The sequence below is a fragment of the Diceros bicornis genome, chromosome 9, assembly GCF_020826845.1.
Source record: "Diceros bicornis minor isolate mBicDic1 chromosome 9, mDicBic1.mat.cur, whole genome shotgun sequence".
Taxonomy (NCBI): Eukaryota; Metazoa; Chordata; class Mammalia; order Perissodactyla; family Rhinocerotidae; genus Diceros; species Diceros bicornis.
In genome coordinates, this window is record NC_080748.1 from 18,913,160 (window position 1) to 19,057,338 (window position 144,179).

Genomic DNA, 144,179 nt, shown 5'->3' on the forward strand with positions numbered 1-144,179 from the left:
TGGCTGTGACCCCATTTAGCATCCTGGCTCCAGGGCAAGGCCCAGCATGCAAAACCCGAGGTCCCCTGTTATGGTTTTTTACTTCAGGGAAGACTTCTCTTCAGTCTCGCAGGATGTATATGAGTTTTCGTTAAGCAGAAAGTTCTTTATTTCTAATATATTTTTCATTAGTGATTGCTGGACTTGATGGTGTTCTTAAAAAATGGAATGGTCAATGCTCAGTTAGCCAGAGTAATAATAATGGGGGAGGCATGAGTGGAAAAACATGAGGGAAAGGGGATATGAGAAGGAGATGGTGGTAATGCAGATCAGGAAATGAGTCAAAGTAGGTATGTGGATGGAATGTCCTTCATGAAGATGAAGTTTTCTGAGGCAGGTAAGTTGGCTGACTTGAGCTCATGGTCCTGCTCCCCTTCCACAGTAGGCATTCACCCAGGCCTGCACGTGCTCGCTTCTCCTTAGTTGTCTCCTTCCCTTCACTCTGGATTTCTGCTGAGTGTCTCAGTGTGTTTCCTTACATCAGTCAAGATACTATTATTTGCATCAATTTATTTCTACCTACAAACTCAATTGACTAGATGACTGGTGAAGGAGAGGGCTGTCCCACGTTGCAATAAACACACAGTGGATTGTTTGCTGGTTGTTATGTAATTTTAGCCACACACTGCAAATACACGAATATTCTCAACTGATTCGTAGTCATATTAACTTTTTATCCTAAGTGCCCTCCCATCTCCCCCACGTTTCACCTTCACATTGGTTGCTCTTTCCCTGCGTCATCTAGAGTTACCGTAGGAGCAGGTGCTTGTATCCATTGCTGACATCCCATCTTTATATCAGTGTATGGGCTACCACATTCAGAGACAAAACCAACTTTTTCCCCCTGGTTGGTAAGCAAAGGGAGAAAGAGAATACCGAAGGCCACAGTCCCAGCAGGGAATCTGCCATTGGGTGGCAGTTGTTATATATACACACACCTGTCCTTATGCCAAATGGAATTCCTATTAATTTCATGGAAGTTGCACAGTGCATAAAGACTGAGAAGGCAGCTGAGCCTGACTCAGCTCATGGAGGCAGTAGGTCAGGACATGTTTGTCATCACATTCAAATCCCACAGTGGAAGCCTGGATTATGCAGCTACCAGCTGCAGGGATGGTGCTTATCTCATGTGCTGCCTTGTTTCTGTGTACAGCTGATGCTTGAGTTCAGACTCAAGAAGAAAAGGAATTATCAGGGTGCCTGCCCTGCTGCCCCAGCCTCAAACTGAACTGGAGATGAGAGGTCAGGTAAATGCCTGGATCAGGTCCTGAGGGGAGGGAATGGGGTTGACTTAGCTCATCTGACTAAGCTCAACCCTGCTGGAAAGGATTGTCTTGGTTTAGTCTACAGTGAAAGAGAATTACATCCAGATATCAACTTGTGGAGTTGAGTATCTCAATCTTCAGAGGACTGGTTTCAAAACTGGTGTCAACCAAAATGTGCTTTCTGCAATTTTGGTGACTCTCAGAAGCTCATTATTTATGGGAATTGAGAGGCAAATACACACGGTGAAAGGCCAGTACTCCCTTTCTCTTTTCACCCTGGAATTTATCCTTAACAAAGACCCTTAGACAGGAGACCAGGGTCCTAATTCCAACTTGGCTATTAGCTGAGTGATGCTGATTGTATTTGGTAAGCTAATTGCTTTAACCACCCCTAAATCTCTGTGGTTCATCACATTAAAGATTTATCCCTCATGTCACTCTCCAATGTGTATCAGGAAAAGGGAGCTTTTGTTTCCACGTGACCATCCTTCCCCAGGAGTCCCCCACAGAATTCTTGTTTTTAGCAGATGAGGAAAGAGAACGAACATGGAGACAGCACACCCATTCTTACTGCATGGAGCTGGGAAATGTAAGTTAGCTATAAATTCTGGGAGGAGCGGAGAACTCAGTATGGATAAATATTTTATCATTGCCAGTGGGCATCTCGCTTAGTGTCCTGAACTTCAATCTCCTCATGAATGATGAATTTGACTGGATCAGTATTTGTCCATTTTGAGTTACTTATCCATTTTCGCTATGTCTGCCATGTCTAGATATCTCCTTTAAAATGACTGTTTTGTGTGCCCATCTCAGCCTAGGGATAACCAGTGTTGTGGCTGGACTGCCCCTTGTGATTCTAGTTATGACTGCAAGTCGCCCTCAGCAATAACCATGACACTTTGAAAGAGACAAGGTTTATTACAGGTCCCGGAAATTACATGGCACACCTGGGGCCACACAAGGAGGTCATGGGTACAGAGAGAGAGAGCACTAGGGCCCGGGATTCTGTTTTTAATAGGGTTGAGGGTGGGGACTTAGGGTTTTGCGAACTCACTATTGGTGAATTTAAAACTTAAGGGCAGGAATTTAAAGCTCAGGAAGACAAAAAAAACAAGCAGCCTGAATGTCAGTTATTGAAATTGACCAAGATATCTAAAATAACGGAGCCCTAGAGTGGGGGCCGTGTGGCTGGCAGTGTGTTTATCAGAGAGAGCCATCTTTGAAGTGGATGCCTCCATATTCAAAGCTTAAGTCAGGCACTTGCATTACAAAAAAGAAAAACCAACCCTCAGGTCTTACACTACAATGGCTTACTTTTTAAACCTATCCTCTTCTGAGAAGTAATAGTCCTGAAATAATGAATAAGACATGCTAGTTACATATTTTCAAATACACATTAAAATATATAACTACTGAATATGAGCCACTTAAAATTCTGTGCCCCTTCAGGTATGTGTGTCACCTCTTGGGAAACACCAGATTCAATGATCTGAGATTCTGTCCAGTTCTGTGGAAAATTTGTAATGCTTCAAAAAGTAAATGCTGACAACAATTCACGTTATTATGTGTCTTAAACTTGAGGGTGCTAGGGCAGGAAGTTTGAAGTTTGGTCATGGACTGCATTCTCTATTGAGATGGGCTCTATCTTAGGAGAATTAAGGACCACAGGAAGGGGTGATATGGATTTAGGCCTTTAAAATAATGGGATAGCATCTCATTTCAGCCTTATTTCTCCTCCCATTCCCTCCCCCTCAAGTGCTAAAAGCAAGAGCCAGGGCAGGGGGAAGACCGACATATCTGTTCGGAACGGACAATTTGATGTGGCAGTTCTGACACTCGGGGCAAGAGAAGGGCTGGGAAAGGTGCCTAAAGTTGAGATGATATGTCAAATTAGAATTTCTCATAGAAATAAAACTTAATAGGGGTTATTTTCCTGATGCCTGAATCCATCTCTGTCCTCATGCTCCTGCTGTCGCTGCCTTAGCTTAGCCCCCTGTCATTTCTCATATGCATCAATCACTGTAGCAACCTCCTAATGGCTCTTCAGGTTTCTTTTCCCTGTTTCCAGAGTTTTCTGAAATGAAATTGATTATCTCTTTCCTAATTCTTCAGTGCCTCATCACCAGTGGGATAAAATAGGGGGCATGCAGGCCCCTCATTAGCCAGACCCTGTCCACCCTAACTAACAGCTTCTGTGCTTTAGTTAACCCTGCCGAGTTACCCATAGTTCCCTGAATGGGCTTTGTTCTCCCTTTGCTTATTCCCTCCCGTGTACTGGTCTCTCTTTGAAAAACATCTCCTACTTCTCTATACCACTTGGCTACCTCTGAGATGATTCTTCAGAACTAGTCTTTGGCTTCTTCTCCCCATCAGCCTCAGGGCAAGTGTCCGTCACCGCAACTGGGGGCCACCTGTCTGTCACCCCTCCTAGAGTACACATTTCTACCCTGTGCTCCTAGCATCTGGCCTCATGTTAGACATTCAATCATATTTTGCTGAATGAATGAATGGATTATATTTTTTATAGACAATCACTAGCCCTCAGTTTAATCAATTATAAAGTGATATCGTTGGGAAGTAGAAAGCTTTTCAAAATACATTTGGATAAAATGAGGTTAAAGGAGAACTCAGAATTGAAAGTGATGATATCAACGTATTGTACAAAGTTCCTTCTCTTCGGAATTCTTACATTTATTGTAACAGAAGAAACTAAAAGATAAAGGAAAACTTTCATTAGGGTCTTGAAACAAAAGGCATTTTTCAGATGAGAATTGGGAATACAATGGCTTTTTGAGGAACAGATCCAGGCCTTTACATATTTCCACATCTGCCTTAAAGGGAAGATTCTTGCCTTCAAAAGAGAAGTCTTCCTGGAGCTGCCATTTAATGAGCAACAACAGCTTTATTTTGAAATACATAAATAAAAGCCCTTTTAACTGAATTATTTGTCCTTTGATCTCTAAAAAATAAAAAACCACTTTATGATGACATAAAGGCCAAAAGCTTTGGCTTTGTGGCAGAACAGATGGGGGATGCCTTCTTCCAGGCCCACCTGAAACAGAATGACTAATGCAAGATTATTTGTGCTTCTGGAGCAGTTAAGTGGCAAAGGCCAAAGCAACCAGAATGAGCTCACCTTAGGGAGCAAGGGTGGTGAGGAGAGTGATTTGGGGGGCACGGAGTGGGGTGGGCAGGAAACAGGTAAAGAGAAAGGGACTTGAAGTTGTAGGGAAGACTGTTCTAGGGCTCATTCAGCATGGAAGATACTCCTTTCTTGCCTAAATTCAGGGAGATGGAGAAAGACCTTCTCACCATAACAGCATAGAGCTAAGCTTTTGGGGTTTTGAAAGAAGCTTTACAGAATTCACGTCTCCCTATGGACCTGAGTTGTATGGATTGTTATGTTAGTTTAGGCCAGGCTATGCTGAAATAACAAATAAGGCCCAAATTCCAGTGGCTTAAAACAAGTTGGCCAGCTTGCCTGTGCATTTTCTTTAAACAGTGATTCAGGGCCCCAGGCTTCTTCCATCTTTCCACTCGGCCAACTTGGAGGCCTTTGTTTTCAGGTATATCAACGAATAAGAGAACATGGAGAAAACACAGACTGGAACTGCACATATTTCTGCTTACATAGAAGCTGAGGAAAAGTAGCTTAACTTTCTGCCCAGAAAAAAGAAATTGTCAGATAAACACATATTGTGGGCTGTAACAGTTAACCTCTCTCTGTAGATTCTCTGCTGAATCTGAGAGTTAGGAATTAGAAACAGAAATAGCCAGGGCAGTAAACCTGTGTTTTCTGAACCACAGTTAAGGCAAAAAGGTGATTCTTCAAGCATTGAACAATTGCTCACAGGGATGGTAGGCAAGAACAATAAAAGACTTAGAACAAGAAAGGAGTCACTGCCCTGGTACAGAGTTTCCCAGGCAGTGTTCTCGGGGACCCTAGTGCTCCTTGAGATGCTGAGAAGTGCTCTCTTGGGGAGAGGGGGAGCTTGTGTATGTAAGTAGTGGGGAGGCATTTGTGGTCAAATAAGCCTCGGTTAAACAGTTTAAATGATTTCTCTATTATTGGAATTCTCACAGCTTTTAGCTGGCTAGCAAGCTGTGGTGGCCATGATAATGCACCCGTCAGATCTTCTGCTGAGGGGAACAGAATTGACCCAGGGCCCAGCTGTTGTGCTCTGAATTCCCTTGCTGTGTTTGCATGGAGGAGGCCAGGCTTCCATCTGGACGTTCCTAATAACTGGGCATAGCAGGGATACTAATGGAGGACCATTCCAAAGAGATGTGGGATTTTTCTGACTGTGACTTTCGTTCGAGGACCCCTAGACACTCTTCTGAATACTTTCTTAGCACTGTACCCTCCTTTCTCCCTTCTCCCTTCTCCCCTCCACTGGGGTCACACTTGCATGTGGTCTGAAGGCTCTCCCTGCCTCTTCCAGCTCCCTCCTTTTTATCTCACGGGCGATTTCCCCAACAAATCCCTTGCACATGTATTCCTGTCTTGGTGTCTGCTTTTGGGAGGCCCCAAACTAACACAGAAGACTTGTGAACCCCAAGAGGTGGGGAATAAACACTGTTTCCCAAATGTACTTGACCAGAGAAAACGTTCTTTATACGAGCCTGTTAATGTGTAAAAGAACACTAATGTTTCAAGGAACACAGATTGGAAATGCTGCTCTAGGGAAAAGGGATTAATTAATAATTACCTAGACTGATCTACACTTTAACTTCTATGTTATTTATAATGTGATTTGTTCAGATATGTTTAAATTATCTGTTAGTAAATTTTGTGTAATTCTTTCATAGTCTTATCCAATTATTTCAGTGTTCTGAGTTAAAAGAATCCTTCAGATGTTATTAAGGAAGATTCCTAACTGCTTAGACTTAATTGACAATATAGTTATTGCCCTGGTGCCCAGGGCTGGGAACCCAGGGGAGCAACAGCTTCCTTCCTTGTGTCCCCTGGGGGTAATCTGTTGAATGCTCTTAATGCAAATCACCAAGTTAGTGTATGTTAAATATCGATACAGGAGGGATTTCTGGAATACTTAGAAATGTCAAATATGTTATTAGGCACTTAGTGATTTTATTATATTATCACATTCAGGAGAAACTAAAGTTTTGGTTCCTAACATCTGACGGTATGGAATGCTAAAAATTATCAATCCACGGCACTGGCTTTACAAAAGGAATTAAGCCCCCAAGGTACATATAAATATTGCATACAGGAGAATCTTTCAGGTGTTGTTTTGAAAATTATTCAAACATTCTTAAAATTATCTGAAAAGCAGAACCCTGAAGAAATATTTGTAGACTCACGTTTATAACAGCATTATTCACAATGGCCAAGAGGTGGAAGCCGTCCAAGTGTCCACTGATGGATGAATGGACAAACAAATGTGGTGCATACACACAATGGAATATTATTCAGCCTTAAAAAGGAAGCAAATTCTGACACATGCTACAATCTGTACTAACCTTGAGGACATTATACTAAGTGAAATAAGCCAGTCACAAGAAGATAAATACTATACGATTCCAATTCTATGGGGTATCTGCAGTAACTGATTTCATAAAAATAGGCAGTAGAATGGGAGTTGCCAGGGGCTACAGGAAGGGGGAATGGGGAGTTATTTTTTAATGGGTATAGAGTTTCTGTTTTGTAAGATGAGAAGGTTCTAGAGATTGGTTGCTCAACAATGTGATCATACTTAATACTACTGAACTGCATACTTAAAAATAGTTGATGGTAGATTTTGTCGTGTGTATTTTTCCACAATTTAAAAAATGTAATCTCAGAAGGTTCACACTGGTACTTTTAAGCAATAAAATAAGATTAGTCCATCCTGTGGCAAAATACATGCTCCTTAAGAGCAGAAATACTATTTTATTTATTTTTGCAGCCCCTACAGCTTTGCTGCTCAAAGTGTGGTCCATGGGTCAGCAACATCAGCATCATCTGGGAGCTTGTTAGAAATGTACAACCTCGGGCCTCACCCCAGATTTACTGAACCTAAACCTGCAGTTTAACAAGGCGCCAGGTGATTCACCTGCACATTAAAGTTTGAGAAGCACGCCCCAAGGCACCTAACTCAGAAATGTAAGAGCTTAATAAAGTTTGACTCTTGTCTGCAGACTAGACTCTTTAAGAATTGATAACTGCATTCAACTTCTTCGCTGTAAAGGTTGCTGTGAACTCTAGACCTCACCGTTACACGTCTGCTAGAAACAAGCAGTGAGCCAAGCTTTACATAAATTTAAAGTGGGATTCTTAAAAAGTAACGTTCTATTTGATTCTCCATCATGCATTTGGAACAAACACTGAACTTGGAAAGGAGCCATCTCTGCTACCCTCCCATTTTCTTTTGACTACTTAATGACCTCTATGTGGCAGTATAACTCTGAGAAATGCGCAGAAAAGTCAGCATTTAATCTCTAGTTACCATTTCTCTGCTCAGAGATGTCTGTCCCACAACCAGGGAAGGGGAAGAGACCATGAGTGAGGCCTCTGCTCACAGTTGGGAGGCTCTAAAAAACTTTTCTCTCCTCCTTCCCTTCCCCTCTCTCATGAACTCAAGAGGTCAAGCAAGCTAGATCTGGCCATATCACAGTAATATATACTCAACTGCTCCTCTACTTCAACCTAGGATGCTTAATTAGAAAGGAACTCCAGAAACTGTAGAAAGATCCAGTTCAGCATCCAGGAGCACTAAGCTCCTTCTCCTAGAGCAGCACCTGGGCTTGGGTCTGAGGGAGTTGGTGGATGAACAGGCCTCAAATGGAATCCTCTAGCAAGTCTTCTCCTTGAGCAATACCCTCATGGTGTTTCCTGAGACTAATATGAGTTCCAGGGATCACAATGTTGAAAGTGGAGCAGTATTGAGAATGGAGGACCTACGCAAGAAAGGTTTGTATCCATGGGTATGTGTCCCATGGTTGGAGAAGTCAACAACTAGTACATCCTCTGTGTGTTAAACACACTACACTATCAGCAGAGCTTTTGTAGCTCTGGGCTGAGGAGAATAGTCATTGCATGTGCTGATGGGGCGACTGTGCATGGTAATTCAATGTCACAATGGCTGGAAAAAGAATCAGTATCTTGTATTTTTCTTGGATATACACTGCTCAAAGCGCTTTCAACTACATTATCTCATTTGATCCTCACAAGATTTTGTGAGGTTAAACAGGACAGATATTATTAGCCCTATTTTACAGAAAACTAACCCAATTCTTGGCAAGTTGAGAGTTTGCAGTGGTAGTTGATGACAATGGCTCAAATCCACTCACTTTACTCATTCTTTTACTATCAGCAAGTAACTTAATGTCTCTGGGACACAGTTTCCTCATCTGTAAATGGGAATGAAAATCATTGGATCTGGCCCACCAGGTGGATGACATATGTGAAGACTCGAGCATAGTGCCTGTCTGCATACGGTAAGAGGTGATACCTGTTAGCTACTATGATTACTGCCAGAGATCACACAGCTAATGAGTAGCAGACCTAGGACTCAAATCATCCTCTTCTGGTTCTAAGTCCAACAGTCTTTTCATTATTCCTCAGTGTGAGTGATTTTAGGCATCATCTCCTTCAGGAGACGTTTTCTGATCCCATCCCTTTCCTGGCCGCTGCCTCACCTCTCTTGCCTAGCTGCATTCTCACAGCACTAGCTCACCACACTGTGTATCAATCCACTAGACTCTAAGCTCCCTCAGGGCTGGGACTATGCCCTATTCATCTTGGTATCCCCAGAGCTAGATCATTCCCAGCACATAGTAAGCACAATAAATGTTTGTTAAACTGAATTCCAGTATGGTTTACTGATAGGAATTTGATAGGAAGCAGTCTCCCATTCAATCATTGCAGCCGAGACCACACTGTATCCCTCTCCCTGTGCGTCTCTATTCTGTTCGACCCCCTTTGGTCTTTTTTCTCTTCTCCTAGAGGTCTATTTATTATCTGTGCCTATAATTCTCCAATTCTCATGCAGAGTTTGAATAAAATCATAGTTTAGTTCCAGCTGTGTAGATTTCTACAGCCCAATATGCAGCTCCTGCCTGCTGCTGAGAAAACACACAGATGTGATTTATAATCAGATTTCAGGGGAATGTGGCACGTTGTCAAGGTTTCATTTCTGGCCAAACAGAAAGGAGGAACTAAAAATGGGGCTGCCAGAACGAGACGAAAATGTCAGGTGCTTGAAAGGAAGCGCGAAACTCAGACTCTAAACAACGGAATGATGCCACAAAGGTCTTTTGTTGTTTTTGCTTTATCTGTCTAATTCAGGAAAGCTGAATTATACTTGAGCAAAACAAGTTCATTGCAGACAATACGTATATGAATGCATATCCACAAATATACAGAGATATACACACATATGTGGATATACATGTACATATGTCTTTATTTTCTGGAATTAGAAATTTTCATCCTATCTAGCAAAGCCTTGATATACAAACCCATCTTCTCATTTAATCAGTGTTATTAATATAAATAAATTATTCAAAATTCTTACTATTATATAGTAAAGTTCATAATCATAACCCATTGTTAAGCATTGGCTACTGCTATGGTATACAACACATTGAATGATGTAACCATTAGCCATTTACTAAATGGATCTCCATTCTAATAAATTAAACAGTTTTAAGGAGGAATTGCATAAGCTTTGGGGAGCATTTTGGAGCAACAATTCATTAGCTAAATACAAGCAATCTGTCTTTTTCTTCCATAGTAGAAATCTGGTTGCTTTGGACAATATATTGAAAAAATTGTTGTTACTATTTTTGTAAGTCATCCATGAGAAAGAAAAGACAATGATTGCTTAATTTGAAATTTCCAAAAGGATGGAATATAATATTCAGAGCTACTTTAATATGTGAAATACGAATAAGGGCTTTCTGGGTTGGTACAAACAACTTTTAAGTTCTTCTATCCTTATGAGAATAACAACCTTGCATAATTTAAAACATTACACTCTCTGTATTTCCTTTGTTTGAGCAAATATAAGCAGATTTGACTTCACACGGTTTTGGCAAGAGCATAGTTAGCTGATGAAAGGCGGACTGTTACGTGTTAGTCAATGACAGCCCAGGCTAACCGTGAGATCCTCAGCGTAGTTTTAAAATCAATTGGTAACGCAGTCCCATGGTAAAGTCGAGCAATAATTCTCTCAGACACCTAATGTTTAAAAAAATGTCATGCTATTAATTTTGATTATGGTTGTAATTTAAACTGGTTCTCCAGTTTTACAACGATTACATAAAAGCATTGATTTGATGCCTAAAACACATTTGCTCAGGAAGCACATTCGGGTGAAATGAGCAGTTTTTAAATGAGCAGCATATATTTCCTTTACTTTAGAAAATAACTAGATAATATATTCTTCTCTTATGAATTCTGCCAATGCAAAGATTTTATGCATTCATCTTTACATTAATATATTATCACCCAATTTCTGATGCTGGATTAGCTGCGCTATAAGGAAAAAATAAGTAGTTCATTTTCTGTGAGTGACCCCAATAACCTCAGCCTCAGAGAAGAAATGCTGAAAGCACTAACACCAAGTTCTGCATCAGGCCTTGAACGTGCCCTTCGTTCACTGTGTGGTTATAGAAACATGCGGTTAGAGCAACGAGTGCTCGGAATCCTTCCCGTTGTCTTTTACTAATGTTTGCCCAGAGGCTGGATTTAATTTGAGTGAGGGCTCCCGGGGTCTCAGTTTATGTAACTTGGTTTAAGGCAAAGAAAGAAGGATGAAGCATTTCAGCAGGCAGGTGCAGGGGAAGATGTCCAAGTTTCTATGTCATCTGGGGGACTATCAAAAGAGTTCTATGTTTCAGGGGTCCTGGAAGGCAGGATTCCAGGCCAGTTTGGAGAAAGAAGAACATGGACAGAAAAAAAGAAAGAATTCCAAAAGAAAATAATCCAAGCCAAAATTCTGATGGGAAGTCAAGGGTACAGTTCAGGAATTCTGTTTAAAGTATGAATAAGAGAGTGTTTTTAAGACTTTTCTTAAGATAAAGACTCTCAGAGGAGCCCTGATGGAATTTTCATTTTAGACTTATCCTGTCCCTGGGCTCCTGAGTTGTTGTCATTGAAGAATACTAGAATGATATTGCTGCAGAAGAGATGGTCACCAACTCACTGAATCTACTGGGATTTTCCCATTTCCTATGGGAAGTAAGATCAGGAAGAGGTGAGGAAAGGAACTTAGCCAGTGATGTGCTGCTAAATGTTTAACAACCGGATCTCTGGGGAAAAAAATGTGACTATGTATATATATATGTACATAAGTTTCTTACACATTGTGCTGGTGTAAACTACACATAGCACACATTCATAAATAATAATAAAATAGATAATACTCTTTATAAATTCCATATAGCTAATTGGTTCTTACAGAATGCTTTTGTTGATTTTTGCCAAACTCTTGTATCCACAGCCAATCTATAATTGCAATTGAGAAATGAATATAGTTCTTATTTGAATGTTAGTGGATATTTTTATTTAAGTCAATGAGTAAGACTAAGTTAAACAACAAAGATGTGTGTTGGAACTTGCTTATTTATCAATGACTTTGAATACTGGAAAAATACTGGAAGAATATTTCCTCAATTTCTTATACTACAGTATTCACAATGTAATGACCAAACACACAAACATTTAGAAAGTTTGATCTGTGTTATTTACATTTTCTCTACCACCTTCTTAAGTCCAAACTAGGAATTGGCTAACTTTCTTTGCTAAGGGCCAGATAGTAACCATTTTAGTCTTTGCAGCCCACATGATCTCTATTTCAACATCTCTTTCTGTACAATTCCGCCATTATCGTCTGAAAGCAGCCATAGACAGCACATAAACAAATAGTGTGACTGTATTCCCATAAAACTTTATGTCCACTGAAATTTGAATTTAATATAATTTTCACATGTCATGAAATGTTTATTCTTCTTTTAATTTTTTTCTACAACTAAAAATATAAAAGCCATTTTTAGCTCATGAGCCATACAAAAACAGGTACTGGGCTATATTTGGTCTATGAGCTGTAGTTTGCTATTCCCTCATCTAGATGATTAACAAGACAATAAATCAAGCCTTGATTTGTAGCATTTGCCCATTTCTGTGGTATAAATACTCCCACGATGGCCAATTTCAAGCTACCAATGTGACATCATTGAATGTTGGGAAGAAATGAGTATGGTATACATACACCATTATATAGTATTTTCGCCCAATAGATACAATAGATAAGAATAACCCCAAGAGCATAGATAATAGTAAAATAAAGTAAAATAATTAGAAATTATGAGTGTTCATTACCTTATTTTTAATATTTTTTATAAGCTTATATAATTTCATTTTTAATAATGGCTGTGTTCAACAACCAATTAACAAAAATTTTAAAAATTTAACAATTGGCCCCTACCAGTTGATACAAGCTGGCTCCACCAAGCCACTAATCTTAGTACTTATTCTAGAGCGTCTTGCATTTGTTGACTCAGATTTCCACACCAACACTGACTCTTCCATCTAAGAAGATTTTGCTGATTCTGAATTCCACATGGAAATGAGATGATGAAGGAGACCTTTATTGCCACAGGAACAAGTAGGTCTTAACTTATTCCCCAAGCGCAAAAATTGTTGTTAATTATACTAGTAATAATAACTAGCATTTCTTAAGTATTTACCCTGGACCAGGCACTGTTCTCAACTTTTACCTGTACCAATTCATTTGACTGTCACTCAACCCCAAGAGGGAGTTTCCATCATCATCATTTTACATTTGAGGATACTGAGACACAGAGATGTGAGGCTGCTTGCCTAAAGTTGCAGAGATGGAGAGTAAAGACTTCCAACTTCCCTAAACACTAGTTCATTTTCTCTCTAAGTGTGTACTTGGGGAGAAGAAGTATCTATACTTTATTATTTATTATTTATACTTTATTATTATTTATTTCTCCAATAAAAAGTTATCAATAAAATTCAGTATGTCCCAAACCGGGCCATGTTCTTCCCTCCCAAATCTCCTTTTCCTCTATTTTCTTTTTCATTTATATTCTGTTGTTAATGGCACCAATACTACACTAGACACGCTGGCATCTTGGATTTTTTCCTCTTCTTCATGCCACGCTGTGGCCTATCCTGTTAATTCAACCTCGAATAGGACTTCTTGTGCCTTCGTCTCCTTTTTATTTTTGTTCTCCTTCTAATTTATTGCTTCAGTACCTCTCACTCAGATGGTTACAGAAGTTTCCTCACCATCTCGCAGTATTTCTTCCAAATTACATATAGCATTGATAGATTAAACTTCTGAAGATGGCATCAGTCCCCTGTTCATAAGCTGGGATGACTGCCCACTACCTACCCCTCAAACCTTTCCTCTTACTCCTCTTCCCTCACTTTAAGCTCCAAGCTTACAGAACTTTTCTCCATTTTTCAAAATCAGCAGACATTTGGTCCTGTCCAGAATGTCCATAAGACATTTGGTCCATGCCAAAAGGTCCTGGAAATTTGTTCCTGTCTAAAATGTTCATGAGCATATTTGGTCCATGCTAAATGGTTTTGGATTAAATAAAATATTAAAATATAATTATAAATAAAAAGAAAATATTTAAATAAATATTAAATAAAATACTTCAGTAAAATATTTAAATTATCATCTATTTTTACTTTTTAAATTATGACTACTTGAAAGTTTAAAATTACATATGTGGCTTGCATTATATTTCTATTGGACCATTCTGTTATGGAATTTACTCATGACTCCCTTGAAATGTCTCTGCCTTATAGAGTAACAGTGAGATGTCATGGATAGAGTTCTGAGAGCTTGTGCCAATTTCTTAACTTGTCTGAGTCTCAGTTTCCTCAACTTTAAAGTAGAGATAATTGTGCCTTCCTTACAGGGTGGTTGTGAGTATTTAATGAGAAAATGCATTCAGCTGCCTGACGTTTTGTAGGTAATTGGTAAGTACTGGTTTCTTTGACTTCCTAAGCACAAACTTACACTGCATGCATCATTCCCACCTGTCATTGCTAGTGTGTTAATATTACTGCGTTGACCAGTAGTGATTACTTTTTGAGGTGACCTCTATATTTCTTTCTATTATCTATTACTGTTGCTTTAAGTATGATAAATCTTGCTAGAATATATGGGAAAATGCAATTGTTAACTTGAAAAAAGGGACAATTCAGAGCCCTTATCCTGCACACATTTTCAAGATCTGGTTCCAAATCACAGGGTAAGCAGCTTGAGGCTCACCTCCCTGGAGAAAACTGATGTCCGCATCTGCCATGTTGCACAACTTGAGGGGGTTCAATTAATATTGTACAGTATCCTGTACAACACAGTATCCTGTGTTGTATACCAGGAGTACAGTGTGAATGGTCTTTCCTGGAGCTGTGTAACAGTGCAACATTAGATCACTTGCTGCTGTTCTCATTGGTATTATGTGATTGATTGGGGGGGAGTTAGGGAGGAATCACGTTATACTTTGTTCTTCATTTTAGGCAAGACCAGGAACCTAAAGATTACAGTGCAATTATCAAAGAAGTAAAAGAATTATCAGAACAGATATTGACATTACAATATACCAATAATAATACTAACCAAGGATTTCTGGACAAATTCTCATCGGTAGAAGGATAGAGTTGTATTGCTGTCGTGTTCTGTGGGGTTAGCACATCCTGCATCTGCTTGTCTCCATCACAAAAGGGCTTATATAGCTAGACAAGGTAAAGTCTTCGGTATGGGAAGAGGAAGATTGTGACTGTTTATTACTCAATATAGGACGAGTAATTTTAGATCCCAAGATAACCCAACAATAGAGTGATGATGGTATGTTAGGCTGTTGGTGTGTGAATATTATTAATCATAAAGTTAATCCTGGTATCTTGGGACTGCAGCAGAGTTCCAGGGTTTCATTTCTCAATGTCTTCATTACAGCTGTAAATCTCAAAATAAATACAACAATTACAAGGAAGCACCAGCAGCTGGGGTAATTAAAAATTGACTACTTGCCTTCTGCTATGCAGAGTCTCGAATTAAGCCAAGTATCTGTTCTTCATTACAAAAGACTCCTTTGCAGGTAAATGTTCCACATCAGAAATGTTGCTCCTTCTACCAAAAGGAGCAATTTGTCAAGGAGGGTACTGTCCCTGGGGTCCCTGGGCATCCAAAGGGAGATGCTCAAGCTCAAATGCAAAAGATTTCACAGTACATGAAATTTTCAGGCTCCTGAGGCCCCACTAATCAGATGATTGGGCAAAAAGATAGGTTTTCTCTTCACAGATTGAAAATGTATTTGCTATGGAAAAACAAATATTTATTGAAGACAACCATTGTCATCATTGTCATCAACTATAATAAACACTTGTTTTGTGTGTGTAACACACACATTACCCGTATTAGGGTCAAAAGAACTCTAAGACATGGATTAGGCCACAGAAGATCGAAAATCTGGACTGTAGTAGGGGAAACTAGATATGACACAAAGATAAACATGAATTTCAGTGGAAAGTATTACCTGGTAAGAGATATAGGAGTAGCCACTTTAATGGACATTGTTCTAGATTCTATGATACATTTAATAAGAAGCATAAACACTGATCGCTGTGCTAAGGGAAATCACAGTTTAATTGGGGGATAGGCTCAACATAAAACAATAAGAGAACAATAGGATGCTATAAAGAGCTAACTTATGAGATGCAGAATGAAGACCTGTGAAGAATAGAAGGAAAGAGAGCAAGCAATATGGTGACAGTAGTCAGGGATGGCTGCATAGAGGGGAGGGGGTGCTTTATGAGTACTTGAAAGTCAGGGAGAATTTGGATAAGTGGAGGGGAGTGGAAGAGTCAAGGCTTCAGGTGAAAATCTGCACACTTTTTGTAAACTTTGGAAAGTTGGTCTGCAAAACACTAATTCAATGTCAGCATTCTGATGGAGGGATTGTACTATTTTGAATGGGAAATGAAGAGCCGGGCATTCTGTTTATAACTGTAGGTTCTGCTGGTGGGCATGCTCTTGTGTTTGGAAGTCATTCTTCATTTGGTTCAGCAAACATTAACTAAGGACCTGGTATGTGCTAATATTGTGCTGGGTGCTGGGCCACACAGGCAGGACAAGATACTCATCCAGGATATGGACATACGGGATAATTTCATACTCATGTGATAATTACATACAATGTCATCCATGCTCTAAAAGCGACGAAGACAGTGTTTTAGAGGAGCACAGAGGAGAAGCCCCAAAGCCAGCCTTGGGAAATCAGGAAAAGTTGAGAGAGATGTGGAGGATGAATAAGGGTTCTCCAGGCAAGGGATATAGGATTGGGGGAAGCATATCCAAGAGGCATGAGTAATTTGGGTCCAAGCCTACTTGGCCAGGTTTAAGAACCCGAAGTTGTGCTGTTTGGCTGGAGTGGAGAGGCAAGAGTCGAGGCTGATGATATACAGATGTTCTATGGGGCAAAATATTTTTAAGGTGTGATAAGAAATTTGGACTTTATCTTGAGGACAGTAGAGAGTCAGTGAATAAGTTTGAACTGGAGACCGACATGATTACATCTGTTTAGAAACCTCATCCAGGCTGCAGTGTAGAGAATGGGTTGGATGGTCTGGGTGAAAGCTGATGTTACTTACCATAGCATTTTCATATCCACACAAAATGAGAAAGGGAAATGTGTGCAATCCAGTCTCCTCTATGCATGCCTGTTGTCTGTCTCTTGACTCAAGATTACAAACTTTATCCTTAGGGCCGTGGGATTCTGACCCTCAATATCTTCAGGAAGAATTTTCTGACTTTACCTGGGTCTGCCACTGTGACAGAAAAGGCTGCTCAAATTTCTGTCTGCTCAAGTCCTAGCCTGCAACTGAAAGGAGGCCACTTGTTAACATATAACAATCATATAATTCAACACAATTACATCGTGGAGGGAGAAACACCAGAGAATTATAGTAATTCAATTTAAAATCTGCTAAAAGCTTTGGTAAAGGCTTATGTGGCTGTTCAGAGAAATTGCATGAAGTAAGAAAGGCATCGCCATAGCCACAGAAGAACAGTTGGTATTTTGATAAAATTAAAGTTCCTTCTCAGGAAAGGCTCTATCATCCCTGGAATAACTTTTTAGGTCTTGAGGTAAAGACATGGGATATGTGTGATAAGGAATTACGCTCATGTTATATACAGCATTCAGCTTGTATTCCAGGAGCCCCCAGTTTCGTTTTTCTTTTCCTTTTTCATCTCAGGCAGTGTAAGAGCAAAACTGATCTAATTTCACAAACTGCATTTCTAGTAAATTTTAAAAGTACTTAAAACATTATCTTTGAAAATGAAATAATAAAATGGGACATCTGTGAATTCTTTTTATTCGAGGATTCTGAAACAGTAAGCATCCCAGCAGCGTCCCAGGTTAATAGAATCGATGTGTGATTGCGGTTGCTCAATATGCACAATTAATTAAGTGCTGATTTCAATCATCGTGCTGCCAGATATAAATACTATCTGGGGAGGGTTGTTTTTTAAGATGACAAGACTAATAGTGCAAATGTTGCAACACCATTTAAAGGAGAAAGGAAGCCATTTTGGAGATTTACTAAAAATAAGATGCTTGTACTGACAAAGGAAGTTAGAAGTGCATCTTCTACCCACCAAAGCTGACCGTCCATTCTATTCTGAATAGTAGCACTCACTTCCAAACCACTCTCTCTGAGATAAAATGAGCTGCAATTGAGGAAGAATCAGAAATTGACAGATCTTCTGTTATTTGGACAATAGATGCTTTCTTCTTTCCCTTCATGCAACTGTACAAGTTTAATTGAATAAATAAGAAATTAGTGGAATAAATGAACATTAGTAAGAGGGCCTAAGCGTAAGAAACAATGTTTTCATTCTGCAATAGTTAGTATGTGCTTCTAGAACTGATACACACACTTAATTTTGCCTTGTGAACAAATTGTTTTCAGTTCCTTTCAGAAATTGTATTATTGTTTTGATCCATCACTTTTAGGTTCTTATCCCAATTGCATGGAACTATTTCATCAAAAAGAAACATGACCTTGGAAAGAGAAGATAGTGAAAGAGTTTAAGTCTGATATTCAGACACGAGAAAAAGCATTTTACTGGAGAGTATATCCTGCTGGAAAGCAATTTATTTCTGGTGTGGCAAGGATACTAAATTTCCTTATTGTTGGCACATGTAATCCATTTTTGGAATCCTTTGTAATATTAAATTTCTGATGCTTGAAGCTAAAGCAAAAACTGAACACTTTCAGGGGGACAAAAGTTGAAGCGGATAAACCACTTTGGAGAGTTTTGCAGCAATCCAGGTGAGAAATGGTGGTGGGAGAATAGGAGATGGTGAGAAATAGGCTGATTCAAGATACATTTAGGAAGACGTGGTGGAAGAAAAAGAGAGGCATCGAGGATGACTTCCAGCATCTGTTTGGGCAGCTGGATGGTGGTGGTGCTGTTTAAAGACATGGGGAAGATTTGTGATGGGAGAAAGGTTAGAGGACAGTGCAATGAAGAGTTCTGTCTTGGCCTCTCGCTCTCCCTCCCTTCCTTTCTTCCTTCCAAGCAGGGTGAGAAGGCAATTGGGCAGAGGATGGGGCCCATATGGCTGAGTACTTTAGAGGGTTGAGGGACTGCACAAGGAGGTTGTGGAGAGGCAGCCTGGTGGGATCAGGAGATTGGCTACATGGAGGGGATGAAGCAAATGAGTTAATATGTTGAGGACACCTGGAGCCAGATTTCTCACTGTTAGAGAAGGAAGGTACAAATGTGGAAAGGGGGAACGCTAGAATGGACCCAGTGGTGTTGGAGTGGAATTGGATGTATCTGTGTGAACTCATGGTGTGTATGTGTATGTGTGTGTGTGTACACATACACATAGATACACAAATCATATGCGTGTGTGTGTTTGTATATATGTACATGTATTTCCCAGCTCTGTCCAACATCCATACTGAAAAAATACAAGGTAAAAGCCACTCATTTCCCCATGTAAAGCCATACCGTGTAGTAACTGGAATCCTGTTCAGAGCAGTGGCTGGAATTAAATAGTACAACCATTTACAAAGAAAGAACCTAGTAGCAGTGATGCCCTGTAGCAATGAACACATCTGACACTCAGATCTTGACTTCTAAATAAACTTCTCCACTAAAATACTAAAAAGAAACACTCCTTAAAGAATTGGCTCACTCCAGGGCTGAGCAGGAAAAAGAACAAGATGAGCTTGGAACATCTTTTTGTACCGGAAAGTAAGGAAGTGGTCAAAGAATAATGGGGCTATATCAAGAACACACAGAGGCCATCTTGAAGGGGCTTCCCCTGGTCAAGTCTGGGACAACTTGAGCATCAAAATAAGTAATGACAACAATGAGTTATAATTCATTGAGTAATATAGGAATACATGAATCTACACACATATAAATAAATAACTGAAAGAAGATAAAGCTTTTCTTTACAGTAGAATGCCAACTAATAAATGTAAAAGGAATGATGAAATTAGAGAAACACCATTTGTCAACCATCATAGAACTAATTGATTCAGACAAGAGACACTGATGATGCTAAAACTAGTGGATGAAAGTGGATGAGGGAGGGAATTTTATTATGGTCCTGAAGTATCTCCTTATGAAATACTTATTAATTACTAAGGGTGAAATGTAACATCACAGTGGAGAAACCTGACAGAAACCGTCTTCCTCAATTAATCCAAGTTAAAATAGGAGGAAATGTCAGACAAACTCATACTGAAGGTCGTTCTACAAAATGACCTACCGGTGGCCTTGAAGGTCATAAAAGTGAGGAAGGACAGAGGTACTGTTGACACTGAAGGAGACTAGAGAAATGTGGCAACTTGGTTCAACATGTAATCACGAATTGGGTCCTTCTGCCATGAAAGACATCATTGGCATATTGGGGGAAATCTGAACGGGATTTTTGGTGAAGGGTATTGAGGAGTTCTTTATATTCTTTGTTCAACTATTCTTTAAGTTTGAAATTGTTTCAAAATTAAAAGTAAAAAAAGTTCTGTTTTGAAAGGATATGTTTGAGGTAGGTACATAATGAGTGAAATATTTTCTTTCTTTTTAAAAAAATTTTTATTTCTAGTTTTTTTTAATCTCATGTATTTTACACAGTGCAACTTAAAAATCAATGGTATTTTCTGAACTTGTTTTCTCTCAACACCACTAAATGAGATCTGCAGACCAGAAGAAAGAGCATCCCCTGGGAACTTGTGAGAAATGCAAACCCGTGGGCCCCACTGCAGACCTGCTGACTCAGATTCTCTTGAGAGTGATTGGAATCTTGTTTTATCAAGCTCTCCAGATCATTGATGCTTACTACAATCTGAGAAGCACACTTAACACTGGATAATGATTATCTTTTCATTGAAAAAACCAAACATATAGCTTTATTTATTTATTTTTATTTTTAAACTTCTATTGTTAGAACCTACATACAGAAAAGTACACAGATCCTAAGGGTACAGCTCAATGCATTGTCACAAAGTGAACACGTCTGTGTAACCAGCGCCCAGATAAAGAAACAACACATGGCCTGTACCTCTGACTTTCGACACTACTGATTAATTTAGTTGTTTTTGAGCTTATGTAAATAAAATTATACAGTGAGTACCTTTCTATGTTTTCTGGTTTCTTTTTCCCTCCAGCTTTATTAAGGTATAATTGACAAACAAAAATTGTATATATTTAAGGTGTACAACATGATGATTTGATATATGTATACATTGTGAAATGATTACCACAATCAAGCTAACTAACACATCCATCACCTCACATAGTTACCATTTCTTTTTGGTGTGGTAAGAACACTTAAGATGTACTCGCTTAGCAATTTTCAAGTGTACGATACAGTATTATTAGCTATAGGTACCATGCTGTACATTAGATCATCATAACTTATTTATCTTATAACTGAAAGTTTATATCCTTTCTCCAACATCTCCCTGTTTCCCTTACCACCCAGCCCCTGACAACAACCATTCTACTCTCAGCTTTTATGAGTTTGACTTTTTTAGATTCCACATACAATTGAGATAATGCAGTATTCGTCTTTCCAGGTCTGGTTTATTTCACATAGCATAATGTGCTCCAGGTTCAGGTTCATCCATGTTGTCGAAAATGGCAGAATTTTCTTCTTTTTTATGGATAAATAATATTCCAATATAATAATATGGATAAATATTTAATATATATATACCATATTTTCTTTACTCATTCATCTATTGATGGATACTTAGGTTACTTAGGTTGATTTAGGTTACCCCAACTCACTCAAGCATCCTGCAAACATTGTGGCAAGATTTAACAGGAGCTGTTTTAACTTTTTGAGAATCAGGATAGGTTGTGACGAAAAGGTTTACCTTTGGAGGCAAGGTCAATGAGAATATAATTGACCTGAAACTCTAGTGTAGGAATTATTGCATATAGAAAACCAAGAGAATCTCAAAATTCTAGTAAAAATAAAAAGGTAGGAATATGATCATGTTATAAAATTTAATTAACTGACTGTGTTAGAAGAATTGCTCTGTAAATGTAAGAAAGGGTTGTTTCTATACTTTGTAAGCTCTTCAAGGAATCTGTATAATATGACAGCTAGAAATCTGATTTTTGAAATCTAACATAATAACTAAAAAAAAGAATGTTTAAACATACTGTAACTGTAATCATTAGTGAAAGGAAACGAGAACAGAAGTTCTCATAACCAGCTTCCACTGAACCAACTCATTGGATTAACGGATACTCTCCCTTTGTTAAAACACACTGGTGGATACCATTGGCCCATGGATCGCCCATGGGTAGAAATCAAGCCTCTAAAAAAGTGCTGTTGAACTTGATAGCAGATTCACAAGATGGTTCTTTAGCTTCTGCTCAGAAGTGGTACATGTCCCTTTCTCTCACATTTTATTGGCCAAAGCAAGTCCCATGGCCAACCCTAATGTCAATAAAGGGGGTATAGTATAATCTTTCCATAGAAAAGAGCAGGGCCAGAATGGGATATGGCATGGTACTGCTATGCCTGGTGGAATCTCAGGATTCCCTGGTACAAACCTTTCTTCCTTAACCCTATGAGTCCAGAGGTTCCAAGGCTGACATCCATGCCCTGGAAGAGGGCAAAAGTTGGACATAATCCAAGTCCCAGGAGGGAGGGGCTCGGTATGGAAGGACAACAAAAATGTTACCAAATAGTATAATCTGTATAAATTGAAAACAACTTAGCTCTCTCCAGCTCAAAAAATTATATGCCTTCCACTACACCATGTTTCCTCCCATATTTTAGTTGAGCTAAAAGGATTAAAGTCTCCGTTCAAATGCAGTTCTTATCCAGAAGGGGAGATTCATTAGGCCAATATCAGCCAATGTTTTAATTTGATTTAATTTACTGTTTTCCAAAGTTTGAGAAATATATTACCATTGGGACATAAGATGATTTTAGTGGTACATGGATGAATAGTTTTTATTTTAATAGTTTTAAATATATATCTTTCTCATAATACACATTAAAATAACACATCAAACCTGCCATTTCACAGATCTTATTGACTAAAATTAAATTAAAGCAATTATTTATATTTAAAAAGTGAGTTACTTTAAATAAGAATATTAAGTAAATAACAGTGCAGGTGGTTCAGGGACAAAGCAAAAATTGTGAGGATGGCTGACAAATCACAAAAGTTTGAGAGACACCAATTTTTTTTATCAGATTTACTAGTTATTTGCCCACTGAAAGGAAAGACAAGTTTGTACGGTAGTAGGGATGGAGTTGGGAGACTTTGGGATCCTGGGGGTGCTGTTGAGTCTCTGGGTCCCTGAGGGTTGAGAAAACATGTCAACACAGAAGTCATAGTAAGGGGGGACACAGAATGTGAGGAGGGCCACAGAAATATGACATGGAGAAAAAGGTCCTTGTCTCTTCACAGAGTTGTCCAGGGCTGGCCTGGCTCTGGTGAGATGGTGAATGGCAGGCTTTCTTCTCCATGCTGAATGGCCAGCTTACGTAAGGAAGGAATATGTCTTTGTAGATGTCTTTGCAGTTAAGACAGACACTCATTAGATTGGGATGATTTAGGTACCTGCCTATTGCAAAGGCTGCCCAGGCATCCCCAGAGGCATTATGGGTATGGCAGATTGACAGAGGAGAATTCAATGACAACCAGGGTGGGCGAGCAGGCATCTTGTTATTCTGCAATAGTAGCTTGAGGATTTAGCAGACGATAGCATTTCCCTGGCTGCCATTTTACATTACAAGTGTTTGTAACATCTTTGAAAATAAATCCCCAAGTTTGTAGAGGGAACTGGCCCTGACTGAAAGCAGCAGCAGAGTGCTTTTGAAGCTGTCTTTTCCAGTGCCTTCAGATTCCGGGTTTCATGCAAACAAAAGCTTTCAGAAAGTTCTCCCAAGCCTCCCCGGAGCTGTCCTTATTACTTGGCGTGCAGAGCAATAATCTCAGCTTGGGAAGCAATCTTATGTCTCTCAACCCCAAGGTTCAGCAGGCTGAGGCAGGAATTGCCTCAGCTGCAAGTGCTTCTGAGCTCCAGGCAGAGAACAGGGACTTCTGACCTCCCAGTGCAATGTTCTGAAGTGTGGATTGAACAGAGGAGAAAGTATTCGTGACTTGACTGCTTTAGGCCATTTGGTTTTAAGGTTTAGACGTTTCCCCCGATAACGAGATCTGAAAACCAAAGTTGCTCACTTGCAAATTAACGGCTCCAATTTGGCTAATGTATCTAATGCCCTTTAGAGGAATGGCATTTTTATACCTCAAGGTCAGCAAAACTGCATAATTAGAGTTTCGGTTTTGTGAATATACCGAGAACTGCCAGGCTGGATCAGGCATAGCCACTAACTAGCTGTGGGCCCTTGGTGGATGCTAACCTCTCTGGACCTTGGTTTCATCATTTTAAACTTAGAAGCTTCAACCAGATAATTTATAAATGTCCTCCTACTGTAACAAGCTGTATGTTAGCACCTTTTTCAAAGGTGATTGTCAATTCGTTCTAGAATGTCAGGTGCAGGAAACTGGGGCTTAGGAAATGAAATGAAGAAGACATTTATTTCTCACACATGCAGTGGAAGGCTTTGTGCACATCTGGCAGTAACTGTCCAAGGTCAATCCTGTGCAGGTCACCCGATACAGCAGGCATTTCCTTGTGGGCAGCAAATGGCGGAATTAACACAATGGAAGAACAATTTTGGGCATAGAAGTGGCCTCTGACAACGGCACAGTGGATAATTGCATCTTCTTACCCAAGGCATTATTCAAAATAATAACCTTATAGCTTATTGTTTTGTTTTGTTTCTTAAAGCTTCTTTGATTTGTCCTTGTATCTGGGAAGACTCAGTCCTTGTCTGCCTGTTTACTCAGAGAAAATTTGTACCCTAAGGAAATATGAGTTTTGTGTTCATTCTGCTTGAACGCATTGACATTTTGTGTTAGCTCACTGCCCATTCTCATGAGGGGTCAACATGGATGGCGGCCTTTGAGGAGTCAGGGGCAAGCCTTCCTTCCCTGAAAGAACCTAGAGCCTGAAGAAGAAACAAAAACGTCTATTTCAATGAGCTTTCCCTACAATTCCAAGAACCAAATCCCCTACTGCCTATTATTTTGGAATTTTCATTCTCTGCTCTTAGGTCTTCAAAGAATATATATTCATTCCTCTGTCCATTCATTTGTAAAGAATTAAATTCCAGTTTGGTGCCAGCTCTTGTGCAGCCTAGGGATACAGAGGTGAGTCTGGCATAGTTCCTGACCCTGAGAACTTACCCTTGAGTTTGGGAGACAGTCATGTAAACAGTGTATTAAAGAATTGTACTAGTCAGGACTCTTGGTTTGCTCATGATGGAAACTCAGCTTTAAACGGCTCAGGCATATGGGGGAATTTATGAGATCAAAAAGGGAAGTAGGGGCAGCCAAGATTCATTTTATTTTTTTACATAAAAGTCTGAATTTTTTGGTCTTTTTTTTTTTTTTTAAATAGGATATTCTAGAAAGACTGGCCTGCATTCCTGGAAGAAAACTATAAGCTATAGCTGAGGAGTGGGTGCCTCTTATATATGGCACAAGTACTTTCTCCTTTGCCCCAACCCACCATTGCACTGTGTTGAAGCCCTGGTCACTCATTTGTGTTTCTTCTTTCTTCTCCTGAAGCATTTAAATTATTGGACCCTTGGATGATAATAAGGTCAAACTGGAGGTGGGAAGCCCAGTTGGTAAGTTATTGCATCTTCAAGAAAAGGTGACGGCAATGCAGATGGAGAGTCAAGAATAGTGGCGAGATATTTTGGTCGTGGTGACAGAATTTGGTCACCAGAGGATTATATCTTTTTACTTCTTCAAAGATATTTTTGGTAGCCTCTGGATTTATTTCCTTTATGTATTATCTCATACTGTTTATAGAAATCTTTCAGACATTATGTTTCACTTTTTTTTTTTTCTCCAGGAGCGAACCAGGGTGCTGGAGGAAATAAGTCAGGGGTGGTCAGGAGGGGGCCTGGCTAAGCATCCTTCAAACAGCAAGCTGGCCGAGGCCCAGGTCAAGTCCAAGGAGACCTGCTAAGGCAGGTGCAGGCAGCTATTCTGGACTTAGGGAAGTGAGGCAAGATCCAGAGACTCAGATGTTAGGGACAGTGTCAGGGGCTCAGGGAAAGAGCCAGGCAACAAGAATCAGAGGCCTTGGCATCAGAGAGTCTGTGAACCAGTCATGGATGAAAGTGTGTGTGCGTTTGTGTTTGAATGGAATTGACAATCTCTTTTCACCTATTCCTGCTCCCTTTGACCCTACGGATTCTTTAGCCCCCAGCTCCTACAACTTCTACGTTTCTCCCAGGACTGTCTAACACACAGACTTTGGCATTTCCACTGTTTGGCTTCCACAGACGATTCTCTCTTGATTTCTCTGTACTTGCTGGATTTGGGACCCGTAGATTCCCTCTATCTTGCACATATTCCATTTCCCCATGGTATATCGTCTCCTGGGCTCTCGGCTGGACCTTGGACACAGAGAGTTCCTAAATGTGGATGTGAGTGCCTTTGCCTTGAGGAAGCAGAAAAGACTTCACATAGGTTGAGGTGACATATGAGATGGGCTTTGAAGATGAGAAAGAAATTTCAAGGTGGACATGAAAGTAGAGAAAGGGCATTTTAAGGAAAGAAAAATGTATAAAGGGCGTGGTTTATTTGGGGAATTGTGAGAAGTTTCATGTCCCTGGAGGCAATGGTGAATTGTAGGAGATGAGGTACAAATTTGCTCTTCAGGGGACAATTTTTCTTTTTCTACCAGTCTTTCAGCATGAGCCAGTGAAATGTGAAAATGACTCTCCCTGGTTGACGTCCATGGCCTTTGGAAGACAATCACAGTATTGGAAGAGAATGACTCAGATCTGAAACCACCAGATGGAAGAGTTCGTGTTTTTCCTGAAGAGCTCCAGGGACACAGAACTCCCCACATTCCTTATAATTCTTCCCAACTGTTTTCTGACTCTTTTTGGTCAAAAGAGTCTCTTTCTTTCCAATTAATATCCAATTTTAAAAAACATTTTAGTTAGAGTAATAAAAGTTTCCAAAAAGCTTATAGTGTCCCTTAGGGATTTAAATATTTCCAACTTATTTTATTCTATTTTTTTATGAGGAAGATTGGCCCTGAGCTAACATCTGTGACCATCTTCCTCTATTGTGTATGTGGGACACCACCACATCATGGTTTGATGAGCAGTGTGTAGGTCTGCACCAGGGATCCAAACCTGCAAACCCCAGGCCACCAAAGCAGAGCATGCGAACTTCACTACTATGCAACTGGGCTGGCCACTCAAACTTATTTTAAATATTCTTTTTGTGTGTGTGTGTGTGTGAGGAAGATCAGCCCTGAGCTAACATCCATGCCAACCCTCCTCTTTTTGCTGAGGAAGACTGGCCCAGGGCTAACATCTATGCCCATCTTCCCACTTTATATGGGATGCTGCCACAGCGTGGCCTGATAAGGGGTGCATCGGTGTGCACCCAGGCTCCAAACCCGGGCCGCCAGCAGCGGAGCACACGCACTTAACTGCTACGCCATGGGGCCGGCCCCTCAAACTTATTTTAAATGTAAAATTTTATTAGAGAACATTAGGAAATTACTAATAGTCCCACCATCTAAATATACTTACTAACATTGTGAAGTATTTCTAGTCTTTTTTTGTATGCTCAATGATTTTTTCTGAACTAAATTGAAGAAATTTTCTATATGCAATACTTTTATCACTTGTATTATTAAATTTTTAATTATAAGTAATGTAAATATCTGAGAAGAAAACTTTGGTTCTATTGTGCATTATTTTCCTCAAGTATTTGGAAAAAAAGTAATCGGTCTTTTAAAGTTGGAGATTCCTACTTCAGACAAGTCCTGGGAGATGAAGTGATGTTTCAACTGGTTCAGAATAAAATATAGCTAAAGCTTACTATCAATTTTTGTAAATTTTGCATTTTTAGTAGAGCACAACATGGTCAAGTAATTCCATCTATAGCTAAAGTACGCGTGTTAAATCTCCATCAATCTCTACTGAGGATTTAGTTCCTCCTTCCTCTACCACTCACTCTCTGTGTGGTTTTGGGCAAGTCATTTAACCTTCCTGTGCCTCAGTTTTTTCATTTTTGAAATGAGGATAATAATAATAATTTGTGTAAGGATTTAATGAGTTAATATTTATAAGGTCTTTAGAATGATGCCTAGCACTAAGTAATCAATAAATGTTAGTTATACATATTTTTAAAAATTTTACTTCAGACACCTCAGAAGTTAGATTTACTGCTATTGCTGACAGTAGTAAAGTCACAGAGGAAAAATTTGAATCTATTTTTCAGCGTAATAAGATTCAGATATACTCTGAGTATTAAAATTTTGAATAATTTTGTTAAATATAGATTAAGGTTCTCCTAATGTCTTCCCATTGGGGAGAAAGGTTTCACCTCAGTTGACGGGGTCAAAGAATGTTCTCCTTCCATTTGTATGCAGGCAAGTCTCTAGCATTCTAATCAACTTTGCAGAGGCAAGGAATACATTCACGTTCTCTCACCTTTATATTCCCAGGAAATGAAAGATAGCAAAATCCAGCACCATCTTCTCGTTAAATTTAGGAACAGGACTCATCCTTTAATTGAATTCTTATCTAATGACTCAGAGCTTTAAGGAAACTGAGAACTTTGGTTTTGAAGTTTGTTATCTATGTTAATTAGGACAAAATCACGATTATCTAGTTCTTGTCTGCCTCCTTTCACCCTTATACACCACATCACTTCTCACATCCAAATATGTTTATGGTTGATTAATAAGAGTGAGCATTTAGAATATTGTATTATATATTTTTTATTGAGGTATAATTGACATATAACACTATATTAGTTCAGGTGTACAACATAATGATTTGATATTTGTATATATTGCAAAGTGATCACCATAATAAGTCTAGTTAGCATTCATCACTATGTATAGTCACAGAATTTTTTTTCTTGTGATGAGAACTTTTAAGATTTACACTCTTAGCAACTTTCAAATATGTAATACAGTATTGTTAACGATAGTCACTATGCTGTTTAATTCATCCTTCTGATGTATTTATTTTATAACTGAAGGTTTGTACCTTCTGATTTCCTTCACCTATTCTGTGCAGCTCCCCACCCCCCACCTCTGTCTGGCAACCGCCAATTTGTTCTCTGTATCTCTGAGCTTGTTTTTTTTTAGATTCCACATGTAAATGAGAACATATAGTATTTGTCTTTCTCTATCTGACTTATTTCACTTAACATAATGCTCCTGAGGTTCATCCATGTTGCCAAAATGGCAAGATTTCCTTCTTTTTTATGGCTGAATAATATTCCATTGTATGTATATATACCGCATTTTCTTATCCATTCATCCATTGATGGCCCCTTAGGTTGTTTCCATATCTTGGCTATTGTAAATAACGCTGCAAGATATATGCACAAGGGTGCATATATCTTTTCCAGTTAGTGTTTTCATTTTCTTCAGATAAATGCCCAGAAGTGGAATTGCTGGATCATGTGGTAGTTTTATTTCTAATTTTTTGAGGAACCTCCATGCTGTTTTCCACAGTGGCTGCACCAATTTACATTCCCACCAACAGTGCACAAGGGTTCCCTTTTCTCCACATCCTCACCAACACTTATTAGTTCTTGTCTTTTTGATAGTAGCCATTCTAACAGGTGAGAGGTGATATCTCATTGTGGTTTTGATTTGCATTTCCCCAATGGTTAGTGATGTTGAGCATTTTTTCATTTACCTATTGGCCATCTGTGTGTCTTCCTTGGAAAGATGTCTATTCAGATCCTCTGCCCATTTTTTAATAGGATTTTATTTATTCATTTTTCTGCTATTGAGTTGAATGGGGTCTTCACATATTTTGGATATTAACCCCTTATCAGACACATGATTTGCCAATATTTTCTCCCATTCAGTATGTTGCCTTTTCATTTTGTCAACTGTTTCCTTTGCTGTGCAGATGCTTTTTAGTTTGATATGGTCCCAAGGTGAGCATTTTTTATGAGAAGCACATATTAGAGCTAAAGGTGTAGTTTATCCTTCCTTCTTTCCCAAGGGATTGGTGATTTAGCTCTTGTGTTGGTGATTGGGTTGAGAGCAGAAGCCATGATAACAGTAAATAGCAGTGATTTGGGAATTCTAAAAGTGCTAGTGTTCAGGGAGAAGGTTGCCCTCTGAGAGGGAATAAATAAATGAGTCTACATTAATGAGAAAATATATACCTCTCAAACAGTAGCTGACAGCAGTAAGACCTTAAGTAGTGATGTTTCAGTGAAACTTTCTAGGGTTGGGTATAATGGGAAAAAATACTGACAAACAGAAGGCAAATGTGCACAAGAGACTGACTAGAGAAAGCAAACTATACATCAAAACAAGGTTGCAGCCCAGAAATCCGGATTTATTAGAATCGCTCATACACTGACAGGCTGAGCTAGTCTTTCAGCATGTCAGTTTATTGCGAGGTGCCACCTGGCATGAGGACTCTGAAACTTGGGAATCCTGTTCCTGGGCAAAGTGTGTAAATGTTTTCCTGCCAGTGTCCATTCACAGTGCTAATAGCAATAGTGTTTGTTTAAGCTGTATCTTCTAAGACTTATCAATTTGTGCAGCTTAACTCGCTTCTTAGATCTTAGGACCCCACATTCTGCCTGTATCCATCCTACAGTCTCTGCAGTAATGGAGCTTTACCTAGTAATTCTTGCCTAGTTTCTACCGTGGCTGTGATAGCTGTATTTTTAGCTACTGAGAGACCAATGGTATCTGTCATAAATGCTGATTTGTGGGTTCTGAGAAATTATAGAAAGAACCAGAAGTCCTGGAGCTGACTTACTATAACTCATGTTACTCAGCTGTGTTACAGGATTGCCAAGCTGCACAACCTTTTGTTTGCAGGCATGGATGTCCCTCCTCTCAGGGTCCCTTCTTTCCCTGCCTCCATTCTATTTTCAGAAAGCCCTTTCCCAAGACTCTAGGGCACCACTGTCCAATTTAACTTTCTGTGACAGTGGGAACATTCTACATCAGCACAGTCCATAGGACTGGAATGGCTGCATCATAGAGTAGATACATTTAATTTTCAAAGAAACTACCAACCTGTTTTCCTTCCGCAGTTTGTGAGAGTTCCGGTCTCTCTACATTCTCACCACGGTTGTGTCCAATCTTTCTAATTTGGGCCGTTCTGATAGGTATGTAATGGTATCACATTGTGGTTTTAGTTTGCATTTCCCTAATGAACAATGATGTTGAGCACCTTTTCATGTGCTTGCTTGCCATTTGTGTATCTTTGGTGAAGTGTCTAGTTGGATCTTTTGCCCATTATTTTTAGGTTGTTTTCTTGTTGTTAAGTTTTGAAGAGTTCTTTATACGTTCTGGATACAAGTACTTTATCAGATACATGCTTTTCAACAATTATATCCTAGTCTGTTGCATGTCTTTTCTTAATAGATTTCTTAATAGTATCTTTTGAAGAATAGAAGTTTTTAATTTGGACAAAGTCCAATTTATAATTTTTTTAATGGATTGTGCTTTCGTTGTTGTGTCTGAGAAATCTTTGCCTATCCTAAGGTTACAAAGATTTTATCCTATGTATTTTTCTATAAATTTTCAAATTTTAGATTTTACATTTAGGTCTGTGACCTATTTTGTGTTAATTTTTGTATATGGTGCAAGATACAGGTCCAAGTTCTTTTTTGTCATTTGGATATCCAATTTCCCCACCATCATTTGTTGAAAGACTGTTCTTTCTCTACTGCATTGCCTTTGAAACATTGTCAAAAATTAGTTTTCCATATACGTGTGAATTTATTTCTGGACTCTTTATTCTGTTTCATTGATCTGTTTGTCTATTATTATACCAAAACCATGCTGTTTTGATTACTATAGCTTTATAATAATTCTTGAAATCATGTATTGTTAGCTCCCCAACTTTGTTCTTTTTTAACATTGTTGGTTATTCTAGGTCATTTGCATCTCCACATGAATTTTAGAAAGGTTTTCAATTTTTGTTTTTAAAAATCCTCCTGAGATTTTTGTTGTAATTGTGTTGACTCTATATATCATTCAACTCTCTATATAAATATATGTATTATTATTATTAAGACTTGATATCTTAATATTTAGCTTCCTGACCCACAGATACAGTGTATCACTCCATTTATTTAGGCCTTCTTTAATTTATTCTAGAAATACTTTGTAGTTTTCAGTGTATAGATAATTTACATCTTTTATAAGATTTATCCTTAATATTTTTTGGTGCTACTATAAATAGCATTTGTATTTTTTATTTCAATTTTGAATAATTCATTGCTAGAATAGAAATACAATTGGTTTTTGTAAATTAATCCTACATCCTGCAACAGTCTTTATACATTTGGATTTAAGGAATTAGATTTCTCACAGATGCCCTTCCATTTCACACCCTTTATAAGGATGAGGAAGTTCCTATCTATTCTTAGTTTCCTGAGAGTTTTATCAGGAATGGATGTTGGATTTTGTTAAATGGTTTATATACATCTATTGAGATCATCATGTGCTTTTTTAAGTTTATTAATATATAAATTACATTGATTTTTGAGTATTAAAATAGAACTATTCCTTCTAGTAAACCCAATTATGATAAAATCTATTACCAGGCTTATGGTCCAGAGAAACTACCATATCAAAGCACATAATATCCTCTTAATACTAGACAACAGTCTGAGACTAAACACTATAAATCTGAAAACAACTTCTATCTTAATTGAAATGAATTAAACAGACAAGAGCTACTTGCATCTCTGACTAGAGACTAATTGATTTAAAAATGAAAACCTCAGTTGGTCATAACGTGTTTTTAACAAACATGATGCACATGAGGGTTTTTTTTTTTTTATGGTTTCTTTTTTTTGTAATGTCTTTGTCTAGTTTTGGTATCAGGGTAATGTTGGCCTTGTAGAATGGATTGGAAGTATTTCCTCCTTTTCAAGTTTGAAAAAAACACTTGTGTAGAATTGGTATTATTTCTTCTTTAAAGTTTTGGTATAATTTACCAGGGAAGATATCTGGGCCTGAAGTTTTTGTTGTGGGAATGTTTTAACATATACATTGGATTTCTTCAATAGATATTGGGCTATTCAGGTTATCTATTTCTTCTTGAAGGAAATTTGGAGGTTCGTGTCTTTCAAGGAATTTTTCCATTTCATCTAAGCTGTCAAATTTACTGGCATAAATTTGTGGAAAATATTCCTCTATTATTCTTTTAATATCTGTAGAATCTGTAGTGTTGTCACTATTCTTATTCCTATTTAGTAATTTGTGTTTCTCTATTTCCTTATCAGTTTGGCGAAGCATTGATCAATTTTATTGATCTTCTAGAAGAATCAACTTTTGATTTTATTGATTTTCTCTTGTTTTGCTGTTTTCTTTGATTTCTGCTCTGATCTTTATTTCTTTTTTCTGCTTACATTGGGTTTAACTGCTCTTATTTGTCTAGTTTATTATGGTAGAAGCTATAGATGTTGGTTTGACATCTTTCTTCTTTTCTAATATAAGTGTTTAGTGCTATAAATGTCTCCCTAAGTATTGCTTTAATGGTATTCTGACACCAACTAATGTACTGCAATTCAGTTCTGACACTAACCATCCGGAGATAACATCAGACTCCACAGGTTTAAGCCCACAGTTGAACAAGACTGCCCCCACTTTAGATGTCACTCACAAATGGGGTGCCCAGGCCACCAATACTTGCTGGCTACAAATTTGGAGGTTCCCATGATCCCCTCAGGTTTGATAATGCAGTAGAACAACTCACAGAATTCAGGAGAGCACTATACTTATGATTAGAGCTTTCTTATAAAGGATACAAATCAGGACCAGCCAAATGAACAGACATATAGGGAAAGGTCTGGGAGAATCCTGAATGCAGAGCTTGCATGCCCTTTCCCTGTAAAATTAGAACACATTACCTTTCTATCACAATTCAGTAACCAGGAAGCTCTGCTGAACTTCAGTGTCCAGAGTTTTTATTGGGGTTGCATTATATGTCATTGGCTATGTGATTTAACTCAATCTCCAGCCTTCCTCCCCTTCCTGGATAGCAGTCTAACACAAAGCCCCAAACTTCTAATATCACGATTGGTCTTTCTGGTGACCAGTCCCCATCCGGAGTCATCTCGTCTGTTAGCATAAACTTAGATGTAATACTGGGGCTTGCGAATAAAAGAGACACATCTGTTACTTAGGAAATTCCAAGGATTTAGACTTATCCCAAGAATAAGGGACAAAGGCCAGTCAAATTCTTTATTATACAACACACGGCATGTCACAAATTTTGATATGTTTCAACTTGGGTTTTCATTTAGTTAAAAATACTTTCTAGTTTTCCCTTTGACTTCTTATTTGACCCATGGATTATTTATAAGCATGTTAGTTTCCAAATATTTGGAGGAATTGCCATTTTTTTCTGTTATTGATTTCTACCTTCACTATATAACTTGAATCCTTTTAAATTTACCGAGGCGGTGTTATAGCCCAGAATCTGGTCTATCTTTGTAAATGTTTGGTGTGTACTTGAGAAGGACGTATATACTGTTGCTTTTTGGGAAATTGTTCTATAAATGTCAATTATGTCAAAACGGTTGGCAATATTTTTTGAATATTTTATATCCTTATTGATTTTATGTCTATTTGTTCTATGAGATAAGAGTATGAAAATCTCCAACTATAATTGTGCATTTCTTTAGTTTTCCTTGCAGTTCTATCAGTTCTTGTATTTTGGAGCTCTGTTATTAGGTGCATAAACATTTAGGATTTTTATGTCCTCTTAATGAATTGACCATTTGTCTTTATGAAAAGGCCATCTTTATCGCTGATATTATTTATTCTGAAATCTACTTTGTCTGGTATTAAATAAACCATCCTAGGTTTCTTTTGGTTAGTATTAGAATAGTATATCTTTTTTTCATTCTTTTACTTTTACCTTACCTGTGTCTTTATATGTAAAGTGTTTTTCTTGTAGACAGTATATAGTTGGGTCTTGCTTTCTTTATACATTCTGATAATCTTGAAATCTTCATTGGCGTGTTCAGACCATTTCCATTTAATGTAATTATTGGTTGGTTAGATGTGCATCTATCATCTTGCTATTTATTTTCTATTTGTCTTTTCTGTTCTTTGTTTCCTTTTTTTCTTTCTCTTTTCGGGTTAATTGTATATTTTTTTAATTATTTCATTTTCTGTCTTTTGTTTTCTTATAAGTGGTAACTCTTTGTTTATTTAGTTGTTGCTGTCTGATTTATAGTACACATCTTTTACTTGTTGCATTCTAGCCTCAAGTGAGATTATATGACATCACTAATAGTAAAAGAGACTTAAATATATACTTCCTTTACTCCACTCCTATCCTTTGTGCTATTATTGTTATACACTTTCATTTTATATATATTATAAACCCCACATTGCCTTGTTATTATTTTTATGTAGAAAGTCAATTATCTTTAAAGATATTTAAATAATAAGAAAAAAACTTATATATTTGCCCCTGTAGTTACCATGTCTTGTGCTCTTCAGTCTTTTGTGTAGATTTATATTTCTATCTGGTATCATTTTCTTTCTTCCTGAATAACTTGCTTTAACATCTCCTCTCTTTGCATTTCTAATAGTGTGGATGCGCTGATGATGAATTCATTCAGCTTTTGTAAGTTTGAAAAAGACTTTATTTTGCCTTCATTTTTGAAAGGAATTTTTGCTGGGTACAGGACTCTATCTTGGCCATTTTTTTCTTTCAGTTCTTTGAAGATGTTGCTTCATTGTCTTCTCGCTTGAATTGTCCAGTATCTTAAAAACCATTGTTTCATACATTTTGTCTATTTTGTGTTTGTTTCATGTGGGATGATATATCCATTTCCCTGTTATTTCATGTTGGCTGCAAACATAATTCTGGAACCAAATTTTTAATTTAATTTAATTATTTTTAATTTAAATAGTCACATATGGCTAGTGGCTCCCATATTGAACAGGGCAGTCTAGTGAATGACGGCAAGTGTACTGCCTGAAGTGGAACAAGCCTGGGATTTGGTCTCATCAGAGCAGTGAGAGATGGTACATTGGACAGCTCCCTGGGACTTGCTGCCTTAGCCAGTGACTTTGAGACTACAGACTGTTCCTATGACCACGCCTGACAAGGACTGTTTGATGCTGAGATGAAGGCTGTCATTCCTCCTTCTTGGCTCTCTACTAGATTGAGAGCATTAATTTGCAGAAATCTGGCTTTCTTTCTTACTTCAGTGATGTGGTTTCTAAACTCTCTGTAGGCTGTGCTATAGAATAGCTGTTGCTATTCTGTTATGACCCTGGGTCAAATGCCCCATGGGAGCACTCAGGAAGTGTTGCCAATTGAGTGACAGGACAATATAATGTTACTGTGATTTTATGTTTATGAAATGAAAGCTCATCTCTTTCCATATGTGGAGTTAAGGATTGATACTAGTAAATGAGACACTGACCATTTTTCCATTCAGAAATATTATTAGCCCCAGACACATTAAAACTTAGGAAAAAAACTAGCTTTTGTTTTATTTTTAAAATCAATTAGTCTCTAGTCAGGGATGCATGTAGCACTTGCCTGCTTAACTCATTTCGATTAAGATGGTTCAGAGATTGTTTGCAGATTTACAGTGTTCAGTCTCAGACTGTCATCTGATATTAAAAGAATATATGTGTGTTGATGTGGTAGTTTCTCTGGGCCATAAATCTGGTAATAGATTTTTATCACAATTGAGTTTACTAGAAGGAATAGTTTTACTTTTTGGCACCTCCACCAAAAAAGGTAGACATGCTTGAGACCGATTCATTCATCCCCAAACTACTTGCTGATTATCTACTATGTTCCAGGCACTGGAGATAAAACAATGAACAAAACAGACAAAAATACCTCACTTCACAGAGATTATATTGTAACTGGAGGAAATAGTCAATAAACAGTAAATAATTGAAAAATATAGAATTTGAGATGGTATTGAGTGCTATGAAGTAGAATAAAGCAGGAGGGGGAGTAGGGAGTTCCAGGGTGGCTGCAATTTAAATAGGGTGGTTTAGAAAGACCCATTGAGAAGGTGATATTTGAACAGAGGACTGAAAAAAGTGAAAGAGTGACCCATTCAGCCATTCAGATATTTAGGGAAGAGCATTTCAGGTAGAAGGCACAGCAAGTGCAAATGCCCTTAAGCAGGAATGTGCATGGCACGTGCGTGTGCAAGCAACAGCAAGGGAGCATTTCAGACATAGGAATACACCTTGGATTTTCCAAATGTATCACAGACTCTGGTAACCTCATCGTTCATCCTCTTACTATTATTATATATGCCCTGTACAAAGCCTTTAACTTATGTCTAACTTTATGTTTGTGTGAAAGTATTTTTTATTTATTTTTATACTCTATGTTATTCTAAAAGTGTTTTTGATAATTTGTAACTGGATCTTTTGTGTTCTGTCTCTTTTCCCAGGAATACCGCTATTAGAGTAATTTTCCTAACACAGTTTTAATCACGTTCCTCTCCTACTCAGGAACCTAAAACTGCTTCTTTAATCAAATCTAAAATTTTAATTTTGCTGTTCAAAGTCCTCTGTCAACTGGTACAATTATCCTTTCACATACCTAGCTCTGCATTGTCTCTCTGTATGTCATACTTATTCCCACCCAGGCATAAGGTCATGCTCGTTCCATTGCCATAAGATGCCCCCATTTCTCATTGCCAATTTATTTTATACATATCCTTGAAACCAAAACACAGATATACCTCATTTTTTTCCAACAAAGCATTTATTGGTTATCTTATATGTACCAGGCAGGGAATAACGTGAAACCTGATGCAATTAATCAGTCCCAAATGATTGCTTTTCTCTTGGACTCCTACAACGGTCTAAGCTATACAACAGAACGTCATATTTCACGAAATATTCTTGTTAATTTTCTATTTTGAATACATCTTTTCTCCACAGGTAAGTTGTAAATTCCTTGAGGGCAGCAGCTTTATCTTTCGTTACTTTGCATTTTCCACAGTGCCTAGTATAGTAGAGCAAATTAAATGTGTGTTGATAGATTGATTTAATTCCAAAGGTTTTTTAGAAGGTCACAGCAATCCTCTGAAGGTCTTCTTTTTAAATTACATTTAATTACTCTTCCATCTTATTGATTAAGTAAAAATGGCACCTTATACAACACTGTGATAAATAGAAAGTGTTTCATTGGCCAGAGGGATCATCCTAGTCTTTTATAATAGTGGATAAAAGATGTGTCATCTGCTCTCTCCTTTCAGTTGGTGGTATTTTGATTGGTACAGACACGACAGGACATCGATGGCTGCAACAGTGATAAATGTGGTCTAAGGCAGATAATGTTGAGTGCTGTGCTTGAGATGAGCCCATTCATCATGCGTCCCTCTCCATGGGTGGGTGAACAAATCCCAAGGTCCCATCGTTCGTGATGGGACAAGACACATCTCCCTCTTTCATGGTACAGCAAGAAAGCTGTTTAAATTTTCATGGCATCTGGGAGGTATCCACGGAACCATGCCTTACAAGATGACTATATTCTTGTAGTCTGGCTCTAGACTCTAGCCACATTGGGCTCCTTCTGTTCCTCAGCTATGCCAGGTCCTTTCCTATCCTCATGCCTTCTATTTTTTAATTATTTTTTAATTTTTTTTTGTGAGGAAGATCAGCCCTGAGCTAACATCCGTGCTAATCCTCCTCTTTTTGCTGAGGAAGGCCAGCTCTGAGCTTACATCTATTGCCAATCCTCCTCGTTTTTTTTCCCCAAAGCCCCAGTAGATAGTTGTATGTCATAGTTGCACAGCCTTCTAGCTGCTGTGTGTGGGATGTGGCCTCAGCACGGCCGGAAAAGCGGTGCGTCGGTGCGCGCCCAGGATCCAAACTGGGGCTGCCAGTAACTGAGCGCACGCACTTAACCGCCAAGCCACGGGGCCGGCCCCCTCATGCATTCTAAATTTGCTGTCCCTTCTGCCTCAAATGCTCTTCTCTCAGCTCTTCAAAGGCTCATTTTCATTCTTCAGCTCTCGGCTCAAATACTGCCTCCTCCAGGTAGCCTACTCTGATCACTTTTATTTAAAGAAGATGCCCTTCCCCACCCCCTCCTAACACCCCGTACTGTTATGTCACCATTTCATTTCTTTCATAGTATTTATCCCAGTCTAGCCTAGCAGAGGCCTGGTGCTTGGTAGGCCCTGAGTAAAAATGAATTGAGTAAAAGAACAAATAACCTGTTGTAAAACAATAACAAAGTATTATTTACCAGCATATTTTATCACCCCATGCTTTATGTGAAGGGGGATGTACACAAACCACCTGTGCAGCGCTTGACTCAATAATTTATAGCCTTAATAATTACTATAGCTTTTATTTGTACAAATAGCAGTAAAAAACTTAAAATGAGAAATGCCCTATTGATCCATATCATTATCCTGTTCTTTTTTCGTTCCCTAAATGGCCCTAGCTTTCCTTAATAACCTTCAGGTTCTCTCTTAGCTCTGTGGGTTTCACTCTGATTAAACTCGTTTAATCTTTCACTCAACCACAGGGCAATGCTAATGTGAAGCAGAATCCTTCATCTGTGTAGTGCTTTGCTGCACAGAAAGCATTTGCATCTTTACTGCAGCTCTGTGAGGTGGGCAGAGCAGGCAGCTCACTGGTCTCCATCGTAGAGATAAGGAAGAGGTTCAAAAAAATAAGTGATGTAACTAAGGTCACACGGCTAGAAAATGAGAGCGAAGGCATAAATGGGGAAAGAGAGGCTCTTCCTGTGTTCGGAGGTGTGCTCCCATGGCCCTCTGAGAGTCTTATTGTCAGTGTCTTTCTGGATGGTGACAGTGAGAACAGACGCTGAGGAAAGGACCTCCTTAACTGTGTGAAAAGAATCGTCATCGCCCTCCACTCTTGTCATGGTCACAGAACTGGTGGTTAGTTTAGAAAAGCGAACCTGTTTCCATGCTCTCAGCCATGTCTATTTGGTTTTCTACGCTTTCCTGTCTGCCCTCTATTCCTTTCGTCCGTTGGCTTGCATTTATCTGAAGTTATTTTGGGCATTCTGCCATCAGCCTGTCTTTCTGGATGTTCTTTTCTTATTAATTTAAGAGTACATAATATGGCATCAAAAGATGTGCTTCAATATGGGAACAAGACTTGACTTTTAAATAAGAAACTCCCAGATTACAATTATCCTAAATAAGGTTTTTGAGACTTTTTCGAAGACAGAATTACCTGACGGAGGGCAGGGGCAGCAGAGATCTAAGAGCGTGTTCCAGCAGAAAAAGATATATAAATTTATCAAGCTCGCCAGGAAGCTGTATGCACGTCTGTGGTTGCACGGACATCCATATTTTATTGTCCTGGTCTGTCGATCTCAACACTGGGGGTGTTATTGAAAGGACCCCGAGCAGGATTGAAAGGAATGATGTAAGCAGCCCGCTGAGGCTACCAGGAAAGGGATCCTTCGGCTTCCTCAATGCTGCCTGAAATTGGTGTGCGTGGGGCTCTGCCTCTCAGGCCACATAAGAGCTGTGCCCAGAAGTCACATGAGCGGTGAGAGCCCCAGCCTCTTGACATCTAGGGTCTTGAGTCAGTCACCTTTCCTTCCCGCATCTCAGTTTCCTCCCCTGAGGAAGCATCATCACTGCCTACCCTGTTTGCCATAGTTGTGGGGATCAAATGGGAAACACATGTGAGACAGAACTTGGGCATCCATTAAAATTCTCACAGGAACAGGTTTTCTTCACATTATTAATGCAGAGATAGACTTGTTCCTTGCTAGGTCTGCTAAAGACTTCAAAGTGTCCCTTTGGTATTTCTTCAGCTCTGCCTTTTAACGGTCATTTCATTTCAGCTCAGGATACAAAAGCTGCTCAGGCCCTCCACTGTTCCTTCTCATGTCTAGACTGGCGAGGCAGACTTGCATTAAATGTAGTTTTGGTGCTGGCAGGCCAGCTGCTGTCGAGGAGATCATGGAATGTGACCTTACATGGCCTGCAGATGTTAAACACTGCTCGCAAGTGACCCGGCCACTCTGTCCATGTCTCCAGTCTGCGTGCTAAGTCTCTCCATCAGGCAGAAGCAAGCATGTAGGGTAATCTGTTTTGCAGAAGGTTTCGTAGGAATTTATTGCTATTGCTGACATAAGAAAAAGGCAAAAAAAGAAAGACCAGTTTATTTCCAGGCTTTTGCAAAGTAGCAGATGTTTCTTGTGCAAAAGTAATATCATAGCAGCATGTTATATTTGCATAGTATCATATGGTTTTAAAAAACAAACTTTGTTTTAATAATTATACAAGGAATCATAAATATATTCTCATTTAAAAAAATTCAAACATAGAAATGTGTAGAGGCAATGATTTCCTCCGAGAAAAGACGGCGAACTTCAGGTGACGTAGGAGACGTTGGTTGAAAAAGGCTCTTCATTTTGCCTTTATATTGAAATTTTGGAGTGTATCCTTTCATGTTTTTTTTTTAATAAGCATTTGAATACATATATGTACAGCTTAAAAAATAAAGAAAAATTTCTTTATATAAATGGAATTATACTAAACTTATTGTCCAACACTATTTTTACCTACTATGACTTAAAAAGATTTCTAAGTCATTGCAAAATAGATTTGCTACATTAAAATATATATAGCTAAATGGTATTCCCAGAATATAGCATAATTTAATCACTCCCCTACATAGTAACATTTATTTTGAATTTCTTGATATAACAATGTTGCCATAAACATCCTTGAGCATACATCTTTCTCCACTTGTACCAGTATTTCTTTCAGTAGAATAGAAAACTGGAGGAGAAATTGCTGAGTCAGACTTCAGGCTAATTGACGCTCAAGAGATTCAGTTTCCTTTTCTGTAAATTGGTTTACTATAACCTACCTCAAGGGTATTTTGGGGATTAAAAATTCAAATTAAATGTACAAATTATAAATGCAAGCCCATTCTCTCCATTGAAGTCTTTTATAAAAAATAATTTTTAATTCTTTTTTTCCCTCCTTTTCTCAGGATCATTTTTATTCCTCTATATCTGTTCTATATTAAGATGTTTGGTGTACAGAAGAATAAGTCAAACAACTATTCGAGTTCCTCTCCTCCACCTTCAATTCCATTCTGTTCCTCTTCAGTAGGTGCAGAGTACTCTGAAGAAGGTTGACGTTCTGTATGATTCCGCCCTTTCTTCTCCATCTTCTGTTTCCTCTTCTTTACTTGTTATGTCTTTGCCTCTCTTCCCTTCTTTTCACAAGCTACATGGAGGCAGCCAGCTGGGAGACTGTCCATATGAGGCTGCAGGAAGCGTAACGTGAGGAGTGGAGCTGCTGGGCTGTGGAGATGCAGGGACAAGCTGAGAGCTGGGGCTGAACTAGAGTTGAGTCTAAGAGCCAAGTGCCACATGCCACGAAGGAGGGCTGACACGGATGCTTTAAGCTTTGATGCCAAAACATTTAATGGTTTAAATGCATCCTTTGGGTGGGCTCATTTCTAGCTTCTCAAGAACTTGAAGGAGCAGGCTGAGAGGGTACAGAGATGAGGGACTGGGCAGGGCAGGGCGTGTGCTGAGGTTTGGCAGCCAAAGGAGCAGCCTGAAGCTGGGCTTGGTCTCTTATTTGGTTGCCTCAAGCCCTGGGATGCACAGTTCTCAGGGGGCAAGCTTGGCCAAAGTCAAGTAAAGAAGTTTCCAGTTCTTGTATGTCATATTGTTTTGCAACATTCCAATAAGTTAACACTGTTTAAACTCCTCTGTTAAATGTGAGCATATATGACATAGATTTTCCCCTGAAACCTTTTTCTCTCTCCTGAAATTCATCACATTCTTGATAGACCATTTCGTAGCATCTTACGGATATGTTTTGAAGGGAAGGACTAAAGCAAGGCCGCAGCCTGTAGCCTCAGGCCCCCTCCGATTAATTGAGAGCACCCCCATTGAGGTCAGAACTAGAGGTGTGGGATGCGAAACAGCTCAGAGAGCTCTGTCTCCAGGGCTTGGCGCAGGCCCTGAGGCAGTGTATGTTAGCCAGCAGGTTAAAGTAGGTCCTGATCCTTTCCCCTGTGGCTCTCGGTGCTGTACATATGGAGGCCCATCAACTGCTGAGAAGGTGATGAAGCAGGGACCCCTTCTGAGGACATTAGAGATGATTTAAGCCACTGCTGAGGAGTTTAGATGTTAGCACCTACTGTCAGCCTTGTGTCTTCACACGACTGCACCATTTGCTCTTCACCCATCTATTCTATCGCCTGAGGAGGCTAGTGCCTACATAGACTGGAAGTCCAGAAGGGACTTCATGGGGTCGGTTTGCCTTCCCCTGAGTCTAACGAGCACCTGATGTGTTTAATAAACACTCTTTAATATAAACAGCGAGGAAAAGGAAACATGCATATCCAAGCTCAGCTCTTGGATCCCTCAGTTCTTCCCTCGGAACCTCTGCAAGTGAATCCACGCTGTTCCTTATGCTCCCCCAAGGAACACGATGAGCTGTTCTTTGGGGCCAGATTTTCAACCTACGATTCTCTGAGAATAGTTCCCATATTGTGGAAGAGCTGAGTATCTGGTCCAATGAGTCAAGAGAGATAAAAGCACAATCCCTTGAAAAAAAGACATGATTTGGTGGCTAAAGAATGAGAATCCAGCTTTTATCCTGTATATGACATTTAACTCAGTGCCGTAGGCATGCCGTTTTATCTTATGTTACAGAAAACTTAGGAAATGTTACAGCTGCCTAGGTGCTGGGTTGTTCCCAACATTTACCCCTTCAATATGCTTTAGATTTTAATTCAGAGTATGAAATAACAGGGCCATAAAATGCTGATGTATGTCTTTGGCTTTTTGGTTGAATTTAGGGACCCTCAGACTTTCTTACATTTTGTTTCTATGTTATCCTTAAAAACCACATGCTACTCCTCTGCATCTTGTTCTGATCACACAAAGAACTCTCTGGACATTATCCTAGACTCTTCTGCCTCTTTCATCCCAGGAAAACAAAGCTTTGAGTCCCTTCTGCTCCTGTCTCCTCCTTGTCTTATTTCAATATCTGTCTACACACCGGTCTTTACATCCAGAAAATTCTCCCACTTTCTTCCCAATAATAACTCTTCTTACCTCTAATCTTCCTATCTTATTCCACTTTTCAGATTTCCTTCACTCCTTTGAAACGTTTACGTTTATGGACTCTGGCATGATTTCTTTCACCAATCATGACAAAAATATCTCCCTTAGCTTTCGGTACCTAGCACAGTGCCCACCATATACCACATGGTCCATAAATATTTTTTGAATGAATGAAGGAAAAGAAAAAGAACTCCTTCACAAAAAGAACATGATGATAAAATGTGAGTGATGAGTGCATGCCTACTTATTGGGGTAATAATGATATCACGTCAAAGTTGCATTGGACTCTACTTTGCAGGAAGCACATTGTTGCCTCTGCTTGGAATGTGCCCCCTTCCACTCAGGGGTTCCCCGCTTCCTCACCCCTGACCACTTCCTACCAGTCTTTCAAGACTTGGTTTAGGGTCACCTCCTTCAGAAAGCCTTCCAGAGCCACCAGTGCTGAGCTAGGGCTTCTCCTCTGTGCTTCCAGAGCATACGCTGCATATCTCTATTTAGCCGTTATCTCATGGGACTGGCATTTACTCCTGTCTCTGTCCCCTCATCCCAGTAGACTGAGTTATTCTTCCCTGGATCCCTGGTGCCTAGCAAGGGTCCTGGAACATTGAAAGCCAACAATGCATGTTTGGGGAATGGATCAATGAAGCATGTTTGGATGACTTTGAAGAGTGAGTAAGAAGGGGAATTGGGGAGTCTTTTAGAAGAGGGACAAAGAGACTAGGAAACGCTTTTTAGGATGAGAGTGAGACCATATTTGAAGGCCTCAGAAATTTTCAAGAGATGAAGGAGGTTCTCTCAAACAAATTAGGTGACGGAGGAGTGAGGGTTGATGAGAGCATGGCCCATTTCTTCAGATTACATAGGCGTATACTACCTTGGTATTTCTTCTCTACTCTCTTTCCTGTCTCCACCATATATTGCAGTGTGGAATTACCTTCTCTTTTCTTGTTTGTGAATGCTCCACGTTATCTTAAGCTCCTTCAGGCAGGAAAGAACAATGTCCCAGAGTTGTGTTTATGCCTGATTTTGTGGGCCAAGCGCTCAGCAAAGACCTGCTCCCTCCTCGACGAGTGTTTCCTAATGGCTTACTTTAGGGAAAGGGGGCATATCTGTTGTAGGCGACCTGTGTTCTAAAGGTCAGTTTTTCTGGCAAATGATTATTACAATTACGCTTGCCATGGATATTTTATCATTAAAGCCCACAATCCTGTTCTCTAATTGGGAGAGTTTCAGGGTGGGATGGCTTTTAGATAGACTAACTGCCCTCTGACTTCTTTCTTTTACCCTCATCTCCTTCTTTATGAGACAAAATGCTAAGAATCCCCAGTAGCTGCTCAGAAGAAGGATGCTATCAGGTATCCACAGTGGCTTCTCGAAATACTTGCCTAAACCATCAGGGAGAAAGGCTGTATTTGGCCACACCAGGAGCTTCATCACATTAACATTCAGAGTGTACCTTCCTTTGAGTTAATGAATAATTTAAAATTTTCGTCTCATCTGTATATTAATTAGCTGCCTGTTTTCAAAAGCTTTAAATGACACCAGCTCAGGCGTCCTCTCCTCTGTGGCAGGCATCTGAGAGTGTATGTCACAGAAACTTGGTTTGGAACCCCATTGATTTTTGTGACATTCTTTTTTAAAATGAAATTCTCTCCTCTTCAGGGAACTTGAAATGCTAAAATCAGATGCCCAGAGACACACTGACTAGTGGACTTAATATTTTAAAAGGTATTCCAAAGCTTCTAAGTGACAAATCTGGCTTTTGGAGGAGACAATTCTTACTTTTCATAAACCACGTATCCAGCCCCTAGTCACAGTCAAAAATAATTTGTACTAAAAAAATACAAAGTCAAATATGAAGTCATGAAAATAATCAATTCCCTTTCAACTGGCATGCATGCTCCTGGTGTGAGATCCTGTGCTCTGTTCTTAGCACTGCCCCAGCCACTGTAGTCTTGACTGACTCAATGAAAATTTCTCTGGGGCTTATCCCTATGGCCCTGAGACTCTAATTACACCGGCAGAAGCCAACGGCACAGAATGTTTGAGTCTGCATTTCCTGACTTGGCTGCTACGTAGAGATTTTGTGTGTGTGGACACGGATTTGGATCCATCTAGATCTGTAGTTCCCCTAGGCACCTGCAATGAAGGGATCTGTGTGTGTGTGTTTGTGTGTGTGTGTGTGTGTGTGTGTGTGTGTGTGTGTGTGTAGGGGAGTGGTACAAGTACTTTTTTCAAGACTGCAAAAAGCTTGGTGGAAACAGCTCGTTTGTGTAAAACAAGATTATACAGGCTAACTAAACAATGTGTTTCTTGGCTGTGGGCTAGAATTCTATTTGGGGAGGCAGAGTATAGAAAGGATGGATACATTTTAAAGCCAGAAAGATTTTGGTTCAACTTGCAGCTCAGTAATTTTCCCACTGTGTGGTTTTATGTGAGTTATTAACTTCTCTGATTCTAAGTGTCTCCACTGGGAAATTGGGAATAACACCCACCAGGCTGAACTGTTGTGAGATTAAGTAGAATGCTATTTGTAGAGTGTCTGGTAAGTAGTGGCCACTAACTAAGTGGGAGCTATGATTACTTTGATAGTCATTGTTCTAAACACATCACATTCTGATCAGAAGCTTCAATAGCACACAGCTACCTTTTACTGTTCTCGCTGTGCCAGGTCCTGTGTTAAGGGACCTCATTTAATCCTCATAACTCCACAAAATAGGCACTATTATTATTCCCATTTTCTAGAAGAGAAAACAGAAGCTTGGAAAGGTTTATAATTTTCCCAATCATGTAGGTAGTGAATAGTAGATCAATATTCAGATCCAGTTGGTCTGACTTCAGAACTCTCCCTCTTAACCAGTGTGATTAACTGACGTCCAGTCATACGTGTCTTTAGAAAATTACCCAAAAAAGGTGGGGGAGGGCAGCTACTCTCTCTTAAGCTATACAGTTAGCTATTTAAATTATTTTAAAACAGGGGTGCCACAAGGGAAAACATAATGAAATGGGTGTTAGGTGATGAAAACATTGTGAATGGCTGCTTCTGACATAGCAGAAATGCTCTTGCCTTTAGAATAGTTTAAAAGAGGCCGTGAAAGGAAAACCCAGGACCGTAAAATGGGTTCAGATCAAGTTTTCTGAAAAGGAGAAAAGCAAGAGCAAGAGAGCCTCCAATATTTTAATTTCTGGGAGATCACCTAAGCCTGGGAAGGGCTTGATGTCAACGTGCTCTGTGACCTGGAAAGTGGGGCATCTTCTAAAAACCGGAGCCAGAGTTACAGTTATCAGCTGTCAGCCAGGCTACTAACATGCCACACAGAAAGTTACTAGATGTTATAGAGGTATAATGAAATTATTATTTATTGAATACTCCACAGCTTGAAATGTGTGGATAATTAATCCACATACAGCTAATTTGGAAAAAGGAATTACTAATTGTTACCTTCTATATTCCTGTATGATGGACTTCAAGGTCATTTGGGTCTCTCTGTGTGACAGGCGCTGTTCCAGGCTATTGCATTATTACAGATCTATAGCTTAGGTCATCACCACTGATGTGCAAAGACATGGGCATTATTATTAATTTTAACTCAAATTTACTGAGGTGTTGTTTATGTACAGTATACGGCATTCATATAAAGTGTAGATTTGATGAGTCTTAATGGTTGTTTACACCATCAAACTATTGTCACAATCAAGGTACAGAACATTTCCATCACTCCTAAAAGATTTCTTGTGTCCCTTTGCAGTCCATCCCTTCCTCCACTCCTGACCACGGGCAACCACTGATCTACTTTCTGTCACTATAGGTTAGTTTGCATTTTCTAAAATTATATGTAAATAGAATCATACAATATGCACTCCCTTTTCTCTGGTTTCTTTCACTCAACTTAATGATTTTGAGATTCATTTATGTTATTGCTTTCCTTTTATTTTTGAATAATATTCCATTGTATGGATATACTTTATTTTGTTTATTCATTCAATTATTGGTGGATATTTGGCTTGTTTACAATTTTTTTTGTTATTATGAACACTCGTGAACATTCATGTACCAGTCTTTGCATGGACATTTTGTTTTCATATCTGTTGGGTAAATACCCCAGGAATGGGTCATATGGTAGTTGTATGTTTAACAATTTAAGAGACTGTCAAATGGTTTTCCAAAGTTGTTTTACCATTTTCTCCTCCTACCAGCAGTATATGGGTGTTCCAGTTGCTCCACACCTTACCAATACTTGATATCTTCAGTCTTTTTAATTTTAGTCAGTCTAGTAGTTGTGAGAGGTATCTTATTGCCGTTTACGTTTACATTTTCCCAATAACCACTGATATTGAGAATCTTTTTATGTGCTTATTAGCCATTTATACATATTCTTTTGTAAAGTGTCTGTTCAAATCTTTTGCACATTCTAAAAATTGTTCTGCTTGTCTTATTGCTGAGTTGTAAGAGTTCTTTATATATTTTACATATAAGTCCTTAAAAAAATATATATATCTCAAATATTTTATCCTACTCTGTGGCTTATCTTTTCCTTTTTTTTTTTCCATTTTTATTTTTATTATTTTTTGGTGTGTGTGAGGAAGATTAGCCCTGAGCTAACATCGGATGCCAATCTCCCTCTTTTTTTTTTTACTGAGGAAGATTGGCCCTGGGGCTAACATCCGTGCCCATCTTCCTCTACTTTATATGGGACGCCTCCAGGGCATGGCTTGACAAGCCGTGTGTTGGTCCACGCCCGAGATCTGAACCTGCGAACCTTTGGCTACCGAAGCAGAATACGCGAACTTAACTGCTACGCCACTGAGCCGGCCCCTTATCTTTTCCTTTTTACTGGTGTCTTTTGAGGCCCATATGTTATTAATTTTGATAAAGTCCACTTTATGAACTTTTTCTTTTATAGTTCATGCTTTCTGTATTCTAACTAAGAAATCTGTGCCCACTCCAAAATTACAAAGATTTTCTTCTAGAAGTTTTATAGTTTTAACTTTTATATTTAGGTCTATGATTCATTTTGATTTTTTTTATGTATGTTGTGAGATGCATTAGCTATCTATTGCTGTATTACTCCAAATTATTCTAAAATTTAGCAGCTAAAACAATAAACATTTATTATCTCATACAGTTTCTAAGAGTCAGGAATCTGGATGTGACTTAGCTGGGTGATTCTGGCTCAGTGTCTCTCCTGAGGTTGCAGTCAAACTATTGGCCATGGCTGCAGACATCAGAAGCCTGACCAGGGTTGGAGGATATGCTTCCAGAATGGCTCACTCTCATGGCTGTTGGCAGAAGACCTCAGTTCCTCACCGAATGGGACTCTCTATAGGGCTGCCTGGGTGTACTCACAACTTTACTGCTGGCTTACTCCAGAGCAAATGATCCAGGGAGAATGAATGAGGAGGAAACCAAGGTGTCTTTTATAACCTAGTGTCCAAAGCTAACATACCATCACTTCTGCTTAATTCTACTCGTTAGAAATGAGTCTCTAAGTCCAGCCCACACTCAAGGGAAGAAGAATTAATTTATACCTTTCTAACAGAGGAGTAACAAAGAATTTGTGGACATACTTGGAACTACCACAAGACGTAAGGTTCAAAATTCATTCTTTCCCCTAAGGAGATCCAGTTGTTCTGCTATAATTTGTTGAAAAGATTTTCCTTTCCCTACAGTTGGCATTATTAGTTCTACTTTCCTTTCCAGATGAATAGCATTAATGGGTACATTTCAAAAGCCAACTAAATTTTTTAAAGTCAAGCCTATAGCAAAAAGTGATTAAAACTAAAGCTATATGTATGTAAATGAAAATTTCAAATGATAATATTAATTTCTAATAATGTACTTTCTGCAGGTTTGTATTTTTGATTTGCAATTGAAGTGGTTAATACAATCTTAGGACATTAATCTTGGAAGAAATGTGAGACATTAGCTAATTTATCTCAGTTGTGTTATGAATATAAAAGCAGAAATACTGGGAGATGAAATGAATGGCTCAGCACATAAGGCAAGATAGAGGCAGATCTGAGAATATTAGCTATTTTGTCTCCAGTCCTAGTCATCTTTCTGATATATCCATAGGTGAAAAGTCCTTGACATGAAAAGTCATGGCCTCGGTCTCTGAAACTATCACATCAAAGTCCCTAAGAGGTACATTTAATCTCACCTTATTAATTACATTCCTGCAAGGGTCTGTCTTGTTCCCTCCCTTCCTTCCTTTATTCCCTTATTTATTCTGTTTCATCTACCCATCCACTCACTTCTTTATTGCTTAATTCTCAAATATTTGTTGAATGTCTTCTCTAGGCCAAGCGTTGGTCCAATTGCTCAAGACCCAAACATTAAAAGAACATTGTCTTTGCCCTCAAGGAACACAGAGTCTAGCTTCCTCCTGTGAACACCAGTGTATCATTTCTTTCTATGAGACTAGCTTTTGGAAAATGGGCCATTTGTCTATCCCGTCATCATCTAGTGTATTAGTCTACTCAGGCTGCCATAACAAATAGTATAGACTACGTGGCTTAAACAACAGAAATTTGTTTTCTCACAGTTCTGGAGTCTGCAAGCCTGAGATCAGAGCGCCAGCACAGTCAAGTTCTGATCAGGACCCTCTTCCTGGCTTGAAGATGGCCACTTTTTTGCTGTGTCCTCACGTGGCGGAGAAGTGATTTCGTTTTCTCTTCTTATAAAGCCACTAAGCTCAGCATGAGAGCCCTACCCCCATGACCTAGTCTGACTTTAATTACACGCCAAAGGCCCATCTCCAAATACCATCACATTAGGAATTAGGGCTTCAACATATGAATTTGGAGGAGATTACAAACATTTGATAATAATACCCAGAAACCAAAACGTCTGAGAAAAATAGTATTTCCTAGAATTACAGGGATTCTAGGAAATGCTTGCCAATACTCCATGTGAAGGAACTACAGAAAGACAGAGGCCTTCTGTCACCAGTGTGGATTTTTCCCCCAGCTTATACTAAACTTCCTAAAGAAATCTGTGAAAGAAAATGCTAGGACTTTGGGGAGTTAGTCACAGAATGTTTCACTTTTAATTTTCTTAACTGGGGTCAAAATCACAGGTGTTGAGTGCTTGACTATGTGTTAGATATTTGAGTTGCAAATTGGTAATTCATTCTGGCACTGGAATTAAGGTGCTTTGGTGGGGTGCGAGCACAAAAATTGCTCCTGTTCATGATGAAAGCCTGCTTCCCCAGGAGAATTGTACTTTATGAAGCTTTATTCTGTGCCTTTTATGTTTAAACCATCATCGAAGCATGGAAAGAGGAAGGCTTTGAAATATACATGTGACAATGGTTCCCCTTCGCACTCCTCCAGCCCAGGCTGTTGCTCACAATTATAGCTGCCACCAGCTGTACTGTACCCTGGATGGGCATCCACTAACAGAAACTTCACAAAGCAGTCAGCTGTCACTTCTTCTTTTCCTCTTAGCTAAAGTGAATAAAGAGTTTTAGTAAATCTCACCAAACAGTTTTAGAAAAGAGAGGTCTATTTCCACAGTTAGTGCAATCCAGTCAGAGTGTAAGATCTACCAAATCAGGCTGCTGTTTTGGCGATGCAACCACCTTGTGATCTTGTGTTAAATACCACTGGCAGCTCAATGGAGGGCACAGAGGCAGAGGCCAGTCTGGAGGAGGCTCAATCTGAGTTTTGTTATGGATAGAGGATAAAAAGGAAAGGTTAATTGGCCAGATTGTCTTTTCATAGAACTAGAAGGAAGAAAGGAAATTAAGCAAATGGAAATAGAAAGTTTCAAACCTGATCTCTTGTATCAAAGGGCTAGGGAGCACAATTCTCATCCTAAAGGAGGCAACTTTTCCTCTGAGAATAGTTTGTGACGTCCCCTGAAAGGACAAGAGGGTTCTTAATTATAAACACAGACTGACTCTGGAAGGAATTTATCAAAAGGATACTGCACACTCATAGAATCGTTGAGAGAACCAGGTTTGAGGCTCTGCAGCCATGAACGAGACCCAAAGTCACACTGCAGAATGGGCTGAGAACACTGCTCTGCAGCTACCAGGCATTGGATGGGCCAGCTTGTACCCTGCTACTACTGGCCCTGGACCTGCACACCTACTACCACTGTCACCAGAAGATCCCCAGAGTCCTTCCTCTTCTGCCTTAATGGCCCCCAAGTCCAAGTCTAGGAGGGTGGGTCTGATTGGTGAAGCCTTGGTCACCTGACCATGCCTCACTGCAAGGGAGGCTGGGGAAGTGAGCATCTGGCATTTTCAGCTTTCGTGAGGGGCATAAGCCCTGATTCTCTCTAAAACTCATATGGGCTGTGGGGAACGGGGACAGGATTCACCAATTATACAAACAGAGTTCAGAAACCGGGCAACCCCTTTGAGAAAAATGTCATATTAATTTGAAAAGTTCTAGTTTCTGATGAGGAAGAAGAGAAGGTAGTGGTGGCATCTAAGTGTAGCTGATGACTAGGAGGATTAACGAGGAGAAAGGTCTCTGCTCCAGAAAAGGATTTGGAAAGGACAGAGTTCAGTGGTTCTCAACCTTGGCTTCAAATAGGATTATGTGGGGAGCTTTCAAAAACTACTATTGCCAGGGCTCCATTCTAGAGCAATTAAGTCAAAATTCCTGGAGGTGAATTATGCTTTCAAATCTCCCTAGTGATTCTAATCTGTGGCTAGTGTTGAAAAACATTGAATGACACTTAAGGCACCTGGCGAAGAGAGACAGGTGGGCTCTAGGGATCATGATGGGCAAGCCCTGGGAGGTGGCATCAATCCACTGCCCCCTTCAGCAAATTTGGTATTTTTCTGATCCAGCGCTGCTGAGTAACGGCAGGAATCTTCTTGTAACTCACTGCCATTTTTAAAGGCCTAACATGATGCAGACGTGTGAGGATTTTTCAAACCTGAAAAACATCATTGCATGATTAATAAAAGCTCTCTTCTCCAGGCGGTGGAGGAGGGGAGAGTGGGGTAGTTGTGTAGGTTGAGTTTCAGCTCTGGGGATGTGTGTGCTTGGAAACCAGAGCCGGAGCCCACCATCCAAACTCGCCTTTATTTGTCCCAGAATGATTCATTCTTCTACTAGAATGAGCCGCGTGGGTAGCGAGTGAGCAAAGCCTGGATTTGGGCCTTAGAAGAGATGCCCCAGTGTGCGCAGCTGGGCAAACCCCTCCAAGGAGCCCAGGTAGCCTGTCAGGAGACTCAGGGAGGCATCAGCAGGAGGGGCCATCTCCAGGCTGGATGCCTTTGTGAATCACACAGACGTCCTGGTCCAGTGCAGCCTTTGGCTCAGCCAGAAAAGATCTGGAATGCCAAATGCCTTTACATTTGCTTAAGAACACTACCTGGGAAAGAGGGAGGTTTGGAATTAAAGTGAATTTTCACAATGCTAAATTTGCTCCCTAATTTTAGACTAGATGGAAGATGAATGAAAGTAATTAAGCAAAGAATGTGTATCAAGGAGCCAAGCATTTAATGAAAAAGCCAGTGGTAGAAAGTATCAATATTTGCCTTTCAGAGCAAACATCTCAGAGGAAATGTTTGGAGCAAGATGGGAGAGGCATTGAGCTCAGCAAGCAGAGTGTGAACAGCCCTACCGGAACCGCGGCCCGGCTCCTTCATCAGTCTCTATTTGCTGGTTAGGAACTTGATGGATGAAGCCACTGCTAGCAGAGCTGCTGTCTCTCCTCTTTGTGCTGCCCCATTAAGGTGAGTTGGATGTAACCTTGGAGAGTAGATTCTAAAGGGCATGTGCTGATCGATGCTCCCAATTCAACTACCTGACAGCCAGGGCCAGGGAAACCCTTCAACTGCTCACATGTCAATGCCTGCTTACATCCTCTCCTGAATGTAAGAAAGGGGTGCTGGAATTAACAATGACATCAGGAGCCTTGCAAGTGTTCTTTTATGTTTTTGGAGCAAATTATTGGCTATAAGAGCAATAAAAAAAAAAAAACACCATTAAGAAGATTAATGAAAGTGCCTGGTAATAATTAGGCTGCAGTAGTACAGAGCACTGAGGATTGTAGCCCTTTTAAACACCTCTTACTTGATGTCTGAAATTATTTAATTTCATAAATTGGACTAGGAGAAATGAACCTTCAAAAGATGGGTGATTTTCTTTGATATTTATGTTGGTAAGGTTTGTGTTTGGCACATAATTTAACAAATCTTGATTGATTGTCTACCATGCTATGTGCTGTTGCTTCAGGATGAACACTTTAAAGTCCTCATTCTTGCAAAATTGTTATTTTAGCAGGAGAGAGAGAACCTTAAATAGTTAATTTCAATCAAAGAGAGTCAGTGATAGGGTGGAGGTAAGCAGTGAAAGATGAAATGCTAGGAGAGAGCAGAGAGGGGCAGACGATAGGTAAGCTGGAGTCTAACCTCTGAAGAAGGAAGCAAATAGCATTCTGGGCAGTGTGTGTGTATAGGGGGGTGGATGGGACCACAAGCAGTATGTTATTTATGCAGCCTAAAGTGCAAGTCAGGAAGTGATGGGATTTGGCGATGAAGGTCTAGGAAGGGGTGTCTCTCTGAGGGCTCCCTATGCCAAGTTTGGATCCTTCTTGGTACATCAGAGGATTTTAAAATTTATTTGCACTGGAATCATTTAGAACCTGACAAACACTATCTCACCCAGGTGATCAAGGTCAATATCAATAGTGGAAAATCATGTTGGTAGTATGTGCCTTTGATATGATGTGTTGGAAATGGCACTTTGCCTCTGTGGTCTTCTTCCCCCCACACCTATAACCCCTGTCTAATCGTGAGAAAACACCAGACAAATGCAAATTGAGGGACATTCTACAAAACACCTGACCAGTACTCCTCAAAACTGTCAAGATCATCAAAAACATGAAAAAAAAAAGAGAATCATTTAGTATTTTGCCACTGAAATTGTGGTCCCCAGATCAGCAACCTTTGTACAGTAAAGTTTGAGAAGCACTCACCTAGAGAGCTTGTTGAAACACGGGAGATTCTTCGATTCTCAGAGTTTGGTTTGCTAGAACTGGGGTGAGGTTGTGGAGCCTGCTTTTCTAATTAGCATCCCACGTAATTCTATGGCAGGTAGACCAGGATTTTAGAAAACCTATGCCCAGGCCTTACTAGACCAATTACATCAGAATCTCTGAGGATGAAATCACCCTGGGTGAGGCATAGGTACAACTGAGAAGCACTGGATTAGAAGGTCATGTGCAGGGAAGTGGCAGGGTCAGATTTCCATTTTTGATCTCTTTACTTTTTCTAGTCTTTCACAGCTATTATCTCAACATTCCTTGATGCTTTGCACATATGATATTGTGATTTATAATAAGAAATATATATTTGGTCTTTATCCACTGTTCCTGGCACACAGCTCCTAAGACTCTTGTAATTTGCTATACGGGAGCCGTAGGGGCATCTTTTTAAATAATATTTAGTTTCGTTCCTAGTTTCTGAAATAGCTCCTGAGAGATAAGGGTGAAATGGGTGTCTTTTATTATTCATAGCAAGCCCCTTTCAATCACACCTGAGTTTATGTTAATGAGGTGACTTTTGGAGAGCCCCTAGGGATGGGGGCTGGTTGCCAGGGGAACCAAACCTGTGATTAGAGGGTTAGAATTTTCAGCCCCACTCCCAACCTCTTGGGAGCGGAGAGGGGCTGGTCATTGACTTAGCCACCAATGACCAGTAATTTAATCAATCACGACAATGTAATAAGGTCTCTATAAAAATCCCAAAAGGAGAGGCTCAGAGTTTCCAGGTTGGTGAACACGTGGAGGTGCTGGTGAAACCGGTAAACAGTTAGCCATTGATGATAGGTAGCTAGTAACTACAAGTGTTTTTTGCAATTACTAATTATAGCTTTTAGTTGTTTGCCCACCCATTGTTAACTGTGCTGCTTAGGCCATATACTGACTCCCACTAAGTTCCCTATAGATAACTTCTCCCTGGTGCCTGGGTCACCATAGTAATGGATGTTTGAGCTGTTTTCCAAGAATTAGGACCCGTTGTCCAGTTCAGGCTGGTTGAGACCACCAACTCATCAATTGGGCCCACGCAGATGCCCCATAAGTGACCTTTCTGATGTCAAGGAGCTAAAAACTCCACCCTTACATCATGGTAACACCGCCGTTTTGTGAGCATGCATCCTATGAAGAGCCATGAAGCTTGACTACGCTGGTGCAGATCATCAATTACCTCACTGTTCCTTACCTCCAATCATCTATTCCTGCCCTTCAGACCACCCTGTCCTCTTATCCCATAAATATCCCTGTGTCCCCATTTTTGGGGAGCTGATCTAAGATTGATTCTTCCGCTTCCTTGCTCGGCTGCATTGTGATTAAAACTCTCTCTGTGGCAATCTCGTCATCTCAGTGATTGGCTTTCTGGGCCATGGGCAAAAACAAACCTGGTTTGGTAACACTGGAAGCGTGGCTCCACCTCCCTTCCCACATTCCTTCCATTTGGCTGTTCTTCAATTATATCCTTTCATAATAAACCAGTAATCTAGTAAATAAAATGCCTGAGTTCTGTGAGTCTCTCTAGCAAATTAATTAAACCTAAGGAGGGAGTGCTGGGAACCTTCAATTTATAGCCAGTCAGTCAGAAGCACAGGTAACACCCGGATTTGCCATTGGTGTATAAAGTGGAGGTGGGGTAGGGGGCAGTCTTGTAGGACTGAGCCCTTCACCTCTGGGGTCTATACTAACTCCAAGTACATAATGTTAGAATTGAGTCAAATTGTAGGACACCTAACTGGTATCACAGGATTGCTTGATGTGGGAAGAACTCCCACACATTTAGTGACCAGAAGTGTCAGAAGTGAAGTAGTGTTATAGTACAGTATTGAAAGTAGAGAAAACACACAGGAGACTCACGGGAAGAGTTTTCCTTACCAGTGCGGAAATAATTCTATCAGCTTGCAAAATCTTGCCAGAAAACTTACTCGTTATAAGGTCATCAATTAGCTTCAAAAGGTGATTTGACATACCACCATCATCTGCAGTAATTCTAATTCTAAATAGAGATACAGGGGATAGCTCTGGGAAAAACTGGAAAGTATTTCTGGGCCTCCTATTACATACATGTTAGACCACTTGTCTTTTATATTCTGCAACTGAGATATTATGAGTAGAATTCAATCCGCCTCTGGTACCAGTCCCGTCCTTGCCAAGTCTGTGTGATTGCGGATAAGATTAACTCCTGACTTCAGTTTATTCATCTCTAAATGACTTCACTTAATTCATCTCTAAGATGGGAATAACAAAACTTTACCACATTGTGTGGCTGTGAGAACAAAATGAAACAGTACCTGAGAAAGTACATTATTAACTATACAGTTCCCATAAAAGCAAGAATTCTGAGTGTTATTGTATGAAACAAGCAAAGCTCAAAAACCCTATACAAAAGTTTTAACTCTGACAAATATAATCTTGATATTAAGAATTAAGATAAGCACACATGCTTATAATGTGTCTGGCACTGTGCTAAGAACTGTGCTCTCTTTTAGTACTCTTTTAGACTTCTTCCAGTCCTCATCATGATCTAATTAGGCAGTTCTTTTCATCATTCCAGTTTTAATGAGAATGTAAGGAGCTCACCCATGCTCACCCAGCTGGGAAGTGGTGGAATGAGGATTTGCATCCAACTCTATATGATTCCTAATCCTACACGTGTTTAAGCAATTTGCTCTATTGTCTCCTTGGGTTTCATTTGAATTTAAGCTTTTTGTTGGGAATGTGTATACATCATAATATGATCCTTCACAAGATAAATCTTGAAGGGTAGTCCAGCTTAACACTGGCTAAAACAAGAGCTTAGTCCATAAACTCTATACCCAAGGACCTGAAAGGCAACTCTGAACACAGAAAGTCTGGCTAGGATCTGAGACCCGAAGTCTATAAAGATAAGCAAAAGTCAGGGACAGATGTCCATTGCTGCCCACTCTGGCTGATGATAAGTAATCTAAAAGCAACAACTATGCTATTTAATTCATCCAGGTACATTTACAGACAGACTTACTGGCTGACCCTGAATGTTGGCAGGGAAACTAGAGTTTCAAGGAGTAGAGGCCCATTAGCAGCCGTGGAGCATAGCCTCAAAGGCAGCAGCCAGCCAGGAACAGATGGTGAGGGCAGGGAGGGAAGAGCTTGCCCATTCCCAGGAAGCACACAGAGGCTCTGACAGCAGGCCCCAAGAAAAACAGCAAGATTCTAGGGACCGACCACCCAGGAGGTAGGTGGAGGTAGTCAACTAGACGAATTGCACTAACATTCCCACGTGAGGAGAAATGGATTGTTCAATTTGCACACCACTTCTTCAGACTGCAACCCAGAGAGATGCTTGAGCAACTCAGTTTCTGTCCCTGGGAGCAACACAGCAATCTACTTATGGCTCTGTGGGTAACAGCTGGTGCACCTGGGCCTCTTTGTCATAGCAACATGACACATGTTCTCCCGGCCACCCTGGGAAGTAAGTAGGGCAGCTGCTTTTCTCATGTTAATTAATCAGTCAACAAATCTATGCATTCCAACCGAGCCACTGCCACGTTGGTGGTGTGCAGTGGCTCTCACACTCTGGTGTGCATCAGAGCCACCTGACAGCTTGTTAAAACTTTGTTGAGCCTCACCCCTGGAGTATCTGGCTCAGTAGATTGAAGTGGGGCCTGAGAATTTGCATTTGCATTTCTTCCCAGGGATGCTGATGCTGCTGGTCTGGAGACCACACTTTGAGAATCACTGGTGTAGTAGCTACTGTTTTGCACTGCAGGGATCCCCTGTGGGACTGAAAGACTTTTCTTCCAGCTTATGGGGATGCTGCTGGCTACAGTTGTTGTCTCTTAGCTGTCAGCCCCTCTGGGAATTGCCCACAGCTGAGGAGAGCCTCCTGGCCTAAGGTCATACCCTTTGCCAGGTCTGCATACAATGATTGATAGACACAGGGGTGTAAAAGGGCCCCTCACCCCAGGGTGAAGACTCAGAAGGGCCATCTCAGTGTCAGAGTCCCTGAGAGGTTGACTAGCACCCTTGTCATGGCTGTACTGCAGCTCAACTTTTCCCTCTGCTTACATCTCTGGCCGCGTAGGAGCTGCCCTTTGACCACCATCAGGAAAGAACAAAAACTGAGCTTGGTTCATGGATAGGTTTGCTTGGTGGGAGGCAGTAAGATAAAAATCAAGCACAGCTGCAGGACTCCCACTCAGGGTTACCTTGAAACACAGTCGCGTGGGGAAATCCTCCCCATGGGCAGCGTCCATTGACAAGAGCAAGTTACACAGCTAAGCCCCGAGTCAGTGGGGCAGGGCTGTAGACTCCGCTTCTATGGGAGGCACTCAAAGCTACACAGCAAAGGCAGGTGCATGGTTTTATTAAAGGACAGTAGTGAAGAACTGGGAACAATAATCCAATCTATTGCAGGTTGAGTGGACAGTACAGATACGTAAACGTTTTTAATAGGAAGCATGACAACGTGGATTTATAGAGGGTATTACAGGGGCACAGGGAAAGGGCGTTTACCCCAGTCTGGAGTGAGTAGTAGGATAAGGAAAGCTTCTGGTAGGAAGTCATGCCTGAAATAAAAGAACAGGATACTCCAAGCAAATCAAGGTGGAGGATGGAGATCTGGAGAGTGTCAGAGACGAGGTCAGAAAAATAGGGAGATGGCTAGGTCATGCTATATGTTGAAGGCCTCAACGAGGAATTTGAAATTTATTGGAGAGCTACTGAGAGGTGTTAAGCAAGGTTCATGACCAGATACAGGTTTAAAAATAATTATTCTGACAGCAAGGTGGCGGGTGGTGTGGAGAGGAAACACACGTGAGGAAACAGAAATGAATTTGCAAGCCCTAGAAATGATCCAGGTAAGATGCTGAGAGCAGTAGACTGTCACCCTTAAGAGCTCAGGCTTTCTGAGACAGACTGGGTCTGAATCCTGGCTCTGACATCAGGTTGTGGGACCGTGGAAAAGTTACTTGGCCTCGCTAAACTTCGATTTCCTCATCTACAAAATGAGTATAATAACAGCACCTACTGATAGGGTTTTTGTGAGGTTAATCAGAAAATGCCTAGGAGGGGACTGTTCAGTGTCTGGAGCTAATAAACCCCCGAGTGTTAACTGTCATTATTATTCCTGGGGTGGAACAATGTGGAAGTAGAGGGTGTGAGAGGGGGGAAATTGCCACCCACGGCTGAAGTACTGAAAAGGGAGGCTAGAGGATCATCCTGAGTGTAGTGTAAGCACCTGACAATTAGCTGTTTTGACTGTAATGCAAATGCCTGACATCAAGCTTTTGATTGCAGAGGCATCCACTTCAAAGGCATCTATCTCGAATAAACACATTGCCAGCTACAAAACTAGACAAAGAGCCAGGCCACCCGACTCATGAGGTTCCCATTTTTTGGAGAGCTCTTGTTGACTCAGATAACTGACCATTTGACCCTTTGCTTTTCCCATCCTGCTCTTTAATTCCTGCTCTTATGTTTTAAATTCCCCAACAAAGAATGAACCTGCAAAACCCTAGGCACCCCCCTTTCACCCCCAATAAAATCAGAAACCCAGGTCCACCCTCTCTCTCTCTCTACTCGTGACCTTGCTGTGTGGCCTGGGGCATGCTGTGTATTCTCCAGGACTTGTGAGTAATAAACCTTGCCTTTTCAAAATTCCCTGATGGTTGTTGCTGAGGTGCGTCTTGCTGTCATAGTAAGAACCGCAAGGGCCAGTTCAGCCACAGCATCGGGGAAATATCTGTGGGGCTGGCCACAAATAGTACTAGCACAGGCCCAGGTGAGTGCCCGGGCATTTCCAGCCCATAGCATCACTATCTGGAGGCTGAGACTGACACAAGAGTGAGTATGGAGGTACAGTTGGTTCAGGCCCATAACCTGGCTCTGCTTTTAGGAACATCCATCCCCTGATTCAGTAAATATATCCTGAGCATGTACTCTGTGCCATGCAGTGGGATCTAGCTATGACATGTGCATGAACACAAGACTCTTGGTGCTAAGTGGTTTCTTCTCAAGGATCGTGGCCTTGTAAAGTTACTCTAGGCTGAGAGCACTGATGTTGCAATGTCTTCATTTCCATTCTGTGGGAACTTTACTGTCCCAGTTCATGCCTTCTGGACAGTTCACACAGAAAAGTTAATATAAATATATTTCTTCCTCCTTTAAAAATTACTTGTGGGAGGGTTGTGACTATCCGAGCATGTAAAGGTATTGCTTGGGATTCAAATCCTTTCAGCTGTTTGTACTCGGGGACTCTTCAAATCTTAAAAGCAACTGTGGAAGTAATAGCAAATAAGTGACCTGCTATTGATCTACATGCATTTGCAAAGTCCAGTTAGTTTAAATTCTTCATTGCTCGCTTAGTATAATTCCAAGTGGTTTTTGCTTGCTGTACATGCAGGTAGATTGTTGTTTCTTGACTGTTGGGATTTATAGAAAATAAATAGGCTGACGATCTACAGCAAAACCGTTCTTATGTTAGGAGGGTTTCTTATCATACATCTGCATATTTGGTTCTGTAATCTTTCCTCTGGAGCCAAGTATGGCTCTCTCTGCTGGTGTAAGTATGGGTTGCTTTATCTGCACTACAGGAATCTATGTGAGGTTAATGATATCAAATTTAATTGTACTCACTAAAACCCTTCAGTTACCATGTTACTTGTCGGTGACAATACATAATTGTTACAACAATTCTGTAACCAGTAAGCTGGCTGGAAATCTGTAAAGCAGATTATATCTACACACTGGGCCCAGCTTTGCTTCCTGGAGAGGAAGGGGTGTGGGAGACTAAGGGTGCATTGGAACTTCTTTCATCTCTGCACACACCATTCTTTCTGTCCAAATGGTCATCCCAGCCTCCATGTCCAGCTTTTTAAATCCTGGCTACCCTCAAAGCACAGCTCTAGTCCCTACATCCCCGTGCAGATTTCTGTGCTTCATTCTCTTTCTACAACACAGTCTGTCTGTTAGACTATCTCTATGCTGGAGGGGGGAAGGTATGGAGGCAGGGCTGGAGGCCGGTGTGAAATAAAGACCAACCAATGAAAACAGGCATTGGCTGTTTATTCAGAGCTTGCTATAGCAAGGGAGTCAGCCTCCATCACTTGCATTTTGGCAGAGACACAAAGGCAGCAGAGGAGTGGGGAAGCTTTAGAACGGAAAAGGGAAGGCTCTAGGTGTGCCCTGATTGGAGGCTGTTGTCATGAGGAGCTGTAGCTGGGCTAATTAGAAGCCGGGCATCCTGGTGATTGGTTAGGGTACATATTTGGTGTTCTCTGATTCGTCCTAAGTTGGAAGTAGAGACAAAAAATAGGGAAGCTGTCAGTTATTGATCAAGTCCTGGCTGTTTTGGGGCCAATTGTTACAGAGGTTATTGTAAGCTTCCTGGACCGTTGCTAGAGATAGTGGTCTGACATCCTACAAGTCTGACTTACAGATAGCAGGCTGGCTTTCTGGGCTGGTTACTATGGATGGTAGGTTGGTTCCCTGGACTGGTTGCTGCAGATTGTGGGGCAGAGTTCTATTTTTACATATGGTCTTGCCATTGTCCATTTGTATATTCAGTCTCTGACCAGGCAGGAACCTCATATAATGGTCCAAGTGAGTTCCTGAGGTCAGTGGGAATAGAGAGGAAAGAACAAAAGGACAGAATTTGGTAACGGGTGGGGGTGGTGGTGGTGGTGAGGGAAGACTTCAAAGACCAGAATAGTGATGAGAACTCTACTGCCACCAGACTGCCTGGATGTCAGTCCCAGCTCTGCCACTCACCTATTGAACATGAGGATAATAAGAGTACCTACCTCGTAGTGTACTAGTATTTGTTAAATGTAAATTAAATTGGTTATTATATGTATAGTGATTAGAATATTTCCTGACCCAAAGTAAGTGTTAGCTATTCTTATTACCCTGGGACAGGGTGATGTCCTTACTTGACAACCTATCAGGAGGAAGAGAAGGCTTTGAAGCAAACTTTGGACAAGTTTGGACCTCTAGGTGGTGCTCAGGAGCAAGATTGGTTTTTCCCTTGACCTTCGTACTCCCAAGGGCACCACAGTGTGAGTACTTGCTAAGGACTGAACGTTTGTGTCCCCTCAAAACTCGTACTTTCAAGCCCTAATCCTCTATGTGATGGTATTAGGAGGAGGGGCCTTTGGGAGGTATTTCGCTTACATGAGGTCATGAAGGTGGGGTTCCCATGGTGGGATTAGTGCCCTTATAGAAGAGACCAGAGAGCTTGTTCTCTCTCTCTCTGAGTACACGCACTGAAGAAAGGCCATATGCTTTCCTCATGAAGATGGCTATCTGCAAACCAGGGAATGTGTTCTCAACAAACACCGGAATCTGCCGGCACCTTGATCTTGGACTTCTCAGCCTCCAGAACTGTGAGAAATAAATGTTTGTTGTTTGTCACCCAGTCTATGGTATTTTGTTATAGCAGCCTGAAGTAAGATAGTACTTCCTCCTGTTTTGGTTAAGCCATCTCCTTTAATTTGTAATGGTTATTGTAGGGTCTGTTTTTTTTTCCCTTCCCCCAAGGAATTAGTACTAGTATCTCTCAGGCAAATAGCATTATTGGTCTGAAAAATTAAATTACCAGAGGGATGAGTAAAATGTAAAATCAGTGAAAAAATAAAAAGATGTCAATTTTAGTCATAAACATATTTTATATGCGTTTAGTGCTTTATAGCTTACAAATCATTTTCTGTTGATAGTGATCTCAGGCAAATAAAAGTAATTATTTTTGACTGCTAAGGAATGCAGGGCATGGGTACTAAATTACAAATTCCTTCAACTCCCTCAGATACCTGGCTTTCAGTTAATTAGCATCCCAGCACTTTAAATTTACACTGTTGTTGTTCACTGCCATTCCTAGGTGGAGACTGATTTAGTTTCCAGGCATGACTCATAAGCATATATTAATGCTAATGAGTTATTTACTAGGCTTGAATCTTATGAAAACATTTTGTCTACCCTATATTTATTTGTTTACATAAGGTCTACTTTAAAAATCTTTCCATTGATGAAGTGAAAGGCAAAGAGCCTGGGTAAACATGTACTTTCTTAAAGTACCATCTTCTAGCCTTCTACCATTTTACTGCAGATAAGGAAAAGAAAAGGATGGAGTAAAACTCAAAGAGAATCTTAAAATTCAAACCCCTTTTTATCCATGTGAATTGAGTCTTTTGTATAAAAGAAATTCAAGCAGCCTGATCATTTATTCCATGCACGTATGGATGAACTGTCATCCACTGTATGGATAGCCTTGCTCGAAAGATAAACAAACATTAAATGCTAGCTGAAGTGTCATTAATTTTCCCAGCAGTCATAAACATACATTAAAGATGTAATGAGCAGGAATTTGTTTTACCATCACTATGTAAAACAAGAAAGATGGACCACTTAAAAATGAGTTTAAATACCTACTGGATAAAGGCCAAAATAGGCTCTGCTTTTCCTTTGGAATTTCTGTGTTAGGCTAAAGAACACATAGCAACTAACCATTCAATTTGCTTTGCTACTGACAAAAGGGAAGCAAGCAAAATTCTAAAATCATGGCGATTTAACACATTTGCAGAAATGCATCATGTTCTTATATTTCTTAAAAAATAACGCAATGCAACTGTGACTTGAAACTGCAACATTTTCCAGAATTTTTGCCAATGACAGTTAACTTGCCAGGCTATTTCACTAAAGGAGCTTGACATCCTACATCTCTGGATCCTCACCCAGCCATTCGGAGCTGCTGCTTCTATGATTAATTAAAAAGACACTTTCAGCAAGGACACTTTCCTAATTAAAAAGAAATTTCCTGTCAAATGAGTTCTTCTCTTTTCATTTACAGATATGACAAAATCCTTAGATGTTAGCCTGTATGTGCAGGTATCTTAATAACAAGGCAAATAAATATTAGTTGAATCACCAGCTGATTATTTCATGGGTACCAGTGAAATTAGCTGATTCTAGATGGATTTAAATTTCCAACTGCATAATCATCAGGGTGCCTTACTTTGCTTAACAATAAGAAAAACACGAATATTGATGGAGTTGCTAACTCGGGCTGAAAAGAATAGCTTAGCTTTGTCACCCTTTGGTATTTTGTCCCAAATTTGTAAAATTTGCTCTTTTATTTCAAAAAATGACTTGTCTTACCCATAGTCACCCACGTCTCTGATTAAACCCGGTAGATATTTGCAATTTTCAAAGAGTCACAACTCTTTCTTCTCCATGAGTTTCCAGACTCAGTTCTTTCTTTTCTTGTGAATTTTCTTCTGCAGTCTGTCTTTTGGCCCACAGTGGATGAGAGGAAAAAGAACTGGAGATAAGACTCAAACAAATCTATTTTGTGAGTTGTTATGGACTGAATATTTGTGTCCTTTCAAAATGCATATGTTGAAATCCTAACCCCCTAGGTGATGGCTTTAGGAGATGGGGCCCCTATTGTCATGGTTATGTCATGAGAACGAGCCCTTATGAACGGGATTAAGGCCCTTACAAAAGAGGCCCCAGAGAGACCCCTCGTCCCTTCCCTCCACCATGTGAGATTACAGGGAAAAGACAGCAGTAACAAGACACTGGTTACTTTCACCAGACACTGAATTGGCCAAATCTCCTGGCACCTTGATCTTGGATGTCCAAGCCTCCAGAACCGTGAGAAATAAATTTTTGTTGTTTGTAAGCCACCCAGCCTCTGGCTTTTTGTTATAGCCCAGATGGACTAAGATGTGAGTTGAGAAGAGCTCTGGGCTGCTTGAGTTTTGCATTCCCAGTCTCTCCAGCTTCAGGTTCCATGTAAAATGAGAGAGCTTAGCATACACAGGAAGTCCCACTCGGGCGCACTGGAGTTTAGTGAGTGTGCACAGCTTTATCAGGCTTTCTATTAGACGTGTTCAGCCAAGCTTGAATTCAATAGAAGGAGTTTCTGATATAGTCTGATGCACAATTGAAATTTAGAAAATTTAAGCTTCACAAAAATGATGGCGTAGGACCTGCTTCTACAAAATGAATGCTAATGACTGACAGCAGCTCTGATTATTAAATTTTGTGAGTCATGGAGCTGAGCTTCCATCTAAATGTATTTTTTCATTTACTTTGATGACTGTTATTTTACATATATATATAGTGTGTGTGTGCATGCGCGTGTGCGATCCAAAAGAATAATATTCAACCTCACCCAGGGTCCTTTGCCATAAAGGAAGGGGTAAAAATGGTCAAAAATCTGGGTAAATAATAGGGGATGTGGATTAGTGAAATTAGTGGATTAGTGACCAGTGTTTTATTCTCCCCTATCAGTAAACAAGAGCTCAGTGCAAATACCTTTCTCTTTCTTTAGAAGAGGTAGCTTGCTCAGGTAGCAAGCAAGAACCAAGACCCTGTGACAGTATGGCAAAGTGGTGACACAGGCTCTATACACAGCGGACCAGAGTTTGAATCCCACCACAGCCTCAAATTAGCTGTGGGTCCTTGGGCCAGTAACTTAACCTTGCCATGCTTCAGTTTTCTGACCTTATCTGGAAAATGGGAATATTTTGAAAATGCCTACCTTTAAGATAGTTCTGAGCATTAAATGAGGTATTACTGCATAAGTAAGCAACGAACAGATTGCATAAGAGTAAGCAACCTACAAATATTTGTTTTTAAGAAGTGGATTCCAATCCTTATGTTCTAGGAAACATCTGTCTTATAAACAGCTTATAATTATTGCATCTTCTCATGACTGGCAGTCTAGGTTGGAGGGTGCCCCACACTTGCTGCAAGAGTGACATGAGAGCCCCAGTGAAGGTCTTGGAATTTAGAGGGTGAACATTATTTGTGTGTGACCATTATTTCCCAGGGAGCAACAAGCCAGGCAGCAGTTGGCTGATTCCTTAGCTTCTCCGGAAAAGGAGAGAAGTACAAAGGGTGGTCTTTTGTGTCAGTTTTCTGGCGGGAGGCCCTCACCAGGAATGCCACAGCCATGGAGAATCAAGCTGATCAGGGCCCAGTAAAATGCTAGGCGACCTAACTTTCTTCCAATTGCCTTATTAGTCCCTGCATAATGAATCAGTCCAACCGATGATAAAGTCTCCTTTCTCGAGTTTTAAAATATGCTGAAATAAACAAAGGGAGAAAAGCAAATAGCTACTCTCACGCTCTTCAACCTGCAGCAGCTTTTAGGGCTTTCCAAATTCTTTAAAAATGTTAATTGACAAATTGCTTTTACTTATCATCTGTCCAAGCAGTCTTGAAGTCACACAGCAAAGGTGTACTCCTTTGACCTGATACAGAAAGATACAGAAATAGCGCAATCAGTAAATTTGTGGCAGAGAGAAGAACATGTTTTGCTTCCCAGTCCTTTCTGGTAGGCACCAAAGACTACTTCCCATGAGAATAGACGGTATCTACTCTCCTATTTGGACAAGAAGAAGATTGCATTTAGACCATTAGATAATAGTGCTTTCAGCATGCACACACGCTCCCACTCGCCACTCCGGAGACTCATAACTCATCTGGATTATTTGTTCTTGGAAAAAACTAAGCACAGAAAGGCAGCAGACATATCACAAGGACATGGATAAATACACCTAATTATAGACTCAGCTAATAGCATGACATGAATTGCTGTTTCTGAAAATGATCTCACAGCTAGTGAAAGCTCCCCTGGCACCGGCCTCGCCTGTCTGTTAGGAAATAGGGCCCTGCAAGGAGCACTCACTGCCATGACACTCTCCCCAGCTGGGTGTGCGGCTCTGTGCTTCAATGTCTTTCCCTTTGCTTTGCTCGTGAAAATGAGTTCCATTCTTCAAATCACTTCTCTTTTTTATGAATTGAACATAGCTGCTGGCATCCTCATGCTTTCCTGGGTATTGTTGATGTTTCTGAGTTTACTGAGTTAACAGCTAAAACCCAGTGGACACAGGCTGAAGGCATAGTCTCATAGATCTAAAGCCCCTGCTCACCTCAAAGGAGAACTTGCAGATCCACTCAGCAGCATCTCCTGCCACAGAGGCCTCTTTGTCTTTTATTTGTTTGACCCTCACAGTTCATTTAGATCAAATCAAACATTAATTCATGCCAAAATTCCCTGTGTATAGTGATTACCAAGCGAACATTTATTTGTCTTCTCTCTGGATTTTATTTTATAGCACTGGGACCGACAATGAGATTTACAAAGCACCAATCCCGTCCAGAAAAAAAGGTAAAGGATTTTAGTGCTTGATCTGGGACCTGGTATGTGTGGTGGGTGTACACACATATAGGATTTTTCACAAATGTGAAATGGGTTCTCAGCCTCTGGTTGAGTTTACTTGGGAAAGAGTCTCTCTTAAAATATTTAGGGATGGGCTGGCCTGGTGGTGTAGTGGTCAAGTGTGCGCGCTCCGCTTCAGTGGCCCAGGGCCGCAGGTTAGGATCCCGGGTGCCCACTGATGCACTGCTTGTCAAGCCATGCTGTGGCAGTGTCCCATATAAAGTAGAGGAAGATGGGCATGGATGTTAGCCCAGGGCCAATCTTCCTCAGCAAAAAGAGGATTGGCAACAGATGTTAGCTCTGGGCTAAACTTCCTCACAAAAAAAAATATTTAGGAATGATTTTGGAAACAAATATGGAGCATATGGAATGGAGTCGGAGTGGGGACTACATCTGTAACAGGAATAGTATTTAAACACTATTAATGTGCTTTCTTTTTGCCTACTTGAGTTCTTCACCTTAGTCTTGGTTGGCCCAAGGTATCTATCTATATGCAGGGATGGGGCAGGGTTTGACAAATATTACAGAAAGATTGCAGAGAGAAAGCTGGAGATAATATTTAACTGTTCCCATGCAAATTAGGATTTTGCAACAGAGCCATAGCCCTGAAAACCAGGTGGCTGTCATGATAGAAAATTTGCTAAATGCCTTTACACGTTACTCCCACCCACCTTTAGTACCTCAGCTGCCGTGCCTGAAACACTCATGATGTTGGGCTTTCCTCTAGTGACAGCAGAGCCAGGAGGCCTGATAGTTCATGACATAAAACCTTCTCAGGGTTTGGGTTTGGAGAGGGGCAGGTGCCCTAGATAAAAGATGATACCATTAATTTCCTCTTTGACAGCAGAGCCAGGAGGCCTGATAGTTCATGACATAAAACCTTCTCAGGGTTTGGGTTTGGAGAGGGGCAGCTGCCCTAGATAAGAGATGATACCATTAACCGCTCTGGAAAGATGACCTCTTAGGATGTCCCTCTTTCAACAACGACTTACTAGGGCCACAGAGTCAGACAGAACAGAGCCCTTGAGTTTAGCTTCCCAGGCTGCTGCCAGCACCCATGGGCCATGGGTGCTGAGTTGATGGCCAGTGGATCTGCCAGTCAGCATGCCATGCCTGCAAGGTGACCCTGCAGCAGAATCAGGGCTGGACAAACGATGTAGCAGACATTCAGGTGTCTGCAGGTGGCCGGAGTCAAGGAGAGGCTGCTTTATCCGGGGAGTGCTTCTGGGCCTTAACCAAGCTAAGAGAGACCACATCATAAACTAAATCAGCCAGATTGGGGGCCAGCAGTGCCCACGAGGGATAGGAACATCACTCTGGAGACTGGAGACACCAGTCAGCATATACTCAAGGACTGCACAAGGCCAGAGGGTCTCTTTTGTGCAGTGTTTGGGAAAGGTGTAAGACTCTCTCTTACACACGATTGTACTCCATCCTAGGGAGAGAAGCCAGGAAAGGAGGAGGAGGAGGGCTATCTAAGGGACTAAGTATTTTTTTCCTGAAGTGCTTGAACGTTAGCTGAAGGGATGTACACACAAACACACAACGGATAAGATTAACTTTGAACTGGATTGGATATTTAGTTTACAGTGTTCTTGCTACCTAGTGGGTAGAGGCTTGGGAAAAATGCCAGCTCAGAGTTCTGTTAAAGAGTTTGGCAAACAGGCAGAATTATGCTCCTCATTTGCCAAAAAGATGCCACTATCTTTGGGACATGCTGAGATATCCTTCCCCTTTGCCAAATTCTAGTACCTCTGAAAGTGACTTGCTCTTTATTTCTTTAGTTTTCATCCTTTCTTTAAATTTCATTTACTTGTTTATTTTTAAAGATTCATCCTGAATCTCTTCAAGGAAAAAGAAAGCTCATATTTAGCCAAATATAAGCTGCACTGTAAATGACCCAGAATGCTCTACCGAGTTAGACCTGAGCTTGCGATCATTCAGGCTGCAATTGCTTTGCTCAGAAGAAGCTTCTGGCTGAGTTTATTTGGGAAAGAGGTTCTCTCAAAGTTTCTAGGGATGATTTTGGAAACAAGCATAGAACATGTGAGATGAGTGCTCATTTATGGAGCTTCCACAAACAGCCTCGTGTAGTCTGTTGAAAGATGACAGTGACATGTTTCCCTGATGCCTCAGAGCTGGATCTTGGGGTCCTGGTTCTCAGATACCCCTTCCCTTGGGAGGAGGCAGTTACTGAGTTCAGATCAAAGGGACCTCGGTTTGATTATTAGCTCCTTGTCTCATTGCACTGATGTCATTGAATGAGACAATGTACATAGAATTAAACCTTCTGCAAATGGAAGCTGTTATTATCGAGATCTTCATTTTTTATGTGGTAACTGAGTACTGATGAAGGGTAATTTGAGTTTTACTCCAACAGCAAATGTTGAAACTAGCAAATTTCTCTAGCCAACTTGCTTGTAAGCCTCCATCCTGTCTAGGGTACTCGGGGTCCCAGGCTCAGAAATCCAGGAGAATGGCGGACATCATATCCATACGTGAGATAAGGTGATGACAGGAAGAGTCACAATTGCTAGTGTTTATTGAGTACTTAGTATGTGTGAGGCAGCGTCTAAGCACTTTACAAGAACTATCTCATTTAATCTTCAGAGCGACCATATGAGTCAGGTACTTTTTATCATTCCTATTTTATAAATTAGAAAACACAGATTTGGAGATATCAAATAACTTGCTGTGGATCAGCAGCCAGGAAGTGACAATTCTGCACAAAAAGTTAGGGGACTAAAGTCAGGTGACAACTGAGCCTGACACCGAAGCAGTCAACAATCTCAGGAAAGTCAAGAAATAGTCTTCTGTCTCATGCTGGCAGGAGCCTGTTGTTTTCCTGTCCCCTTCTACTATCCTACGTGCACCAAGACCCTCCATTTAACTCCACTACAGACTAGATGTGTAGAGAAAATACAAAGTCTTTATTGTGTCTACAATCTGTTCTTTCCACTGGTGAGCAAAGGACGCAGTGAACTAGGGTCCCACCCAGAAAAGCCTTCACAAATAAGATGTAGACTGGGCTAAAGGACAGGAGAAGGTAGGTTTGGGAGGGCCTGCAGGGGGCAGGAGGACTCCTGAGCTGCCAGAGAAAAGTCTACAAATCCTTGTACTTATGAGGCGAAGAAGAGAATCCTACAGGATGGATGAGGGCCAGAGAGAGAAAAGTGACAGACAGAAGAGCTTCCCTCCTGTAGCCTAGGGACACCTGCGTGTATGCATTTGTGCTGTGAGTTGACACTCTGCAACCACAGAGAGAGGAGAGATCCAGGAGGGAAGGAGCGTGTAGGATAGTTTCTATCATTTCTATAAATAACCACTCACATTTGCATATCACTTTACAGTCTAGAATATGCTTTTATATCATAATCTCACCAGATAGTCCAGCAATAATTGTTCCAACCCATAGGTCATTTTTGTGTGTGTGTGTGAGGAAGAGTAGCCCTGAGCTAACATCCGATGCCAATCCCCCTCTTTTTTTTGCTGAGGAAGACTGGCCCCAGGCTAACATCCGCGCCGATCTTCCTCCACTTTATGTGGGACGCCGCCACAGCATGGCCTGACAAGCGGTGCGGTGCGCGCCTGGCATCTGAACCTGGGCCGCCAGGAGCTGAGTGCGCGCACTTCACGCTACACCACGGGCCGGCCTCCCGAAGGTCCTTTTTCTGAGTGGCGCCAGTGGAAAGCAGTTAGCGTGTATATGAGACCAAGACTGTTTACATTTCATGCTTCAAAGCTAATCATCTCCCAGTAGTTCTATTTGTTCATTTGTTTTTATGTAAACTGTTCGTTGTGAATAGAATTGGGGACAACAAAGGTTACAAGCATATAAAAATATCCTCAATTACTTTAAAATGCTGATATTCATCCTTCCCTAGGCCCTGCCTGAGACAGCACTTACACAAGCTGAGGCTTTAAATGTGTCACAACACCTTGCTTTAACACGTCCTTCACTTTTATGAGGGAAGCACGAACAGACCCCAGTGAAGAGTTCTCTCACTGTTCTTCCAAGCTGTTTACAAATTCTAACAAATTTTGGTCATGGATGATATTGGGTAGCTGTAGCATATGCTATTTTGCGAAGAGTGGGTACAGTTAACCACCAGCTTTCCGCACGTGGATTACCCAGATGGTGAGGATCATGCTTTCACGTTCATCTGCCGGATCACCCTGAGGTCAGGTTGCGTGCTCCTCCACCCCAAACCAGGCAGGAAGATTATCTCTGGTTTTCAGTGACCTGCTAAAATGCTTTCTTCCTTGGGAATTGACTGCTTGTATCCTCCCCAGCCCCCTCCTCATATCAGATTAATGACAAGGCAATAAAAGATGTGAGACAGTGATAATTTTATTGACATTCAAAGGGAACAACATATACAGAGCACCACGTCATCTAAATTGGCAGATTTCCACTCGGGGCTTCATTTGTCAAATGTTGTCGTGGGTCGAGTTGGCCGCCAGCGTGGGCCAAGTTCCCAGCATGGTTGGCTGGTGGCGGCGTATCCCAGAGGTGTCTCCAGCTGCGGCCAACTGCAGTGCTTCCTGCTGGGGCAGACGAGGGCCGTTCAGAGAGCAGATGGACCATTCATGGGATCAAACACAAAGCCACCTTTCTCACTTTTTCCAGATTCTCCTGAGAATCCAGTTTAAGGGGTTTTCCCACCCTCATGCACATTGTCCTGACTGATGTTTAAAAAATTTATGCAAATATCTGTCTATCTATATGCATATATATGCATAAATTTAGGTAAGAATCACAAAAATATTCTTGTCAAAAGTGAGTCTCTGAGCTACAGTTAAAATCTCATTTTAAAAACTGTTGAAGCTGTTATCCTATGTCGGTTCCCAGGGAATGAAATATTTGCTTTTCTTACCTTTGCCCATTTCCACTTGAATAAACACATAGCTCTTCCCAGGGAACCAGAAAGATAGCCTCTTGGAGTCACACCTGTAGGTGGTAAGCTTTTCTCAGAGGGTAGGTAGAGGGGCTTGGAGGAAAGAAATTTTAAAGCAAAATTGTTCGAATTTATATTGGGAGGGGGCACCTAACCACTAGATCTAAAAGTTCATTTATCGTGTGTTTTTTCATTCGTTCACTCAATGCATATTTATTGAGAGCCTGTTCTGTGCTATCTCCGAGGACACAGACAAATCAAACTGAGACATTTCTCCCCAAGTAGCTTATGATATACGTGAGGGAAAGAATCCCTAGTACCACCTTCAGTCACCCACTTGGTGCTTTTCAGAGCATTTTCACATCCCTTGTCTCCTTTGATGTCATTGAAATAGGCAAGCCTAGCATTATCTTCCTCTTTGACAGGTGAGGAGACCAAGGCCTGTTCAGGTTTTGGTATCAGTTGTTGGTGGAGCCAGTACCAGAACCACTCACTAATTGTGTGACGCAGGGCAAGGTACCTGACTGCTGTGAGCCTTGGTTTTCTCATCTGTAAAAGGGGGATGAATAATACCTACCCATTTAGTAAAAAATGTTTGTAAGGTGCTGGGCACCACACCCAGCATGTAATAGGTACTCAATAAACAGTAGCTATTCTTAGAAATGGTAGCTATTCTAAGATAGATACTTAGGTATTGCTGGTGTTATGAAGATACGTGAAGATGATGGTGCCACTCCGGGCAGGCTCTCCTGGCATTTTCTGAAGCAATGTCTAGCTCACTTTTAGCCCTTGGAGTCACCAGTGTGTCTCAGCTGAGAGATGGTAAAGTGGGTTTAGTGGACAGGATCCCCTTTTCCTCAATCCACTCCCTTCCATCCACAAACATACATACACATATGTGTAGGTGTGCATGCATCACTCATACTCATCTCTAGCCTCAATGTCACTTCAGTCCATTTCAAGTTGCGGTAGAGATGGGGTCAGGAAACTCCAAGGAGAAGGTGCTGCTGTAGGAGGCCTGCAGGGACCTGAGCAGTTACTCTGCGACCTTCTCTGAGAATGGTCGGCTTCAGCTAGCCAGGAGATTCCTGAGGCTCAAGCTGATTCAGAGTAATCCCTGCTAGTCACTCCCCAGGCCTGAGCTCTTTGATTTCAAGGTCCCCCAGGAATGCGTATCTACTCCAAAGCAGATCTGCAGTAAACGTGGGAGGCCGTGCTAAACCTGATCCCTGTGGCTGGCCTGACCGTGGGTGGGAGAAGGAAGCCAGCAGGGTGAGGATGACGAGGGCAGGAGTCCCTGCATCTGCCATTGTTTCCTGGCTCCCAGGAAAAGGCTGGAGATCAGTGGGCTGTGCTTTGTACAAGGAGGAATTTCAGGATTTTTAAAGTGAAAGGACGTGAGTGTGGGATTGATGGAGGAAGGTTAAGGCCTTGGGGAATTGTTTTTAAGTAGCATCTGTGAATATAATGGTGATGGACAAAGTCGTGCTCACCACCAGGGAGCCTTAGCGATGGCAGGAGAGAATTCCTGACCCAGAATCATTCAGTTGCTCACTCTGAACCTAGCAACTATTTTTCATGCATTTGCTCAGAATTTGGCAAAGAAGCCATTTTCGGTTCCACTCAACAAATATTGACAGAGCATTTTCTATACACCCGATGTGGTGCTAGTTATAAGGATACAGTAGTGAGTGAAGCACACAGGGCCCTGTCCTCATGTAGCTTACAGTCTAGAGGAAGACAGAAATTTAACTAGTAATGAAAATGTGATGGGTGTTACAAGGAAGAGGTATATGGAAACACACACCCAGAAGCAACTTGAGAGACACTGTAGCCTGGTGTTTAGAGTGTGAGCTCTGGAGCCAGATACTCTCCATGTGAGCCCTGGCTCTGCCATTTACTAACTATATACGTAGTCTTGCTTAGCGTCATCTGTAAAATGGGAGGGTAATAATAATAATATTTACTTCATAGGGTGTTGTGAGAGCTAAATGGGTTAGTATACATATGTATAAAACAATTAGACCAGTGTGTGGCACACGGTAAATACCCAATCGATGTGAGTTATTGTTATGAATTCCTCCTTGGCCTAGAGGGTCATTCTTTAAGAATTATATCCTGTTTGCAGGGTATTAAGTTCAGGAGAGAAGGACAAACCACTTTCTGCCTCAGCTGTGTGCTAATTTGATCCCTGACAATCTTCCTGAGGATATAGATTTTGGCTTAGGGTTAGAACAAAATCCCCAGTTGCTGTCTTTTATGCAGAAATGAAGCAAAACAGGTCCAGTTTTCTGAGAGTCCAGCCAGAAGTAGGTTTGTGAGTGTTGTCACTAGCTGGTGACCTAAGGCCAGCCCCAGCTCTAAGTACAAAAGAATAACCCCAGAGCTCCGTGTGAAGTCATTAAAATGAGCAAGTATGATGGGCAAGATGCTAGAAATTGGTGTCATGGGTAGGACTGACTAAATTCTTATCCTAAATGTGACTGAAGGCATTTTTCAGAGGAAATAAAAGCTAATTAATAAAGATTGGCTATTGTTTCTGGCACTGCGAGTTGCAAGGCACTCTTTGGGGAAAAACAAAGTGGTATTGACTCGGCCTTAAAGCCAGACGTTAATGGGGTACCAGAAGCCACTTACAACACAAACACTTTCCTGTCATTTCCTCATCAATGGAGAGAGCAGGAATCTGCCAAAATTTTATTCAAAGATCTTGTAAGACTTTAAAAGAGCACATCAGAAACGTTCTTTGAGAATGATGCAGCATCTTGGAACAAGGAGTTCAAGCGTGTTTCCCGGTCACTCATGGAGCCTCACATCACCCCGGAGAGCCATCACTGAGATCAGAAGCCCAAGTCTCGACCCTCTAATTCAAAGACCTTTCTTCTCCTTTCGTTTCCATAAATTAAAAAAATCTGATGTTGTCTTAGTCAGTTCAGGCTGAGATAACAAATTACCATAGCCTGGGTGGCTGAAACAACAAATATTTATTTCTCATAGTTCTGGAGGCTGGGAAGTCCAAGATCAAGGTACCAGCAGATCCAGTGTCCAGTGAGAATCTGCTTCCTGGTTCACGGATGGCTGTCTTCTCGTTGTATCCTCACCTGATGGAGAGAAGACAGCAGCAAGCTCTCTCGTCACTCTTGTAAGGGCATTAATCCCATCACGGGGGCTCCACCCTCAAGACTTCATCTAAACCTAATCACATCCCAAAGGCCCACTTCCTAATACCATCCCATTGGGGGTTAGGGTTTCAACATATGAGTTTTGTGGGGACACAAACATTCAGTCCATAACAGATGTATTCTGTGGTCATCCAGAGTTTTAGAGTTGGAAGGACCTTAGAAATACCATAATCCAAACACTTCATTTTACAGATGAGGCAACTGAAGTCCAGAGAGGTGTGGTTACTTGTCCAGAGCTTCAACGGTGAACGTCAGGGCAGAGACTAGAACCCAGATGCCATTCATTGTCCACATCTCTTTGATATCTTGGGTATTGTTTGCCATGTGCAGGCTGATTCTCTGGCCATGGTCAGGCTCTGTGTTGGTTATAAGCAACTGGAAGGCAGAACGATACAAGGGGATAATGTTTGCTGTCAAGTGATGGTTTCAGATTCACAAAGTTAGCACTCTGAGTGGTTTATTATTTTTTAGCCACTTGATGGTTAATGGTGGGCAACGTCTAAGGCTGAGTGGCTTTAAAAATTAGGTTTCGGGGCCGGCCCCGTGGCTTAGTGGTTAAGTGCACACGCTCCGTTACTGGCAGCCCAGGTTCAGATCCCGGGCGCCCACCGACCCACTGCTTGTCGGGCCATGCTGAGGTGGTGTCCCACGTACAGCAACTAGAAGGATGTGCAGCTATGACATACAACTATCTACTGGGGCTTTGGGGAGAAAAAGGGGAAAAAAGGAGGAGGGTTGGCAATAGATGTTAGCTCAGGGCCGGTCTTCCTCAGCAAAAAGAGGAGGATTAGCATGGATTTTAGCTCAGGGCTGATCTTCCTCACACACACAAAAAAACACAGTTAGGTTTCCTCTGGTAGAGCTTCTTCCTTCTCACATGTCCTCACCCTACAGCACCTCTCCCCAGTATGGCTGCTTCTCCTTCAGGTCATGTGAAAAGCCTGCCCTGATCCTCCCTCAAGGCAGACCCAATGCTCCTTCTTTTGTGCTCCATCTGCTGTTTAGATCAGGAAGCATGAATCTTATTATCATTTTTTATTGCTTGCCTTTCTCCCATTAGACCGTAAGCTCCATGGAGTCAGGAGCCACGTCTTTTAATTTTGTTTCCTGGAGACTAGTGTGTTGGCTGAGGACAGTTCATCCACCAGAGCTGCAGGAGGGACAAAGAATCTGGCCACTGGCTCAGAAAAGCAGATAAGGTGGTGGGAGCACGTGGATGCTCTCCTCTGGCTCCCTCTACTTGCTCTGTGAAATAGAAAGCAAGATCCCCACCTGAGAGTGAAGATGGGGTCCGGGGGAGGTCAGGGGGGAGAGGAGAAGGCGTGAGGTTGTCAGGAAAGTGGGAGAGCCTGTGGGGTGGTCTAGGGGTGAGAAGATGAGTCACTGCAGGCAGAAATATCCCCCTGGGGCGGAGGGTGGGAAGCTCACAAGGAGCCAGGCATCCGGGTCAGATGCTTTCATTCATTCCTTCACTTTCCTCTAGGCTATTATTCACCCTATTCTACAGATGAGGAAACTGAGGACCAGGGAAGTTATGTTGCTTGCCAAAGTTCACACAGCAAGTATATGTGTGGGGCACGTGGACTCATACCCAGATCTGTTAGCTCTTTGTGCTGGAGAGAATTGGGCCACTGTTGGATATCCCCATTCCATTTGAAATGGTCCCTGCATTTGTCCCATACATTCCTCCCAGTTGGAATTTTTCTGTGGTCTCTCAAGATTCTGAAAGAGTGGCAGAGTGAAAGAGTGGTTTAGAGTAGTTTAGAGCAGTGGTTTCTAAGAGCTGGGCTGTGGCATTGGTTTGAGACAAAAATAAGAAAATAAAGAAGATGTAATGTTTATGTGTATAGGACAGGAATGGCTGCCTCTTATGCTGAGTATATCCTTTGACTTAATAATACTTTGGTATTAAGATATCCTTTAGCTTTATTCCTTTTTGGTATTAAAACCTCCTTCTTGAGTCGGCCTGGTGGCGTAGTAGTTAAGTTCACGCATTCTGCTTCGGCGGCCCGGGGTTTGCAGGTTCAGATCCCGGATGCAGACCTACGCACCGCTTATCAAGCCATGCTGTGGCAGACGTCCCACATATAAAGTAGAGGAAGATGGGCACAGATGTAAGCCAGGGCCAATCTTCCTCAGCAAAAAATAAGAGGAGAATTGGCAACGGATGTTACCTCAGGGCTAATCTTCCTCACAAAAAACAAAACAAAACAAAACACCCTCCTTCTTATTATGATTTGAGGCAAATAGTAGATGGGAGTTTGTCTGTTTGCTTGTTTTAATGTCCTTACTAGACAGACTAAACAGTTGGCACTAGCTTAGTGCCATCATGTTCTTGGTCATTTTACCAGCCCGTGAAATTAAAAGTCTGGGAACTGCTTGTTTAGGGCAAAGAGAACTTGCGAGCCTGTCCTGAGGTGACCCGGCACAAGGGGTCTGGAGTGGGGGCAGTTCTGTGCTCTGTGGCTTCTCTGTCTTCCCTGAGCTGATGGAAGTCGTGGAGAGACTCAGGGCTTGAGGACCCTTCGGTTTTCCTTAGCGCCTGTGCAAGTCCGTGCCTGAGTCTGTTTTTCTAATCATTTACCCTACAAGCGGATTTGGAGTTAGCGTGCTTTCTCTTTAGCTGCCAAGTGCTCTGAGGATGAAGTGTCCACACAGCCTGACATCAGGGTAGAATCTCTCAGGGTGGGGCTGCCAGGAAGGTTCAAAGGAAGGATGTGGAAGTCAGAGCTCCCAGCAGCTGCTGCCTGCTGGGGACAGTGAACGCTGGCCCTCCCTTCCAGTCAGAGGTTTGTTTCCTGATGGTGCAGCAATGAATATACTGTCAATGTTTCCTTGGTCCTGTGGTAATCAGCGAGCAGACCCACAGCAACTAGGAGTCGGAGAGCGAGTGGCTCAAGGTCAAGGAAGCGATGTTTCTTGGATCAGCTCTGGAACATTGCCTTAGCCTTACTGGTTTGGGCTCGGGGAGGGCTATCCATCACATCCTAATGAGTAAAAATGAAAAGATCAGAGAATGACCAATGACTTCTGCTCAGAAAAGGCTACTGAGTAATGGCTGTCATGATGGCTTTCTTACACCAAGTTGCAACGGGACATAAATTGCTAAGCTTGAAAGAAAAAGCTTTGTCATATTTCAGTTTTTATCCTTTGTTTCTCCCACAGTCTCTCCTTCATCAAAATCAATATCAACTCCTACTTCTCCTCCTTCCTTGTTTTTTGTATAGTCCTCTTTTCTTTTAGGCTGTTTATCACACAGTATCGTGTGGTGGCCCTGAGTACAGGATCTGAATTTCTGGGATTTTCATACTGTCACCAACACATATCAATGTTTTGACCTTGGGCACATTATTTACTCTCTTAGGGCACATTTTCTCATCTGTAAAAGGGGATAACAATGGCACTCATTTCTCTGATGTTGATGTGGATATTAAATGAGACAATGCCTGTAAAGCACTAGAAGTGCACACCACAGAAGAAGCATACAACCAATGTTAGCTGTGAGGATGATCTCTAAAAGGTACAGCATATGCAGGGGGAATGGGTTGTACAGACTCATGTCAACAAGCATTTATTAAACACATACAGTCGTCTTGGTGTTTTGGAGAGTACAACAGAGCTGCTGATAAAGTCTTTCCTCCCTGGCGTCATGCTATCCAGTCCACTGGTTTTGGTTATTGGTTAAAGTATGGCTTACTTATTGCCTCCCTAGAGTCTTCCTGGGGTTCCCAGTTGTGGGGACAACTTGTAGATTACTGTCCTCTCTTGTTTTACTATCCTAACCCCTCAGCCAGGGGTATAATTTCAACCAGGCAGGTTCCTAGTTTTGGTAGCAAATTGGAGCTTTTGGGAAACTATTTGATATACTCAATGTCAAAAAGCATCCAAATGACCTAAAAAAAAAATCAATGTAGCTTCCAAAACTCTCCACTTTGTTCTATCCACACAAACAGAAAATCTGGCCAAATAAGTTTTTTTTTCTTTTCTAAAATGCAAGAGCCTATCTTATAGCATAATTCAGTTCTCAGCTTAGAGCCTGCAGCACTGTTTCCCTTGGGACAGAAATGGCGATACTTAGAAGGCAAGTTATATTTGCTCAAAAGTAAATCCCTCTCTAAGTCCAGTAGCACATAAGGCCTAAAACACTAGAGAACATATAACATGCTGGCTTGTGAAGTGTTCAAGGGCTGAGATGGAGCACATTTGGAAAGCTTCAGTGTATTGGGTGACCCTGAGCAGGAGCTGCATTCCTAGCGCGTGTCCTCATTAACAGAATTGCTTACTAATTTGCAAACTCACCAGTCTGTCGCTTCATCCTACAAATTTTACCAGTAGAGTTCATGTCGCATTAAAGAAGTCATTTTTCTTTCACTGACTTAAAAACACAATATTTTCTCTCTAATGCAAAAGGAGTCAAAATTTTAATTTGCCCTCAAATGCTCAGTAGCATGTCCATTTTTGAGTAAATTGATTTTAACTTTGTTTTAAAGCAAGATGATTTTGCTCTCATAAAATCATTGGAGATGTGGTGCTCTGATCAATAAGCTTTTACGATGAAGAAATACTTTCATTCCAAAGAAAGTACATCAGCTTCACTTCAGTGAAATCCCAATAAAACGACCCTTTCAACTGATACAAACTTTAGACTTGTTCTTTGATTTGAAAAACCTTTATAAGAAAAGGAAACCAAGTGAAAAGATCAAGTCAACAGAACTTTAAACATTTTATCTTGAATTCTACATGGTTAAAGAGAGGATTTTGTTTGTGATCCACAGGGAAGAAAATAGGGCTTTTTTGATCATCCATGAAAATGGTACCGAACAAACCATGAGTTCTTTTAGGGTTTAAAAAAACACAGACTTCTGTAACAAGTGGTAGTGTTTTATCTTAATTATGGTATACAAAAAGATCCCTAGGTTTCATGAATTCTGTACCATGTATTTTTATTTGTAATTATATAAAAATTAATGTAACCTAGATTTCATAACTTGTTTCTCTTAATTTGTACTCTGTTTTGACAAAGATCAGCCTTCCTCACCCTCCAAATAGTCTTTTTTTTTAATTTATTTTTTGTTTCATATAGTAAAATTTACTCTTTATGGTATAAAAATTACTTTTACAGTTCTATGGGTTTTGCATAATGTATAGAGTCATGTATCCATCATGATACAGATCAGCTTCATCCCCTCCAAAAATTCCCTTTGCTGCCCCTTAGTAGTCGAGCCTCCCCACCCCCAGGCCCCCACTCCCTCCATCCCTAGTAACAACTGATCCATCCTCTGTCTCTATAGTTGTGCCTTTTCCAGAACATCACATAAAGGGAATCATATAGTATGTAGCCTTTTGGGTCTGGACTCTTTCACTTAGCAAAATGCATTTGGGGAGATTCATCCATGTTGTTATATGTATAAATATTTTGTATCTTGTTAGTACTACGTAGTATTCCACTCATTATAAGTAGACACACAATTTGATTTTCCATTCATCTGTTGAGGGAAATTTGGGTTGTTTTTAGTTTTGAGAAGCTATGAATAAAGCTGATTATAAACATTCACATACAGGTTTTTTTGTGAACATAAGTTTTCATTACCTTCCGGTAAATACCTAGGAGTAAGGATTATTGAATCATTTGGTAAGTGTATGTTTAACTTTATAAAAAACTATCAAACTGGGGGCCGGCCCGGTGGCACAAGCGGTTGGGTGCGCGCGCTCCGCTGCGGCGGCCTGGGGTTCGCTGGTTCGGATCCCGGGCGCGCACCGACGCACTGCTTGGTAGGCCATGCTGTGGTGGCGTCCCATATAAAGTGGAGGAGGATGGGCACCGATGTTGGCCCGGGGCGTCTTCCTCAGCAAAAAAAAAAAGAGGAGGATTGGCGGATGTTAGCTCAGGGCTGATCTCCTCACAAAAAAAAAAAACAAAAAAAAAAACTATCAAACTGTTTTCCAAGGTGGCTGTGCAATTTTGCATTCCCTCCAGGTATATATGAGAATTCTGTTGCTTTGCATTCTTGCCAGCAGTTGGAGTTGTCAGTTTCTCTTTCCTTTAGCCATTCTAATAGGAGTATGGTGGTATCTCATTGTGGTTTTAATTTGCATTTCCCCAAGGCGATGATGTTGAGCATCTTTCCATGTGTTTATTTGCCTTCTATATATCTTCTTTGGTGAAACATCTGTTCATATCTTTTGCCCATTTTAAAAATTGGATTGTTTTCTTGTTGTTGAGTTTTGAGAGTTCCTTATATATTCTGGATATAGGTCTTTTGTCAGATATGCTATTAGCAAATATTTTCCTCCCAGACTTGTTTCTTCATTCTATTAAAAGCTTGTTTTTTCATTCTGTTAAAAGTATCCTTTACAGAAAAAAGGTTTTAATTTTGATGAAGTCCAATTTATTGGTTTTCTTTCTTGGATTATGCTTTTGGTATTGCATAAAAACTCTTTGTCTAACTCAAGGCAAGGATCTCTTTTTAATGTCAAAAATTTTTTCAACACTTCAGAGAATTGCAATCAAACTCTTTAGTATCCATTAATTGAAAAAATACATAATGACAAAATTTTATTAATCACTACAGGTTCTCTATGCTTTTGAAAAAATAGGGTTCTCTCCACTTCTCAGAGATTTGTTTACACCTCGTTCAAATCCTCAGTTTCAGATGCACATCCAGGACCCTCACTGTTCTAACAACTGCGAATATCCCACTTGACTTCCTCCTGTCTCCTTCCACAGCTAGGATTCCTTGATGGCAACAGAATCAGGTCTGGTTTAAGTTTATCAGGAGTTCACAGCATCAGTGAGAAGGATAGAGAACAATGCTTAGAAACAGGCAGTAATTAAGGTGGTTCCAACAGTTCCAGGAAGCCATAACTACAACTATTAAGATAGGGTATTAGTCTTGCTCTGCCACTGGTATGCTCAGGCCACTATGGTTTTCATTAATTAACTCCTGCCATTTTCAGATTGTTTTCCCATCGACACAGTATTCAAATTCCAGACTGGAATGTGACAAAATGCCCTTGTGGCTGTCCCTTTGTTAGAATGTGACACTCAACTATAGATGCCCAGGGACCAGTCTTACGTCATAAAGTGGGGTCCTGGAATCAGACACTGTGGGATCAAAAACGTCCTTTGTTTATTGAACCAGGGGAGCAGAAATCCAAATTGATGTTCAATTCAATTCCACAAACTTTGATCAAGGGCCTACCACTGTCTAGGCAGGCATAATATAAGTACCATACAATTTTTATATACCATGAAAATGCCCAAAATGCTGTGGTAACTTAGGGCACTATGACTCTTCCTAGGAAAGTCAGGATAGGGTTCATAGAGGATGCAACATTGGAAAGATAAGTAGGGGTACCAGAGGCAGAAAAGAAAGAAAAAGTATTTTGAAAAAAGAAGGGTAAATAGTTTTCTGTAGCATGGGGAGAGGAGGAGAGGGAGTAAATGGTTGGGAAGATGTTGGGAGTAACAGGACAGAGCCAATCATAAGAGGCCCAAGTTTGGACTTCATCCTCTCAGCAAGATGGAGCAAAACCCCAAATTGGCTTCTCAGGGGGAGATACATGGAGTCAAGCAATCACAGAAATTTCTATAGCAATAAGGGAGCCTGAATTTTTTTATATGTTGTCCTTAAGATACAAAAAATGCTATTGTTTTGGTAATGTCTTCCTGCCAAAGGATAGGATGGAATATTATAGAACTACAGAATAGATGGGACTTGATTGTCCAGAGGTATCTAACTTCTTTATGTTTCAGAAAAAGAAAATGAATCCCAGAGAGGTGCAGTGATTTACCCAAAGTCACCTACAGTAATGATCAAGGTCTCCACCATGGCCACAGCTCTCAGGGGCCTGCGTCATTCCCTGTGGCAGAGCTGGGCTCATATTAAAGTACCTGACTTGAAGCTCCTGGCTCCTACTTTCCAGGAAATCACAAAGCAGGCTATGCAGAGCATTATTTATATGAGTATCTGCAAGGACAGCATTCTGAGGTCACACAAGTTGGGAAATGCGGTATACCCACGCTCTAGAGCATATTGAAAATTCTAGGGAGGCCCACAGCAAAGGTATTTGTTTAGTTCTGTTTGGCCCAGGCTTCTTATGTTTATTTGCCTGCAGGTTCACAGTTTGCCTGAAACCTATCAACATAATTATCTGCCTGGTGGTCTGAGTCAGTCCAGAACAGGCTAGGAGGCAGTGAGTCTACCAGCTAGAAGCAGACAACCTGGGTGGTCACTGCTCTTGGGAGGGCTTGCAGGGAGAACAAAGTGCCTAAGGCTCACATTCACCCGGCTCCAAAAACCATCAAAACTTCTGTTTTCCCAGAATCTAAACAAATAACTAATTAGTTTTTACTTTTATGAAACAGATGAAAGATAAGTTATCAGTAAAGTTAATACTGAGTATATACGTATGAATTAATCAGGGCGTAGCCTTATAATGATATAAGACATAGGAAATTGGGGGTGAGTCTGTCCTAATTTCAGGCCACACCTCAATGTACATGTGGACACACATACAGACTTTGCTCCTATCACTCCATACTGGAGATGACTATGCGTAAGATTCAGTGCCAGCCAGTAAGGAGCTCAGAGTCTGATAAGCTCAGGATCATTTGAGAGGCAGTCATAATTTTCTTGGTTCTAATTCCCACCTAAAAACCTGGAGAATCCAGCTTTCTGGAGAGCCCAGGGCTCTTCTCCTTGCAACATACTGGTCACAAGGTATGAAAGAAACATCTGACATTAAGCAACAAGCAGTGATAGAGTCCGATGCCCTACTTTCAAGGTTCCCAATGTCCTCCCAGTTTGGGCTCAGGCGGTCCTGGGGTCACCCGTGGGTCTCTCCTGTGTATTCTGCTGCCCATTTCTCTGTCAGGAGCTTCTCTCAGGTGAGTCTCTGGATGTAGCTTCCTGCCAGCTGCCTCCTGGCCCACTGCCTCCTTCACGCTGTGCAGCCGTCTGGAGCTCTTCCCGGGCATTACCAGCAAGGACTCTGAAATTCTCTCTCTTCTAATGGAGCCACTGCCAAACTTGTTCAGAGGAATAAATGGCTAGATCAATGGCCCTCTTTTCCTACATCTGTTTGGTTGAATATCCGCCAGGCACTATGCTAGGTGGTGAATAGCAAGGGGGACAAAACACTATTCCTGCCCTTGAGGAACTTATGGTCTATGAGGAAGTAAGTCACACTCACAGATCATTTAAATTATCCGGCAAGTGCTAAAGTAGGGATATAAACAGAGTGTTATGGACACTGGGCCTAGCCTTGGAGTCGTAGGAGGACTTCAAGGTTCCAATGTAGTTTCCTCTGCTGGAACGTGGCCCCGCATCTGGTGTACAGGTGGTCACTGAAAGGTGAGACTTGTTTCCTCAAAGAGAAGTACATGTCAGGTTTGGATTTCCTTTTCCCCTGACTTCACTGTTACAGACCCTTTTAAAGGTAACACTCTCCTCCCCAGAGGCCTGGTGTTTTTTCAAACACTAGAACAAGGTGGAATTCTGGCTTCAAAGGATCACATCTAGCTCTGCCTGAGGATTGGCTCAGCTCTCCTGGTGCTCATCTGTTCCTTCCCTTGAGACCCTGGGACAAAAACACTCACACTCTCAAACCCACCATTGTTTATATTGCAAAGAAAGATGAAATAACATTCAGTGTAATTGCAGTGTAAAATTCAATCTTGTATAGTGTACTATGTCTGTAAAAGTAGTCATCAGAATACAGTGCTCAAGATATTATTATAAAATAATGATTTTTAAAACAAACACCAGAAACTACATATGCAAATAATTGTCACTCCTTTTAAGATAGTTAAGCTGGGCAGTTACAAACATCAAAATGATGCTATCATAGCTTTACATAATCTCACAGAAAAATCAGTCTTAAAAATAAAGTCTTATTACTTTATAAAATTTGTATCCTATTTTTTGACCCCAAACAATGTTACTTAGTATGATCATCCACCTTATTTCTCTGACTTTGACTCCAAATGACTTTTGATTTTTTCCAAAAATAAAAACTGATCTTCACAGATGGAGTGATAATGTCACTCCTATGCTTAACATTCATCTGAAGCTGTCTTTCCAATATTCTTTAGATAAAGGTTAAAATCCTTAGTACAATGTGGTAGGTTGTGTTATTGTTACCAAATATTTGCTGCTTCTTTCATCCCATTGACATTAGGCTCAGCCATGAAACTTCCTTTGTCCAACAAAATGTGAATGCAAGTAACATGTGCCAGCTCCAGACAGATGCTTTGAAGGCTATACGGTGGCTCACCAAGGTTCTTTCTCCTCTGCCATAAGGCCAGTGTGTCCCAGTCAGAGGTTGTTTCTTCAGCTCTGATGTCAGAGTGAAGATATTGAGCAGAGTCTCATCATTTTCCTGTGAACACGTGACGTGAGCAGGGAATAACTCTCTGTTCTTGTGAGCCATTGAGATGTGGGGGATATTTGTTATCACAGCCTAACGTAGCCTGTGCTAAGACACATGCCTAAAAGGCCTTGCATGATCTGCTACCTTCATTATCCCCAAGCACGTCTTTCACCACTCTTCCTCTCTTCACTATACTCTGCACCACCCATTCTGACCTTCTTTATATTTCTTGAAAACTCTAAACTCCTTCCTGATTGAGGGCCTTTACACAGGCTGTTTCTTCTGCCTGTAGTTTGATTTTTTTGGTGCATACCACCCCTTCTATCCTCTTCACATGGCAAATGCCTACTCATTCTTTAGGACTCAGGGCAGCTGTCTTTGCCTTTTCCAGAAAAAAATATGAAAATAATTACTATAAGTGTATCCCATATGTTCAAAAACTGAATTAGAGACATGGAAGATATAGAAAAAAGACCCACATAGAACTTCTAGAAGTGTAAGCTACAATGGCTGCAATGAAAAATATACTGGATAGCATCAACAATAGATTATATATGGCAAAACAAGAGGTTATTGAACTAGACAGAATATCAGCAAGGATATAGACGAATTAAACAACACTATCGATGAACTTGACCTAACTTATAGAACACTGTACCTAACAACAGCAGAATACACACGTTCTTTTCAAGTGCACACAGAACCTTTACCAAGATAGACCATATACAAGTCAATAAATTTAAAATAATCAAGTCATACAAAATCTTTACTCTAACACAGGAACTAAGTTGGAAATCAAAACAGAAAGAATTCTGGAAAATCCACAAATATTTGGAAAGTAAATAACATATTTCTGAATAACCCATAGGTCAAAGAAAAAATCAAAAAGGAAATTAGAAATTATTTTGAACTGAATGAACATGAAAACACAACATAGATTTTGTGGGGTGCCACTAAAACAGTACTCAGGGGAAATTTTAGTACTAAATACTTATATTGGAAAAGAAGAAACGCCTCGGATCAATGACTGCAGCTTCCACTTTAAGGAACAAGAAAAGGAAGAGCAAATGAGAACCAAAGTAAGCAGAAGAAAGGAAATGGCGAAGATCAGTGGGGGGAAATTAATGAAATAAAAAATAGAAAAACCATAGAGAAAATCAATAGAACCAAATGCTACTGTTTTGAGAAGATCAATAAAATTGATAAATTTCTAACAACAGTGATCAGGAAAAAGAAAGAGAAGACGCAAATTACAAAATATCAGGAATGAGAGAGGTGACATCACTATAAGTTCTACAGAATTAAAAGCATAAAAAGGGAATATAATGAACAACTTTATGCCAATGAATTTGAAAACTTAGGAGAAATGAACACTTTCTGAAAAGATAAAAACAAACAAAGCTCAATCAAGAAGAAATATATAATCTGAATAGCCCTATTATATATTGAAGACATTGAATTTTTAGTTAAAAACATACCCACAGGGGCCGGCCCTATGGTGTAGTGGTTAAGTTCATGTGCTCCACTTCGGCGGACCAGAGTTCGCAGGTTCAGATCCCAAGTGTGGACCTACACACTGCTTATCAAGCCATGCTGTGGAGGCATCCCATATAAAGTGGAGGAAGATGGGCACAGATGTTAGCCCAGGGCTAATCTTCCTCACACAAAAAAAACCTACCCACAAAGAAAACTGCAGGTCCATGTCATAACACTGATGAATTCCACCAAACATTTAAGGAAGAAATAATATTAATTCTACACATCTTAAAAAAATTGAAGAGAATGGAATAATTCTCAACTCATTCTATAAGGTCAGCATTACTCTGATACCAAAACTACATAAAGACATTGCAAAAAAAGCAAACTACAGACCAATATCCCCTCATGAACATAAATACAGACAGTTTTTAAAATCTTTAATAGATAAAATCCAACAAAAGATAAAAACAAATATGCACCATGACCAAGTGGGGTTTATACCAGGCATGCAAAGTTGACTTATCATCCAAAAACAATTGATATGATTCATCATATTAACAAACTAAAAAACAAAACTATATGATCATCATCATAGACATAGAAAAAGCATTTGACAAAATCCAACATCATTCTTCTCAGCAAACTTGGAATAGAAGTGAACTTCCTGACCCTGTTAAAGGGCATCAATGAAAAACATACAAGTAACATCATACTTAGTGGTGAAAGACAGAATCTTTTCCCACTAAGATCAGGAACGAGAAAAGGATGGCCACTCTCACCATTTCTATTCAGCATTGTCCTGGAGGTTCTGGCTAGTACAATTAGGCAAGAATAAAAAAATAAAAGTCATCTCAATAGGAAAGGAAGAAGTAAAACTGTTTATTTGCAGCCAAAATGATCATCTATATAAAAATCTAAGGGACTTAACAAAAAAAAGCTGCTAGAACTAGTAAATGAGTTTAACAATGTTGCAGAATATGAGATCAATATATAAAAATCAATTATATTTCTATGTACTAGCAATAAAATATTGGAAATTGAAATTAAAAGTTTCATTTATAATAGCATCAATCAATATAAAATACTTAAGGATAAATCTGAAAAAAGGATGTGAATGATCTGTACACCAAAAAATATAAAACATTGCAGAGAGAAATTAAAGATCTAAACAAATAGTTATGTCTTGTTCACGGGTCAGAAGACTCAATATTGTTAAAATGTCAGTTCTCCCCAAACTCAACTACAGATTCAATGCAATCCTCATCAAAATCCCAGCAGGCTTTTTTTGTAAAAATTTACAAGCCAATTCTAAAATTCATAGGAAATACAAAAAACCTAGAATAGCCAAAGAAACTTTGAAAAAAAAATGTTGCTGCACTTAAACTACCTGATTTCAAGACTTATTATAGCTACAGTGATTAAGACAGTGTGGTGTTGACATAAAGCTAGGCTAATAAGTCAAATGAACAGAATCCAGAATCCAGAAAAAGGCCCTTACATGTTTGAACAACTGATTTTCAGTAGAGATGCAAAGACTTAGTGCAGAAAGGATAGCTTTCAACTCAAAATGTATTGTAGACCTAAATGTAATACCCAATATTCTAAAAATTTTAGATGAAAACATAGGAGAAACTCTTTGTCATCTTGGATTAGACAAGAGTTTCTCAGATATGACACCAAAAGCATAATACATAAAATTTTAAAAATCAACAAATTCAATACTATTAAAATTCAAGTCTTCTGTTCACCAAAAGATACATTAAGAGAAGGAAAAAGCAAGCCATATAGTGGGATAAAATATTTGTAAAGCATATATCTGAAAAGGATCTATACCTAGAATATATATTTAAAAACCCCAAAACTTAATAAAAAGAAAACAAACTCAATTAAAAAATGAGTAAAAGTTTTGAATAGATACTTCATCAAAGAGGATATATAGATGGTAAATAAGCACACGAAAAGATGTTTGACATCGTTAATCATTAGAAAATGCAAACAAAAACCAGAAGATACCAGTATACACATTGGAATGGTTAAAATTAAAAAGACTGACCATAACAAGCACTGGTAAGCATGTGGACCAACTGGAACTCTCATATGCTGTTGTAGGAATGCAAAACAACACAGCCACCTTGTAAGCCAGCTTGGCAGTTTCTTATAAAGTTAAAGACACACTTACCAAATGACTCAGCAATCCTACTCCTAGGTATTATCCAAGGGAAATGAAAGCATACATTCACGCAAAGACCTGCACACATGTTTATAGCAGCTTTGTTCATAATCACCAAAAAACTGAAAATACCCAAATGTCCTTCAAAAAATTAATTGTAAACAAATTGTGGCATATCCACACAACAGACTACTACTCAGCAAGAAAAAAGAATTAGCTATTAATATGTGCAAAAACATGGATAAATCGCAAAATAATTATGATGAATTAAAGAAATTATGATGAGTTAAAAAAAGTACATACTGTATGATTCCATTTATATAAAACTTGAAAAAATGCAAACAACTCTATGGTGACATAAAGCAGATGGTTGTTTTCTCAGAGAGGACAGAAGAGGGCCAATGAGTGGGAAGAAAATAGACAGACTAAGATCCATGAAGTAAGAATTCTGTTTATCTTTTTTATTCTTGTATCCCTAGTGCCTGGTATTGTGTCTGGCACAAAGTAGATACATCATAAATATTTGAGAGAGTAAATGATGCATGTGCAGAAACATTCTTTGATTGGCATAATGATTAAGAGTGAATGAGATGAGATGAATGAGGTCATACGGTAATTGTCTTTCTCTGTTTGACTTATTTCACTTAGCATAATACATACCCTCAAGGTCCGTCCACGTTGTTGCAAATGGCACGATTTAGTCTTTTTTTATGGCTCACTCATACTTGGAAGATAAACAAACAAACAAACACATAGATAAAGAGAACAGATTGGTGGTTACCAGAGGGGGAGGGAGTGGGGGGAGGGTGAAAGGGGTAAAGGGGCACATACATCCGGTGATGGGTGGAAACTAGATTTTCAGTGGTGAACACAATGCAGTGTATACAGAAGCCAAAATATAATGATGTACACCTGAAATTTACATAATGTTATAAACCAATGTGACCTCAGTAAAATAAAATCAGATGAATGATTCTGGCCCACAAGCTGTGCAAAATTGGGAGTGTAATTTAACCATAGCGTGATTTTTCAAAAAAACTTATTAAAAAGGAGGAAAATATTACCTACCTCTCATAGGTAGTGGTGAGGATTAAATGTGGTAATTCACTTAGAAGTGCTTGGCACAAGATGGTTCAACATAAGAAAATCAGTCAATATAATACATCACATTAATAGAATGAAGGAAAAAAACTATATGATCATCTCAATTCACGCAGAAAAAAGGATTTGACAAAATTTAACACCCTTTTATGATAAAAAAAAAAGTCAGAAAACTACGAATAGAAGGGAAATTTCTCAACATGATAAAGGCTGTATATGAAAGGCTCACAGTTAGCATCATATTCAATGACAAAAGACTGAAATCTTTTCCCCTAAGATGAGAAACAAGAAAAGAGTGCCCAGTTTCATCACTGCTACTCAACATTGAACTAGAAGTTCTATCCAGAGCAATCAGGCAAGAAAAATAAAATGGATCCAAATTGGAAAGGAACAAGTAAAATTATCTCTATTCACAGATGACATATCATATATATAGAAAATACTGAGGAATTTGAAAGAAAACTACTAGAGCTAATAAATTCAGCACAGTTGCAGAGTACAAGATCAACACATAACCAATTGTCTTTCTATATACCAGCAATGAATAATTTGAAAAGGAAATTAAGAAAACAATTCCATTTACAAGAGTATCCAAAAGAATAAAATACCTAGGAAGATATTTAACCAAGGAAATGGAAGACTTATACACTGAAAACTACAAAATATTGCTGAAAGATATTAAAGAAGACCTAAATAAATGGACAGACATCTCATGTTCTTGGATTGGCAGACGGTATTATTAAGATGGCAATACTATTCAAAGTGATCTACAGATTCAATGCAATCTCTATCAAAATCCCAACAGCCTTTTCTGCAGAAATGAAAAAGCTGATTCTCAAATTTATATGGATTTGAAAGGGGCTCTGAATAACCAAAACAATCTTGAAAAAGAACAAAGTTGGAGAGCTCATATTTCCTAATTTCAAAACCTACTTCAAAGCTATAGTCATCAAAACAAGGTGGTGTTAGTGTAAGGATAGACATATAGATCAACAGAATAGAATTAAGGGTCCAGAAATATACCCATACATCTATGTCAAATTGATTTTTGACAAAGGTACCAAGACCATTCAATGGAGAAACAAAAGTCTCTTCAACAAATGCTGCTGGGGCAACTGGGTATCCACATGCAAACAAATCCCTACCTCACACTATATACAAAAATTAACTCAAATGGATCAACAACAAAAACATAAGAGCTAAAACCATAAAACTCTTAAAAGAAAACATAGGAGTAAATCTTCATTACTTTGGGCTTGGTAATGGATTCTTAGATATGATACCAAAAGCATAAGTGAGCAATAAAAGAAAAAATGGATACATTGGACTTTATATAAATTAAAAACTTTTGTGCATCAAAGGACATTATCAAGAAAGTGAATAGACAACCTAAAGAATTGAGAAAATATTTGCAAATTATATATCTGATAAGGTCTAGTATCTAGAATATATAAAAAACTCTTAAAACTCAGCAATAAAAAAGATAAGTAATCTAATTAAAAAATGGGCAAGGGAAGTAAATAGACATTTCTCCAAAGAAGACATACAAATGGCCAATAAACACATGAAAAGATGCTCAGCATCATTAGTTACTAGGGAAATGCAAATCTAAACCACAATGAGATACCACTGCACACCCACTAAGATGATCATAACCAAAAAAAACAAAAACAAAAAAAGGGAAAATAATGTTATCAAGGCTATGGAGAAATTGGAACCCTAATGCATTGCTGGTGGGAATGTAAATATTTTAGCTGCTGTGGAAAGCAGTTTGGAGTTTCCTTAAAAAATTAAATGTAAAATAACCACATAACTCAGCAATGCCTCTCCTAGGTATAAACCCAAAGAATTAAAAACAAGTACTCAAACAAGTACATACACACGCATGTTCATAACAGTACTATTTTCAATAGCCTAAAGCTGGAAACAACCCAAATGTCCTTCGGTGGGTGAATGGGTAAACAAATCATGGTTTATACATACAATGGAGTATTATTTAGCCATATAAAGGAATGAAGTACTGATCGATGCTACAACATGGATAAACCTCAAAACATTATGCTAAGTGAAAGAAGCCAGACATGGAAGGCAAAATCATATGGTATGATTCCATTCACATGAAAAATTCAGAATAGGTAAATCCATAATTAGAATGCAGATTGGTGGTTGCCAGGAGCTGGGGGAGGGAAGAATGAGCAGTAACTGCTTAAGGAGTAGTTTCCTTTTGAAGCGATGAAACCATTTTGAACTGTTTTTCAACTAGATAGAGGTAGTGGTTGCATAACATTGTGAATGCACTAAATATCACTGAATTGTTCACTTTTAAATGGTTAATTTTATGTTGCGTGGATTTCATCTCAATTTTTAAAAAAGCGTTTGATACAGTGCCTGGCATATTGTAAGCACTTAGGAAAAATTCACCATTGTAATTTTTATTGTAGCTTTATTTATAGTAGCTGAAAATTAGAAGCAATATAAATATGAAACAATAAGAAATTAAATTTTAAAATTAAGGTACATCCGTAGGTTGAAATATTCTGCAGTCATTCAAAAATAGGTAAAGGGATATACAGTGATAATGGAGAATACTCAGTATGTTAAGTTAAATTTTTGTAACCAGAAAAATCTCAATAAATATTATGTTTAAAAGCTTGTTCACCTTATTTTACATTCATCTCAAGTTTGATGGTGACTCTCCAAAAGCCAAAATATTCAATTTCCCAAACTAGAACACTCTGAACCTCCACGAGTTCAGGATTAAATGCATTTTCATATCTTAGATTGAATTCAAGTCCAGAAGCTGAGACTTGGAATCTGATTTCCACAATTTGCACCTGAACTTGCTCTCAAGCTTCATCTCCTGGAGCCGCTACTCCCCTTTATGTACCTCTCTGTGTCCTGCCTACTCTCAACTGCAACTCTTTCCTCTTACTGTCCCCTACAGAAATATCCTTACTTCTCACTTCTGGTGCTCATATCTTATCCATTATTACGGTCCTATCACTTCCTGGAAGAACCTTCTTTAATCCCAGTCCTCTGGCTGTCCCTGCGTGTCCATGGCTCTCTAGAGACCACCCAGACTTCTCTTTCTGTCTGGTGTTGTGATTATTCCTGCACATGTCTTATTTCCCCTGCCAGGCCAGGGCTGTCACTTACTCGTATTTATAATGCCTAAGGCATCTGGCAGAGCGCTCTGCTCTGATCGTAGTAGGTGTTCAATAAATGTTTACGAAATTGAATGGAATTTCTGAAACAGATGGGTAACTGATTCAGATGCCAGGACATAAAAGCAAACTGTTTTCTGTAGTGCCTATGTTTAAACAGACAGTGCTCTGTTCTCTGTATTGTAAATGCTGCCACATGGTTATTCAATATAACATTCACCAACACCAAACTATAGTGACACAGGGACACGGAATGGGCCAACTGGGGACAATTTACAATTTATAGACAAATCATCATTAGCATTTACCACTTTTCACTTCAAATCACTTTCAAAATCCCCTTTCTTCTTTAGTGCTCATGCATGCAGAAGGCTCTTCTTACAGTCACATAATCTGACCACCAGATTACTAGATATATACAACAAGCTACCTTCCTACATATGGAATATAGAGGCTACGACCCACAAATTCAAGGTCAGTAATGTTCCTTGGTTTGCTTTATTGATTTTTCAGTTTGACATTTGAATAATGAGAGGTCTCATTAGGCACTAGAAAGCTGAATTTTTTCTCACATATTAAATTTGTGCAGAGCTAAATTAAGGGCAAACCAGTGGGGAAGGTTTACTGGGGTGAAAAAACATTACTGTTTTAAAATGAAGCCTGTTAACTTGTGTTTCTGGTAAGCTATAACTTGCCTATACCCTCCGAGCTCGATAGCACCCTGTAGATGGAATAATAATAGAAATAATAATAATAAATAGAAATAATATTAGTAGAACTAGCAATAACACAGTAGAAATACTCCTCCTCTTCCTTGGCTGACCTACTTCTGTGCAAGTTGCATGTGTACCCATAGGTGACACCACCAGCCCAGAGACCAGCATGCTGACAACAGACTCATATGCAGTTCTGGTCAGCAGAATTCTGAAGCCAAATAGTACCTCACTTAATGCTGTTTACTGGAGATGGGGTATTTATTTTAATATCTAAAATGGAAAACTTTTAATGTGACTTCCAAGATAGTCTCTGATTCCAAGGTTAGCAAAAGAAAATGGAAGAGAGTTTTTTTACTGGCAAGAAAGCCAAAAAAAACTTTTAAACCTATTTTGAACAGGATTGTTTACCTGTAGTCATGTGACCTATCCACTTAGTGAGTATGAGGGATTAATGCTACAAAGAGGGAGAAGGTTCTAGTGACATGTGTGGGCTCTGAAGTCAGACCTGCATCATTCAAATCCCATTCCTACCACTTGGTAGAAACTGTGTGTGTCTTTGGGCATGTTACAAAACTTAAGTCTCAGTTTCATCATTCAGAAATTGGGGATAATAATGGCACCTACCACCCAGGATTGTTATGAGCGTGAAATGAGATAAAGCATATAAAGGAATCAGTACTCAGCATATATTAAGCACTCAGAAAATATTAGCCTCTTATTATTATTCAGGTATGAACAGAAAAATTATGAAATGAAAGATAACTCCAAATAAGTTAAAACGTTATGTTCTGTATTTAATACAATATGTCTTTTCTTTTATGATAGAAAAGTAGTTTCTTTCTGATCCACTAAATAAGTGTTAACCAAATATTTAAAGGGTATAGGTTTTTTAAAGGTACAAATTGTTAGCCTTCCTGAGGTACACACTTGCCTCAGTCCAACCCTGAATGTACTCAATACGGCTCACTGAACAAATAAATAAATATGAAAGGAAACCGATCTCCAAAGGTAGTAACTTGCCAAGACAAAACAATAGTTCTGAACAACTTTGTAAACTAAAACAATATGCCCTCCGGCATACTAAATCTCCGGCAGGCCATGCCATTTTATCCACCAGAGATGACTAAACCTCAACAAAACAGTGCCTATTCCACATTGTAGATTCATCATTTTTTGCTTCAACTCTCACCTGTTTATGACAAAGAATCTTTATAGACCAATGATCCTAAACCCAGGTAATCCAGAAAAATGGCTTTTTTAAAAAAATCTCTTGAAGTGCTTTCTAAGACAACTCTTAGAAGTTGAAACCTGAACAGAAGAAGAAACAAATTAGACCACATTATTTCATTCCTCAGTGTGTGTCTAAGCCCAACCTTGAGATAATGGTTTGTGATCAAAGCACCCAGGTTTGTTTTAAAAGACTGAGGGAGCTGAGGGTGAGGTGGAAGGACACTTCCAGTACTGTCTGGCTATCTGATTTTACACCAGTAACAACTGCTCAGTTTTCTTACTTGTCAAACCTGGGTAACAATTTTAACTTACATGTTTGGTATAAGGTTTAACTAAATAACATATCTGAAAGTGCTTTGAAACTGTAAAACTTTTGTGACTATTAGTTACTCTTGGAGAGAGAATAGCTCTTTGCCCTTTTTCTCCATCTCACCCTCCAACACCCACACCCACTGATACACACAAACACACTTGCTCCAAACTTTCTGTCAAGGCTATGAATCTTTCACCAGCACCCACTTGGCTGGGTCTTCTGCCACCATTACAGCAGTCAGAATCCAAGATGGACGCATGAGAAGAGGGAGTTGGGTTCATGCCCAGTTATCTTAGTCAAATTTCTAGTATAAAAAGAAATCTAGCTCTTGGTTGTCTTGTTTGTTTTTAATGATTTTAAAAGGGATTCATTGGGCTATCACCACTCTTCCTTTCCAGGGTTCTGGCCAATAATGTACCACCCTAGAGAACAAATAACCAAATAGGATCCAAAGTATCCATTTTATTAATCTCATAATCTCCAAAGGAGAACTCTGAGAAAAAATAGGAGACATAGCTTGAGACCTGAAGTCACACTAGGGATTCCTACTTCCTCCCTCACTGCATGGAAGACCCTGAGCCTCATGGAGCAGGTGTAACCTGTCTTACCACTCAAGTGCATGGCTGCCAGCCTAGTTGCATGACAAACACACAGAGATATTCTGTGCATTCCACATAGGGCAAGACAGCACAGGAGAACCCAACTTTCCCATCAGGAAGGCATATGTCTTGGTTTACTTCTCTAGAAAGGAATTGATATGGTTTATGGTTGGCTCATCCATCTCTACTGTCTTCCCTGATACCTCTATGAGCAAGGACATTGGCTTGACAAATGCTGGGACCATGGCAATAATCTGTGGGTATGGAACAGAGAAGCTCAATAGATAACCATTGCTTGTTCACCTTTAATGACAGGAGAAGCAAGGCTTTGAGAGTCTGTCTTTAAATGCTCTTCATTGAATATAAGTATTTGAAAAGAAAATATTTTCAGTTTTAAATTTAAATTTCAAATGTTTTCTCTTTCGATATGTATATTCAGTCTACCAATTCAAATGTTAATCTCATTCAGAAACACTGTCACAGACACACCCAGAATAATGAGAATAATCTTTGGTGAAATGTCTAGACACCCCATGGCCCAGTCAAATTGACACGTAAAATTAACTATCACAGATAATAATTAATATCTACAACTCTAATTTCCTGTCTGAGAGCCATAAGTACTATGGTTCCACCAACCTTATAAGTTGTTCACTATTCATATTTTCTTCTTACAAAATTGAGAAGAAACAACTTGATTACCTACCTCTTAAGTTATTAAATGATCAAAGTAATGTTTTCCTATTTTAATTGCAGAAGCAGTTTTACATTTGCACTTTCTTACTTTCCTACTCTTCTAAGCCTCTTTCTTTCAAAGAACACCTCTCACAGAAACTGGTGACCGAGCACTCAAGCTGTTTGTACACTTTCAGCTCTGGATAATATTTTGATGAAAGATCCACAAGTACATCAAGTTACTGCCCAAAAGCCTCACCAAAATTCTGGATTTAATGACACTATTTTCAATGGGCTCTCAAGAGGTGATAATTAACTTTCATTAAACATAATAAATATTAAGGCAAGCCAGAAACAAAGTACAGACAGAATTGTACTATGCACATTAATAATGCAAGGGTTTGGACTATATGGAGCTCCCTGGGAATGATAAATGGTCTAAGACAACACTGAGGATCTCTGGTTTACATAAAGGAATCCCTTTTCATGTGCCAGCACTGAATACTGAAATAAAATTAATAGTCTAAAAGTACGTTCCCAGATTTTTCCTGAACTTTGAATTCAAAAGGAATTGAGGAGTGTTCAACGTAAATTTTTTTAGTTCAATTTCTTTAGCTCTGTGTCCTATTAAAAAAAAAAAAAGCAGTCTATATTATGATGTCTGGGACTCATATCCAACAATACCACATATCTAGGGACTTAAGTAGCAATGTACAAAGAATACATTGAGGTGAGGAGGGTTGGATATCAATGTTGAGGTTGGTTCTCAGCAAAACTCACATGAAAGTTTAAAATTAAAAAAAATTAAACCACAATTAGTTACCACTGTGTAGCAGGATGTCTAAAATTAAAGTGACTGACCATCTCAAGTGTTGGTGAGGATGTGGAGGAACTGGAACTCTCGTGAGAGTATGCTAATTAAGGAGAGGCTGAACCCAGGTGGCTGGCTTTCTCTGGTGTTACTAGTCAGAGTGGGGCTGGTCAAGACCAATTTTCTATTGAGTTAGACTGTCAGTAACTAATTGGAAAATCCCTCACACCCTAGCTGGGGAGAGAGAACTTAAACTTTCAGGGTGCGACCATGATTACTCAACAGAGAAGCATTAAGATTTCTAATAACCTGCTCCATTTACCTAAGTGCTATAATCTAAAAATGGATTTGATATTGAGAATTTATGTTAAAATAGTCTTTAAAATCCAGTGGGAACTTTCAACAAATGGTGCTGGATACCTGTTTGGAAAAAAATGAACCTTGATGCTTACCTCATACAGTACATGAAAATGGATTCAAAATGAATCTTAGACCTAAATGTGACAGGTAAAACAGTCAAGCTTGTAGAAGAAAACATTAGAGAATAGAATAATGACTTTGAGGTAGGCAAAGATTTCTTAAACAGAATATAAAAAACATAAATCAAAAGAAAAGAATTAGATAAATTGTACTTCATCGAAATGAAAAACTGCTGTTCATCAAAAGTCACTATTGAGAAAGTAAAAAGGCAAGCTACAGACTGGAAGAAGATATTCTCAATAGTATATCTAACAGAGAACTCATATCCAAAATGTATTTTTAAAAATGACACAAACCTCTAAGGAAAAAAGCAAAAGACTTAACTAAAAATAATTAGGTTTAAATAAGTTTATTATTTAAATAAGGTTTAAATAAGTTTAAATAATAAACTTATTTAATAAAAGTTTAAATAATAAACTTATTTAATAAGTTTAAATAATAAGTTTAAATAATAAACTTATTTAAACTTATTTAAATAGTTTAAATAAGTTTAAACCACAATTAGTTGCCACTGCATACTAGAATGGCTAAAATCAAAATGACTGACCACACCAAATGTTGGCAAGGATGTAGAGGAAGTGGAACTCTCATATACTCTTCATTGGACTATAAAATGTTACAACCACTTTGGAAAACAGCTTATCAAATTAAATATATACCTACCATATGACATTATTCCAGCAATTGCACACCTTGGTATTTACCTAAGAGAAATGATAATACAGTCACGTGTCAGTTAATGACAGGGATACATTCTAAGAAATGCGTCGTCAGGCGATTTTTTCTTTGTGAGAACATCATAGAGTGTACTTACACACTATGGTAGATGGTATAGCCTAGATGGTATAGCCTACCACACACCTAGACTATATGGTACTAATCTTATGGGACCACTGTCGTATATGTGGTCCATTGTTGACCAAAATGTCATTATATGGGGCATGACTGTACATGCGTATACAAAGACATATCTACACAAATGTTCATAACAGCTCTATTCTGCTGTTATTCATAATAGCAAAAATTGAAAATAAATTAAAAGTCCATCAACAAATGAACTGATAAACAAATTGTGGTGCATCCATACAATAGACTTGCTCAGCAATAAAAAGGAATGAACTATTGATACACCAACAGCATAGATGAACCTCAAAAACATTATGGTAAGTGAAAGAAGCCGGACACAAAAGAGTACATAGCCTAAAATTTTATTTACATAAAATTCCAGAGCAAGCAAAACTAATCTATACTGACAGAAAGCAGATTGATGTTTAGCTGGGACTGTGGATGTAGACATAGCTGCAAACAGTCACAAGGCAACTTTTTGGGGTGATGGAAGTATTCTATATCTTGATTGTGGTAGTGGTTACATGAGTGTATATATTTGTCAAAACTCATCAAACTGTACCCTTAAAATGAGTGGATTTTATCATATGTAAATTATATCTCATTACAGTTGATTTGTAAATTGGCTAACAACTGGAACAGGCACTTAACAAAAGAACACAACCAAATGGCCAATAAGCATATGAAAATATGCTCAATATTATCATTCATCAAGGAAACGCAAATTAAAACCACAATGAGATGCAACTACACACCCATCAAAATGGCCAAAATTTAAGTGCCTGACAAATTTTGGAGAGGATGTGGAGCAACTGGGAACTCATACATTGCTGGTGGGAGTATAAAATGGCACTTCTTTGAAAACCTATTTGGAAATTTCCACTAAAACTAAACACCGCCTGCCCTGTGAACCAGCAATTCTACTGCTAGATACGTACACAAGAGAAGTGAGTACTGATGTCCACCAAAGACAGGGACAAGAAGGTTCACAGTAGCTTTATTCCCAATAACCAAAACCTGTAAACAACCCAAATGCAAATCTACAGGAGGATGAATAAATAAGTTGGGATATATTCATACAATGAAATACTTTACAGTAATACAAATGGGTGAACTACTGGTATGCATGGCAACATGGGTGAATCTCACAGATGTTATGGTGAGTAGAGAACCAGACACCAAAAATTCTGTATGGTTCCTTTTAGTTCAAGAACAGCAAAACTAATCAATAAAGATAGAAGTCATGATAAGGCTTACCTCTGGAGGGGTGTGGCCTGGGAAGGGACACTAGAGAACCTTATGGGGTGCTGGAAAAGTCCTATATCTTGCTCTGTGTAGGGTTAAATGAGGTATGCATATGTAAAAAGAAGTCATCAAACTATATATTTAACATTGGTGCACTTTACACACTTTACCATATGCATATTATACATCGATTTAAAAAAATCCATTGGGACCTCTAAATCCATTGGGTGTCTTCTGCTGAAATAATTGTAAAGATCACTGGCGACAGCAGCAAAGCTCAAACACTTGATTTGTTAGTATGGGACTCCAGTTTACCAAAGAAATACAGCATACAAAAATACACAATAAAAATTATTTATTTTTAAATAAAACAAAAGGTTTATCTCAAATTCAGATGGAAAAACTCTGAAATGGTATTTGGACTCCAAAAGTCCCTTGCAGTTTGGCTAAAGTTGTTAGAGACTTTATTACCAAAACCACCTTGTTCCGCTTATGTTCCTGAAACATTCTTCCTTTATTTGATTTCCTTGATAGGTTTAAAATATTTTCTTCAAGGTGACAGGCACCTTGCCTTGAAATAACTGGCTTCTCTCTAGGGAGGTGAAAGATCATTTTGTAAGCAAAAGCTGACAGATGTGAATAGCAATTTTAACCTAGAAAAAGATCATGGATATTTGGGAATTCAATCTCCGGTCTTGTTCAAGACCTGACAGAGCCTGGGGAAGGAAGGCAGATTGGAAGAGAACAGATTTCTGCCGATCAAGAAAACCAAAGGAAAAGCTCATGAATATTGATTCTGGACCTGCTTTCTCTCTACAGAGAGAAATGCAGACACAGTGCAATCTGTATTGCAGTGCCTACATCCAGTCCAACAGCTCGTTGCGGGTAGATTATAACAACTCATCAAACTGCAATCTAGACATATTTCTTCACTTTCGTATCATGTTTCTGAGGAAAAAATCTATTTCACAAAATTGTTGATGGGTTCTATTCTGAGAACTTTAAGTTAATAAAGCAAATAAGGATCTGTGACACACTAAGTGCTCAAAAACTGCTTGAATGGGGTAGAATCTCAGATCCAGTCTATGTTGCGGATGGAGGATGGTGGATGGAAATGATGAGGGAAGAGATAAATAGAAAGGGGGCAGAGCAAAGAGTTGTTGGCTGCTTATGGAACATGCTGTAAGAGTCTTTTAAGTTTTTCATCTTTTGTGGAATGTGTAATCTGTCCCTAAAGAAAATGGCAGTTCTCATATATTAGGATTTTTTTTGTTCTTCTCAGGAAATGTACAATCTAACAGGTACTATAGCCAGTTTACCAAGGACTGAATTAGAAATTCCTCTTTAAAGATGCCTGCAGAATAGAAGCCAGACCTCAAATAGCACACGTAGTGTTTCCAGGCATGGTGTTGGTGATGAGTTATTAGGAACTTATTATGTTGAGAAAAATTCGATTGATTCTACATCAAAAAGGAAGAAATCTTAGATGGAGATATTTATCATTATAAAATAAAATACTCAAGTGGCATCTCTGACTTCTTTGCTCAAAAACTGCATTCTTAGTCCTCATGTTTAAGCAACCACAGTGTTTCAGAGAGTAAAGGGACTATATGTGCAACCTGTACCCTACTCTGAAAAAACTGACATTCACAAAGTAAAATTTGCTATATACCAGTGGTTCCAAGAGAAAAATATATATGTATTTGTCAAATACTTTTCATGGCCAATTCTTTTAGCAGTCCTTACCTTTCAGAAGAATTTTAATTCCAAGAGTTTCTTTCTTTAATAACTACATTATAAAATGCAATAGTTTGGACAGCCATATTGTACTACAGTCATCAAACTTGTTAAAAGACTAGAACTTCATTATTCCAACCACTAAAAAGAAAGGATAACTATGTAATGTGATAAGGGTGCTAATTATCACTACGATGACAGTCATAATTACAATATATAAGTGTATCAAATTAACATGCTGTACAACTTAAATTTACACAATGCTATATGTCAAATATATTCAATAAAAATAAATTAATTAATTAAATTAAACACAATACCTTGAACGATGGGGAGACAGAATCTGGTTGTGCCATGTTTGATGTAAGAATGAAATAACCTTTGCCTTCATAAAACAGATTTGCTTATAGATGTAAATAAGTGGCAGGAGGGAAGCAATTTCTTGGTAAGGAAATCCCTGGTGGGCCACTGGGAAGGGCAAATGAGAACCGCTGAAGATTTTGTTTATTTGGGGTCACATTCCTCTCTAGCCAACATCTGAGTGTAGTTTTAGGTCCCTGGAAGGAACCTATGGGATATTCCTGACTCTTCTCATTTTCTCTACAGGAATCCCCTCCAGACATCATTCACAAAGAATTGAAACTTCTAGGCTTCCTCTGAAAGTTAGCCCATTTCTCCGAAGAACAAACCCTAGTTGGGAGGCAGTCCTTCCTCGTAAGCTGAAATCTGCCTCCCCTTTGCTTTCTCTCATTGCTTTTTCCCAGTTGTGCTCCTTTTAACAACATTGAGCAAATCTTGTCTTTTTTGTACATAATTGCCTCTCCAATAATTGAAGGCAGCTAATGAGTCTCCCCTTAAAACTTCTATAGGCCAAAGTCCCCTGGTTCTTTGAACTGTCTCTTGAAGAAGACTTCTCTCGTTCTTGGCCATCTTGTCCTGGAGACTTTCAATTTAGCAGTATCCATCTTAAATTGGGGTGTCTGAAATTGAAAGCAACATTCCAGATGTAATCAGACCAGTGAGAATCCTAGTGGGATTATTATTTTCTGTGATTTGGACACAATTCATATTAATGCAATTAGGATTTTTTTTATTTTAGCAAATACATCAGATTTTTGGCTTATGCTATGAACAAGCAAAACCCTCATATCTTTTTCATGTAAACTGCTGCCAAACCACATCTCGCCATTCTGTACTTAGGCAGTTGAGTTTTTAAAGGTAAATACAGAAGAGAACATTTGGGTTTTGCCTACCATTCCAACCTGTCAAGACTATTTTGAACCTTGATTTTTATCATCAATCATATGCACTCCCTTTTCCAGCTTTCTGTCATCTCCAAACTTGATAAGCAAGTCTTCTATGTCTCCATCAAGTCACTGATAAAAATGTCTAACAGGACAGAGCTCCGTAGCTTGCCTCTAGAGATTTCCCTCCAAAGTCATGAGCTTTTCCACCAAATATTTCTGAGCACCTACTATGTATCAGAAACCACGTCAAGAAAAAAAAATACATAAGATATGCCCTCTGACTTCAGAGAATTTTTTCATTTAATAGATTGTACAGTGCCATTGATACTTTTAGGTTGAGGATTTTTAAACGACAATCATTCTACGAAACTTGGATGTTTTTCCTTTACATCATACACAAGAATACCCTGAGAGACTTGGTCAAGGACCTAACTAACCCAGGATACACTAGGTCTCTGGTAGATCTCTATACCTAGAATATTATCAAAAAAGAGAGTCAAGTCAGTTTGACCAAACTTACCTTAGTCAAACTGCATGGACCCCTCCCTAGCGATCATCACATTCTTTGCAAAATGGGGCAGCAAGTATAGTCCAGATTCAAATCCTAGTTCCAGCGTCTATGAGCTGTGTGACCATGAACAAGTACTGATTTTTCTGGCACTGAGTTTCTTTGTCTGCATTGTGATAAGAACAATGCGTACATCACACAATTCTCCTGGGGATTGAATTACATACATACGTAAATTATCATTAAAAATGGTTTTCTTTCTCCTAAAAGTCCACTCACCATTTGATAGTCTGTTCAAGAATTTTTCCAGACCTCAGTCTTGTTAGTCTATATTCTGAATTCAACCACTTCATTTTTTACAAAGTAGGATAACATTGCTCCATCTCCAGTGTTGTAGCTCTTCCCCATTCTCCTTGATTTTGCTATAAGATCTTGGATGACTGAGATCACATCTGTGGTTCCTTCTGGGCGCTGGGATTATCTCCGTCTGGCTCTAGAAATGGGAATGCCTCTCTTAAGTGACCAAGTCCTTTTCTACAACTCCTGAATTATGTTGGGCTGAAATTTCTTTGTTATATATTTTTCTGCACTTTTCTATTTGAATTCCCCTCTCCTCTCTGAAGACCATAAAAGCAAAAACAGGAGCTAAGTGGTTCTGCCTTCTTTCTGAGATCAACTAAGTCAGATTAGCCATGCTAACTCTAAAAACTTGTAGATCCATTAGCCTTGCTAACTCCGAAAGCTAGTGGATCTGTACTTATGGATTTTATTTCTTATGGATTTTTTGTCAAGGAGTAAAATCTCACAGTTGGTGTCACCCAATGCATCTCAAAAGTTTAGTTGAGAGAAACAATATTTGTAACAGATCGCCTGACTCGTACGCATTCCATCCATTCCTCTAATACTCTATACTTCCATCTCCCTGACCACCCCCCCAAAATTTTGTTTGTATATTCTGATTTAACATTGTTCAGGTTGATAAGATTTACATTCTATGCAGAAAATATAATCCCCACAGTGGTTTAGTAATCATTCAACAATTAAACAAATTCAGTGCTCATTACCGGTCCCCTCCCCCCATGGTCTCTCTATACCTGAGTTCTTCATTTTGATCCTTTTCAGTCTCTGGATTTCTTGTCAAGTTGTTTTTCCAAGAAAAGCCCCGTATACTAAACTCTGAGCTTCTTCTCTCCTGAGAAGGCCTACCTGTTTCTTTATACTTGAACGACACCTTCACTTGGTATGATATTCTTTGGTCACACCGCTTTCCACATCTCTCAATATAAACTGTTCCACTGTCTTCACTATGAAAGGTCTAAGGCCAGCCTGATTTATCTCTTCTTGTAGAGTAATTTCTTTCCTTCTTTCTGGATGCATTAAGAATTCTTTCTTTTTATATGGAACAGCAAAAGACCTAGAATAGCCAAAGCAATCTTGAGAAAAAAGAACAAAGCTGGAGGCATCACACTCCCTGAATTCAAAATATACTACAAAGCTATAGTAATCTAAACAGCATGGTACTGGCATGAAAACAGACACACAGATCAATGGAACAGAATCAAGAGCCCATATACAAAACCACACATCTGTGGACAGCTAATCTTTGACAAAAGAGGCAAGAACATACAATGGAGAAAGGAAAGTTTCTTCAATAAATGTTGTTGGGAAAACTGGACAGCTACACGCAAAAGAATGAAAGTAGACCATTATCTTACACCATACACAAAAATTAACTCAAAATGGATTAAAGACTTGAATGTAAGACCTGAAACCATAAAAACTCCTAGAAGAAAATATAGGCAGTACACTCTTCGACATCAGTCTTAGCAGCATCTTTTCAAATGCCATGTCTACTCAGGCAAAGGAAACAAAAGACAAAATAAACAAATGGGACTACATCAGACTAAAAAGCTTCTGCAAGGCAAAGGAAACTATCAACAAAACAAAACACAACCCACCAACTGGGAGAAAATATTTGCAAATCATATATTCAACAAGGAGTTAATTTCCAAAATATATAAAGAACTCATACAACTCAACCACAAAAAAAATGAACAACCTGACCAAAAAATGGGCAGAGGATCTGAACAGACACTTTTCCAAAGAAGGTATACAGATGGCCAACAGGCAAATGAAAAGATGTTCAACATCACTAATTATTAGAGAAATGCAAATCAAAACTACAATGAGATATCACCTCACATCTGGCAGAATGGCTATTAGTAAAAAGACAAGAAATAAGTACTGGAGAGGATGTGGAGAAAAGGGAACACTCATACATTGCTGGTGGGAATGCAAACTGGTGCAGCCACTATGGAAAACAGTATGAAGAGTCCTCAAAACATTAGAAATAGAAACGCCATATGATCCAGCTATTCCATTTCTGAGTATTTATCCAAAGAACATGAAAACACTAATTCAAAGAGATATATGCACCCCTATACTCATTGCAGCATTATTCACAATAGCCACGACTTGGAAGCAACCCACTTCCTCTCAATGGATGAATGGATAAAGAAGATGTGGTATATACATATATACACTCCCACAATGGAATACTACTCAGCCATGAATAAGACAAAATTGTGCCATTTGCAAGAACACAGATGGACCTTGAGGGTATTATGCTAAACAAAATAAGTCAGACAAAGAAAGACAAATACAGTATGATTTCACTCACATGTGGAAGATAAACAAACAGACAGATAGATAAGGAGAACAGACTGGCAGTTATCAGAGGGAGAGCAAAAGAGGTAAAGGGGTGCATGTGTATAGTGATGGATAAAAACTAGACTATTGGTGGTGAATATGACGCAGTCTATATAGAAGCTGAAATATAATAATGTACACCTGAAATTTACACAATATTATAAACCAATGTGACCTCAATAAAATTATTTTTTAAAAAAGAATTATTTCTTTATCCTGAAAGTTTAGTAGATTAGCTATGATATGTATCACTGTTGAACATTCTATATCAAAATTTTCCAGAATCTAGTAATCTTTCAGTCTGTAAATTTTCCATTTGGGGAAGTTCTCTTGTATTTTATCTTTGAATACCTCTTTTGTTCCACTTTTTGACTTCCCTGCTTCAAGGTTATCAATTATCTTTATGTAGAACCTTCTTGTCTGTATTGTACACCTATCAGCTTCTTTCTACTTGCTATTTCCTGCTCCGTGTATTGTTCATCTTAATTTATTGTCATAATCTCAAGCATTTCCTCTAATTGCCGAATTTAATTTTAATGGAGTCTGTTCTTTTCCTTGATGTTTTAATTTCATTTATTAGTCATTTTAATACTCTATTGCCTTAGTTTTACAATCTTTCCTTCATCTTATTCAGTTGTTTTAACATCCTAATCTTTCAGCTTATAAATGTTTTCATTGTTATTCTACAGTATGAAGCAATTGTGTCATATTTCCTCCTGTTTCTTGATTTATGTTTTCTTCAAGGTCCAGTGCTTTGTCTTTTGTATTATGTGTGTATGTTTTTTTAATTTTAACAGTTGATGTAGCAATTTTTCCTATTTGCTTTGCCAGTCCTTTTCATCCAGCTAGAGTGATTCTGTCTAGGCATTCTATTGCTCTTGTCTCTTCCCTCTCAATCTGACTAGAATGTTTTCTACTTCCAACCTAGTTAAGGACTTATATTCTAACTACTTTTCTATAGCCTGAGAAAATGGTGGGAAGAGGAGAAACTATGGTCCTCATTCTCCTTTGAGATTTTGTTAGAAGTCCTATACCTGAGTTTGCTCCACTTAATCTGGGAATGCATCTGATTCTCCACCTATCTGAATATCTTCAAGCTTTTCATCCTGTGGTGCTCCAGTGCCTTCCTTTCCCTTAGAGAGAGTCAACTCTCTACACTTTCCTCTGTTTCTCATTAGCTATTACTTCCATTATTCCTCATTCAAGAAAGTAAAAATATAAGGATATACTCTCCTTCTGCTTCTCTCCAGATTGGGAGGTATTTGTGTGTAATCTCAGGATTTTCTCAACGTATCAATGTGCCATCTGGAAAAGGGGGCAGTTAGGAACCTAGCTGTACTTCCCTTCTATACTCTGGTCCAAAATCTATATCTTTCCTTAGCTGCCAGGTTTTCACATTTATTGCATTAGGTTTCCCCCATTCTTTGTTAGGATGCTGTTAGGGAGCAGCATCCTAACAAAGTTTTTGTTAGGCTATTAGTTGTTAGTTTTTACTACTTTTTGCTCATTTTGTTAGATATTGGGAAAGGAAAAATCTGGGGTGCCTGCATTTACCTTGAAAGACCTCAATGCTGTCTTTTTGAAGATGCACAGCAGAGATTTCTCTTCAGCCTCAGGACAGGGATAACTGCACTTCCAAGCAAAGGGTCTGTCTTTATCTCACAGATTCTGAGAACTGGGTAACCAGTTATACTTATCACTTAGAAACTAATTTGAGACTCATTTTTAGCAAAGTGAATAGAATCATAGCACATGTATTTTGGTACTTTATGCATGCCTGGCTTCATCTTATTTTTCTTATCCTTATTTCTCTTTATTTTCTCACTTTTTAGAAGATCTTGCTTTACTGTAAATGTCTTTGTAAATAACCTCAGATCCTTTACGGAAGAAGGTGAGGTACATGTATATAAATAAACAGTTGGACCCCCTTTCTCCCAAGGCAGTAGATCTACTTCCTTGTTCTCCTAGCTTTGACATGGCTCAAAACCAAATGCTTTGTTGTTATCATCAGTATCCTTTGAGAGCCGGGGTTGCTTTAGCTCTCCTGACATTTTTCTTAAGGTTGATGCCAAAATTGTGTTTGTTCTTGGTTATGTGCCCTTTCTTCCATCTGCATTGAAACACAATTTGCTTCTGCATCTCTTAAAATATCTGGGTCTGTTTGCATCCTAATACAGCTTAAAGATCCACAGGCAGCTTAGGTAGAGGGTGGATAAGATACCTGGATATTAATAAACTATCTAAAAATACTCGTAGCACAAAATTTTGAGACTCAATGTTATTGGGCTTTGAGAAGAAAAGCTGTATAAGTGTTTGATATGCCATCTGAAACCTTGGTAATAAATAGGAGCAGGAAAAATTGTTTTAAAATTCTAATATTTGCTTTACCTTTTAAAAATAAAATAAAACACTGCAAAGAAAGTTGAAATCCCTTTGACCCTACCCTTAACCCAGTCCATCCTTGCCTCAGACTCTCATTGTCATGAGTTTGATGTATTTATTTGAGTCAATGTTTAACAGCTTTGTATACTTAAATGTGTCCCTAAATAATATTCAAACCCACATACTAGGCTCTTCTTTCTGTTACTATGGATGGTTATTGTGCTCCTTTCTAAGGCCAGCCCTCACCTTGAGCACTGGATCTACCCGTTCTTGCTTCATCAAGGGCATCACACCAGCAATTACTCCTTTGTCTCTCCTGTATCATCACATTTTCCCTCTCTATTGGATTGTTCCCAACAGCATACAAATGTGCTTAAACATTTCTATCTTAAATCAAGCCTCCTCTAACCCACGTCCCTCCCTCAGCTCCCATCATGTCCCTCTGTTCTCATTTACAGCTCCTCAAGCTGTGTAGACACATCTGCCTCCAATTCCTCTCCTCCCACTTGCTCACACACCCACTGACTCTGAAGTGCCTATCCTCACCTCTCCATCAGAACAGCTCTCATCAATGGCAGCTCCCTGTCGCCAGATCCAGCCATCAGTCCTCATTTTACTTAATCAATCTGAATAATTTTACAGAATTGATCACTCTTTGCTTCTTGAATATCCTCTTCTCTTGTCTTTCAAAACACCACTCACTTTTGACACTATCTTGTTTCACTGGCCTTTCTTTCTGTGTCTCCCCAACCTCTAAACAATGGAAGCCCCAGGGCCCATTTTCTTCTCTTCTTTCTCTATACTCACTCCCTAAAAGATCTCATGCAGTTTTGTGGCTTCACTACCGTTCCTACACCAATAACTCCCCAAATTTGCTCTTAACTATCCACTCCCATATTTTCTGCTGGAAGCAAAAAATCTCATCTCAAAACATCCTAGCACACTAGATACCTAATCAATCTCTTCTTCTGGGAGCTATTCCTCCTATAGTCGTCTGTCTTTATGTTCTGGCCGTATTTCTCCCTAATCCACTGCCCATTTTCACCCCAAGATTTCCTTTCATCTCTCCCCTGTGTTGGATTTCTTTTCATGGGCCACAAAGACTTCACTTTCTTGTTTTATTTTCTCACATCCGTAGAGCATTGTCCCCAACTGCATCTGTAGAAAGGAGGTAAAATGTTTGAGATCTTGGCATGTTCGAATATGCCTCCATTCTGCCTCACCTTGTTTGAATGTTTAGTTTAGTATGGATTCTAGTTTAGAAAGTTTTTTTACCTCAGAATGCTTAAAAAATTGCTTACTTTTTAAAGCTTCCAGTGTTCTTATTTTCCTTTGTATATGACCTTTTGTGTGTGTGTGTGTGTTTTTCCTCTTTGGACGTCTTAAAATTTCTCCTTGAGCACAGGGCTGAAATTTTGTGATGATATATCTTGGTGCGGATCTTCATTCTTCCATCATGCTGGACACTAGATGGCCTCTGTCAGGCTGAGCACGTTTGTCTCCTGGTTCTGGAGAATGTTCTTTAAGTACAATAATCAATTCTCTCCTCCTCCTCCATTTTTTCCTCTTCTACTTCTGGAATTATTATTATTCAAACAGCGGCTCCTCAGGTTTGGCCTCTAATTTTATCTTTTGTCTTATATTTTTCATCTTTTTATCCATTTTCTACTTTATGAGGCATTTCCTCTTCCTTATCTTCCAAACCTTATTCGATTTTCATTTCTGTTGTTTTTTATTTCCAAGTGCTCTTTTTTGGTCTCCAAACATTCTTTTTTAAAAGCATTCTGATTCTGCTTTATGGTTGCAATATCTTATTTAGGTTTTTTTTCCTAAATATTTCTTCTCCAATCTTGCTTCTGTCTTCTTTAATTTCCTTTTCTAGTTTTTGTTAGTTATTTTTGGGAGGAGAAGAGAGGAGAATTTCTGTTTTCCATGTGGGAAACTTTCCTCAGCTGGCAGTCATTGGCTTTCTGGTCGTATTCAAGAGTGGGGCCGTCAGAAGCTGAGGGGAGCCTTTGAATAAATCGGTAAATCTGCTGGTGATTTGGCGAGCCTATTGCACTCCGGGACACTCCGCTGTCAGTGTCTTTAGATGTTTTCTCTGAGCAAGTGAGAACTCCCGGAGAAGAATCGTTCAATTTCTGCTTTGAAGATATAAACCTGGCTGCTGGCAGCTACTCACATTTCAGAACTTTCATTTCTCCCCATTTCCAGTATGTATTGAATCTTCTCCTTCCACTGGGCCTTTAACCTCAAGTCTTCCTCCAAGATGAGGAAAGGGCCTTCTCCCAGCTACTAATAGGGAATGGATTATGAAGATCTACTTGCTCCTTAAATAGACTGTCAATCAATCTTATTTTTTCGGCCCCCAACTTTCCTTCTACTTTCAGTATCTGGTGCTACCAATTCTTGAGCCTTTCTATGAGACTAAAATATTGTTGCTTTGTCCTTCTCTCCTCTTTCTTTGTCCTTGCGGGGTTTCTACGTTCTTTATCCTTAAAGTGTTATTTAGGGAGGTTTATAGAGGTAGTAGAGGTAAACATGTGCCTTCATTCTGTTATCTTAACTTATTGCTTATCTTATTAATTTTTTGATGTTTTCTCTCATATAGATCTTTGTAATTTTGATATGGAAAACGTTTTAATATTTTCTTGATAAATTTACGTCTTATTTAAGAAACTCTCCCTATCTCAAGTTTATAAATATTTTTTGTTTGTCTCTTTTAGTAGTTAAAATATTTTCACTTGGAAATAAAAAATATAAGAGAAATGTGAATACTTCTGGAATTACTATTTAAATATGGTGTGAATATTTAAGAGTATTTTTTTTCCATATGAGAATCTAGTGCCAGTACTATCAATTGAATGATTCATCTTTCTCCTGTTGATTTTTAATGCCACCTCAACATATTCAAAGTTTTCATACATGCTCAGGTCTGTTTCTGACCTTTCTGATCTCTTATATTCATCTGTTTGTTTCTGCCTCACTATCACACTGTTTGAATTACTGTAGTTATGTAATGAGTTTGGTATCTGGCAGAGTAAAGCCCCCTCCCTGCTTATTCTTTTTCTCAATTTGTCTTGGTTATTTTTAGATATTTACTATTCCATATGCATTTTAGAATCAGATGTCAAATAAATTGCCATTATGATTTTCTGGTGTGATATTGATTGGAATTAGTAAATCAATTTGTGGAGAACTCACATCTTTATGATATCAAGTCTTCATTTCTATAAACAACATATACTACCTCATTTATTTAGATTTTCTTATTTCTATCAATATAAAAGGTTGAACCATGTGAAGTTACCCATACTTGACAATTTTTGACTTGCAAAAAGGGGCTTTCATATAGTTCAATCTAATAGTTTAAAAGTATTCCAGAAAGCTCTTACATATCTTTTGGTAGATTCATTTCTGTTACTTTTTTTTCTTGCTATTGGGAATAGAAGGTTTGTTTGTTATGTATTCTAATTGTTTACTAGAAGTACTATGATTTTTTTTAATTGATCTTATTGCTGGCAACATTCGGAACTAGCTTGTTAGTTTTAATAACTAGTTCAGAGATAGAGAGCTTTCTTACATTATTCCTTAATTTCCAGAAGAGTTTTATGAGATAAGAATAATCATTTTCTTGCAAGCTTAATAAAATTCACCCCTAAATTCATCTGATATGAGTGTAATTTCCCAGGAAGATTTTAAAAATCAAAAAGTTTTTGATTTATTCAGTTTTTTTACTTCCAGAATCAATTTTGGTAATTGATATTTTTCTAAATGTTTTACATTTTACTTGTTTACAAAATCATTGGCATTAATTTGGTTATAGTAGTCTCATAATTTTTAAGTCTCTTTGTATCTGTAGCTCTGTTACTTTATTGTTCTCAATTGTTTATTTTAACTTTTCTCTATTTTTCTTGATCACTCTTGACCAAAGTTTGACTATTTTATATGTCTTTTCAAAGACCTAGCTTTTTTAAAAAAGCTTCACTTTTTTTTTTGCAGGGAAAGATTCTCCCTGAGCTAACATCTGTTGCCAATCTTCCTCTTTTTTTGCTTTTCCTTCCCAAAGCCCCAGTGCATGGTTGTATATCCTAGTTGTAATTCCTTCTAGTTCTTCTATGTGAGCCGCCACCACAGCATGGCACCCGACAGACAGGTGGTGTAGTTCTGCGACCAGGAAATGAACACGGGCCACCGAAGTGGTAACAGCATTGAACTTTAGGCCATCAGGGCTGGCTTGAACTAACTTTTATTATACTGACTACTGTAATTTTCTTGTTATTCTTGATTAAATACCTTTCTGCTTTTAGTTTTCTAATTCTTTTATTATTATTTATTTAGGTTTAATTCTCAATTTACTCTAATTACTTAAGTTGAATACATAGATTATTTCTTTTCAAACTTCTTGTTTTCTAATAACATTTATATATAAAATTTCCATTTAAGTACTGCTTTATCTACATCCCATGAGTCACTAATCTGCATTTTTGTTGTTCACTTCTAAATATTTCATATTTCATTCATGAATTAATTATTGGAGTTCTGAACATTCTCTTTAAAGTTGATATCTAATTTTACTGCATTATTATTAGAGAATGTGGTCTGAATGATATTGAGTGTTTGAAGTTGATGGAGTCTTCCTTTGGGACAGAGCTATGATGAATTTTTATAAATGTTTCAGGTGTTCTTAAGAAAAGTGTGTATCTCTATTTCTTGGGTGCAGAGTTCTACTACATCAAGATTATTTATAGGACCATTCAAATCTAATCTATTCTGACTACACTTTTGTCTGCTGGGCTTTTTATTTTCCAAGAAAGGTGTGTTAAAATATTCTACAATTATTATTGATTTGTTCATTTGTCCTTGTGGTTTTCTCAGTGTCCACTTTACATATTTTGTAGCTAAGTTATTCAAGATTATAATGTTTTCTTGGTGGGTTAGTCTTTTTATTAGTATGAAATGTCTTCCTTTGTTCCTATTAATGCAATTTGCTTTGAGTTCTACTGGGACAAGTATTAATTTCTCTACGTCAGCTTTCTTTGGTTAGTATTTCCTTGTTTTTTTCAATTCTTTTATTTTCAACCTTTTCTTCAGTGTCATTTTGATACACTGCACTTTTTTTTGTTTATTAACTTGAGAGTCTTTTAATTTTGATAAGTAAATTTAACCCATTTGCATTAGTTTTGATTACCGAAATGTTTGGACTCATTTCTACCACTTAACCTTTACTTTCTTATTGACCATGATTTCTCTTTACTTTTTCCTTATTTCCTCCAGCCAGAGAATTGCTAGAATCTAACAACTCATATCTTTTTTCTATTATGGATAATTTTCATCCTTTATCTCTTCAGATATTTCCTTTTTGCCACATTCACTTTTATCTTTTTCTAGATTTCCTATTAAATATGTTAGAACTTTTCAATCTGTTCACCATCTGTTTTAATTTACATTCCATATTTTCTATCTCTTAGCTTCTCTGTTCTTCAATTCTGTCTTCTTGTTAGGTAATTTTCTCTTCGATTGTATTAAATCCACAGTTCATTCCATCTCTTCTCTTTTTAAAAATTTTATTGAAATTTTCAAGATTTCCAATGGTGTTGTTTTTTTATATCTGCCTGCTCTTGCTACATAAACTTTCCTTCTCATTGGAAGGATTCTAGTAGCTTTTTAAAAAATCTCTATAAGTAGTCTGAATGTTTTATAATCCTTTTTAACTTCATTATTTCTATCTCCTTGGGTATGAATTCTCCCATTTGTTATATCAGCTGCCTATATTTTTTAATAGTGCATTTCCCATGTGTTTATTATTTTTGTCTGAGATTTTTATCTTGCACAGAAGCTTTTTTTCTCATGCAAATTCCTCATTTCATGTGATTTTTCAGTTGTCTCAGAAAGGCCTGCCAGGTTAAACAGAGACAAACCTAGTCTTTAGTTGAAGGCTTGGAGGCTTTATCCATGTGAGTAGAACTAGTCAGGATGTCATGCCCACATAGCATCTTTGCTAAGGTGTTCTCACGGCTGCCTCTCTTTCCTTTCAAGATCACAGGAAAGGAGCACATTTTGGCCATGTGCTAGAGTCACATATAAAGTTAATTCAGGCCATTTCACTGTTAGGAGAGCTGTCCAGCACCCAGCTTCATGCTGGTCTTTTGCTACAACAGGGTTATGGCCATCAACCATTTCTGTGTGGGCCTTGTAACACGTGAACCCATTTTCTATGTCTGCTCACTTTTTTCTAGGGGCCCCATGGCCGCAATATTCCCTTTGGCCTCTTTAGTATTCCTGGAACATGGAAATTCCTCTACCATCCCTTTTAAACAGAGCTATCTATTTTAAATATATTCCATATATGTCACATTTAATTTGTATATTAATAAAATATTAAGTATATTTTAATATTTAAAAAATATATTTCATTCAAGTTTCTATTTTTGAGAGCAAAAAAGGAATGATGTGTTCACTCAGCCATAATGATTGATGTCCAAATCCACTTACCAAATATTTTTTCTTTAAGAGTATTATATATACCAACAGTTCCTGTTTACAATGATAATAAGAAGCCAATACAGCAACTTTGGAATAAGAACCAAACTACAACAAAACAAAAGCAAAAACAAACAAAAAGAAAGACCTGAAGAATTGCTATTATACTTTTGTTTTATGAGATTTTGAAATATCATAAGAATAAGACCATTCATGCCTCACAAAAATAAGAATAGTGATTTTTGTTGTTTTCCCATGTTAGACACTATTAAATATAGATTTGTGTTTTTTCATGGATATTTTCATATATCTTTATAGTATGGTGTCAAAGTAATTAAAGCAATGGAAATAGTTCTAGTACTCTGAAATTATTCTTCACTTGCTAATAACTGCATACAGATTTATAGTTATTTGATAATTATTTGATTGATTTTTATCAAGATATTTTCCCCTTGCTTTAAAACTTCACCCATCTGTATCCAGAGAAGTTTTACTTGGATCATTACAACTCTTTCCTGTAATAAAGGTTTTGTTATGGAATGTGTTTAGTGCACACATTCCACAATTTGTCTGTGAACCCCTTTTGAACTTTATAGTGGATGATTGTGCACAAGGTAAACCTGGTCTTAGTGACTCTCCATATTCCCATTAAACATTACATATGTTTAAAAAGAAGAGGAAGAAAAATCTTGATTTTCTTGCCTCATGATTTGCTGACCTAAAAAATAAAGATTTCCTTGCTCCCCTAAAATCTAGATATTACGGTTTGAATATCTTTATAATTGAGTTTCATGGTTTGAGTTTTAAGCACATAGCAGAATAAAAATCTTGTGATTCAGCAAAGGATCTACGGAGTAATCTTGTTTTACTGAATATTACTGGATTTCTCTCTACTTATGAGTTCCCAGATACAAAATGGGATTTAAAAATGGTTTGAGGCCTTTCATTTATGATGTTTCAAATGTCTGTAGACTCTGAAGTGATAATTTGTCTTTCATTTCTGCTATTGGTGATTACTGTTCTCTCTCTTATCTCTTGATTGATCCAGCTAAGAGTTTGTCGAAATTAATCTTTTCAAAGAACAAGCACTTGACTTTGTTAATTTCTCTATTGCCTGTTTTCTACATTTTTTAAAATGTTCTGCTCCTATGTTTATTATTTCCTTTCTTTTGTTTACTTTTGATTTAATTTATTCTTCTCTTTCTAACCTCTTAAGGTGGAACCTTAGGTGACTGATTTTATATATACATAGATTTTTAAATATGGGCATTTAAAACTGTTTCTCTCCACTCACTGCTTCAGCTGCATTCCACAGATTTTGATAGGTTCCATTATCATTATCATTCAATTCAAAATATTTTCTAGTTTCTCTTGTATTTCTTCTTTGATTCATGAATAATTTTGAAGGGTTCTGTTTAATTTCCAAATATTTGTGATTTCCTCTGAAATAAGATTATTCTTATTGATTTATTTCTGATTTGTTTCAGACAATATACTTTGTATAATAATTTCAATTCTTTTAAACCTATTGAAACTTGTTTTATGGCCCAACATATAGTCAGTCTTAAAGAATGTACTGTGCATTTGAAAAGAAGTATATTTTGCAGTTCCAAAAATTTCAGTTAATAGTGTTGTTAACATCTTCTATGTGTACTGATTTTTTTAAACTCTAACTGTTGTATTAATTTCTAAGAAAGGAGTCTTAAATATAATACTATGACTGTGGAATTGTCTGTTTTTCCCTTTATTCTGTCCCTTTTTGTTTTATGTATTATGAAGCTCTGTTGTTAGGCCCATACGCATTATGTCTACCTGATGACTTATCCCTTTTCTTGTGATGAAATATCCTTCTTTATCTCTGCTGATGTTCTTTGTCTGGAAGTTTATTTTATTTGATATGAATATAGCCACTCCAGCTTTCTTATGCTTACTGTGTGCAAAGTATATCTTTTTCCACCCATCTATTTTCAACCTAGCTGTGTCTTTCTATTTAAAGTACTTCTCTTCTGAGCCACGTATATTAGAGTCTTGCTTCTGTCCATGTAGACAATCTCTGCCTTTTAATTGCAGCAATTTAGATCACTAACATTTAATATAATTATTGATATAGTTTGGGTTTAAGTCTACCACTTTATTATTTGTTTTCTGTTTGTCCCTGTGTTTTTTTGTTCCTCTATTCCCCTTTTTCTGCCTTCTTTTGGATTATTTGAATATTTTTTAGCATTTCTGATATGGACTACATATGTTGTCCCAAAATTCATACGTTGAAGCCCTAATCTCTAATGTTCGTGTTTGGAGATGGTGCCTTTGGCAAGTAATTAGGTTGTGAGGGTAGAGCCCTCGTGGGGGTTAGTGCCCTTATAAGAAAAGACACTTGAGAGATGATCTCTCTCTTGGCCAAGGAAGCTGTTTACAAACCAGGAAGAGGGCTCTTGACAGACACCAAATCTGCTGGCACCTTGATCTTGGATTTTCAAGCCTCTAGAACTGTGAAAAATAACTATTTCTTGTTTAAGCCACCCAGTCTATGGTATTTTTGTTATAGTGGCCTGAACTAAAACAATTTCATTATAATTTATCTATTGGATCTTAGACCATACCTCTTTGACTCTTTTATTATTTTTCCTTTTAGTGGTTTCTCTAGGGATTACAATACACAGGCCTAACCTTTCATAGTCTACTTAGAGTTAATATGGTACCACTTCCCATAATATGTAGAAATCCTACAACTATATAGAGCCCTTTAACCTCCCCATCTCCAGATGTCTTTTATGAGTCAATTGTCATATGCATCACTTTTACAGACACTAAACTCCCCACAAGACAATGTGATAATTTTTGTTCTAAACAGTCATATGTATTTTTTAGAGAATTTAAGAAAAAAGCCATTGTTTTTTGCTCAGATATTTGCAATTTCCGATGTTCTTCCTTCCTTTCTGAAGATCCTGATTTACTTTCAGTATCATTTCCCTTAAGCCTGAAGAATTCCTGCAGCATTTCTTTCTGAGTGGATCTGCTGCTCTTCATCAAGAGATTCCAATGGATGATTCACAATGGAAAGCAAAAATTGATGCTAGAGATATTTTTTCTTCTAAAATGTATTAAGTGTAAGAAAAATGCTAAGCACATTGGTATGGTTTTTTTAATGTTATGTGATTGGTTGTCTTTAGGAGATGATACATGATAAAGATACACATGCAATCATTTGATTGAAGTGGAAAATTTGAAGCACAAATAGCATTTAGCAATCAACGTAACATGACACATATTGTCTACAATACATTTTCTGATGTAACCCTAATGCAAATATACACTGGCATCTAGATGGTGTTTTATCAATATTCTATAACATAAAGGAGTTAAGAAAGTTGAGGAAACACTGGGTCAGAGGAGTCAATGAAAGATAAGATGCTGTAAGAAGGTAGAATGGAAGTAGAAACATTTCTTTTCATTCCCTAGGGTGGCCAAAATTATGGGTCCTGAAAATTAGTATAAGACAAAGATTAATGTATCATTCATGAGACTATCAATGTTCTCCAAGTATGTCCCACTTTCTTGGCTAGGGCTGAGAATGAAGAAAGAATAAGCATATATCTATACAAAAACTTGTACACAAATGTTTATAGCTGCTTTATTTGTAATAGTCAAAAACTGGAAATCTCCCAATTGTACGTCAACAGGTGAATAGATAATACATTGTGGGGTATGTATATACATTATATTGTATATATTGTATTATGTATATTAGAAATGTATTATATATTGTATTATGTTATGGAATATATAATATGTATTACGTGCAATATTATTCAACAATGCTTTTTAGTGACCAATTTATATTTAGTCTTTCCGAAGCATTTAGTTTAGTTTTCATAGAAAAAAAAAAGCCAACTTTTTATCCATGCTCATATTTAATAGGTTTATATATTATTCAATTAAATCATGAATAACATGACCAATAACATCATTTTTAGCAGATTTTGGAAGAAATATAGCTGACTTATGTTGAGCATAGAATTGAACACATGGAAGTGAGAAGGTGCAGGCAGACCAGAGAATGGCGTCCTGGGTACTCCACAGAAGGTGGCCATCAGTCGGCATGTTTTGCAGACGGGGGAGAGAGTTGGTTAATCCGGCAAGTCAGTTAAGTAGTGGTCAGTTGAGAGAGCCTTTGCTATATTGCCAAATTGCCCTTCAGAAGGGGTGTAGATTTACACTTTCACAATGAGATTAAGAAAGTTCTCATTTCTTAAAAGCACTAAGTGTTTTAAAATCTTTGCCTATTTTAAAATAGTTGAAAATAGCATCTCACTGTTCTTTCGGTTTGCAGTGCTGAGATTCCCAGTGGTCATTTTTAGTACTTGTCAGCCATTTTCTGTACAACTGGGACGTGAGGATTGTTCACAGCAAGGCAGCTTGCCTCTTCTGCACCTTCTGGTGGCGTGGCAGCCATGAGGAAAGAGGGGTGGAAAGAGAGCTGGGGGTCTTTCTGTCTGTGGCTTGGGCACTGTAAAGCCCAGTAGTTGAACTCTGACCATATAGGTTTATACAATTTTCTTTCACTTTATAATGAAAGGTTATCTCTATTTAGTACAGCTGATTAAAAAAAAATCATCGTTTTAAACTTGGACTCTATTAATTTTTAAATTCTAAACTAAAATAAAAATTTGAGCCCCTCATTTGTTCTAGTTTTCTTATGCTGAAACCTGTCATTATTCTATTATTATGAGTGTTTGCAGAGGAGAGGAGAAAAATAGGTTATAGTTATCTCACATTTTTTCCTTATAAACCTTAATTAGAAAGGTTTCATGGTAATGCTTTCAGCTTACCTAATCCATTTCTTCCTTGTAAAGCTTTTAAACTTTGCACAGTCAGGAATGGCTTTTATCTGGTATACAAATGAAATAAAATAAAAATGCAGATTGAGCTATCAGCTACTTAATACCAGTAATCCTAGGAGTGCAGAGCAGCAGGTGAATAATGATAGAGCCCCAAAACTGGCAGAAAAGGAAAAACAAGCTGTATGTAGTTCAGCAAACTTCCCAGGACTCTTGACAACAAATCAGTTCACCATATCAAATATTTTCTTGAGAGCTTACTTTCTTCAAGTCATAAAGGGATTCAAAAAATATCCTGTCCTTAAGTATATAATTTAGATTTTTAAACTGTATGTAAAGATTGATGCTACATCATCAGCTAGAGTATCTTGGAGGAACAATAACATGTTTCCACCCAGTAAATGAAGAATCTGTGACTGTATTAAAATGTGGTGTATTGATAGAAAATTTGAGGTACAGTAAGGCCAACAGATCAGGAGATGATTGCCATTGAAAAGATAGCTTTTACTCACAGTTCTCAAGAGAAGGGGGCATGCCACGCCATGGTGGGCCACAGAGGAAAGCACCAGGGTTGGTCAGGAGACAGAGGGAGGGGGAGGAACTGTGGGCAAGAGCCTTTATTGTGGTTTCCATGAGAAGAAACAAGTGAGGCAAGGTAAGCAGTCTTAAGATTGGCTAGTTTGAGTTGTTTCAATAGACTCTGGGGCATAGGGGCTGTCCCACGTTGTCTGGTACCTGGCCCTGGTGTGACTAGGGCAGGGTGATAGGGGCCCAGAGAGTGAGAGATGAATAAAGGAGGTGGTGGGGATGTGGGCTTTGGGTTGGTGGGTTTGCATTTGAAAAGCATGCTTCTGGGCCAGCTGTTAACTTTCTCTAGAAACTGGCTCATCCTGGGAGGGGCAGCCCCTCCAGGGTCAGCAAGGCCCCAGATGTCAAAGCATCAGAATGCAGAAAACAAAAGACATTGTTAATACAGTGGGTGCTTAATAGTCCCACTCATCTGTGTGTCACTTTGCAGTTGAGTCAGTTATTCCAAGCACAAGCTAGATTTCTACATTTCAGTGTGCACTATTTATTCAGCCCTCTGGGTCTCAGATATGGCAATGCAAATAATGAAAGCTTTCTGTTTACGTAAGAAGCTGGATTAAAAAATGGCAGCTCTGAAACAAAAGTTAATTCCCTACATTTTCATGACAACACATTTGCTCTAGAGAGTGGAAGTTGCATGAAATAGAAAAATCATTGACATGAATGCTTGAGACACATTCAGAAAACCATAATTACACATAGCAGAAAACAGAGGGGAGAATTTTCGCGTTATCTTCATTTGCTTCCAATATCAAGAGCAGCTACATCTTCTCACCACTAAAATTAAATCAAATCATAAGCATTTCAAGAACTGTGCAGAAATATTAACCTAAGGATTCACATGACCCACAGTAGATATATTAGACTAGAGAGCACCTTAACACCCAAGAGATAAGCTTGGCAATTCTCCTTTCTCCTCAGACTAAATACATCTCACTCAGGTCACAGCTGATTTCCAGGAGTGCTGTCTGCCTTGCGGGGAAGGGAGCTGGGGTAGGGTTGGGGTGGGGTGGTGGAAGTCCTGCCTTATTAGTAGCCAGGCCCTCAGAATGGAGTCTCAACAACATAATAAGTTCTGGTTTAATAGCCAGGCTTCAGGAGTTCGAAGTCTGTATCTTGTCATTTTGTTTGTGCTTTTACGTGACAAGAGAGCTGAGATTTAGAAGGGGAGTCGTGCTGGGGAACCTTGCCCAGAGGCAGCCAGTAAACTCCCTCACAGAGCTGACAAGTGACCAGTGACTTTTTGAAATCCAGGACTGATAGGCTTATGAACGCCAACCAGATCCCAATGTGACTCCGGTAACTGTGGACACACAGTGGGAGAAACGCAAAAATAAAAATATGATGAGAAGACATACTAGGCTGCCTCATTCAAGTGAGAAAGAGAATTATAAATTTCCTGTAATTTGCAACAGCACAATGATGGGCTTCTCCTGTGTAGAAACAAGGTGGAAAAGCTGACATATTGGGAAGGTTGGGAACACGGTTCCTCCCTTCTCTGAGTGATATGGTACAGATTCCAAACATGGGAAAACCTGTCTAGTAAACAGAGACTGAGAGTTGGCTGACTTCCTTTCTATTTGCTAACTTCCCAATAATCTGTAGAATGCTATCGTCTCCATCATGTGGAGGGAACAAAGGCTCATGGAGGTTAATGACAGACTCAAGATCAAGTAGCTAACAAGAAAGTGAAACAGATCTCATTTCGTATCGCAGATTCTTTTCACTACACCCTCATTGTCTTTCTGGCCATCAATTAGCCTATTAGAGACACCATTCCACTAGAAAAAAACAAGATAGTGTCAACTGAGATATTTAACAACCAACCAAGCATACTGAGAAAATATCTTAGAATTTATGGAATAATTTTTATACTAGTGAAAGGACAGGACTTATGTAAGAAGCATTTAAAGAGAAATATGGAAGTTTGGTAACTTTTGTAATCAAAGGATTAAAAATGCTTACAGAGGATTAAAAATACACCAGATAGAATGAAAATTCAGACAGCTATGTGAATAAAGGCTCTCGTTATACAATAATGTGACAATAATTATTTAGCTTTAAATTTTCATTCCAACACCATCGAATCCTCCACATTATAGATTCTACAACAAGCAAGAAAATTCCCAGTGCAGTCAATTATTGATCATAGAGTTGATAGGCTCTTTTCTTTATCTCTGGTGTTATAAAACAGTGAACAGAATGGCAAAATATATCCTTCAGATTTTAAGTCTGAGTTTACAGATTCCTTTTGCCTTTTTCCTTTCTTCTAATCTCTTTTTATGTTTCAGCCACAAAGATATTCTTTTTGTGATAGCCTCACTATGCTCAAGAATCTATAAATTCTTGTAACTAAGAAAAATCCACACAGCCCATCGTAATGGAAGGGAGAGGCATGAGTGGTGGGTCAGAACAAATTTGAAATGCAGATCACAACCCACCTCCTCCACTCACCCAGCCTCCTCCAGCCACATCACAGGCAACAACACTGCTCTCTTAGGCCACAATTTGAAATCCTAATATAAAAGGCAAAATACGACTGCTACATGTTATCTACATTTTCTGTTTTTTCCCACAATTCTTGAGGATTTAATTCTGACAGGAATGTAAGGAAAGAACCGATTGTGGTTTAACACATCCAAGAAATATGTTTTGCAGAATGCAACCTTCTCAGAGATTACATGGCTCAATTCTTTTTAGTCAATCATCTTATTTATTTTTAAAATTTTCTAAATTGGCATATTTATTTGTCTTATTTTAACTCTAAAATGACCCTAAAACTCCTAAGTGTTAAACACTCATATTAGCATTTCTGTTCTCACATTCAAAATATGAGATAGTCTTGGGATTTATTGCAGAAAAAAACTGGTAAAAGGTAGACAGTAAACAAAGATACTAGCACAGAATGCAGACTCAAACCCAGAGAAAATCGGTTATGGTTCAAAAATACATTATTTTAAGCTCCCTATACTTTTCTTAGAATTCTCTTGTTTTGTTATTTGCAGCCAGTCCTTAAAGAGTTCAGAAATCAAGAAAGAAAGAAAGTTGATAAATAAGGCTGTAAAAAAAGAGGTCCTTAAAAATATATGATTAAAATTTTGGGGAAAAAGTACACACTCAATGTCAAGGAAGATGTCTTAGCATCTTTAGATCATTATAGAATCTCTTAGTTACAGGCTTGTAGCTAGAATAGATCTCCATACAGTAAGTTAAGAAACCATGCTATTCTGGCACATCCCAGGACCAGATTATCTGTTAAGTCTTTCCATCATTTAACTTCTCCAATACCATGATTAGCAGGTGTGTAAAACCCTTATATAAATTTCTGGGCATTGCAAGGTATTTTGAAGGAAAGAGGAGACAGAAGAGCTCCATTGATCTTAAGGAAACACGTGTCTGCACATATTTCAACACCAAAGCAATTTTTAGCTTTACACCAAAATGGATTAGGTTTTAGTCGCATCTATAAATTCTCTGAAGAGGCTGGGGATTATAGTGGTTTAGATTCCTTTAACATTCCTGAGAGCAGAAGGAGATTGGAAAATAAGGTAGATGGCCCCAGGAAAAGGGCCCTTGGCCAGCACAACCCCCTGGGGTTCTGACTTAGTGCCTCTGGTCAGGCAGGTGATGAAATGGGCTATAGTGGGCTGGCTATAAATTCATTCTACGTTATGCAGGTCTTCATCTCATGTGCATTTTTCCTACATTTATGGGAGACATCATTTTCTGAAAAACTTTGTTTACTGCAAATAAAGAGTAATCCAAATACATCTTTAAATTACATAAATAAAAGTAATCAGATTCACCCTAATGCCCCAAATCATTTGGGGCTCTCTAAGAAGATGAAAGCCTTATCCATTTTAGGGCTGGATTTCAGCTTGCTGTCTCACTGTAAATCCTTCTGCAATAACCCATCCACAAATCACTCTTGCATCTGAAGCCTCAGTAAAGAACTAAATAAACTTGGGTTTATTCTTCTAAGGTCATCAGGCTATTGGTAAACTCTTTAACTGTCTCAACATTTAGTTTTGAATGTCAGTTTTAAATCGCCGATTGCCACCGCTTACGAGGTAACACAGGATGGGGCCTGGCCTGACCTCAGGTCAGCATTAGAGCTGTAGGGGTCCAGGTCAGATCAATGGCCCTGCAGACTCTAATCCCAGAGGGTTATTTCTTTCCAGTCAATTCCACGGACATCTGTTTGGACAGATCTTAAGTTCCCTCATCTCTATTTTTTAAATGGACTTTTGGAATTTAAAGGTGAAAGGGGTTAAATTCTTGTATTGAGATAATAGCAATGGACACAGCTAAATAGATAATGATTCCAAACTAAGGTCTTATAATGACATCTTATGTATAATCATTTTAATAATAGTGTAATATTCCTACTTGTGAGTTGTAAGTTAACTATAGTTATCTTAAATAATAATCCCCTACTCAGGTGTTTAGGTTGTGTCAAGTTTTGTACAATTATGAATAAAGCTATAATTAATTTTTTTGCCTCATTTCATTTCAGAATTCTTTCCATAAAAGAGATTTCTGGGAGTATAACTGCAAGGTCAAATTCCAAGTGCATACTTTTAGAAACGATGACGATATTATTGCCCTTTTTCTTTTTTGGCTTTTCACATAAACATGTTACGGCACTCCTCAAGCCACAGTAACTTTCTTTACAACACCTACTACCAAGACCACCAAAAGATTTTACTGAAAAACAGCAAAATGCCCTTATTTGGCTACTCCAGACAATCTAACTTTCTTGTATTCCCCAGTCTATCTGTTTCTCTTGGTATACCTGCTTAAAAGTCTCTATTCCCATGGCTCTAAAGGAAGGGTAGATGAATGTATTTGAGAGGAGTCATGAACTCTCTGAAATTGTACTTAAAATTTTGCATATATTGACCGTGTACAGTTTTCATCAGAAGCTCAAAGAGGTTTCTGGCCCAAAAAAGGGTGAAGAACCACTGCTCTGAGGAAACATTTGTTTCCCAAACAAATCATAATATCATTTAATTCAATTCTGCAAATAATAACTGAGTCATCTCTTTGCCAGATAGTTTGCTAGATAGTGGAGCTACAAATATGCATATGGAAAGGAAAAGCAGTGTCTTTTATGAAATTCATACTGTACGTGACATCCAGGCCTATGGACTTTCTTCTGTTTATTTTCTTTATCTTTTTTTTATTTTAATAATTTTATTGAGGTCACATTGGTTTATAACATTGCGTAAATTTCAGTTGTACATTATTATATTTCAGCTTCTGTATAGACTTCATTGTGTTCACCACCAATAATCTAGTTTTTATCTGTCACCATATGTATGTGCCCCTTTACTTCTTTCGCCCTCCCTACTTCCCCTCTAGTAACCACCAATCTGTTTTCCTTATCTGTGTGTTTGTCTATCTTCCACGTATGAGTGAAATCATACAGTATTTGTCTTTCTCTGTCTGGCTTATTTCGCTTAGCATAATACCCTCAAGTTCTACCCATGTTGTGGCAAATGGCACGATTTTGTCTTTTTTTATGGCAGAGTAGTATCTTCTTTGTCCATTCATCCATTGATGGGCACTTGGGTTGCTTCCAAGTCTTTGCTACTGTGAATAATGTTTCAAAGAACATAGGGGTGCATATATCTTTTTGAATTAGTGTTTTCACATTCTTTGATAAATACCCAGAAGTGGAATAGCTGGATCATATGGCATTTATATTTTTAATTATTTGAAGAATCTCCATACTATTTTCCATAGTGGCTGCACCAGTTTGCATGCCCAACAGCAGTGCAGGAGGGTTCACTTTTCTCCACATCCTCTCCAACATTTATTTCTTGTCTTTTTAATAATATCCATTCTGATGGGTGTGAGGTATCTCGTAGTTTTGATTTGCATTTCCCTAATTAGTGATGTTGAACATCCTTTCCTGTGCCTGTTGGCCATCTGTATATCTTCTTTGACAAAATGTCTGTTTAGATCCTCTGCCCATTTTTTGATTGGTTTATTCATTTTTTTGTTGTTGAGTTGTGTGAGTTCTTTATATATTTTGGAAATTAATCCCTCTTCGGATATGTGATTTTCAAATATTTTCTCCCAGGTGGTGGGTTGTCTTTTTGTTTTGTTGATGGTTTCCTTTGCCCTGCAGAAGACTTTTAGCTTAATGTAGTCCCATTTGTTTTTTCTTTTTTTCTTTTGTTTCCCTTGCCTGAGGAGACATGGTATTCAAAGAGATACTGTTAAGACCAATGTCAAAGAGCATACTGCCTATGTTTTCTTCTAGGAGTTTTATGGTTTCAGGTCTTACATTCAAGTCTTTAATCCATTTTGAGTTAATTTTTTGTGTATGGTGTAAGATAATGGTCTACTTTCCTTCTTTTCTTGTGGCTGTCTACGGACTTTCTTACGTCGATCTCCTTCAACACTCATACAGGTCTTAGGGATTAATTATAATTATATGTAATGTACAAATATGGAAGTCACCTACCCAAAGTCACAAACTATTAAGAGGTGGAGTGAGGATTCAAAATTAAGTTGATCTGAATCATCCATGCTTGCTCCTTCCATGCTGTCTCCCTGATAATAAAATACAAGGCAGAAGGAATGGCCCGAGTGCTGAATACACACAAACAACATGCTACTACCAAAAAGATCTGTTTTGTCCACTCCTTTTTCATCTCTGCCTTCACCACTCTGATTGCAGCCACCACATCTTTCCCCTGGACGAAGGCAATAGAGTTTTTATGTGATTTCCTTGCGTCTACCCTTGGTGGATCTAGTGTCATTCTCCACACAAGAGCCAGGGTGATCTTTCTAACAGATCATGTCACTGCCTGGCTTAAAACCTGCAGTGAATTCCTGCTGAAGATAGTAGTGGTCATTTACTGTTTGCAGTACTACGTTTAGACCTGGGCAAATGGGGCTCCTCAGGGGGCCCTTACTCTTCGGGGTGCCTTCCTTGACATTTTCTAAGAACCTCCTCCTAGTTCCTGATGCCAGCGTGGCCAACAGAGATGTCAGGATGGGGACCCTCTAAGCCCAGATGGAGACCTGTGTAGTACCTGTTTCTCCTCCTTGGGGGTGCTCCCCAACATACCTATAAACTTGTCCTTGGCTGGTGCTGGCTGGATTCCAGGGAGGGGCTTGGTGAGATGATCACTCCCATTGGTAAGTATGGTATTTCTTTCCAGAGATCCTGCAAGATTGGGGTGCTGGCATGCTGATTTGGGGTGACACCCACGTGGGACACAGGACAAGTTTAGGGTTCATGTTTAGTTCCCTATTGCTGCTGTAACAAATTACCACAAATTTAGTGGCTCAAAATAAAACAAATTTATTATCTTGCAGTTCTAGAGGTCAGAAGTCTAAAATGAGTCCACAGGGCTGTTTTCCTTCTGGAAGCTCTGGGCAAGAATCTGTTTCCTTGCCTTTTCCGGCTTCTAAAGTCTGTCTACATTACTTGACTTGTGTTTTTTTTCCTCCATCTTCAAAGCAGGTAGTGCAGCATCTTCTCTCCCCTCTGATCTTCTCCCTTCCTCTTTTAAGAGCCCTTATGATTACATCAGACCCTCTCGGCTAATCCAGGATCATCTCCCCATCTCAAGACCCTTAACTTAATCACGTCAGCAAAGTCCCTTTTGCTATATAAAGTAACATAGTCACAGGTTCTAGGGATTAGGATGTGGACATTTTGGAGGGCCATTATTCAGCCTGCCACAGTGCTGGACTATGAACTATGTGTGTAGCTCTGACACACTATATGGTGGCATCTTCTTAGGCTGCTTTAATGAAGCGGATTGTTTTGAAACCTACCAAATACAACCCCCCCAAAAAAACTAATAATAATAATTCCTATGGATTAAAGACCTAAATGTGAAAAAAAATTATAAAGCTTTTTAGAAGAACTATAAGAAATATCTTTATGACTTTGAGATAGGGAGGAATTTCTTAGATAAGACACAAAAATCATTCACCATATAGGGAAGGCTGCTAAATTTGACATTAGAACATCTTCTCATTGAGAGACCACAAAAAGAGTGAAAAGATATACCACAGAGTAGGAAAAGATATTTGCAGCACACATAATGGACAAAGGATTAGTATCCAGAATATATAAAGAACTCCTATAATAAAAAAATAGCAGACAACCCAAATTTTTAAAGATGCAAAATTCTTGAACTGGTTCCTCACATGAGAGGAAACCCCATAGCCATTTACTTGAAAATGTACTCAACTTCATTAGTAATCAGGGAAATGCAAATTAATACCACAAGGAGATACCATAATATACTCATTAAAGTTAGCAAATATCAAAAAAATCTGAAAATACTTTATGTTTGCGTTTGTGTGAATGTGAAACATCAGATACTCTTATTTACTGCCAATGGGAAGGTAAATGGGAACCAACAGTTTGGAAAACAGAGAGATGTTATTTAGTAAATTGGAAGATATATATACCATATAACCCAGTTATTCTATGTTAGGCTTTTTCTCTGGAGATACATGTGTTTATGTGCAGGAGAATACCTGTACAAGTATGCTCATAGGAGCATAGTTTGTAATTTCCCCAAACTGGAAACAACCCAGATGTCCATTAGTAGTAAAATGGACTTATAATATACAGTGGAATGGACTTAAATACACAGTGGAAAGCTATACAATGGTGAAAATTAATGAACCCAATGCTCAGTCACTCATTCCAGTCAATATTTATTGAACTTCTTTATTCTAGGTACTGAGCCAGGAAGTCAAAATAAATTAAGATGGATCCTCTTCTAGAAGAACTCTCCAGAAAAAAATACATAAACAAATACTTAAAATTTGGTGTGAACTTAGTGAAGCACTATACTCATAAGGAATGCTTTATAGATTTTATCACATTGTATCTTTTCGTCCCTCTTCTTGCTAAAAAAAAAATTTTTTTCTCCTCACTTTTCTTTTTGAAATTAAAACAGAACCAAGCTGAGGAGACATATAGTATATTGGAAACAGAAGATGTTAAATTACAACACCAAGAGCAAATTTTAACGGCTTAAATCCTATAGACTTTCAGAGTAATTTCTATGTTGTCTTATGATCAGACACAGCTATGTCTCTCTGGGGCAATTTGTTGGCGTTTAATCTTGGGCTCTGTGACTTGTGAAACTAATCATATCTCTTTAATGAATTGGCTTCTAGATGACTAGAATCAAATTTGTGTCCATCCCACAAGCATAGATGCTGCATTTTTATAAGTCATATTCCTTGACCTCTGTTTTCCCTTTTCCTTCTCATCTGCTTCTAATGTACCTTATTGTATTCTATTATTTACGTTTTACGTATAGAGGCCAGAATAAATCCTTTCTGCAACAAGTTAGGGAATGGATGAAGGAGTAGGATAGGATAGGATAGGATATTGACTCACCCCCCTTCAAGAACAGCAAGTGCTTTGAGGGAGGAGATTGTGTATTATTCATCTTTATGCCCCCAGCATAATGCCAGGCAGAGTAGGTGTTTTAGTTAGCTTTCCCTAGGTTATGCTGCAGGATAAACAAGCTCAAAATCTCAATAGTTTACAGCAACAAATATTTGTTTCTTCTTCACGGTATGTGTGGTCTGCAGGTCAGCTGAGCTCTGCTAGGCTTGGTACCACATGTTTCCTCATTCTGGAATCTAGGTTGAAGAAGCCATTATTTAAGACACAGTACTAGAGGCCAGCTTCAGCCATACCATGCAATGGCATTTAAAGCTTCTGTTCAGTCATGGCAAAGGTCGTGCCTGGTCACTCCTATTGGCCAAAGTATACCAGGGGAAAGTAATTACGAACTGCTGGTATTCATGTATGCTGTAATCATTATGGTGGTAGTTTAGCTACAATACATGGTGAGGTTGCTGTGCCATGGTGCTCTCAGGTAAAGAACACCATTCCATCCCCAGATTTGCCTCACAGAAGATTAGTTGTTGAAGAGAGATGATTCTGAACAATTGGAGCAAAGTACTTCCTCTATTCCTTCATAGTACAATGAGCAGTGCCAATGAAAAGTGAGATAGCAGAGTTCATAGTCTGATTAATTCTTCATCTCAAAACAAACTTTAGTGTGCATAAGAATCACCTGGGGAGCTTGTTAAAAAATATAGATTTCCACTTAAATTGAATCTATGACACCAGGAGCTTATATTTATAAGCTCTCCATGTATTTCTGAAGCACAGTCTGGTGTGGGAACACTGTTCGACAGCCAGGGGCAACTCGGGCCTTGGATGGAGGAAACTTCTAAGGACCCTGCCACTCTTGAACCTCGTGAGGAGCAGCCTTATCTTTTCCAGCCCTCACTGCCCTCTACTGCAAGGAGGTGTGTGGGGAAAAGCTCCAACTCCCCTGGGCTCCCCCATACCTGAGCATGCCCCTGTCACCACGTAATTGCATGACCATGTAATTATCTGTGTCCAGGGCTGTGTTTCCCACACAGGTGCTGGGAACTTGTCCTGTTTGCCTTCACATCCCTGGTGCCAACCTGGGCCTTAGACAGAGTAAATGCTGATTGGATAAATTAATCAATCTCATTAGTGATCTCACAGCAGGGGTTCTAAATTTCAGCGCATGCAGAATCAGCTGGAGGACTTGGTAACAGATCACTGGCCTCACCCCCAGAGTTCCTGATTTGCTAGGTCTGGGGAGGGGCCGAGAACCTGCCCTTCTAATAAGCTCCTAGGTGATGGTCGTTCTGCTGCTGCTGGTGCAGGCCCCCACTTGGAGAACCTCCACATTAGAGTTCTTCACTGCAGCTTTCTTGTCTATAAAATTAGAAAAACAGGACCTGCTCAAAAGGCTCAACAATAGCTTTCAGAATCGTACACCACTAATGCCATGGTCTTAAATGTCCAATCACATCAGTCCACAAACGTAGATGTGACAAAATCTATCATTTGTACCTTATTACTGATTTCATTTTAGTTCAAAAGGCCCCCGAGGGCAGGAATCTTTGGTCCCTGCTGTATCCCAAGAACAGTCTAGACACACAGTTGATTACTTTATAAATGTTTGTGGAGGATGAAAGAGGGATCCAGCAGCATCCTCTGATCTTCACACCTCACATGGTCTAGGGGTTAGGCTCTGCCTGCTGCTCCTGTCGCCAATAACCCTGGCAGGTGTGATTTCTGGTATATTCTTTTGGCAAGGGTGAGACCTGGCTCTCGCTCTCCTCAGCGTGGAACAGGTCTCTCAGTAGGAAGGTGACGGCTCTCTGCTCTCAAGAGTCGTGGTGGAAAATCTCTAATTCTCCAGTCTTTTTTCTTTGAAAAAAAAAAAATTAAATGAAGTACAACCCTTACAAATCAAAAGGCTTTGGCTTTTAATTTATTATTTTGGCTTTGAATTTCATGTACCTAATTTGGAGCTCAAAGCCAATAGTTTGACCCTTTGTTCACAATGGATATTTTTCTGTCCTTATAGAGCAAGGAGCCTTGGTCCTTCTTTTATAAGTAAGTGGCCTTAGGCCTTTTACTTATAGCCTTAAACAGCCTTAAACAGGCTATAAGTAAAAGGAATAAAAGAAGAATGCATCAATTAGTGTTTCAAAATAGTATCCAACTACACTTTATTTTGTTTATGTCATATAAGCATGTAAGATATCATATTACATCATCATCATCATAACAAAACAAAATCCCATAGAAAGCGTTACTTTATGTACAGAACTTAAACGCCTTCTGAAGAAGATGTGGTAGCATCATGTAGCACCAGAGGGGATCCACCCACCCTTTGCCGAGCTTTACTGGTGGAGCCTGAGTCTTGGAAGGAAACTCATTAATGGTGCAAACAGTTCATTTATACACATGGAACTTCTGAAGGGCATATTCTGTCAGAAGCCCCCCAGTCACAGAGCCTGCTCTGTGACAGCTCATTGCAAGTAACACAGTCAGAAACACAGGTTTGCTCTCATGTCAGAAAGAATGAAAAGGGATGACAACAGCATTTGTAGAGGAACATACCTCCTGTTGCCATCTCTGTCTGCTGTTAACTCAGCTGAAAGGAATTCAGGGCTCAGACCAGGAGAGCATGAAGGAATCTGAGTGCATGAAGGGGCTCTGAAATACAGGTGCACTTGTGTGGCTGGCTCCTGCTCATCCCCAGGGTGCCCAAACTGCAGGTTTCAGGAGCAGTGGGCAGCTCTGTAAGCACTGATGTAAGATGTTGGAGGAAGGAAAGGACGATTGATTGAGTGTCTATCATGTACCAAGATTATTACTGAGCACTCTGCAGGCATTATCTTATTTAATCATGAAAGCAGCTCAAATGCAAAACCAATGACGCAGTCATGCGTTTTACAGATGAGAAAATGGAAGTTTGTGGAGATTCTGTAACTTGCCCAAGACTACACAAAGCCAGATTTGAACCCCGGTTTGTAACTTCAAGCCTGTGCTCTTTCCATGACAACATGAGATCTCCGCCTTCAATGGTCACAGTTTGGTTCAGAGGAAAAAGAGCAGAGCAGCCAAGACTGACAAGTGGCAACAAGGAAACATGGCCCCTGTCAGAGGCCACAGCTTGTGCTGGGCTTCTTGCAGGATAACGGTCTGGTTTTCTTTCTCCGTGATGCAACGCAGAGTGAGACAGGGAGGGGGAGCCTGGGGGGCGCCAGTGAGAGACCCAGGATTCTGTTTTGTGGTGAGCTTCCTGGTCAGAGTTGTGAAGAAATGGTGATTGTCGAGGAGATTTGGCCACCCTGAGGGAGAAGAGCCAGCAGAGAGACTTTCCTTGATGTCCCTTCCAGAGAATTCCCGAGCTTGGCTTTAGACCACTCCTCACCCCCCCAACTCTACTCCCCAACATGGGGATCTTCAAATTGAGCTCAAAATTGTCAATTCTCCAGGAATGGGAATGAGAGGAGGGCAGGATGTCCTGTTTATATCCAGTTGTAGGAGGAAGTTTCCTTTGGCGATGAGAAAAGCAAACCACAACCAAAGCCATTAGTTTATTTGAAGATAGTTATCTAAGTGAGCAGGGGCAGTTTAAGGACAAACACTCTTTAAATGTCATGTGGAAAAATTTCCTCCTTCTGTCTCTCCATACTGTGACCTCCCTGACTTGGGTGGCTTTCGGAAAGGACCTATTTGGGAATGGCCACAGCCTCGAAAGCTTCTCTAAGCTCTGAGGCAGCCTGTCTGAGAGCTTCCCAAACTTTCTTTCTTGATCTTCACAATGCACCCCTAGATCAACCTGGGGAAGGAGAGGTGGGATCACCTACTGACAGGTCAAGAAACTGCAAAGTCTTCCAGCTGGTGTGGGGGCCGCTGACGCTCCTGCAGCATCCTTCTTAAAGATGCTCACCCTCAGAACTGTGCTCCCTCTCACAGCAGCCTCTGCTCCCGGTTGTTTTTCCTGTTGCTATTGCTCTGTTTCATGTCAGCATTGCCTGCACCTTTCTACGTTCCCTCTTCCTCAGGTTCAGCTCTGTTTGATCTAGTTGAGAGAGTTCTTTCTCTAGACACTGCTGGCATTCCATTACCCAAAGATCATATTGCTTTTAATTTTTTTTTCTTTCCTTCATGGAATACTCATCACTCTTATTAAGTTTCTTAATAATGAACCCTGCTATTATATAAACTATCTGTTACTAGTCAGTTTCTCTTGAAGTTAACTATGGTGAGGTTAATATTCTCTTTCACAAGTTTTGGTAATACAGTGGAGTAGAAACAAAATAGTTATTGAATCAAATACATTTACTAACCGGATGAGTTTGGGAAAATTCCATAACCTTCCTGAGGTTCAATTTCCTCATTTTCAAAATGGGTGTAGAATAATTACTTCATATGGAAAGATCAAAGGAGATAAAGTGCCTATCACAATGCCAGGTTGCCAGGTATATAGGGTAAACCTAAATGTTAGGTCCTTCTCTGTTCCTCTTCAAAACATTGTATATATTCCAGAAAATGTCATGGTTCTTTCCCTGAAATCTGTCTTCACAACCCAACAACTCACACCATGTTCTATCGAGTGGGATTTGCCAAGCTTGTCTTCCAGAAGAACTCCGTGCAGTCTCTAGGTTCAGGAAGCGTAAACTCTTCAATTTATCTCTCCCTGGGCCTGCATATCTGAGAGGGACTAGAGGAAAATTTCAATGACCTGTCAATAAAGCCTTTTCTATAGAAAAATTCTATTTTAAAATAACAGTTACTGGTTTTTAAAATGGTTTTAGTCAACGGGGTAAAACCACAAACCACGTTCACATTCGCATCCTCAAATTTCCTCTCCCCAGCCACCCCTATGACGTAGAGCTCATAGCTTTCCTATCGCTTCCAGCTATTTAAGAAAAAAAAAAGTCTCATTTAGTGCCTAACTGACTTTCGGATATTAAACGGTCTGATCCCATCTAGTATCAAACTTGAACCTCATAGCCAGTTCATAGCTTCTCCTTTTTACCCCCTACCAGTAAGGGCCTACCCTTGGCTGAGAACCCTGCAGTAGGGAAGAGCTGACATAAGGACTTTGTCCCCTCTACCTAATCTTCTGGCTCCTTTGAATTAGGGAAAGGGAGAGGGGTTAGAGGAAGGCAGGCAAAGGCTAATGAAACTGCTGCTGTCTTCTTGGCTTGTGCCAGTTGGCTGTTATGCCCTCCCCTCTGGCAGGCATACAAACGCTGATTTTGTCATGGCATCATGTAGGGTTCTTTGGATCCCTCCCCCTGTCCCCACTCCACACCTCCAGGATATTCTCATTCCCTGACATGGACAGTGAGCTCTTCAGCAGACCTTTGGAGACCTCTTTCTCTCCTCCACTCCAGCCCCTGGCAGTCCACCCCAACCACTCTCAGGACCACGGTTGCTCAGTTCAGCAGTTAGCTATTTGAGCAAGGTTCCATCAAGACAGCTCAAGCCTGGTGACCATCTGCAACTGCCATATTCTCTGTCCTTGAGGAACTCTCACTTCTTTCAAACAGCAACTGGGGAAGGCCTAGCTCTCTCCTTGCCCTATGTCAGTGGGTTAATGGGCTTCTCTAGCTGTCCTCCTACTTTCAGAGTATTCCAGACAGGAACCAGTCACCAGTCTTTATGTTCACGTATGGCCCTAGTCTATGGGAAACTCATGTCAACCTCTTGCTACACTTCACTTCCTACACTTCAATGCACCTGGTGGGCCCAGCTCAGTGAGTGCAGAGCCAGGAGTGACAAGCCAAGTGTCTCTCTTTGCAGCACCTGCATTCTTGGTGAGCATGTGTCTCAGATCCTCATCACTTGGCTTGAAGGGTCAGAAATGTCTCGTTAACCCCACTAGGCCAATAGCTCTCTTTCCTTGGTGACCATCTTCTCTTCTATAGGTTGGTGGTAACTGGAGGTGGGGGATAGGTTTGACAGTTACCAGAAGAGATCTGACATCTTTGAGTAGATCTGGCCTAGATGTGCCCTGCTCTTCTCTTTAGAATGTGGAGGCATCTTTTGCTTCTTTTCTCAGCTGTAGGACTTCAACTAAAATTCCAAGAAAACAGAAAAAAATAGTCCCATTCAACATCTTATTATAAATTCAAATAAATGACATCATAATTACTTCTTATATACAATATACAAACTACATTTGAATTGTTCTTAGGATCCAACTAAAGCAAGATTTTAAGATAGAACCCAACTATCTTTCTTAATTCAATCTTTTAAAATCACTACTTTTTGAAAACTTGCCTTTAATTTCTACTTTAAAGAATTTAAAGACCCCTGTATATGAGTCTAGGAAAGAGTCATCTAGCTCACCAGCTGCTGCAAGCCAGTCATGACAGTAACCCCTCTTGTTCGGCAGCACACACCGAGCACAGATTAGATGCTTGACAAATAGTCTATGTTTTTAAAACACAACCTTGCAAAATGGGTATTCTCCTTCCATTTATTTCATTTCACAGCTGAGGAAAGTGAGACTCAGAGGAAATAACCAGATCAAGGTCACACAGCCAGTAAATGCCCCGCATCGGAATTCTGCCTGCCTGACTCTGGCGGGTGTACTCTTCCCATACCCGTGTTACAGCCCAAACGGCTGCTTACAGCTTTGCTTATTTTTTAAGTCATAGAATAATAGCTTTTTAAGAGACGTTTTCCCAAACTGAAATGCACCAAACACTATTCAACGGGAGGTAAAAAGGGGTAACTAGAGCGGGGGAAGGGTATTCCAGGGCCAAATAAGTTTGAGAAATGATGAGTTAATAAAGTTAAATCTACTATAATAAGTTTTATTTACCATAACATTTCTTAGAGGCTTTATTTTTTAACAACTTTATTGAGATATCTTTGATATATACAAATTGTATATATTTAAGGTGTACAACATGATATTTTGACATATGTATACACTTTGAAAAGATCACCACAATCAAGCTAAATAACTTATCCATCACATCTCCATAGTTATCATTGTGTGTGTGTGTGTGTGTGTTGAGATTTAATTTAAGATCTATCTTAGCAAATTTCAAGTATACAATACTGTTAACTTTAGTCACCATGCTGTACATTAGATCTCCAAAACTCATTCATCTTGCGTAACTGAAACTTTATAAGCTTCAAGCAACATCTCCTCATTTCCCCTTCCCACTCTTTTATTGATACATTATTATTAACTGAAGTTTATATTTATTCAGATTTCCTTAGGTTTTACCTAATGTTTTTTCTCTGCTCCAGGACAACAACTACATTTCATTGTCTTGTCTCCTTGGGCTCCTCTTGGCTGTGACGGTTTCTCAGGCTTTTCTTGTTTTTGATAACCTTGACAGTTCTGAGGCATACTGATCAGGTGGTTTGTAGAATATCCCCTAATTGAAGTTCATATGATGTTTTCCTCATGATCAGACTGGGGTTATGAATTTTTTGGAGGAAGATTATGGAGCTACAATGCCATTTCCACCATACTGTATCAAGGGTATGAAAGTTAAAAAAGTACTGAAAAAAAAAGACATCACTGTTGACTTCAACCTTGACAACCTGGCTGAGGTGGTGTTTGTCAGGTTTCTCCACTGGAAATTTTCTTTTCTCCCTTTCCATGCAATATTCTTTGAGGAAGTCAATCTGTGCCATCCAAACTTAAGGAGTGGGAAGTTATGTTCCATCTTCTTGAGGGTGAAGTGTCTACACAAATTATTTAGAATTCTTATATGTAGGAGATGTCTCTTCTCTCCCATCTATTTATTTATTCATCACTTTTATCAGTAAAAACTCATGGATATTTATTTTATAATTTAGGCTATAATCCAACACTACTTTACTTATTTTGTTGCTCAAATTGTTCTAGCTTTGCCTGCTGGGGGCTCTTTCAGTTGGCTCATGAATCTCTTTTACATACCCCATCATTGTGTGTTTTCTCTTTTACTTTTCCTTCCTTCCTTTCTTTCAGTGCTTCCTTACTTTCTGGCACTACAGGTTGCTCCAGGCTCATCTTCTGTATTCCCTGACATCATGCTCTAATTTGCTCTGTCACTTTTCTCCAGATTCTGTGCCCCCCGTCTCATAGTGCTTACGTTAGAATCGCAAATCCTGTGGTAATTAGTATGTTTTTGAATCAGTACAATGATTTGACATGACAGACTGCTGCACTAATCTTTCATGTTAATGAAACTGCATTTAGAGAGGATGAGAATTAGGTTCATTACAAATTATTTAATTTATACAGCCAACTATGAACCGTATGCATGAATGGAGAGAAGAGAAGATAATGGAAAAAGAGATAAGCCAAAGTAATTTCTATTTCACTGGAAACAGTCAGACACCCACAAGTAGATAGCTGCCCCATGCCTCCCTGAAAACTTCAAAAAAGTGGTGGGCCCATTTATCTCCCTGCTGGGATCTGGCTGAACAGGAATTGAGAAAGGCCTAGGATTTTCTCAAGACTCTATAAAATAAATATTCAAGAATTGTTGAGAAATGAAACATCAAAAACTAAGGCTAGTGCAAAAATACATCATAATTTATCTAGTTTATTTAAAAACATCTGATGTCAGACGAGGAAATCTTTGGTTTGACATATGAAGTTTACAAGGAACCATTCCTTACTGTCTCTACCCCAGTCCAGGACCTTCCTACTTGAACATTTATTTTAATAAGATGGCTTATGATGATGGTGAGCAAAGGAATTCTCCGTATTATGAAATCTGATGGTCAAAAATTGATTGAAACTTAAAAGAATACTGGAATTTTTTTGGAGAATTAATATATATGGCAGATTAGGCAGTATATATGGCAATTGATTTGAAGTATTAATTGTCAACATTGTATTGCAAGACAAAAAAACAATAAAATATTTCCTTAAGAATATTTTCATTGTCTAAGAAAATAGAATTATGTGTTGTATTGTGTCCCTGCTGGAGAGAAAGAGCCAAGAAACTGATGATACGGAGTGATCTCGAGAGAAAAATATTCTTCACTAACTATGGTCTGAAAAACAAATGAGTTAGTATCAACTATTATAAAACCATAGACAGATTGTAAGCAGATATTCTCTTGCATTTAATTAGTTTATGAAATTGTTACCAATACCCAGTTAATAATTATGGTTTCTTGGGAATACATTTTACAACTAGCTGACCCTGTCTGGATCATCAGGAAGATCCACGTAACCCTGTACTTCAAGCAAGTATGTCTTGGTGGAGAGAATCACAAAGCAACTTAACTCTGCTCACCATTACTTTGATTTTATTCAGCTGAGGTGGTTTCTTACCCTTTCCGGATGAAAACACCAGCAGTCTCATAACTTTCTGGTTAGTCTCAATATTACAAAGCCCTGTAATCCCTCTAAGGGACAAAATAAAGTTTCAAATCAGAAATTAGAAAGTTCACACTCATGTATTAATCAAAGCTTCCAACTTCATTCAAGTTATAACTGTTTCCTCTCCCCCAAATTGAATCATATTGTGGGTGAGAAAGGTGTTACCGGCTTCTTCTCTCTTCCCAGCTACTGTTCCAGACCCCTCTGAAATTGAAGAAAGGAAGATTAGGGGAGCAGGAAATTTCCTTTTTGACTGGTGCTGTCTTAGCTGGCCTTATGTTTTGAGTGTTGCTGATGTTTAAAGGTGATGCATTCCTTCTGGATGCTTTTGTAGGTTTTTGGACCACTTCGTCTCCTATTCACTGGAGAACTTTCATCCACACTTCCCTTAATGCCAGTGATACACTCTGCTCCAGCTCATCCTTACTTCTGGGCTTCTAGCAGTCTGCCTCTAGCTACTCTCCATTGAGGTCCCATTACTTCTCCAAGTGGCCATGGTGGACAAGACCTTAAACAACTCTGAATGGATCATGGAAAATACTCATGCTTCCTTTTCTCTGACAAACTTGGAGTTCAGGCTCATCCCTTTGGCACCTCGTCTTCAGCTCAGTTGTCATCAGCTAACCACCAGCTATCTGTCATCAGATAACCAGCCCATCACTTATCTTTAGATTTCAGAAGGGAATTAGTCACCAGGATACCATGTCCTTCTGATTCCAAGCTCTGCAAATGATTCCTCTGTAGTCCCTTCCTCTCGATTTGCAATGAAGAGATAAACACTTCTCTCTCTCTGATGGGAGAATAGGGCTCATGCCACAACTCTCTCCAAAGAAAACTTATTAAAAACCCCTCTTCATCTCCAACAGCCCAACTCTTTTTATACCTTCAACGTGGGTGAGGGTTTTAGTAGTGCAAAATACTTTCAAATAAATCCTGCTAGCAAGTTCTACTTGGTGGTCTGGCTCTCAAATTCACTTTTTTTATTTTACATCTGGCCATTTGCTGTCTTAGCCAAAGCTATTATTTCAACACTTCTAAAACACTCATTGCCTAAACTTATATATTCCATGAAAGACTTACTGTTAATTTTCTTTGTTCACTATGGCTAATTGCGAGTACTTATTTCTACAAATTTTCAAAATGTTAAGTGTTGTCTGGGATGTAAACCCAACCATTGTTCATTTGTTTGAGCAGATGTGGGGAGTGGATGCAGCTTCAGGACCTCACTAACATTTAAACTCCAGCTTTTTCCCTTGAATTCTCCTGTCCTATCTGTTGGTTGAACACTTTTCTCTTTAAGAATGGACAGCTGCTCTCATGTCATCATCCATTATATCCTACTCTTGGTCATGGTATAAACTCTGTCTTCAGTCTCTCTCAAGGTGCTCAGCTTCAAAAAACCTTTTATGTCTCACAAAGCTCAGTATAGAAAGACTTGCTATTTTGATTATTTGTTTTTATAGAATTATAAAAATTTGTAATCTGAAATTTAAAGATTCTTACTCTGGCTGCATTTGCTTACCCTTTAAAGGTAGTGGGCATGGAAATATGGTTACTCCCCCTAGATTTAGTGAAGAAGCATAGTGATTACAAGGATACAAAGAAACATTGGTTAATATCTCAAATTAATTTGGGTGTTTCCTATAAGCTGACCTCAAACTTAAGAGGATGTATGTCCTCTAAATGTATCCTTAGAGGATACATTAAAAAGCCAACAGTTAAATAAATATATGTGCTACTTTAATTTCCTGGTATCAAATTACAAGAAACTTCCTAATCAAGTCTGTAAGAATAAAGAAAATTGTTTCAATTTTTTGACTCAACAATTAAAATTAAAGGGTAGATTGGGATTTTGAATGAGATGATCTGTGAGCATATCCTGGTTTCACAATTTGCTGTCTATATACTCTTAAGCAAATTAGTTAACTTCTCTGAGATTTAATTACCTTATCTATAACAAAATAGATGGTATTAAAAAAAATCTCACAGTGTTTCCATTAAATTACTCTACGGCATTGTTATTATTACTACAAAAATACCAAGGAGATGAGGCTATCTTCCAAATTACACTTATCACAGAAGGAGAAGTAATGCAAGAGGCATGAGGAATGTGCTGGATGTTAGAGGGTTATGTTATTATAAATTAAATTATTATTAATATAATAGTAAAATAATACAAGCATAAAATAGATACTTGGAACAGAGGAAAGGGAACACAAAATTTGGGGACAGGTGAGGGAAGGTGGGTCCAGGACTTTGTTTCTGTTCAGATGGGTAAGATATAAACACTGAAGCAGGCAGATCAAACAGGATGACAGCGTCCTCCAGCCCTAGCAACTAAGGGAGTAGGGGGTGTGAAGAGACCACTATCAGATTCAGATGGCTTACTGATTCCCCATATCGTTTAGAATGCTTTTGGCTACAAGTAACAGAAGGTCTTCACTCAACTGGCTTAAACTAGATGGAATTTATAACCTCAGAGGACAAGATGTGTGTGTGTTTAGGGAGAGGCGGAGCGTCTCCAGGAATAGCCAATACAGCAGTATAATGACATAAACAAGGTCACAACGATCCCCAGACTATCAGCCTCATCCTTTGATGGGCTTCAGGTGCCACATCCTTATGACATCATCCAGAGGCAGAAAGAAGAGCCCTCTCTCCCTTAGGTCTCCTTTTAACATCCAGAAGGTTTCCCAGAAGCTGCCTGTGCAACTCCCTCTCCGGAGCATCACAAGCCTCGGCCCATCATGGGCAAGAATTATTACTGCTCTGGAGCTAGTGACTGAACCCACCTCCCAGGAAACAACTGGCCACTCAGAGATGGGCAGAAACCTGAGCAAAGGCTGCATTCTGTTAGGAAGAAAGAAGAGGCTTGTGAGGTGGGCAACCAGTGTGGTTGCTATGGCCCCGCCTTCTGAGACATGCCTACCCCAAAGTTGCCTTCAAATATTTAAGCCTTCCTTCAAGGCAAACTGAGTAGGCAGCGTCTTTCAGAGATCTCTGGGAGAGGGTGCCACACACTCAGAGAATCTCCCAACTGGAAAATCTTTTCAGTTTCTCCAGACTTATGTTCTTTTAAATAAGGGCAGAACCTTTAACTTCTCATAAATATTCATTGCATTCTATATGAATGGCATCCCCTGGAGCACAGCATAGAATTCAATATTGATAGAGTTCCCTGGAGTTGCTCGTCAAGGAAACCATCAAATACAAGTCTTAAGGCAGATATGTGTTGGCTAGGGTGGTACTCCAGGATAAACAAGTTTTGCTCAACATATATAAAAACATCATCCTGGATCCATAACAGTTTTGACTGTGGGAAGAAAATAAAAGAACAATGGGTCACTGATGGGGTCACTGCCAGCCAGTGCCTTTGTGTAATTAGGAGAAGTCACCTCTTCTTCTGGGATGGCAACCCCATCAGAATGTGCAGAGCCCAACTTGCCCATGCCCTGTGGCCCTGGTTAGGGAATGCTTTTGTGGGAAGGGAGTTTCCACCG

At 39.2% G+C, this 144,179-nt stretch overlaps 1 long non-coding RNA gene across 1 annotated transcript; it reads left to right on the forward strand.

Annotated features, from left to right (window-relative positions):
* The first annotated feature begins 28,936 nt into the window (after positions 1-28,936).
* LOC131410134 (uncharacterized) lies at positions 28,937-96,050 on the forward strand. Its single transcript, XR_009221168.1, has 4 exons — positions 28,937-31,053; positions 53,511-53,701; positions 68,103-68,155; positions 94,928-96,050. It is a non-coding gene; the product is annotated as an uncharacterized LOC131410134 (long non-coding RNA).
* The last annotated feature ends 48,129 nt before the right edge of the window (positions 96,051-144,179 follow it).